This window comes from Epinephelus lanceolatus, chromosome 15, assembly GCF_041903045.1.
Source record: "Epinephelus lanceolatus isolate andai-2023 chromosome 15, ASM4190304v1, whole genome shotgun sequence".
In the NCBI taxonomy this organism is placed as follows: domain Eukaryota; kingdom Metazoa; phylum Chordata; class Actinopteri; order Perciformes; family Serranidae; genus Epinephelus; species Epinephelus lanceolatus.
In genome coordinates this window covers 12,270,265-12,410,232 of record NC_135748.1, presented here as the reverse complement: position 1 = coordinate 12,410,232, position 139,968 = coordinate 12,270,265, and the positions used below count along the sequence as shown (strand labels likewise).

The 139,968-nt window shown below is 41.8% G+C and overlaps 3 protein-coding genes across 6 annotated transcripts; 1 reads left to right on the top strand and 2 right to left on the bottom strand.

Moving 5' to 3' along the window:
* Positions 1-2,778: 2,778 nt before the first annotated feature.
* On the bottom strand, positions 2,779-8,533 carry LOC144466936 (uncharacterized). 2 transcript variants are annotated; one of them, XM_078174919.1, is made up of 7 exons: positions 8,424-8,533; positions 7,145-7,281; positions 6,150-6,272; positions 5,936-5,963; positions 5,707-5,748; positions 4,894-4,996; positions 2,779-4,806 (listed from the first exon to the last, which is right to left on the bottom strand). In XM_078174919.1, the coding sequence occupies exons 1-7, from the start codon at positions 8,470-8,472 to the stop codon at positions 4,710-4,712; spliced, it is 579 nt and encodes a 192-aa protein (XP_078031045.1). In that variant the 5' UTR covers positions 8,473-8,533; the 3' UTR covers positions 2,779-4,709. The 2 variants fall into 2 exon arrangements, with proteins under 2 accessions (XP_078031045.1, XP_078031046.1); XM_078174920.1 differs by lacking the exons at positions 7,145-7,281; positions 8,424-8,533 and adding an exon at positions 6,562-6,804.
* Positions 8,534-31,721: 23,188 nt separating this feature from the next.
* Positions 31,722-56,465, top strand: LOC117267394 (chloride intracellular channel protein 4). The gene is made up of 6 exons (XM_033643281.2): positions 31,722-32,134; positions 43,488-43,597; positions 46,993-47,118; positions 49,826-49,932; positions 51,056-51,237; positions 54,618-56,465. The coding sequence occupies exons 1-6, from the start codon at positions 32,066-32,068 to the stop codon at positions 54,780-54,782; spliced, it is 759 nt and encodes a 252-aa protein (XP_033499172.1). The 5' UTR covers positions 31,722-32,065; the 3' UTR covers positions 54,783-56,465.
* Positions 56,466-76,073: 19,608 nt separating this feature from the next.
* Positions 76,074-129,189, bottom strand: runx3 (RUNX family transcription factor 3). Of its 3 annotated transcripts, XM_033643106.2 has the most exons (8): positions 128,951-129,182; positions 128,503-128,613; positions 106,938-107,179; positions 106,042-106,198; positions 104,473-104,577; positions 91,136-91,282; positions 84,184-84,258; positions 76,074-79,309 (listed from the first exon to the last, which is right to left on the bottom strand). In XM_033643106.2, the coding sequence occupies exons 2-8, from the start codon at positions 128,558-128,560 to the stop codon at positions 78,828-78,830; spliced, it is 1,266 nt and encodes a 421-aa protein (XP_033498997.1). In that variant the 5' UTR covers positions 128,561-128,613; positions 128,951-129,182; the 3' UTR covers positions 76,074-78,827. The 3 variants fall into 3 exon arrangements, with proteins under 3 accessions (XP_033498997.1, XP_078031044.1, XP_033498998.1); XM_078174918.1 differs by lacking the exon at positions 91,136-91,282 and having other exon boundaries at positions 128,951-129,189; XM_033643107.2 differs by lacking the exons at positions 128,503-128,613; positions 128,951-129,182 and adding an exon at positions 117,546-117,600.
* Between the last annotated feature and the right edge of the window lie 10,779 nt (positions 129,190-139,968).

The following is a 139,968-nucleotide window of genomic DNA, read 5'->3' as shown; positions in this document are numbered from 1 at the left end:
CAGATAAATTGTAGGGTACATATTCCCACTTAATAATCACAGTATCCATCCATGCAGATGGGTCAGGTTTTATTTGCTGAGGTCTTGAAGTATCTGCCACTGAGACTGTTACTGACAGCCCAATACAATGGAGGTAAATAAAACCTGTGGTGATCACACGTAGACAACTGAAAATTGTCTCGATGGAGATCTGTAGAATATCCTGAGTAACCAGGACATTGTAGCTGCTAAAAATGGGGAAAATATTTTACTGCAAAGTGGGTGAAAAATGCTGTTGAATTCTTTTGGATGTTTATGAGACTGAACACAAGTCCAAGTTAATGAAACTGGTGCAGTATTCACTGATCATCCTGCAGCTAAAAGTAGCCTCTAACTGGCTGAGTGAGGAGAAACTCCTACAAATGTCTTCAGCACTCCCTGGTAGTTCAGAGGACTCCTAAGTCACTGAGACCTTCTCACAATCAGTCAGCTACTGATTATTCTAGATCTATGCATCTCTACTACAACAATTTTAAATGAATGCATCACTGCAGTGAGCTTACTGATTGTGATATAGATATATGGTGAAATCAATCAGCCCTACTCTCACATTCTCACATCAACAGTGCATCTGAGCGCTGCATTTCTATTAAAAGTCTCACAGAAGGCCGCCTCAGCGTGATTCTCCAATGTTTCTTGTAGAGCTCAGGTTCATACCTTCATCTGCACCTGGTTTATCATGTAAATATCAGTTGACAAACAGGTGTTTCTAACGCTCCCAGTCCGTCTCTCTGCTGAGGAGCATTGAACTGAAACAAAACACTCAAGTAATGCTTCAGTCAAGACGACAAAACCATGAAACCATGCTTCAGTTAATATGGCTCTTTGAACACTGATGACCCTGTAACCACCAAACCATGGACGATTTAACAGTCACAATTAGTCAAGTTGAATCCAGAAGTGGTGCACTGGCACACTATCAGATTTATTTATTTAACTCAACGCATGAAAGTTAACCTTTGCTTAAGTGAGGTGAAAACAGATAAATCACGTAATCACTACAACATTTTCACATGTGCTGGTAGGGTTATCCCTTTCAAACTCATATTGTGCTTGTGTGTGTATAGACATTGTAGTTATATAATAAGTTTATGAGGAGGAGAATAGAAAATCTAACATGAAACACACAGTTAACTAGAATAAACTTTTTTTTTCTTTTTTGATATTACCAAGTAAGCAGAGTTGCGATGAAAATATGTTTTCACACACATTTAAACTGTTTAAAAGCTGTTGTTGTTCTGTGGAGATTCACATCACACACCCTCACTAGGTGTTATGAATGACCTACTAACTGTGTAGAATTACTGATTCCAGGAGTTATTGAAGAAATAACAACGAGGGTGTGGAAGGTTTCAGATTACACCTCTAAAACTAGAATGTAGGATCAGGGTCAAGATACACATACATTCATGATAGGCTCCATTTTTAAGCTTTTTTTTTCATGAGGGGTAATTCCAGTGTTGCGCAAGCATGGTTTCCTTTGAGTCAGACTCTGACAGCTGGACATCTTGGCTACACTCACTCTTCATCTCAAGTACAAACACACAAACACACAAACTCACAATCTAAACTCACATGACTTCTGGTTTACGACAACCTCCTACACTTCAGACTACAGTTCCCGTAAGTGTGAGGCCTTTGTTTTGGTAAATCACAAGATATCATCGTTGTCATGGCAACTACTCTACAACACAGGACAGGTTGCATTTTAATAAAGACTTTCCATAACACAACAGATTTCCCACACTTACAGTCATTGTCTTGAAACTTCACAGAAGTCTTTTCACAGACTGACTCAGCATGTGGGTCAGATGTCATCACGTTTTTCATAAGAATCGTTCAGATATGGTAATGTGTACAGAATGCTTCCTGGAAAAAAACTGGGGCCTCGTCAACACCCTGGCTACCAGCTGATTGTCTGACACAATAGTAGATAGTCAGTGAACCTTCAATTCAGTTCCCTCCACAGGTTTAGGTAACTATATGGAATGAATAGACATGGCTTCACTTTTAATATGTGATATGTCAAGATAGATACATGCTATCTGCTAAGATTTAAAAATAGCCAACAGTGGTGAGGGGTTACTTCTTTAAAAATAGACACTGAACACTGTGATAGTAGTAGTTTACACAGGGGTATTCCCACTGGCGTTGCTCAGGAAGGGAGGCTACTCATCTACATTCTCTACAATCTGTATCACATTAACAGAGCACATTACTTTTCTCCTCCAGAAACTCATGTATTGTGGGTAATAAACAATGTTGTTTTTGCAGCCGCTGTTCAACATGCAACAGATTTCATTTCCACTTTTGATTTTTAATAGATGAATCAGCTTTGTAATATTTACGTTGTGTCATTTACAAATCCACATTCCTTACTGGTCACACCATGTGAATGTTTGCATGCCTCATCTGCTACGTTTTAACGACCACAAATAATTACAGTACTTGAAAACTGTCACACGACTTGTGTCATAAACTTGAGGTCATGACTCAGATAATGAGAAGTGGAGTAGTGTGTTTTGTTTTGTTTTCCCACATGTGACACTGCTGGGAGCCTTAACATAAACAACTCCCCGACTTAACTTCCTGTCACAAGTTTGCTCATGCCACACGCGCTCACCCCACCTTACCCGTTTCTTACTGGCTGAGGCATATATCACCAGATATCAGTACACACACTGCTATCAAAGAAAATTACACCTACTTACTATTACCTCACGACAAAAACAAGTCCTGTTTTCAAGTGGTATCTCTTTAATGCAGAAAACATGATGTGATAAAACAGATTGCTTAAAGCAGAGAGTTTACAGAGGGACTCGTGACTAGAATAAATATGAACAGACATAACTGCCTCACAGTCCAATACAACTATACCCAGAATATTCACTATATCTCCACATCTCGAATAAATTGCACTACATACATTATTGCATCCAAAGGCTATAGTTTATTATTATATAATTATAATCAAATGTATGGCACATAAACTATAAATAATCTGAATAATAATGAATAATATAACAATGTTATCTACATATACATATATTTGCATATAAATATCAGGTATTATTTCATATTCTATACTTATTTACTTTCTATATTTCATATTTAGCATATTACCCAACAGTATGAGAATATCTATAAGAATATAAACATATATTTCAGGCTTCAGATAACATCAAGAGGGGTTGCTGTGATGCTACAGGACACTGAAAGGGCACTCCCTGGTGCTGCATTACGAGTCCTAGAGCCTGTTCATACCTGGTGTTAAGATGTGTTTCGGTGATCTGAACACAAGTGGACAGCCGAGACACATCGCTGTTCACACCTGTGTTAATCATACATCTCCAGCTGACCACTTGTGCTCAGATATCGTTACTGCCTACATTATCAAAGGGCCCCCGCACACTGTTATTACGTCCCCACTCTCACTAGCTGCTCACTAGTTACGTTAGTTGTGTGTCAGTACAGCTGGAGATTTCACTGTCAGCAGACTTCAACATGTCTCCTTCTATAGAGCAAACTATGGATGGTCATGCAGCACTTGGCCCAACTCGATGTAAAATGAGCAAGTTAAAGTACATTAGTGCGCTGTCACCAAAACAACCACCACATCCTGCATTTTTTACATAATTTCCTGTTAGTTTACACTACAAAAGATAGGTGGTCAAATTGTACACTTGTATCCGACGCTGTCTGCTTGTGATCGGATCACCCAAGACGCAAGTTAATACCAGGTTTAAACAGGCTCATAGCTTCCACAGCTTTAGTTCACGTTAACACCAAAATGGAGGTCCTGACTGGACCTGGGGGCTTACTACATTGCTACTGGGCCTTGGTTCTCAAGGTCTGGTTGTTGTCTGTCTCTGTCATATACAGTATATGTCTAGAGAAAACTGTGGTGCTGGACCCTGTCTTTAATGTGGCCTGTGATCAGTGACAGAGTGAATGACACTAACAGTGGCAAACTGTCATACTAACAAAGTCTTTGCTCGAGTCCGGTACAGTAAATAGTTTCCAATCACATTCATGTACATGATTGTTCTGAAGTGATTACATTCATGGACAATGTGTACAGTGTACAGCCTTAGATAATATATTTAAGTGAAAAAAAAAAAGGCACATATATAACAAAAGCATTTCACGGGAACTTTTTCTTGCAGCAGTTTCATGTTGACATGATGTATGTAGTGGATGTGTGATAAAGGAACCTAATCAAGAACTGATTAGCGTTGCTAATACATGTCTGGGCTACTATCCAATGTTTTGTAACAGTAATGCAATTCAAACTGTGATATGATGCATATCACAAATCCAGTAGCTGAAATACAGATTAAAGAGGGAATGTGGCGTGTGTAAACACATTTGTGGCCAAATGTAAAGAGCAGTGCTGTATAAATAGATATAATATAGTAATGAAAGCAAGTAAGGAAACACTGTAAAAATGTGTCATAATGCTGTAGTATGCTGCGGGATATTTGCTAAGAAGCTACTCTAGATGCAGTCTGCCTTTACGTATCCCGGTATAAAAAATGTAAATGATAACTTGAAAATGGAAGGCACATTCTCAGGCACTGACAGAGTATCAAATAGTGACATCACTGTCACAGATCAAATGAAAAGATGACTTTGCTAAAAACATTATAGAAAGGCAAACAAATGTCTTTTTACACATTCCCCGCCTCCACATTAGCGTCCTTTGGGTCAACCTTCTGCATAGTCATAGCAGTGTAAATGCATCTGAGTTGGTCACGGCTGCATATCCTACCAATGAAAAAAGAAGCATTATTTAAAACTTGCCATTTGAGGGCGATACACGTCATTTTATATACTGATGTGATAAACAAATACCTGGAAATGTTAGGTCTGAATCTGATGCAAAGCCCCACCAGCACCAGCACCAGCCCCAGGAATATTGCAATAGCAGTAGGAGCGATCCAGTTGTGGGAAATCTCTGTCGGGAGAAAGACGAGTTTGGCGGTTAATATACCAACAGACAGCATTTCATTTTACCAAAGAGTCCAGTTGTTTGTTAAAATAACATGTTTATAGAAAAAAGGACATTTTCTTTTTGCTTACTACAATGTATGCATTATTTGAATGACAATCCACAGTCTGCTCACACTAATCTATAAAGAACATAATGAACAATATGTGGGGGCAAAAGAGGGATAGTTTATTTTGTAAACATACTATACATTTGCTGTATAGTACTAATAAATCCACCAACTGACGCTGCATTTTTCTTGCTCAATTTATAATGAGTTGTTCTGCCTCAGACCTTAAAAAGGCTTTCTTTGTGTGAGGAAAAAGCAAATGTAGCTTCTTAAATGGCAACCTTTTGCAGTCTATTAGTTATGAATGGAAAATGCTTTGAAGTAAAAGTCCCTGGTGCTCAAACAGTGGCACCCCAAGCTCAACACTTCCTGCTCTCACTGAAACAGGAAGTACAGCCGCATGATGCAACACTACGTATGCTTAGACTACAAAAACAAAGAGTGAGAGAATCAACAGATACTTCACCCTCACATGTATCACTTCAAATCATCGCTTATGTCTGATTCTTATCTCTTTTAGATAACTGGTCCTGTATTTTAAAGGATGTAACTCATATCTAATAGAGAGATAATATAATTTGGCTTTTAGTTTTTAGTTCTTCCTTACCTTTTTGTTTCTGAAGACTGGGAGGATTTAGAGTGCAGTTGACTGTTAACAAACGGGGGGGGGTCAGCAGAACATTCAATAAATGGATTCACTTCAAAATAAATAAAGAATAAGACTCTAAATAACTATCAAAGATACAAGTGGATGAGGCAATCTGTTACAAGGTAAAAGATAGCATTCAAAATACCCCACACGGACAGAATTAAGTTGGACAGGAAATGATACTCACTCCTACAGTGAGCCATGTAACCCCTCGTCTATGGAAAAGAAACAAAAGGGGAAATGCCGTGAGATTATCATTGACAGAAAGGTGTCATTTTGAAATGAGTGCCGTTATCTGATTCCCAAGTGACATTAAATCCAAACCACACAATCATATTTGATTTACACTTCACTATATAATGAGTTGGTCAGTGTGCAGTAATTGTAGTTCACATGGTTACCTCTGAATGTGGGTGACAATTATAGACAATCTCGTGGAAGCATTTTAAGGTGATGAGCGCTTTGATGCTGTAGCTCACCACCTGCTCGGGATTTTTGCCGTCATCGCGTGCAAGTACAGTGCCCTACAGTCAACATAGAGAGGAAAAACATCAGTCCATCACACCAACTTTATACAGGGGTGCAAACTCATAAGGGGGGAAAAGGTTACAAAGATGTGAACCCTCTAGGGGGGTGTCAATTTATTAATATATTACGGATGCACTGATTGTGAAACTCTGGGCTGATACTGATGTTTAAATTAACAATTTGGCCGATAGTCAGTACCAAAGGTTTATTTTGCTTTTATCGTTATTTATTACCCCTTTTGTACCAGCGAAACAAATAAATCTTTATTATGAGGCATAACTGAACTGTTTCAGGGTGGCACGGCAGCGTAGTGGTTGGCACTGTCACCTGGTTCGATCCCAGGGGGGAACCCTTCTGTTCTCCCCTTGTCAGTGGGGGTTTTCTCCACATACTGTGACTTCCTCCCACACTCCAAAGACATGCAGGTTGGGGATAGGTTAACTGGTGACTCTAAATTTTCCGTAGATGTGAATGTGAGTGTGAATGGCTGTCTGTCTCTGTGTGTCAGCCCTGCGATAGTCTGGTGACCTGTCCAGACTCAACAGGAGAAGCGGTTACAGAAATGAATGAATGAATGAACTGTTTTAAATTAATTCAGTCCTTCATTAAACTACCATTGAATGAGCACAAATTCAATCAGTCACATGTATGAAACAGCCTGTACAGGGGCCCTGCTAATGCATACGGGCACATTTATATGGAACACAACCATTAATGTAATAGACATAACAATAATGTTATTAGTTTTAACTCTGCTCTTCTTGCTTTGACTAATCAAAATGTTTGTCATGAGAAATATGGGGAACACATATCAAGTCAGAAAAGTGAGAAAACACTGATCTAAACTACTCTGGCTTGTCTAACTTACACTTGCGTTGGCCCACGTGTACACAGCGCTGGATGCATTGGCATTTGACATTTCAGAGATGATGTAGATTGTTTGGTTAGCATACTGAGTGACAGTGCAGTTTATGTCCTTTGCACTGCAACACTGTAGAAAGCAGCCTAGAGGAAAGAAAATACAAATACATCACCAGAAGCAAGATTTGGCAATGAAATGCTTTTACTGCCTATGCTAGATAGATTTCCATAATATAATAATTTCAAAGGCTGTCTGAAAATGACTATGAAACTGGCAATTCTAACATGCACATGGTGTAGCCTAGTTTACTGTTCCTTACACTGCTGCTCAAATGATCTGATTTTAAAAAGAGGATGCAAACATTATTAATCCCATCATTGCTGTGATGCCCCAACTCTCTATTTTTCTTTACATGTATGCTGAAACATGGCCTTTTAATTATTCTGAAATATGCATGGTACTATACCACTAACACACATAGAATGCTTGGGAATATAGGTACAGTAATAAACTCAATTTTCTTTATTATTGTTGTAGCCTCCATGCATTCCAGGTTATCTATTTTGTGAGGCAATAGGCACAAGTCATGTGATCGGAATTCCTCCCTGTCTTACCCTCTTCCTCTTAGTAACAACAGAAAAATCCCCCTCACTCCTCGTGCAGCAGCCAGGGAAGTAGGCAGCAAGTTACTGTACTCGACTCGTCAGCAGCCCATGTGCGTTTGTTTCTAAACAACTCTTGACACATGTGGTTAAATCTCTCCTTTACATGAACCAACAAGGAAAATAAACTTAACAAACCACTTTTTCTCATTTCTGGCAAGTATGAAAGCATGTTATCCGATTTTTAAAGCTTGATTAAAATTAAATATTGTTAAAGTATGTATATACTTAAATAGTCTACACACATAGAAAATACTTTGAATGCTTCATTGGAAATACTCAGTCCTCCACAAACTTTCTGCCCCTTGAACATACTCAGAGTGAAGGTATTGAATATGTGTGGTTAAGCAATGCTTAAATTTCCATATAGTGCTAAAACAATGTCGCTAGATGACACACTTCCTTTTAAATCAATAATTTCATATAATTCATTGTGTACAATTGATAAAATAAGCTAAGCAGTTTGCTGAGCAGATACATTACGTTATGACTCACCAACTAACACAGATATTTCTTGGCTGAGTAGGTAGTAGACAAACTTTGAACACTGAAGTATTTGATCACTGCTCCGCAGGTTACAGGTTTTACTTTCAATTAATGATTTTAAACAATAAAATACTTACATAAAAATAAATACCCGACGGTGATGCGCATCCCGCCGGTGTCTGCCATGCTTTACCTCTCTGGTCAGCCTGTACAGGCATTACCGTAAGTTGATGAATGAAAAAAAAAAAAACGTAAAGTTACCTGAAAACACTGGAGAGCACACTTCCGTACTTCAAAATAAAATGCCTTAATGCAAGCATACGAATTGATTTTTACCACAAGAGGGCAAGAGTGTAAACTTGTGGCTTAAGTAATCTGAAATTTATTTGCAGATGGGCCATTAATGTTTATACAATGATACAAACAACCACCAGTGATAATTAGAAGAATAACTAGGATTAGAATAGTGCTTCTCCTTCTTCTTCTTCTTCCGAGGAAATCATACTTCCCATGGGTGAAAACTCACCAAACTTTGCACAAAGGTCCAGTCTCATGCCAGATATCCTCAGCTGTAAACTCAAGCCAATAGTCCTGATGGTGGTGCTACAGCAAGCGTCTAAAGTTCAAAACTTTGAAAATTCATAACAAATCAACTTTACAACTTTCATCAAACTGTAGCCCCAATACTGAAGAAACTTTTGTACACTTAAACCTATTAAAATTATGAAGTTCATCACTCTGTTTTTTTCAAAAACTGTAAAACTCCTCCCACAATTTTTGCTCAATTGACACCAAACTTGCTACAGAGCATCTTCAGACTGTCCTACAAAAACTGTTTCTCAGATTTTTGATTTATCAAAAATTGAGCCTACAGTGCATCAAAATGTTTGACTGTAAACGGTACTGTAAAAATATACATGCAAATTCTTGCTAAATAAATCTTCAATGTTCATGAAAAAAACAAAATTCTAGAGTCATGGTAGATGATGTGCGGCAAATTTCAGAATTTTATCTCAAAAACTGAATTTTTGACAGCATTTTGAATTTTGCTCTAATGTGAACAATTGGAGTCAATGTAAAAATGGTAATTTTGAACATCAGTTTTTCACTTATGGAGCAAATCAATCATTGTTACAAACAAATTACCAACATCTCCATGCTGTCTAGATGCAATATGTGTATTTTCAGATTTTTGTCTTAATAACTGAATTTTTTACTGGTTTCAAAGCTGCCTTTCCCTGCATGGATGGCTGCTTTCCTACACAACAGTGAATGGCTTACTCAATTTGTGAAGCCACTGCTGAGTTGCTACTTGCCAATTAGCTCAGAGCGGTAGATGACTGCCTTAGGTTCCAGAGGTTGCAGATTCAAGCCTTAACTGGTGCAGAATCCACAGTGTAATGTAATTATCTTCTTGTGCTCCAGCTTATTGCTTAAAATTGCCTGAGCGTGACTGATCTTTGCACTAAACTTTGCACAAAGATCCAGTGTCAATACTTCAGTGTGAAACCATCTGAGGCTTCTCACTTTGCACATAGCTCAACCAGTTAAACATCAGTTTTTCACTTATGAAGCAAATAAATCATTGTTAAAATAAATTACCAACATCTCCATGCTGTCTAGATGCAATATGTGTATTTTCAGATTTTTGTTTCGATAACTGAATTTTTTACAGTGGTTTGAAATCTGCTTTTCCATGCATGGACGGCTGCTAAACCTGCACGTCTGGCTTAGTCAGTTTGAGAAGCTACACATGCTTTGTTACTGATTAATTAGCTCAGTGAGATAGAAACTGATTCTTAGTCTCAGAGCTTGTGAGTTCAAGCCTCAGCTGATGCAAAAGGCAGATTGTGTTGCTAAATTCCTAAATGTCTTCCAATTCTTCTGCTTCTTGCTCAGAATTGCCTAAAAATGCCCGGACCCGACCCATCGCTGCGCATTAGTGAATCAGTTAGTTGTGTGATTTTGTACATTTCATGTACTATAGGTTAGCAACTTCTAGATTAGACAACTTCTGTAAAGGCTGTATTGCGTATTTTATATTTATCTAATAAAGGTTACTATAAAGACTATTAGATCAGATCAGAAGTGTGGAGCTGAGGAGAGCTTCAGGTTGTGTTGTGTGAAGGTTTAGATATCTCTGATGCCAGCCTTATTGTATGCAGAGAAAGATTTCATCAGCAGGCAACACATAACTGAATGAACAGTTCTTTGAATGCAAACATAAGTAAAAGTGTGCATGATGAATCTAAGTTACAGCACAGTCTCTACAGCAGCAAGAGCTGACAAATGCCACATTGTTGTTGTTTCAATCATTGAAACCGACAGAGCACCATCAGGAATAATGTTTGGCTATTGAAAGTCATTTCCTGATGCTCTGATGAGTCTGTAGTCTGTGCAAAGTAGAGATAAAAAGGCAATTTTGGGTTTACAGTGTGTCACTGACATCCTTCAAAGTTTATCACCATTATTTGATAGCATCATTCCAGCCCACTAGATAAGCTATCTTGTTAATATTTCAGTAATTTAATCTACCCCATTTCCAGTGTCCTGAACACTTTGATATCATTTTCTCCCTTAGTGAACTATTAAAAGTTTATTTGATGATGCTGATTTATTTTGAAAATACAACAGGGAACTACTTAAGCTTACATCTTAAGCTTAACAGTTTTCTTGCTGGCAGGCTGATGCAAGGTGTGTGTAATGCTCCCAGCTATTTCACTCTCTGTAGGTCACATGGTGGTTCAGCTGAATGAGGGAGTGTGTGTGTGTGTGTGTGTGTGTGTGTGTGTGAGTGAGTGAGTGAAAGAAAACAACCATTGCACAATCCGCCCCACCAAACATGAAATGTCATGCCAAAAAGCATTCTGGCAAAATTGCAGTGAAGCGAGAGAGAAAGGGATAATAGAGATACATGGCAGTAGGGGCATGTAAAACAATGAATAGTTCACCTTTCCTAAATTCAGAGCTGGTCACTGGAAACTGGCTGAAGCAACAGATGTGGATGGGGAAACTGGGGTCCTGAGGGGTGGATGATTGGTCTCTGCTAAATGGATAGCTAAACAACTAATAAACATTACTTGAAGGTTATACAAGTCAAACAACTGTCAGTACCTTTGCAGAATGAAATCCACAAACTCAACTCTGTGTTCGGTGTTCTTTGTTGTTTTATAATCCTTCACCGCCTCTTGGATCCTCTGCTTTTTTTTTTTTTTTTTTAAATACAAGCTATGATACAAATAAGAAAATCAGCAGTGCAGCCTATTTTAACTGCAACTAGAGATGCAAGCTCTGTAAACATTTTTAAAAGACAATAAAACTAATGTACTCAGCACTGCCATTGACTGTAACTCCTGTTTTTAGTTATTTCTCATTTCTGTAAAGCACTTTAAGCTACACCCCTTGTATGGAAGTTGCTAAATAAACAAATGTTTTGGGGTTTTTTTTTAGATAGTAACATTGGATGGCTTTTTAAATTTTAATATTATCACTACTGTTATGCACAGATTATTTTGTTTCTTTTCCTAGGTTCTATCTAAACTTTTTGCTCTGTTGGTAAACTCACTCCAATGATGCAGTAAATGAAGCAAAGAGCTTTAGGGGGGTCGAACTCTCCCTAACCAGAAGCCTTTGACAATGTTCCATTCGAATATATGTTTTCTGTTGCTAAATGTATTGTTAACAGGTACAGGCCTCAAAGTTTATTTCACTCAGCTGTTTATGTCTCATACTTGACATAAAGAAAATGCCAGGAGCAAAGCAGCTAATTTAAAGTGTGTTCTACAATTTTCAGCCACAAGAGGTGAGGAGTGCACAGTATGAGCTCCATAACAGGTACCCTGTGGAGTTTTTGATCACTAGTGGAACTATGGAGAAATGTTTTGATGACTGGGTTCATGTTTTGTTTGTGTCCTGTGATTGATTAGCATGTGTGCGAGGACACATTTGTACATGCATGAGCATGCGAGTGGCACGATACACATTCCTGTCAACCAAAAAACATAGCAATTATTATTACTGACCTGTTGTGTACACATGGATGTAAAAAATACAAATTAACTGCAATCTATTACTTATTCCCTCGCTACATCTTTATATTCAAATGAGCATTCCCTGTGACTATGATTACTGAGTGTGACAAGGTTTGAAGCTGCTTATTAAGTCTGTAATTCTGTTACATTACGTACAGTATCCCCGTGGCATTAACACTTAACACCTCGGAATGAAAGACTGAACTAAACTCTCACAAAAGAGTGCAGGCTTTGAGATTAAAAAAATTAGACCTGTGAAATACTGACACCTTGTGGCTAAAATTAATAACACTATTATAACTGGCTTGTTGGCCACAAAAACAGGAGGGAGATGCATGCCAAATTCAGCAGTAATAAACAGAAACTTATTAAACTAAGTCACTAATGATCAAATAATAATTACAGTGAGGTGTGGAAGTCAGAATCAGCGGTGGATGAGAGTGCATTGATGCAGTGATTGAAGTGAGGTGCATGTTATCATCATTACCAAGGCAACAGGACTCTGGGGCCGTAAAACACACATAGTATCAAATACAGATCAAATTCATTGCATTAACATAATGCACTGTGGGTATAACCATGGATTATTTTCTGTAGACCCTCCAAAAGTCCGCTATTAGAGTAATGACATAAACAATAACTTTAAATAAGATTTGAAAGGAACTTTTCCAAAGAACCCTTTAGAAACCTGTCCCTTTTTTCGCAATCGTTAAAAGGAAAAACGTAGAGGGGAGAACGTGTTGGTTACTTGTGGTATTTAAAAATAATAATAACAACAACAATATTCCTCATTTTTAAAGATGTTGTGAAATAAACTTTTTTTAACATAAATGTATCTGTATGTATGTAATGAAGGAGTTGGAAGCACTATCATTTTCTATCATTCTATCATTTTCACTGTGTAAATGAAAATGCTTTTTGTTGTTTTTGTAGATGGGCTGTGATTATTTGGTGACACTTACAGAAGTAACAGAGGACAAAGGCTTTAGGAGGGTCTACCCCACCCTAACCCTCACCCTTTGGCTATGTTCCTTTCAAATCTGGTTCTTATTGTTCACAATAGTTTAATATGCTTTGTATAACTTGCCTTGAGTTTCTGGCTATTCTGGCCTTTTCTTCTCTTACAATTTAAATTTTATTTTGATGAAACTTTTATAAAAAAGTAGAGAAAAAACAATCATGACACTAACCTTAACTATACACAAAAGTTTTTTTTTGTTTTCCTTTTTAGAAGATGAGAGGGGAAGAGTTTAAAGCCTGATAACGACTTATCTATATCCTAAACTTACCTCTTATATATATCTTCAGGTTCTCAATACTTCTATCTTAGACTTATCATTACTTAGTTAGAACATTTACTTAACATTACTTATAACCTAAATTTAACACTTATTTATATCCCAAAATACCAATATTGATCAATATCCTGAACTTGTCATTACTCAGTAACAGTAACAAGAGTAAAAGAAGCAAAGGGCTTTAGGAGGGTCCACCCACCCTAACCCTAACCCTCTGGAAATGTTCCATCCAAATATAACAAACCAACAACAACTATCTAAAACTGCTCTGTAAACTCTCACAATTGATTTGACCTTGTTTTCAGTCTGTAAACTGAGATCAAAATAAAACAAGACTATATATATTGATTTTGGAAGCATATGTCTTGTCCTGTTCTTGAGTCATTATAATAACCTAAACACAGCTTTAAAATGGAACAAATGAATGGAACATTTGCTGAAGAACCTCCTAAAGCCTTTCCTTCTTTTACAATTTTTAAATCTATCTTTAAGAAGCTTTTTAAAGAAAGTGGTAGAGATACTAAAGGAATCGAGCATATCCAATGTCTCTACCACAACAATATTTTAAAATCATTTGAAGAATTAAAGGAAACATATGACCTGCATAACAGAGATTTCTGGAAATTCTTACAGCTCAGGGATTACATATCTATGGCAACCCCCAGAGGTGTTGAGCTGCCAATCCAATCTCCTATCTCCTCTAAATTTATATCATTAAGTACAATGCCTCACCTTGTGGGTAAAATTTATAATCCTCTTATTAGTGGGTTTAAGGGTAATACAACAGGCTTAAAGGTTGTGTGGGAAAGAGACTTGGGAATAACTTATGAGGAGTAAGAGTGGAGCAGATTGACTGGGGAGATGCTAAGTCCAATGAGAGATGCCAGGTCCAAACTCATCCAGTTTAAAATATTCAATAGACTATACTGGACACCAGAGAGGATGAATAGACTTGGGTTGAGTGAGTCAAACCTGTGTTGGCACTGCAAAACAGATAAAGGAGATCTTCTCCACATGTTCCTTTACTGCCCCAATTTAACTGCCTACTGGCAGAGGGTTACAGAAAAGATCAGAGATAGTCTAGGTACAAATATCAATCTTACTCTCGCATTATGTCTCCTGAATAGTATGAAAGGAAATGAAAGAATAAATGAGAAAAAAGCACAGTGGCTAAAGATAGCACTTGCCACTTCTAAAAGAGTCATATTGAGGCATTGGGCAGGAAAAAATAATCCGACCTACTCTGAATGGCTCAATGCATTAACAGAAACAGCCTCATATGAACAATTAATATATAAAATAAACAGTAAGATAGATATTTACACAGAAATTTGGGAACCATTTTTTACACAAATCAGGAATGGACAATCCAGGACTGGAAACTAAAACCTGTTAATTAACTATTACTGTCTCTCAGTGCATTTGTTTGACTGACAGCTGGGGGAGGGTGGGGGGGATTCATTTTATTCATTTCAATTCATTTCATTTTGTTTGTTTGTTTGATGGTAGCATTATATACATTCAAATTAAATTCACATCAACTGTGTAGAGAACCCTCTCACCTAGAGGTGTGTTGGTTTTAGTTATTTTGTGAATGTATGATGTGTACTTGTTAACACAAAACTAATAAAAAGTAAAATAAGAAAAAAAAGAAAGTGGTAGAGGAAAAAAAAGTCATAACACTAACCAAACTGAACACTTATCTTTATCCTAAAATAATCAATACTTATCAATATCTAAACTTTATCATGACTAATCTACAACCTAAACTTATTCCTACACATTTGGAATTTCAAAATTCCATACTTTTCCATACCCTAATTTCCAGACTTCTCAGCGGTTTTTTTTTTTTTTTCAGAGAATATGCGACATCTGAGTAAATATATCAGTGTATCATATTTCACATCATATTTAATTATTCTTAATAGGCGATTGTAGCCAAGTACCATAATGGTATGCAAATAAAAACTCAGGTAAGTTCAATGTCTGGGCTGAGGCAAAAAGGTTGGGACTCTGGGTGCAAGCGATGTAGTAACGAGACGTAGGTGTTTTTTCCTTTCATGTGGCTCAGAATCGCCTTCTCCCCCATGTTGGCGATGCAGGGTTCAACGCTAAGGTTTTCACTTGCCCGGTTGGGCAAGTTGGTCAGAGATCTATTAGTGGCAATCTTTGTCACTCGTTCTCCATCTATAATTTTGCACCCTACTTGAGCCATGCCCACCTCTATTTATTTTTCACCCCTCTCTCCAGTTCTGCTGTATTAACACCGCGTTTAATATATTTTGCTTCCATCTCTCTGCCCTGCTCTACTGTACTTCAACACTACTTAGCTCTCTCTCTACTCTACCAGTAGACTACCACATCCACCTGTTGTACAAAATGCACATAGCAGTGTTTCCCCTAGGATGGAGTTGTAGCAGCGGAGGTGAAGCACACGAATGAAAAATAATTTTCACATGCGTGAAACTTTTTTGTATGCTTGCAAAGCACAGCCTGCTGGGATGTTTCTATGTATCTACTGGCACCAGAAGGGCTCTTTAGGACTAAGTACATACAGTACATGTGTGCACAGTATGAGCAGGTGAAATGTCTGTCTAGCTTACATATGAGGTGTCTCAAGATTTAGGAAAATAAAATTATATTGAATATAATAAAGTAAAAAGTCACTTGACATGCTGCTGTTTTGTGCTATGACCTATTTAAAGTGCTGGAAGTTGTTATTTACGTGACAACGCCTGAACACTACACAAGCTCAGCACCAAGAGTACCGTGCTGCGCTGCTGTGCGAGCAGCGGTTTGTCTGTGCGTTTGTTGCTGGTTATTTACACAGTGTCCATTTCAATAACTTTGTCAGCTGACAAACTGCACCGGGCTCCAGGTCAGGTTTGGTCGGGAAAATGCAGCCCGAACCACACTCTAGTGTGCTCACCTGTGTGTGTGGCGGAATTCCGCCTTGCGCGATACAGAGAGCAGAGGAGAATTGTTAACGCGTGACCATGTAGAGACAGAAATGACACAATGACATAACACCATAAATAGTATATTGTTATGTTATTATATGAAGCGTCCGTCGCGCAAAATAATATGACTTTAGTTTATAAAGAGGTAAGACAGAGTCCTCTCCACATGGTGCAGCATGTAGCGGACTGGACATACCACTTGTCAATCAGGTAAAAGGGGCGGTACTGTATGTTTTCTGAGACATTTGCTCTCACACAAACTGTGCCTGGCCCGGCATAAAACACGATCTGGATTGATTAAATTATTTTTGGAAATACCTAATTTTCTATTTTAGAAAACTGTATTTTAGAACAGTGGTAATAGTATGGAAACATAAATATTTTTCCATACTTTATTTTTCATTTTCCATACTTTTTAATACCTGGAAATTGATCAAATTTATTTCCATACTCTTCCATACTTTCCATACTTGCGTAGGAACCCTGTTATTAAAATTGATCAATATCTATCCTAAACTTATCATTATGTCTCTAAACCAAAGAAAGGAAAAGACAGAGCTGTAGAGAAACACTAACAAACGGTGTGTGTGTGGCGGTGGAACTGACACTAAGTACACTATACCTGATGATGCAGCTAAGCGTGGCGCTTTACCTGTGAGGAGTTACTTACAGCTCTGCTCTGCATGGAAAATTGTTACACCATCGCCGTACTTCCGCCGTCACTTCCACCTGATTCGCACACGGAACCCAAGCAGACATATATACGAAGGGCATGCCCACTTGGTAGAGTGTTACATGCAAATTAGTAGCCCTGGCCGAGCGTGCGATGTCTCCCTGCTCCTCCCCCCCTTCACACCGTGGACCAGAGGCGGGTGGCTGGCGGCAATCGCGGTGTCTCTCCTGCTCCCTCCATCTCTTTCTCAGCCTCTTTGCACAAGGCTGTGTTAGAGAGATGGGCAGAGGAGGAAAAGGAAGCCACAGGTCAATCTAGTTGGGTTAAGAAGAATGAGACAAATCATTTGGGTTGAGGCAGGTTGCGAAGTTCACTCTGCCAACAGAAACACCCAAAACCATTGACAAGTCAGTCATATTTTCTTTAAGAAAAATTAACTTTATATTGTTAAATGATGTGCTCAAAAAACCTGCTGGGATTCTTCAGTAAGTGATTTCCTGTATTATACTGCAGAGGACACTTCTCAATGTGGAAGATGTCAAACAAGGTAAATGCAACTACAATATAAATTCAATTTGCACCAGCCACAAAGTGTTTGCTGTAACTTGATTTAAAGGTCACAGTTTGACCTTCACATAAAGATCATTTCTTCTGTCTTGGTACTGGCCTGTTTCCAGCTTCAGAGAGTCAGCAAACCTCCTATGCCTGGCCGTCCACTTATCATCACAACCACTATTATTAGCTAGCATTTACAATGCCCTTGCTATAAATGCTGTCCTGTTTTTGTTGCAACAGTTCCAGGAGGGTTTTGTCATGCTTTATCAACATTTAAACATTTGTTCATTAAATTCTGTGAATGCGTACCATAAAAGTCATAATGTAGCATAATCTTGAGAAAAAAGGCCAGAGAGAAACCTTTCTGCTGTCATTCACAGCAATGCTAAATAAAGGATTTGATCTACAAGCTGTAAATGAGAGAACAGAATTTTATTCACCTTGAAGAGGTTTTTACCACAAAGATTCCTTATGAAAATAAATATATTCATAGCAGCAAAAGACATGCGGTGTTGATGTAATATGTATCTGGCACACTGAAACAAGTATATGCCACTCTATTGGACACGACTTATTTTTCATGAGCGACTTGATCCAAAAAACTGAAGGCCAATGTTCAAAACTATTAACAGTGTTGGGGAAGTTACTTTTAAAAAGTAGTGTTTGCTCGTTACTCGTTACTTCTTAAAAAAAGTAATCCCTTACTTTACTTAGTTACCCTCTGTGAAAAGTAAATTTTTACGTTACTCGTTACTTTTATGTTACTTTTATGGTGCTTGACTTTGGGTAGAACCCCATCTCATTTCCTAAATGTGAAAAAATCCGAGTTTCCCACTGGTATTTACCACTTTGGTGATAAAATAAAGATTAAAGAGTGAGAGTTAATTTGTGTTAACTAGGCTACATGAATTTGTTACATGACAGATTACTACTACTAATAGCCTATTTGCCAGACCTGCTGCATCACTGAATGAGGAAAATATTAATATTCACAGACACTATCTTTGAACAAATAGTGTCATATTCATGAATAAATCATTTTCTGTTCTGTTATTACGTGTGTAACTGTGAGACTGTGTTTGTGTAACAGACTCATACTTTGCAGTAAGCTACAGACCTGCATGAATAAATTAATTCATTTTCTCTTCTAGTATGGTATGGTAGCTACTTTATTAACCCCTCGGGGGGGAAATTTCAATGTCACAGCAGCAATTTAAAATACACAAAATAGGAGCTGCTGCAACAGGCTGTCGTTCACACAGCGCCAGGAAGGTAGGCAGGTTATGATTGTTCTGTTTTCTGTTAACACAATGCTGCATTTTATTGATGTTTTGGGGGTCGTTTTGAGTTCCTTTGAGGTTCCGGGGTCATATGTTGCCCATGTCTGAGGTCTGACTAGCGAGGTTAACGTTACATTAAACAACACTTACCCAGCCATACAAGTGCAGTTCGCTGTCAGTATATAGTTGGTCGACTTGTTCAGAATCGCCCAGGTCTTGTACATTAGTTAACGTTACTGTTTTGTGTCCTTGTCGCTGGCTCGGCAGTACTTCGGTCCGTAGAGCACAAAAACCGTATTCAATATCTTGGACATGACCGCAAAGTACAAAATTATACACATCAAGGGATTTATATGCCTTGAGTTTTTCATGCGTATAAACGCTGGGTTTCTCCACAAGATATAAAAAAATGTCCGGCCACTGTAGCTTAGGCCATTTCGTTGGGTCGGTGACCCACTGACCCGACATTAAGTACGGGTCAGGAAACCTCACTCCATTGCTAATTGTTAGCTTATTACAATAAGTTAACCTGTCTTCGGTTGACAAACCGTTAAAATAATCCGAGGAGGCGTATGTATCTTCCATATTCCTCATACGATTCTTGATTTTTACCGCTCCTGTCTGTACTGTTGACATGGCAACTGTCACAGTTCCTGCCTAGTGTGCAGCTGAGGCAGACAGGCAGTGTCACCGTCAAATCTGTCCCCGGGAAAAGTAACGTTGTGCCCAACTGACAAAGTAACTACGTTCCGTTACCATATTTTCAGTAGTAACGCGTTACACTACTTTTTACCCAATAAAAGTAGTTACTTTGTAACGCGTTACACACAACACTGACTATTAACTTGGGCACTTTTTCTGAAACTGACGTTACGCATTTCTCATGTTTACTAGTGAAGTCACATCACTTTGTGAGTGGAGTTTGTTTTTACCGTCAAATCATCTTTGGCCAAGTATACACACTGGCCGCAGAGAGTACACGAACCCAACATTAGAAAAGTTTTGACCTGTCACCAGGTTACTCACAGAATTGTTGTTAAACAGTAACAGCTGAGTGAGACTTTAATCAGTAAGAGTGACAGTAAGAGCTGCTAATACAGTGCTCTTTGTTAAAAAGAGAGGAAGAAGAGTTTTCATTTGATGCAGCATGGTCAATTTACCACATTCAAACTGTTTTGTCACATGTTTAGACATTATATTAACACAGGGGTGGCCAACCCGCGGCTCGCAAGCCACATGCAGCTCTTTGCCTATCAGTGTGCGGCTCTTCCATCCATTAATTAAAACCATTGGCGTGCAGCTCTTCCATTCATTCACAACAAATCAATTCATTGTTATGAGTGCGTATAGACCTTTAAGAAATTTAACAGGCGTGAGTGGAGCAGGGGGGGCCAGAGAGAGGAGTACACATGGGCAGGTGAGAGAGCGTGGAGTTCGGGAGGAATGCAGGTCGCGATATCGCACAATGAAAAATGGCAAGAAAGAAATGCATGGCTAAGTTAAAGTATGAAGCCGAACACAGGACATTCTTAGCAGAGTGGGAAACAAAGACAAAGACATTTCATACTCTGTTATTGTGACACAGGCTATTGTTAAGTATTGTAGTTATATTTTCATGTTTGGACTTGATTTAAATAAGTTTATGTTTGTAATCTGAGAGCGGGAGAGAAGACAGAAAAGGAAAATGGAGAGAAAGGGAGGGAGAGACTGTTAGAGAGAGAGAGGGTGTGTGTGTGTGTGTGTGTGTGTGTGTGTGTGTGTGTATTCATGGGTATGGGTATTCATTTGTGTGTGTATCTATTCATGGGTATTCAGTTGTTTGTATGACATAAATCTGGCTATGAAAATTGGAAATGGATGGAGTTTTTATAGAACTTTATGTTTCAAAAATTGATGACTTCTTAATTTTTAAGTACTTATTAATATCACTGTTATGCATGTATTGCTTTTTACTTTTCCTAAATTGCATCTAAACGTTTTGCTCTGCTGTTGAACTCAATCTAATGACTCAGTGACTGAAGTAAAGGGCTTTGACAATGTTCCATCCATATGTATATTTTCATTAAATGCAATGTAAACAGGTACAGGCCTCAAAGTTGACTTCATTCAACTGTTTATGTCTCATACTTGACATGAACCAGTGAAGAAAATGCCAGGAGCAACGCAGCTACTTGAAAGAGCGTTTCAGTTTCAGCCACAGGAGGTGAGGAGTGCACAGTATGAGCTCCATAACAGGCACCCTGTGGAGTTTTTGATCACCAGTGGAACTATGGAGCAATGTTTGATCAGTGTTTTGTTTGTGTCTTGTGACTGATTAGCATGTGTGCGAGGACACGTGTACATACATGAGCATGCGAGTGGCACAATGCACATTCCTGTCAACCAAAAAACATAGCAATTATTATTACTGACATGTTGTGTAAACATGGATGTAAAAAATACAAATTAACTGCAATCTATTATTTATTCCCTCACTACATCTTTATATTCAAATGAGCATTCCCTGTGACTATGATTACTGAGTGTGACAAGGTTTGAAGCTGCTTATTAAGTCTGTAATTCTGTTACATTACGTACAGTATCCCAGTGGCATTAACACTTAACACCTTGGAATGAAAGACTGAACTAAACTCTCACAAAAGAGTGCAGGCTTTGAGATTAAAAAAATTAGACCTGTGAAATACTGACCCCTTGTGGCTAAAATTATTAACACTATTATAACTGGCTTGTTGGCCACAAAAACAGGAGGGAGATGCATGCCAAATTCAGCAGTAATAAACAGAAACTGATTAAACTAAGTCACTAATGATCAAATAATAACTGCAGTGAGGTGTGGAAGTCAGAATCAGCAGTGGATGAGAGTGCATTGATGCAGTGATTAATGTGAGGTGCATGTTATCATCTATCATTTATTCCCTCACTACATCTTTACTTCTATATCTATCTACCAATGTAGGCTCAGTATTCAGCTGACATTCACACTCAACACCTGGAAATGACAGATTTGCTTATACTTTGACAAAAGACTGCAGGCTGTCATATTAATCTATGAGACCTGTCAACTCCTGACCTCTTGTGGCTGAAATTAGTCTAAAATCGTATCAAATACTGATCAAAGTTGTTAAAGCATGGGAAATTGTTTCTGTCAAGTTATTGCCTTCACATAATGCAGTGTAATAAAAATCAGTTGGAATATTGTCAGTCGACCCTCCTAAAGTCCTCTTACTCTGTCAGTTATCAACTGTCTATTTTTACAAAAGCTTTGCTGCTGTTGAACTAATTTCAGACTGAGAAAGGGCTGTAAGATAATACAAATATTATTTTATGATTATTAGTATAATACAAAAATAATACTTTTGTAACCATTTGACAATGTTTCATCCAAATATGTGCTTCCTCTTCTCACACTGTCAGTGGTTTCTAACAGTTGCTTTTAAGTTCTCATCAGTTTTTATCCTGAGCAAATAAATCAGACACAGTTAGGGATGATATAAGACTAATGACAAATAACTAGTTTCTGGCGATTAGTTTTAACTGCCATCAATAATGACATTGAAAGAATGACATTAATAATAATGAGCATTGACAAAACACCCTCTTAAACTCTGTTTCTTCTTTTTCACTCCTTGATTTATATTCATATTAAGGATGAGGCTGCTAAATATTATGTTAAGTATTTATATAGATGCTTGTTGTTGTTTTTTAAGACACATAGAAAGAAATTTAAGAGAAGACGACTCATATAAACAGTAACAAGAGTAAAAGAAGCAAAGTGCTTTAGGAGGGTCCACCCACCCTAACCCTAACCCTCTGGAAATGTTCCATCCAAATATAACAAACCAATAACAACTATCTAAAACTGCTCTGTAAACTCTTACAATTGATTTGACCTTGTTTTCAGTCTGTAAACTGAGATGTAAATTAAAAAACAGACTATAGATAATGATTTTATAAGAGTATTTCTTGTCCTGTTTCTAAGTCATTATAATAACCTAAACACAGCTTTAAAATGGAACAAATGAATGGAACATTTCCTGGAGACCCTCCTAAAGCCTTTCCTTCTTTTACACTATTCAAATTTATTTTGATTAAGCTTTTTTTTAAAAAGTGGAGACAGAAAAAACATCATGACACTAACCTTTACTATCTACAAAAAGTTTTTTTTTGTTTGTTTGTTTTACTTTTTAGAAGATGAGAGGGGAAGAGTTTAAAGCCTTATAATTACTTATCTACATCTTAAACTTACCATTACTTATTTATGACCTTTACTCTTATCTATATCCTCAACTTACCAATATTTATCAATATCTTAGACTTATCATTACTTAGTTAGAGAACATACACTTGACATCGTTTATCTATAAACTAAATTTAACACTTATTTATATCCCCAAAATACCAATATTGATCAATATCCTGAACTTGTCATTACTCAGTAACAGTAACAAGAGTAAAAGAAGCAAAGGGCTTTAGGAGGGTCCACCCACCCTAACCCTAACCCTCTGGAAATGTTCCATCCAAATATAACAAACCAATAACAACTATCTAAAACTGCTCTGTAAACTCTCACAATTGATTTGACCTTGTTTTCAGTCTGTAAACTGAGATGTAAATTAAAAAATGGACTATAGATAATGATTTTATAAGAGTATTTCTTGTCCTGTTTCTAAGTCATTATAATAACCTAAACACAGCTTTAAAATGGAACAAATGAATGGAACATTTCCTGGAGACCCTCCTAAAGCCTTTCCTTCTTTTGCACTATTTAAACTTTTTTTGATTAAGCTTTTTTTTTAAAAAGTGGAGACAGAAAAAAAACATCATGACACTAACCTTTACTATCTACAAAAAGTTTTTTTTGTTTGTTTTACTTTTTAGAAGATGAGAGGGGAAGAGTTTAAAGCCTTATAATTACTTATCTATATCTTAAACGTACCATTACTTATTTATGACCTTTACTCTTATCTATATCCTCAACTTACCAATATTCATCAATATCTTAGACTTACCATTACTTATTTAGAGAACATACACTTGACATCATTTATCTATAAAATAAATTTAACACTTATTTATATCCCCAAAATACCAATATTGATCAATATCCTAAACTTGTCATTACTCAGTAACAGTAACAAGAGTAAAAGAAGCCAAGGGCTTTAGGAGGGTCCACCCACCCTAAACCTAACCCTCTGGAAATGTTCCATCCAAATATAACAAACCAACAACAACTATCTAAAACTGCTCTGTAAACTCTCACAATTGATTTGACCTTGTTTTCAGTCTGTAAACTGAGATGTAATTAAAAAACAGACTATAGATAATGATTTTATAAGAGTATTTCTTGTCCTGTTTCTAAGTCATTATAATAACCTAAACACAGCTTTAAAATGGAACAAATGAATGGAACATTTCCTGGAGACCCTCCTAAAGCCTTTCCTTCTTTTACACTATTCAAATTTATTTTTGATTAAGCTTTTTTAGAGAAAGAGGAGGACAAAAGAGTCATAACACTAAACTTAACTATCTCAAAAAGTTTTGGGTTATTTTTTGGAAGAGGAAAGGGGAAGAGTTCAAAGCCTTACAAGTGCTTATCTATATCCTAAACTTATAAATTCTTATCAATGTCTTAAATGTAACACTGATCTATAGCCTAAACTAATCAATACTCATAAATATCTTTGACTTACCATTAATTATTTATAACCTAAACTTAACAAAACTTACCAATATCTTAAACTGAACATCTTTTATCCATAAACCCTAATCTTAACACTTACTTACATCCTAAACTTACCTATAACTTAAACTTATCACAACTCATCTTTATTCTTAATGTGGTACTACTTAACAATATCTTAAATTAATCTAAACTTATCATTATGTCTACATACCAAAGCTTTTTTTTTTGTTTGTTTTTTTTTGTTTGTTTGTTTTTTTTTGTTTTTTTTCAAAGGAGGAAACAAAAGAGCTGTAGAGAAAGATTAAGAAACAGGTGTGTGTGGAGATGGAATTATCACTAAGTATACTATACCTGTGCCGAGATACTTACAGCTCCGTACCGTATGGGGAAGTGGTCCACCATCGCCACACAGCAGCTGTTGCCTGTGACTGTTCTGCAAGGGGAACCCAATCAGGAATAGTTACAACGGGCCGGTACTCTTGGTCGAGACTTACCTGCATAGCAAAGTGCCTCGGCAGCACCTCCCTCCCTCCTTGCTGCCGACTGGAGGCGAACTGCTGGGGGCGTTGGCGAATTCTCTGCTGCTCCCTCCATCTCCTTCTCAGCCACCTGGTCGAAGGCTGTTAAAGAGATGGGCAGAGGAGGAAAAGGAAGACACAGGTAAAAAAAAAATCCATTAACATGAACTTTATTTTTGTTAAATAATCTGCTCTAAAAATGCCTGCTGGGATTTTTCAGTGACTGATTTCCTGTATTTTCAAGAACCGCTGTAGGCAACCTCCACAAAAGGCAGTGCTCTTAGTGTGAACATTTACAGCAGAGTGTTTAGCATGAACTACTTACACCCCTCCGGGCAGCCTCCTGCTCTCTACCCCGTGGCCCTGGGGTGGATGGCTGGGGGGTGGAGCTCCTCTGTGGCAAAGCAGCGTTCACCTGATGGCCGGAGGTGGACGGCTGAGGGCTGGAGCTCCTCTCTGGCTGCACCTGTAAGTAAGGGTGGGGGGGAAATCCATTATTAGATGCATCGCAATGTCGACATGGACGATCGAACATCCATTCACAAATGTCAAAAATCAAGTATCCAAATTGAAGTTAATAACATGTTGTTGACTGAACCAAAAACTGAATGGTTTGGGACACACTAGGTATGCTGGAGAAAGAGACTGAAATTTGTGCCCCCTTTTCTATCATTCAATCCACACCAAATAATTGGAATCAAACCAAAATGTGAGGTACCCAAAGATCTCCACCCTTACCGGTGAGCCAGAGGTGGATGGCTGAGGGCTGCTGTCCTCCTCCCGCTTCCTCTTGTTTCCCTGTTAGTGATATGGAGAGAGGGAGAAAAGGATGCAGTTAGCTTGGACTTTTTTCACTTAAATCCCTTTTAGACTGATGCAGTACAGTGGGATCAATCAAACCAATCATGACATTAGGAGAGCAGGTCTGATTTAACTGACTTTGTTCATACTATTGCACAAGTTACTGGTGAATCTACTTTCTCTCAGCTTGTCTGCTCTATTCTTCAGTTACATTTACCCAAATCACTTAAGGAAATTCTCTGTGCAGTATACATGTGGAAGCATCTTAAGGATAAAAATCGTTCACTTGATTTTTGAGACCACAACCACATAAACATCAGGCTCTGCTTTTCCAAGTTTGTTTTTTGTCATTAGCTCCTTATTAAAACCTTTGCTTGTTTAATCTTTCCTTATTTTGACAGGTAAGGGTTTCTGATATTACATTAAAACAGGCACAACAGCGCACAACAGGACAGTCAGGTTGACACTACACTGGACAGGTTGACACTTTCAAATACACTTTGTCTTGTGTGTGTATATGATGGTTGTATCTGCTATGCAGCTATGTTGTACTATGGGCCCAAAACAAATTTCCCGTTTGAGACAATAAACTTATCTTATCTCACTTTATCGTCAAACCAGCAACCATCAGCTATTAAAGCAATCCTCGTGTCCGTTTCAGATAAATTCATTTGAAAGTAAACACCAGTTTTTTCGAGCTACCATTAAACATAACAGAAACCTGACCAACATATTGTAAATAAATGTTTGTATTAAACAATGCATGTCAGCGACATCTTGGGAAAAAATCCTGTGGTGCACGAAACATTTTATGTTCAAACAATTTCATCATCAAACTTCATCAAATTTCGGTAAACTTATTTGATGTTAGCTTGTTTGTCCTTGAACTACAGACGTGAATTACAGCTTTCCACCTTCACAGTACCATGACTGGAGACTTGATAAACGCTTCAAACACTTTCAAAGACTTTAAAGTAACCTCTTTTACCTTTTTAGTGTCATTTCAATTATTCAAAGTTAGGCCCACACTAATATTTGTTAACAAGATAAGTGAATTCATGAACTAGAACTTCAAGCTAACAACTTAGCTAACAAGCTAATTAATCAGTCGACGCCCACAGGCTAATTTAACTCAAAACACCCTAAAAAGCTTTACAGTTGTTTAAAAAGTTTGTTTTATTACCCTCTCCATGTCGAAACTGAGGTCAGTCAGTAGTCCGTTGGGACTGTTTTTGGTCGCTGGTTGTAGCTTGAAACTTGCTTGGTTCAGTATCTCTCTCTCTGAGTTCAGGAGTGAAATGGTGACTGACAGCAGAGCCACCTGTTTATATACACAACCCATAGCAACCATAGAATCCTAACGGCCTTTCGTCATTAACGTCAGTAATTGCCTTATTTAAATAAAGCAGCCTACGTCACTTACCTGACTTGTAGCTAATAATTTAGCTTCCTAGGAGGTTTGAACATAAACAGCCCCGACAATTAAGGCTCTCTGTTCAGCAGCGTTTAAACCACCAGTACGGTCTGGCTGTCTATTAATCAGTTTGACCAAACTTTATTTATGAAATGTTGCTTCACAGTACATCGTCCATGCTGCTATAAAAACAAGCACAGACATGTCATTGAATTATCTTTTCCCCGACACGCTTCTACGTATTTTCAACATGGAGTTAAGATTTGTGACTTACTGAGTAGATTTGTGCTGTTAAAACATCTTTTTACATCCTGGTACATCATCACTACTGTGCATGTGTTGTTTTCACATCTCTTGCTCACAAATATTACAGATTGGAGATCTGAATATTTCCAGATGGCTGATCTGCATGTGCTGATATTATATTATATCATATCATATCATATCATATCATATCATATCATATTATATTGCCTGAAGAGAAACTTCAGCCTGATGAAAGTTTAAGTTCAAAAATGGTTGAGACATGATGCAGTTCACATTACAATCAAAACAGCATAATAAATCCACCGTGATTCAAAGTTGTAAAACTATAAAACATGAAAAAAGTCAGAGTGAATAGAGGCAAACCTGAAAAATGTAAATAAATAAATAAGAAATAAAATATGTAACAGTACCTGACCTTTGACCTTTGCTTCATTTCATGAATTGTTTCAAACATGTCATAGAAATAATGTCTGTAGATGTAGAAGCATCATTAGACTGAACCACTGACACGACTTGGTACCAGTGAGAAGGTGGGAAACCTTACTGTTTTGTCAAGTCTACAGTTTCCAACTTTATTTTATCACTATTTCTCCTCCTCTTCCTCGTTTTCCTTCTTGTCAAAGGCTTTACTTTAGAACTACAATAGTGTTTCTTTTTTTGTACTGTGAAGTCTCTCTCCTCTCTTCGTCCTGTTTGTCTGGGGACAGACACTTCCCATCAACTGTGGAACGACAATGAGGGGCTTTCTGCATCTTTGTGACCAGTCAAACAAAGGTCCTGGTGTGTGTTCATGATACATGTATTTTAATCCATTGGAAAACACAGTAACTTTAGGTCCATGTTTCCCATGCTCCAGAGGACAGATAACTTGAGCACACCAGTTTAGTTTTTTCTTTCCTGTGATCAACAGGCACTGCAGAGGGCACATCCACTGCCAGCAGATGGCAGTGCAGTCTCTCACACTGCAACAAAAAGATATCTCACCTTCAGCAAAGTGACAGATCTACTGCTGTCTACTATTTAAGTGTAAGTTCACACTGATGAAAGAGGAACAGAGTACCATTTACCCGTCACAGTCTCCATCCATGCAGATTTGTATTTGCTGAGGTCTCCCATAGAGACTCTCCTAAAGCCTTTCCTTCTTTTACACTATTCATATCTATTTTGATGAAGTTTATAATAATAATAATAATAATCTTGTATCTTGTAATAATCTTGACACTAACCTTAACTATACATTAAAAGTTATTTGTTTTGCTTTTTAGGAGATGTGAGGGGAAGAGTTATCTATATCCGCAACTTATCATCCATCCATTTTCTAACCACTTGTCCGCTCATCCTCTTGAGGGTCTTGGTGGGGGTGGGGGGGGGGGGGGGCTGGAGCCTATCCCAGCTAACATTGGGCGAGAGGCAGGGTACACCCTGGACAGGTCGCCAGACTATCACAGGGTTGACACATAGAGACAGACGACCATTCGCGCTCACATTCACACCAATTAGTCACCAATTAACCTATCCCCAATCTGCATGTCAAGCTGGAGTACCCGGAGAGACACGTGCACCCGGGATTGAACCAGGAACCCTCTTGCTGTGAGGCGACAGTGTTAACCACCACACCATCATGCCGCCCCCTCAACTTATCAGTATCTATCACTGTCTTAAACTTATCATGACATATTCACAACCTAAACGAATCACTTTTTATAACCTAAATTAATTACGACCTGTCAAAAAATGCAGCACGTGTACAGCCCCTAAACCATCTAACCTGTGTCTGTGGTGAACTTGCTTCAATGATTCAGTAACAGACAGAAAGGGTTTTTAGGATGGTCTCACACTTCTTAACACTCACCCTTTGACAATATATGATTCCTGTTGTTCACGCATTATTTTGGTGTACTTTGTTTACATATAATATACTTTGCTGACTTTGCTACTACTAATCATACCACTATGTCATTCTTGCCTTGTAGTTTTAACTTTGTATAGTTTCTAATTTGTTTCTATTCTTATTTGTTATCAGATATTACATTAAAATAATGGTTAAAGACACAGTTAGAATGGAGTATAACCAGCAGCCCCTACTGAAGACCTTCCCCTCTGTTAGAAAGCCACTACAACAGCTTCTCTTACTGTCAATAATGTTCCTTTCACAGCCTCTATTGATATTACTACGAGTACTATCTCTACTGGTAACTTTGTACTGATACAAGTGTTATTAGCAATGATACTTAGAATAACATCTACAGAGCTAGTATTTCTACAAATACAACGAAAACTACCTTGAGTATTATTGCTGCTACTTGTCACTCCACTATGTCACTCCTGCCTTGTAATTTTAATTTTGTATTATTTCTATATGCCAGCATTACTACACAGGAGTGGAAATGGAAAAATGCACATGTAATGATAGAGAGAAGAGGTCTGATTGGCTGTGGAAAAACTGAGACATTGTTGACATTGCACTGTTTTTGTGAGACATCTCAGGCTGTTCATCATCTGTTTAATAAATGGATGCAGTCTTTCACACTGTCCTTAATTTGTCCTTTTTTGTGAGAGGGGAGGGAGTGGTTCAAAATGGGGGAGGCACTTCAAATCATTTTTAGGCACTGGGGAGGGAGTTATGTTTTTTTTTTTTTCCATTTGACTTAGGGGAGGGTAATTCAACTTTAATGGGTTGTGTTTTGTATTTATACAATACCCTCAGATTTGTTTAAAAAATCATCATCAAAATTACACCATTTATCACAGCCGAAACTGTGAAAACAGAAATTACTGTTGAATTCTCAAATTGCCAGCGGTCCTTGGACACATAATTTGCAACAAACGCTTCCATCAAGAAACGTAAACAAATCTAAGCCTAAAATTGTGATATTTCATCAAATCACTATTCTACATCTCACTTTAAAGGTACAGTTTGTAAGATTTATGGGGATTTAGTAGCATCTGTAGTTGCAGACTGCAACCAGTTTAAATGTCTCCTGTGTAGAATTCTTTCAGTGTTCAATGTTCCTGAGGTTTTTACCAGGAGCCAAATTATCTAGAGGTCTCTTCCTCTCCGAAACGAATGGACCAGGTGATTACAGCCAGTTAAAACACTGAATAAAGCAGTTTCACATTACAAATCAGTGTTTCCTCTATGCTGTTTGGGATGCTTACAGTAATGTGTGCTCACCTTATTTCTGATTCAGATGTTCAGGAGGTTTTTACCGGGAGCTGAATTGTCTGCAGAGGTCTCCTCCTCTCCAAAACAAATGGACCCAGTAATTTATACTGGTAAAAACACACAAGAAAGTTTTGCATGGCATGTATTCAGTAATCTGTGATGGAATACATTTTAAAAGTCACCCTCCTAACACTGGTTATCAAAGAAAAAAGGTGAGCACACATGGCAAGTGCTGGGCAAGCAGCCTGCCTGTGACATGCCAAACAGCATAAAAGAAACACTGATTTGTAATGTGACACTGCTTTATTCAGTGTTATTACTGGTTTTAATCACCTGGTCTGTGTGTTGTGGGAAGAAAGAGACCTCTGCGGATAATTCGGCTCCTGGTAAACTTCCTAAACAATTAACACTAAAATAATTTTTATCATAAGTTTCAGCTGGTTGCAATCTGCTGTCCTCACCGCTAGATGCCACTAAAGTCCCCTCAAACATATACAGTGTTTCTTTAAATCATTACATCTTTTGTCTGTTTCTCTCAAAAAATGTTTACAGGTGCAAAGGTAAATTTATTATCTTACAAAATAAGGTTACATATAGGCCTATTAAACTTTTACGTTTTACAGCACAGGTTTATCACAGTCTGGTAAGACTATCCAGGAGCACTTGAGATCATGATGTCTCTGCAGCCGCTGAGCAGCTTTCAGGCATCCTCATCCTCCTCCCAACAAGAAGACTCCCCTCCTCAGACCCTCCCACATTTTTGTATGTGTGCGCCTCGGATGACATCACGGCTTTAAATATTCCCGTTGCTTCTTCCCACCCGTCCTCATCATCACTACTCAACCAGCTGAAAGTGCCTCACGGTTCAACGATGTTTATGTAGCTTTGCTTGCTTTAAGTTAAACAGCAACGTCGAAATAACTGTATCTGGCAGACACCGCTGCCTCATTGTCGGCTTTGCTACAAACACTTTTGTGCTTCCAGCACCGGGTCCTCCTTGGGAGAAAAAGCGCCTACTGGGCTTCAGTGCGGAAAAAAAGAGAGGAGGAGAAGAGGACCGAGCTAACTCGGGCGTGGTAGCAAGAAAAAAAAACTCATTTTTGTTAGCAAAACTTCAAAAAGTAGCACCCATAATGTCGCTGTCGGTACCGCAGAACGGAGTAAAGGCGGATAACGAGCCCGTTATCGAGCTGTTTGTGAAGGTAAGACCGTAGCACGAGTCAAATGGGAGAAGTTTTTCATTTTTAGTAACTGAGATAAACCCACAGCAGTGTATTGTGATGGTGAACGCTTTATTCTTGCCATGGGAATGAAAGTGATGCTCGCTTTTCTGTCCACAAATGAGTTTATTGTTTAGCTAAAACCGCTAAAGCTAGGTATACGTTAACGGTTCACTCCTAAGGCTCTCTTATATTTACTAACGATTGAAGAAATATTCTTCAATGATATCGCATTAAGTTCAGTTTGTTTTAGGGTTCTCATCCATAATCCTCCCTGCCACTGTGGCCATGTGGAGCCTGCAGTATCACACGCAGGGCGGATGCAGCTTTCCTCCCATCGTGGGGAAAGAGGAGCCTGCCATGCTGAAACACTGGGCGCTACCTCGTCAACATAAAGCAGCTCAGTAGTAACGTTAGTGGACCTGGACAGCAGATTCAACACTCCAACATGTGCTCGCTTGTTGCTGTTGTATTTTCATGCTTATGAGTTGATAGCTTCCCAGAGTGATGGATTATGTTTATATACAGCCATACATTGATACTGGAGTAGACTCAAACCAGCCATTTGAATGTGAAGTTTGGTGTTTGGGGTCACCTTGTCATCTCTGTCTGCTATTGGAGATCTCTGAGAGTCAGACTAGTTTGGTTGTGCTGTTGCTATGAACAGTTATCCAAGTTTACTTAACTTACACAGTACTAAATAGAAATATCTACAGTATCTCTACAGTATTTTGCAGGCATTCGTTATCCTTGGTGTTCTGGGCATTGGTTAATGTCATACAAATGTTAGTTTTACTTTCTGGAAAGCAAAGTTCATCACATTTAAACATGACGATAGACTAGAGAGCTGGATGGATGGTCTTCAGATAACTATTTGTCTGTGCCCTCCCTAAATCTGTGATCATGATTCAGATTTTCTCTGCCTCAGCAGTGACGATGGAGATGGTGGAGTTGTGAATGGCTGTTTTCCTTTCTTCAGCCTGCTGCCTTGCAGAGCGGGAAAATGGCAGAGGAGAAAAAAGGGGGAGCCTGTGGCTGAGGACAGGGGGAGTAGGCGGGAGCTGTGGTGGGGTCCTGTTTGGGAGAGGGGTGTGGGTGATGGTTTAGTGGGGTGTTACTGACCAGAGGAGTGAACACTCTATGGTAATGGTGGATTGTTACAGGCTGAACAACATTTGCAAATGCTACAGATGAAAGTAATTATTTACGGTAGACCTAATAAAAAAGAGGATTGTCTGCAAATCTTATTTAAATTTAATCAAATGATGCATTTGTAACCATGTGTACCTGCCCACTGACTTTGGCTGGGATACAGTTAGCACAGGCCTGTGGAAGTTGTACTCATTAGTTTCAGTAACTGTGAATTAGTCATCCTGTTTTTCCAATTCAAACACAAAAACCTCTCTGTCCTGCTTGTATTGGTACCGTTAACTCCTTTAAGAGAAGCCTTTGTAGTCAGGCATTGATGGGGCTGAGCAGCAGGCCCTCAGTGAAGGAGCAGACCAAATGAAAACAAACTGGCCAGCACCATTTCTCTTAACTACCTCTCTTAGCCTACAGGAGAGGTTACATCATCCCCAGGCCTGGAAGGTTTACACATGTGGCCAACTCATCCCTCTCAGCCCCTCCCTCCCGTTGTTGCCCGTTGTGTACAGAAGTTTCTTCTATTCTGTGTCTGTGTGCTTGTCTGTGAGATAGCCTTTCGTCTCTATGGCCCCTGCATTGCTCTGTGTTACGTGTGCCAGCATCTGACATGTCCACATCTATTATTGAGGCCGTTATTCTCACTGTGCTGCGTTAAACACAGTCATGGGAGACAATGGCAGGCATGCCGGTTGCCATAGGCACACTGCTGTGAGCTGGGCCTCTGGGAACAGCTGATAACGAACTGTGTGTGCTCTCCACACACAGCAGTGTCAGATCTGTTAGGGTGCAGCCACATATCAAAGCTAACTAATTATGCTTTTACAGCACGAGCTGTCTGTAAAGATTTAGCAGTGACAACATGGTTTACCCATTAGAAGTAGCTGACTGTGCCAGTTTAGAGATACTTTGATGATCTTGCAACTTTGCTACCTGCAGTGTTTATAGCTACAGTTGCCACATCGTTATGGGAACACTTCAGGTTGTGCTCATCTTTGAGGGTGTGGACACAAAGTTTGTCATTGTCAGTTTATATTGCTCTCGATAGCAAATGAGCATGATATAATGACTTTGTAAGAGGGAGGATCGACCCTTGACCTCATCACAGCGCTGCAGATTAGATATTGTTCTGCACACATGAGTAGTAATCCGTCCCAGTGTGCGGTAGAGGGTGACTTCCTAGCATACACCCTTGCCTGTATCACTTGGCACTTCAAAACATCACATGGCTACCTTGGTAATATGAAACCCTAAATCTGATGTATTAATGTGCTGTGATAGTTGGGAAATGTATTACTCTGACACGAAGGTGAAATGGATGAGGGTGCAGCTGCATATAATTATAATTACGGTCCATCCATCCCTCTGTTGATCACAGCACTACCTGATTGAATCAGTGATTTCCTTTAGAACCGCCTTGTGTTACCTCTGCAGGATGGTGAAAGAGATCCACTGTTGTTTATATGCACAACTGTTTGTTTTCATTCAGTTTTTAACAGCTTTACAAAGCTGCACAGTGAGTCATGCTCCACCAGCGTATGACTTGACTGTATGACGTTGAGCAGAATATAGATGAGTTGAGAGAAGCAGACAGGCTCCTCTTGTGTATGCATCTCTTGGCTGCAAGTGTGCCAAGGCCACGCTACCGGTTACAAAACCTTCTGCTGCCTCCAGACTTCCATACTTTTGCCAGCAGTGAGAGCAGAGCCAGTAAACATGGTAGAGAAGTGCTTTCAAGTCTGCAGTCTGTCTGTGTTTGTGTATGTCCTCCAGGACAATTCCAGGGGAACCATGGAGATGGAAATGTGCAACACGTCAGATACAGGTACCAACAAAGCAGCACCTCTGCAGTGATGATCATCAGGGACTACACTCTTTAGAAAGAATTAATGCTCAACAGTCAACTCACATCACACAGCCCGCTCAGATTGAAGCCTCTCTTCCCAAGACATGAGAAAAGATGTTACAGTTTATGTGTTGCACCCTGAACTCTCAGTAGACATGACTGTATGCCTTTAAGTTTATTCTAAAGGCCTTGGGAAGAGCTGCATGTGTCATTGTACTGTCGCAACATGTGACGATCAGACGTGTGCCTTGTGATGTGCTATTTTATGAAAACACAATGACCTTTTTCAGCAGTTAATGTGCTCCAGTCAGTGCTGTCGCATGAAATTACATGCAAGGAAGTGTGCTCCCCCACCCTTGGGTGGTATTCCAGGCAATTGAGTACTGTTTCTTCTATAGGAAAATCAATAGAGCAGTTTATTTTTCCCAAGCATATAGCAATGCTTCAGTCAGCATCATGAGTTAGGGGACAAAGATTAATGGCTTGTTACTGTTGTAGAGTGCTGTGCTGTTGCTGAGAGCTGTTGTTTCTGCAGCACCTGGCCTGTCTTCTTCATTGTCAACTGTCTGGTTGACTGATTCTGGACACTGGCCTAATCGATCTGGCAGTGTGTTATTACACCAGTTTGAATAGGAGTTTTCCAATCATTGTTTGCATTTTTTATGGCACAGCTTGCTCAAAAGTCCATTTCATATTCTTGTTATCAGTAGAATATAGGCTGAGTTGTTTATAGTTGTTTCTTAATAAATATGTGCTGTATAAATTCATGTTGTGCCAACATATCCTGAGGAAAAGCTTCGTTCACCCTGTTAGGAGGAGGAAGTGCTTGTCTCATTTGTGCTGCCCGACCAGGAAGCAAGTGGCTAATGAGGCATTTCTCCTATAAGCTCATGGAGAGGAAGTGAGGCCACTCTAGAACAACACAGATCTAAGACTTCGAAGTTTTGATCCCAAAGGAGAGTCTTGCTGTGTTTTACTTGTTAACTATAAAGCTGTACAGGTTACTGCTGCAATTAAAGCCTAACCAGATCAGGACGCAGAGGCAAAACGAGCCTCTGACTCTACCTCTGTTTCTCTCTGTTACAGCATCCTACTGTCAGGAGAGGTGTGTGACCCCTTAAATGAGGAGAATCTGCCTTGCTTGCACATGTAACTCAATCATTCTCAACATGATCTAGTCTGCTTGTGTTTCATGTGCCATCAGAGCCAGCTGAGGTGTATATAATCCAAAGTGTAGTACGTGGAGGATAAGATGACAGGGGCATCTTACTTGACTCATCATTACTCCTTTAACGTGCAGAGTGTAGCGTCCCAAATACCCATCTAGGCTTTCTTTGTCGTTGTAACCATGGCAGAAGACCAGTGGAGCACTTGTTAATGTTAACATTCCAGTCATGACTGCACTGTAAGGACTAATAGTGATGATTCATTATATGATTATAGCTGAAATAAATTAAAAAAGATAATTTATCAGCATCATTTAGGCTACTCACATTGCCACTTTTTTAATTACAGCAGAAATCCAAAATAAAACATCAGGCAGTACTGGTCTGTTATGCCACTTGATATCATATATGAGGTAATATGATATATAAATGTAAAGTATACACTCATGCAAACCTTATAGGCTTGGGCGTGAGCTGTTCCTCAGTTGTTTTGCATGCTTGATTTTTATGATGTGGAAAGCCAGGCAGCATGTTTGTCCCAGACTGTTAATGAAAAGCAACTCAATTGCATGTCAGCGTGGACGCAACCGGCGAGTGGCCAGAGAGAGACGCACTGTCTGCTCAGAATTAATGATCAGCCCGGTGTTTGTGTGGCCACGGGGCAGGCTTTCGCTGCCATGCATATCTGGCATGTGTGGTAACAGCATGGTGGCATTGTGTCGGTGCCAAAGGATGGTTCACAGCTGTCTAGACAAGAATTGTGTCCCGAGGGAATTGCTCCAGGGAACATTTGGGTTCAAAATGAATGATTTTTATCCCTACACAGAGAAACTGGATTTTAAGGAAGTTTTAGATACTTTTTTGACTGATAAGCGTCATGGAGGCCAGTTTCCCATGTTATTTCCCATGCAAATGTGAGGAAAAACAGGGAGGTGTGGGTTTTGCGTATGCGGGTGTTCAAGTGTGAATACGTGAGTCTGCCCTAGTCATCAGCCAGGGGTCTATGAATGTGTAAGAGGGTGGAGAGTTGGAGCTGTTGCAGACCTCAGTGTGCAGCATGGTGTTTGTGTTGGACACTTGAAACAACAGTGAGAGCGGAGGGTGATTGTTGGTTCATGCTGAGCTCCCACATGGCTGTCTGTTTGTTCTTCCGTCATTTTGGATCCGTATTACTCATCACCAAACACCCGGCCGCTGCCTCTAGAAACCTTAACTGACTGTTTGTCTTATCTCTTCCTCAATGAGGCTGAATACAGTAGTTATAACATTAGTGACTTGGCTTACATCATTGCTGTAGTATGGTTTTGCAGTAAGCCTCTTTTAGACTAAAGTTTCCAACTTTCCACAGAAACTGGTGGTACTTAGACAGCGCTCCTGTGCTCCAGCACAGTAGGCCTGTGTCTGTCTGGAAGTCTCGAGGTTTCCACTGAATGATGTCATCCTGAGTCAGAGCCACACCAAGGATGTGATGACGTTTCCATATTCCAGCTAGATCTGACTCCTCTGTACACTCATCTCTATGAGCTTGGTCAGACTCAGGGACGCAGGCCCACCAAGTCTGGCCCAAGTCATTCAGACATGGGGCTAAAATACCTTTTTGGTGACGCCTGAAATCTGCCCACAGGACTGAGTATTGAAAATTAGAGCCAATGTGGCATTTAGATGCTTGGTTGAATTTGTACACTGTTGTGATCATACGGTTTCTGATTTAAATCTTTATTTTGCCAGTTTTAGACTTTATTTTGCTCAACCAAAGTTCTTGAAAAGCTCCTTGCTATTTAGACTGACTTTTTGAGAAGAAGTTAACCTTTTGTGAAATATGAAAACATGTTTTGTAAAAAGAAACATGGCTGTATTCCTCAAAGGAAGTTAAAATATTGAAAAAAAAAAGTTTTGTTTTGGTATTGGTTCTGAAACTGGTTATCATATTTGCACGAGTATCGAAAAATTTCAGCCAGTCCTGCAACTAATGACAGGGTTTCCCACACATTTATTTATTTGTGGCGGCCTGTCACGAAATCAACATTTGCCTCCACAAATTGATATTAATATATTTGGAGGTGGACTGCTTATTAGGAGTGCTGTTGAATATCATTTTGGCTCACTCTTGGAATGCAGAGGGCACAGACAGAGCAAAAGAACCGCAGGTGTAGTAAAAGTGAAACTTCCCCATTCACTTTGCTTCAAGCACCTCTGCAGCCCCTGCTCCTCTCATCCATCAATCTGATCAGCTCTGACTGGATCGACTGATCAGCTATCCACCCTGTGACTCAAACTCCATTTTTGGTTGAAGAATGACCACTGTCTGTCTCAGTCCACTGTGTTTCTTAGCTCTGTATTCAGCTCTTTGACAGGTCATCTTTAGCCTGGTTGTGTTTTTCTGTCTGAAATTTTGAATACTTGCTCAGATATGTAAACACTGAAAATATATCAGCAGCTTGAATTTAAAAATGTTGTTTGTGGCCTTCAAAAATTCTTGTGTTTATCTTAGTCTGTAATTAATGCCGACAACCTGGCAAACTATCTACCCTGCTGACATGGCCTGCTATAAGGCATCAAATTATTCCACGTATTACGCTGTTTTTCTGTAGCATGCCTTGACCTCTAACCGGCCTTTGGAGTCGGACAAACTAAGTATAGGTGTCATGAACCTAACGTATTCTTTCAGTCTGGTTCAGTTCAGCAGTATCAAGCAAGACCACCTTATACAGGGTAAACCTGTCTAAAACATCCAGCTTTGGGTCTGACTGCTCAGTCTAGTTACAGTCCTAACCCCAGTACAGACTGTATACTTGTCCAGCAAACAGGGAGAGGCGTTGCCATGACGTTACCATGGCTGCCCACTCTCAAACGGACATTCCTGCTGTGTGTCAGAGCAGGACAGGAGGAGGAAAGCTGCAGCGCTTGTTACACCGTCAGTTCCTTATTCGGTCAAAGTGTGGCTTGAACTTGCTGAGCAGCCCACCCAATTTAGAGTATGAAGTGTGCTGGGGAGGGGAAGGCACGGCAGCCATGTTACTAAAATTAGGCTGTGAGCAGAGACTGGGAGGACTGTGCTCAGCCTGAGCAGGATCCATTGTCCCTGAACTCTGACTACTGTAACTGTGGTCTCACATCACCAGTCTAAAAAAAGAAAACTTCTGTCTTAAAGAAATATGTGTAAAGAGTTGAGAGGGACAGAGAATAAAAGAGGTAAGAGTTGAACAGGTCTTCCACTTTATGCGCTTGCTCGTAAATTGTTATAGGACTGGACTTGTGAAGAGGAAACCTTTTGTGCCTGTTGGGAGTGCACATAGCTTCAAGTGGTTGCATTATGTCCAAGCTAGTGTGTTGAGGCCTAGCATCATCCTTAGGCTACATGACTGCAGTCATAGGGGAAGTGATAAAGAGGTACGACCACCACACTGTCTGTGTGTGTGTGTGTGTGTGTGTGTGTGTGTGTGTGTGTGTTTTAAAAAGAAAAAGTGTTTTAAAGACATCACTGGCCCCTTTGCTGACTGAGGTCTCATTGTTCTGCTGCGGGGCCACGCTGTCCTGGACACAGACTCCTAGATAACATCCGACTCAAGCATGACTCACACCCTCCACTGGGCAGCTGTGTGTGTTTGGCATTAAATAAACAAGCATCTGTTGACACACGGTCTGTCCATTGAGCCTAAATAAAACTTGAGAGTCTGCTAGCAGTAGTCAGCTGTCTTTGCTTCTGTGCCCCAGACGTTATAACCGTTTCACGTCTGGGGGAAATCTCTGTACCAATCTCTGTAAAAGATGGTGCAACTGTCTGCAAGATGTGAGTCATTTTTGACACAGGAGGCAAAATGGCAGGCTACACACACACTGGGTACTATTAGTGTTCCCGTGAACGCTGCTTGTATTTGGAATCGAGTCACCGCTTTAGTTCTCGGAAAAAGGGAAACTTTTTCAACTGATGTGCCTTGCCTTATAAGGGCCCACTCAAAAATAATTCCCTGCCTTGCTTATGTGTTTTATTGGGGTGTTTCTTTCCCCCGGTTGCAAACTGGTGACGTGCCTACAGCTCTACAAACAAAAAGTGCTTTGTGTTGTTGCTGTATAGAAGGTTCTCCATAAGCCCTTTTCTGAGCGTCACACAATAACAGTGGCACTCTGTAAAGTGTTAGCAGGGTGGAGGAGGACAGTATTTGGAGGGATGTCCTAAAGTTTTATACTCCATTTTGGGCCATTCATATCAAAATCTTGTTTTAATTTTCATTAGCCCACTGAGGTTCTTCTCCAAGGTGCTACCCTGAAGTATTATTCAGCACAGTTATTGCAGAAGACCACTAAACTTGAATCCATACAGGGAAATAAAGAGCAGCTCTTCCTTAACAGCGCAGCAGTTTATGTCACAGGCAGCGGAAATGCAGCTCCACCAGCATCATCACTTAAACTAAACAAAGCACCCTCTTCGGCGGGAGTAGCAGGACATTTCTGGAATAGTTTCTCCCTCCTCCCCAAATGCCCAGCCCCCCACCCCCTGACTCTACAGAGGGGCCCAGGATAAGGGGAGAAGGATAAAGGGGGAAGGATGAAGAAACAAGCAGCGTGCCAAACAGCACACAGACTCTGAAGCTTGCTATCTATTCTCTTACTCCCACTTAAGGCCTCTATTACCGCTTGTTCTCCTTAATGTCTATGATGATCCCCAGTTTCCCCCCTATTTACTGTAATATCTCTCTTACTAGCTGCCTGTTCCTGTCTTTCTGCGGCAGATCCCTGCTGTCAGTGTCTTGGCAGAGATCTGCAGTTCGTTCTGCTGCAGACTCCAGAGGGTAGGAGCACAGCCATGGCTCTGAGGACAGACTGAGGAAGAAAGAAAAGTGTGAAATGTCTTTCTCAGCTGCCGAGGCCTTCTTCTTGGTCACTTGAGACACAGAACTTGAGCTTTAAATGCAGCTCATTGTGTTGAAATACAGTAAACATCTTGTGATTTACAAATGACAATGCTGTGTGGTTTGCATTTTTGTCCCTCAAGAAAGGGAGCTCACTTCAGACGGTTCACCTGTGAATTGGTAATCCCCTTCACACTGTGCATTCTGCTTTCCATGTCATATGTGTCTGGCCATTGCCATGGGAACAGTTGCTGTGCTGCATTGCCACCCTTGATCCAGAACTGAATGGCTCTCTGTAGGTGTAGCGCTGTGGGGGAAATGGAGTAATCATCCCATTGATGTCTTTCTGATCTGCTAAGGATCAGCTAATGCTAGTCTAGTCCAGTGATGGCCATGAACCATGATACCCCCCCAACACTTCATGGCTGAAGCTTTATTGTTGAATTAAATCATGTAAGGTGAAAAGGGGACTTTCATTTGCTGAACAAAGGCAGTGATCTAATCCAAGCTTTTCAGATATTGAATTCAGAGGGAGGGAAGAGGGAGAGGACAGCCGCAGTACAATGGGAGCCAGCAGGCAGATCAAACAGAGCCATCCCACTGGGCATCACACAGAGGACAACAGCAGCCAGCCTGTCCACACCAGCAAGGAGCTGCTGGACTGACTGAACACACCAGAACAAAGTCCACTATTGAGGACAGTGCAGAACCCACATCTTAAGATAGTATTTTGTTAAAATTATGGTTGAGTTAAAACTGATTTGAATCTTATTTTCATTCGGTGTTCTTTGCAAGTCTGCGTAAAACCAGTTGATTTGTGTAGGCTACAGCTTTTGCATTACACATACTGTGTAGTCACACTTTGCATATCACCTCTGCAGCTCGGATCCAGAGGAATGAGGAGTGACTTAGGACACGAGGTGGACAAAACAAAATGATATTCAGCCGTTTCACAGGCTCTGTTGCAGTAATACGTTGAATGAAGAGGTGCATTCCAGAGCGCCGATACTTGAATGACCTCCATGCTTGTCCTTGTGAATAGATGAATAAGGTGCATTCTTTTTTTTGGCCTGCCTTGCCTGGATAATGGCATACCTCAACAGGCTTGGTATCCACAGAGCCACATAGCTTTGCATTAGGTCTGTGATAAAGGCAGTGATATACGTCTGGTGGTGAATTTAAGAAGTGAATAAAAAAAGGAGCAAAGAAGAACAAGATCGGATTTCAGTTTCACAGTAATTACTCAATTTTGCCATTACGTGATTTAACTGAAAATTAACTAGGGTTTTCTTGGACTAGACATTACTGCGCACAGTCAGCATGGCAGATTTCATTAAGATAACTGCGCCAAGCCCAGTTAATCAAATGAAATGCTCATTCTGCCCTCTGATGTAGAATCCAAACCATACTTGTCCTTTGCTACACCCTCCTCACTCCATACATGGCTGTAATTTAGAGAGTTCGAGAAAGAAAGGAGAGCGCGTGACAAAGAGATGGATGGTTGTTGGGAAGGCAGGCGATATCTCAGAGTTTGCAGCACCCTCCCACAGCCTCTCTGTTTACTGCTGTGTGTGTGTGTGTGTGTTTGTGTTTGGTGAGACGGAAATTACTGCTATTGTTACTTTTTCTCATCCTCTGATGTGAGTGATCAGGCTGCTCTGTCAGTACTTCAGCTTCAAAAAGAAAATTAGCCCGCTGGGTTTCCCAAAACTTGGTTCAATTTCGGTTTGGTGCTAACCAATTAGAGTCCGTCATTAATTTGGAGGACACGCGTCTCGTCCATTGATACAATTCCTCACACCACTGCTCAGTCTTGTGTTTGTGCAGTCTAGCAAAAGAGGAAACGAGGCGATCCCAGTCTTAATCACTCCAGAAAGTTTCCTCTTACACTTAGACAGTAGTTCTGCAGATTAATGGAGGGGAAGTGTGCTGAAGTATTTAAGACAAGGGGGTCAGTTCTCCACTCTCTCCGTCCTACTTAAACCTTTTTGAGGGCTGCCTGTAATGTTTATGAAAGAGTCATTGTCTGAAATGGGCCCTCTCTGGGTGAGTGCACTAAAATGCCCTGGGCCATAAAGGTTGATGTGATCTCTGTCGAGATTTTTGAGTTGTTTTTCGGTTTCAGCCCTAACCCAAGTGCTGTCAGTGGCAGAAACCTGTTACAGATGTTTTTCAGATCTTGGTCTCCTATCTTGTGTTTTACACTTGCAGTAATTTAACCTTGGACTTAAAACTGGTGCCATCGTTTGTGTACTTTTCACGGATGGTACCTGCAACATATTTCTGATAGATAATCTCATCTTACTTTGCTATCTGTGTGTTTATTTAAGGCGGGAAGCGATGGAGAGAGCATTGGGAACTGCCCCTTCTCCCAGAGACTCTTCATGATCCTGTGGCTGAAAGGAGTCGTCTTCAACGTCACCACAGTCGACCTCAAGAGGTGAGTCCTACTCTCATTCACCACCCTCCCCTTATTCTTTTTCCTTCTTATCTTCCTCTTCTGCAGATTGTCCTCCTTTTATTGGCTCTTCAAACTGGATTGAAAAAAGTCCCCTTTTTTTCCTTTGATAGCCTGCTCCTGCTTTTCTGGGCGTTTCCACAAAGGTCTTAGCAGCGCTGTGTCGCTTTGATCCAGCCCCACCTCTGACACGCTTGCTGCTTCCCCACTGCTTATTTGGTTTTCCCATGACCCTTTCTCAGGCCGGAGAAAATCAGAGGAAAATAAACACACAGGCTCCGAAGAGGCTATTTAAGGTTCTGCTCACTTCCTGTCCAAATTTTGGTGGCCAACATGTTATTTTTCACCACAGGCATTAGAAAAGGAATGATCCTCTGCAATTCTGACTGCAAGTGAATGTGCTTTCCCACGTGTATTCCAGTACCAGAGGATCTTCACCAAAACCCGCTATGTTTCTGTGTGCATGATTCATCTAAATGCTCCCTAAATGTTTTTCCACGTGCTAAGGCAGGACAGGCAGCAAGTGGCAGTTTATTTTCAGACACGGTCAGATAGATGTTTGGTTTATATGGTCTTTCTTCGTCATGTGTGACTCAGAGACTCAAGATTTCTGTCGTTTTTGTTCCAAAGCGTGGTTCATTGGTATGGCAGCTGGTTCCTCACCGGGCGTCTCCTCCTCTGGCACATGGATACCACTGCTTGCTGGCAAAACACAGCAGAGATGTACTTGATAAATACTGGGCCTCTTTTGTACAGCTAAAAGAAGGAAAGCAGTGTCCATTTGACTAGCTTTCCTGCATGCCTGCACATTCAAGATGAGTGCATAGGTTTGGGTATATTTGCATATATTTTCCCTAGCAGAAGGTGAGCTAACATGAAACAGAGCTTGCTGATTTCCTGTAAAAGCATTGTAGGATGTCTGCCTGCTTAGCAGTGTCTGTTTACCTTTCACTCCTTCAGCTGGAGTCACTACTAGGGTCTTTATCTTTTATCTCTTTCCAGAGGAGCAAGTGATCCAGGCTAGTGTTGTCCTGATACCAAAATGTTGACTTTGGTACAATACTTGCCAAAATATGTTGATACCGATACTTAAACGATGCCACAGCAAAACGTAAAACACCAGGGAATAATTTGACTAATTAGAAAATTGTGACAAGTAGAGCACAAACATCAAGGAGGCATATTAAGTCATTTGTGTTCAGGCTACTTTAGTGCAGTTCTGTATCGTGCATGCTAATAATCCTGGAAGTATCAGATTTATAGTTAATTTGATTTCTGTTTATTACTTTCATGCTCATGAACTTAGTAGTAGTAGTTTGTGTGCTGAGTGCTTTTGACAAAGTAGTAGCCTATATTTGTAACATTAATAATTTGGTGTAAACCATTAGTTCTAGGTCATAGTGTTATAAAAGCATTTCCATGGTTTTCAGTAATCAGATGTTCCCTATGCTTGAGTTTTGTCATGTCTCTGATGGTTAACTTTATATCTGCAACCAGATATCACTTATTTACAGACTTAATACAGCTCCTTGGTGGAGGTCTGGGCTCAACTGAGCGCATTTTCTAATAATAGAAATTATTGACAAAAATGTACATGCTATGATAACCATTACCAGAACTTATTGAGTATAATCGATCATTTCTGACTGGTGTTGTTGATATACACATCTGTGAATGCCTGATTTTAGCAGTTTTCAAGTTATGTTAAAGAATCTTTGTGCTTGCATATGGTAATATTTGCCACTTTGGTAAGTTAGCTGAAAAGATAATGCAAACTTAGCCAAACAGATATCATTGCACTTGATTGCCAGATGGTGAAACATGTTTGCTCGTCACAAAATAATTTACACTAGTTTGACTTTTAAAAGCAAGGGCACTATTCATGCTGTCTACCACATTTAATAACCTGTTGCTCTTTGAACAGGTTAGCATGTTTGTCAGCGTGATGCTTTGCCAAGTCAGATGTGTTAGCTGCCTTGGTCTGTGTAGGCGTAAAATGTCTTTTACAGATGGACTTTGACAGGCTGACTGTCAGCTTTGTAAGCAAAATAATGCCATATTTTGCTTTGTGTGTCTGCAAACCGTGCTAATTCAAGAGCACTTGTATTTGCAGCCAGGCCTCTCCAACTATGCCTGCAGGGAGTGGTCGCACATAAACACAACTCATAGGAAATAGGGCTCTTACTAAAACAATGTCATTCTTAAATTACCGATACTAATAAAATGTTGTATTGTACTGTTTTTTTAAGGTCAGGGTATTGCATTACCTTTCAAGGATCGGTATACTGTGCAACTTTCCTGGCTATATAGCGTCTGTAACCTTGAGTAAACACAAAGCATCTGTGTATTGCAAAAGGTGTCTGTTTGCCATTTTTATGACTCTTTTATTGTAGTATTTAAATGTAAGACCAGTGCACGTTGTTGCACCTGTAGAAGGACATGAATGTCACATGTCACTGCCATATTTGTGAACATTTTATCCTCCCCGAGTTTATGTCTTCTCTTAGGTCAAGGCTGTCATGTTAATATTTGTTTCTGTGATAAAAGCCTATTATTCCTAAGGCAGTTTGCCACCCACTCCTCAGTGAAATCATTGGGTGAGGGTGCCACTTCCCCTTTGCATGCCAAAGAGTTGAAGTCATTTCCCGTTTTGTTTTGTTTTTTTTGTTTTTTGTGCCCTCAGACGGCTTATCCCAAAACTCAGGCACCAGTGGGATCATTGTCATGTCAAAAGCCTGGACCATTTAAGAGTCTCTGCGGATGCATTTTGTTGCTAGTTACATTAGATCAAAGAGGATTCACACTGTCTACTGGCTTCCGCTTCTATTTAGGCTCCATTAGACATGGCTGTGTGTTATGTTGCCTTCATGCTGAAGGGGACTCTGTGGATTTCACAAGGCAGTTGTGTTCACACTACTCATTCAACACATGCTCATTGTTGTTTATGTGTGTCAGTGTCACCTGCTTGCCAGAGACATCTGGTACAAAATGTGCTGGTTTGAAGGCCGCAGGGAGAAAGGGACACCCAAACACACTCGTGGAGACAGATAAACACACACATGCACAGTTAAAGACAGAGTGCTGAGTGGCTATAGGTGCTTTTGGTTGATTAAGTTGCAGCAGGCTGTCAAAGAGCCACAGCAAATTCAACTGCTTGAACTTTGATATATAATGTGAATACACAGTATATGTGTTTAACCAGGAAACAACAGATATTATAGATCTGTCTCATTTACAGTACTATGATATTTTACTGAAGTGGGAATGAAAGCTACTTCTGGTAGTTAGATCCACGTGAATTATAACAATGTTTTAATTGGTTGCATGGCTTTGTTTTGCTGCTTCTATCCACTGAAGTTACTCTGCTTCTCTTCCAGGAAACCGGCAGACCTCCAGAACCTGGCCCCGGGCACCCACCCACCCTTTATCACCTTCAACGGCGAGGTCAAAACTGACGTCAACAAGATAGAGGAGTTCCTTGAGGATGTCCTCTGCCCACCGAAGTGAGTGCTTTCTCATTCCTGTGATCATGCTCTGACACACCTAAACTCTGAGCACACCACACTCTTGGCTTTTAAATGCCCTGTTAGTATGTAATGAATGGTAGAGGCCTTATATGAATTTTTAAAAATATTCTTTATTTTTGTTATTGCCAGCAAATTCCATGAAAAGACCAAAATAAACAATGTGCCAGTCGGTCTCTCTGTGGCTCTCTGTGACCCCAAGTCAGTTTGTTCCCACGGAAGACATAAATAATCAAAAATGGGGAACAAATAAAAAGATACATTTCTGGCCGAAAACAGCTTAGACAGAGAAATATTCTATACCTGGTATGATTGGGTACCGGTAAACTTGTAGAAAAGACTCCCGCATACTGTCTAACTTGCAAACATAGTGATTTTAATGCTGTTGGAACATTTCTGTGACTAGACCCACATCAGGCAAACAGTTTTGTAACAAACAGAAGCCATCTTAAGAAGGAGTAGCTTTTTGCAATCACATTACTCACCTGCAGTAGGAAGACATCAATATGCAAACTCACAGCCACTCCTACTTAAACGGGCACTGTGTAGGAATTTCTCCCATCCATCTCCCATCATGTTGAGATTGTATATTGCATTCAAACGGATAGCGCACTCTAGCGCCTCACTGTTTCAAACGCGTATTGCAACAGCGGTAGCTGCTGTGTACCCAAAAGATATGATAACATTGATGAAACCATGTCTTCCAATACTTCATGGAGTATTCATTCAGGCTCCTACACAGACACACGTGAGTGTGAGTTGACGAACCCCCTCCTCACCATGCAGGCTGTGTTTACAATGTAGGACTGTTGTGGTGGGTGTAAATCGAAACAAACCAATCACGTCTTGTCTTTTGACAACTGACAAGTGGCTCAACCTCACACACCTCATCCCTCTCCTCGCAACATTGCATCGCTAACAGCTGTTAGCGACCAGTGCCACTAACAGCACTAAGGGCACTGTCGCTCGTAACTGCCATAACTGACCAAACTGCCGTAACTGCCACAACAAAACAGGAAGGAGGATCTGATTGGCTGCCTGGGCCAATGACGACAATGACGAATGGTGCTACTGGCGTCTGACGCTCAAAAAGTTGAAAATATTTTAACTTTTCAGTATCTACACAGGTCTAAAAAGAAGCGTTTACAAAAACGTGCGTCTAAAAAGACGCCGGGAAAAACACCCATCTAAAAAGATGCTTGAACGCTGGTCAGACGCGCCGTATCATAGGAAAACAATTGTTTTACTGGCATCACGCTTCTAGCGTTTCATCTCTGTGTGATCGCCCCCTAACAGCGGCTAACAGCTGTTAGCGGCACTGGTCGCTAACAGCTGTTAGCCGCTGTTAGCTGTGATTCTCCTTCAGCAGCTCTCTCCACCTGGGAAAGGCTACCCCGATGTTGACCCTCCTTTTTTTTAAATCGCCGGTCACGTTGCCTTTTTGCCTTTTTTCAAATGCACCGGCACCGACTAGCCTGCTTGCTGCTGCTTTTCGTCACTCTACCTGCAGGCAGAAACCGGAAACCGACAAGTGAAAACGCGAAAGGCGATTCCGTATTTCTCAAATATGTCCCTGTACGTACCTGTATTTTCAAGATGGCGCACGTACATGATGAGACACCGGTCGCAATGTATATGTAAATGAGAATTTCAGAGCTTACGGACATACTTAGATACACTGATGGAGGTAAATACACATGTGCTAGGACACACTTTTGACTGCAAAATTTGTTTGTCTCAAAGAACAACTGAAATTGTTACATATAGTGCCTTTAAGATGGCTTCTGTTTTTTACAAAACTGTTGGGGGAGTCTTTTCTTCAAGTTTAATTCTTCTTGTCCCTCTCCTACGCACCTGTTTGAAAATAGATATGCAAAGTATTCCTTTGTTATCAGCCAAAATAACCCAGTACCTCCAGTCAGACGATGCCCACATCTGATCTTTTTTGCACTGGGGGTCTGATTCCGGTCCGTCCAGACTACCCACCAGATCAGCAAACTTTTTGTTGCAGCTGTCTGCGGAGCTGCTAGCCTCCTGGTGAACGGTAAAGTCAATGTCTGCTTGGTTAGTACGAGCTAACGCAGCAGCAGCTAACATCCAACACCAGTCTGTCAGTCGGTCTGAACAAACTCACACCCAACCCTGTTAAAAACTGTTAGGTTACGTTAGTTGTGTGATGTTAACAGTTAGCCCTCTCACTGTGTATGTGTGCAGCCAGGCGGACTCTTATTGCCGACTGCCCAGCACAAAGCTCACACTCCTGCAACAGCAGCTACAACCCATACAGTCTGTAGTGTGGTGAAGTTGACTGTGGTGAATATGCAGAGTTGGCAGATCAGCGTGCTGCGATGTTACCAAAACATTAGGAAGTATGGCTGTACTATATGCCACTCCATTCACATTATGGGTATCGAATCAAGTATTCTGCTGGTATTGGTATCACTTTAAGGGTACTGGTATTGGCACCTGAAGTTTTGAAATGCTATCCAGCCCTAATACTAGGTTGTTTTTTTTCTTAATAGGATTGAGTTACTGGTTGTTTAGGTCTTTTTTTTTTTTTTAAAGATGGGGTTTGTTTACAATAACAAAAATGCTGAATATCACCAGAATTATCCTTTAACCATCATACATGCATCATACATACATATACATATGTGTGTATTTACATATGTGTGCTTGTGTGCAGGTACATCAAGCTTGGTGCAAGACACCCCGAGTCAAACACATCTGGTATGGACATCTTTGCCAAGTTTTCAGCATTCATTAAGAACTCAAAACCAGATGCGAATGAGGGTAAGTTACCTGTATTTCTGTTCGTTGTGTTCGACACACACACACACACACACACACACACACTTGATTGGGTACGCTGGTAAAGAGCAGAGATCCAGAAACCTTCCATTTGTGTAGGGAGAGCCCTCTGGTTGCTAGGCGACAGTGATAGCCCTGCCCTGATTGGTGGTTTACAGCCTCACTCGGGAACACAGAGCTTTTGTTCCTCTTGTCCTCTTGCTCCCCGTCTCACCTGGTGGAGCTCTCTGGAAAACCACAGAGCAGCTATCCTGTGAATGAACTAGTGCTCACAATCTCATCCTTGCTGTTCTTGTTCCTTGCACCCCAGACCCTGCTGTAAGAGAGGGGGTCATATCACAAACTCAACAGATAAGATTACTGGAATAATATGGGAAATATGTAATCTATTGTCTAAGAGATTTTGCAGTATCCTGGGTGAAACAATTTGTGGAATTGTTTCGCTTGAAGGATGTTTATAGTGTTCACAAAATACCAAGATTTTGTGTCATGTTTTAGTTGGCTGCTCTCCACCCTGGGAAAATATTGAACCATGGTGAGCTTGATGTGAAAGCCAAGGCTGTGTCAACAGAGTTTGAGGCTGAATCTCATGGTTCGATGATAAGTGCTTTCCGAAGTAACAGGTCAAGTCTGCTGTTGAACTACTGGATCGAACATTCATGTCATATTTTCCAACAATAGAATAAATTGTTAATGAATGATTTATAGATGAATGAATATAGGGTGGGGACAAAGTGTCACACCTGTGCAATCAAATGCAATCTATTGAAATGTGGGTAGTAAGGTTTTGGTATTTGTTGCAACGGCACATCATTGTGTCACAATGCTATGGAATAGATTGTGTTAGAATGTGCAGGTGTCCATGATGTTTCAGTTTCCTTATTTATAATGTACATGGTGTACATGCACACAAGCACTTGTCTGCTGACTGATGAAATGCTGCCCCCATGTGGTTGATCAGCATATAGGTGTAGCAGCTGCAGCAGGAGGGTTGAGGAAAAGCCATGATAATTTAATACTGTTAAAAGATTATTTGCTCAAACTGAATATACAGTTCAATTTGAATTAAAACATTTTTTATAATATCTCTTGTGTCACGTTGCAGCTCTGGAGCGTGGCCTCCTGAAGACACTGCAGAAGCTGGACGAGTACCTTCGCTCACCACTGCCCGACGAGATCGACCACAACAGCATTGAGGACATCAAGGTTTCCAACCGTAAATTCTTGGACGGTGATGAAATGACCCTGGCTGATTGTAACCTGCTGCCTAAGCTGCATATAGTCAAGGTGAGCACGGGAGTATTAGAAACACCACTGTCTTGTTAACTGTGGATTCTTCACGTGAAGCGCCCATAGACTGCACAAAAAAAAAGGATGTAGCCACCATGATGTCACCTGTTGGTTTATGGACTCCTGTTCTAGAGCCTTGGGTTTGGGATTTTTGCTTTCGCCATCTTGGATATTTGGAGCCAGTTCATTTATCTCCTTTAACTTTAGCTTACATTGTAGTTATGCTATGTAGCGTGTGAAATAGAGTATGGTGAATGTGCTAGTAAAGGTAGTATCAGCATTGCTTCTGCCTGGAGCTCGCATAAACGGAGCCTGGGTTTGGTTGAAGGTGGCAGTGCTGTTTGGGCTGAGATCACTGTCTAGCCTCCTGGAGGTGTCATTGTTGTGATGGCTCATCTTGGGGAGGTAGACTGTACAGCCTAACCCGGCGGGGGAGTGTGATAGCCTAACAAGGCTTCCTTCCCTGGGTCTACCTCCTCTGTGGTAATGTAGGTAAGGTAAAGGAGGTTGTTCGGTTAGTGTGGGGAGCAGTGAGACCTGGCATTAGGGGAGTGTCTCTGGGACACCAGAGATCACTGTCTAGCCTCCTGGAGGTGTCGTGGGACCAACTAGACGAAACACCGGTGAAAGGAGGTTCCCACCCGATGACCCCAAAGACATGTTAGTTATCACTGCTCACTGGTCTGTATAGTTAAGCCTTGCCATAATAGCTTATCGTAGGGCTTAGGAGGTTATTCACTGAGTGCTGATCCTTTTTTTTTTTTTTTTTTTTTTTAGAGCACAAACTTCTTGTGTTTATTTGAACTTGGCATGGTTAGCATTTACAGCTATGATCAACTATGATAATACTAATGCTAATTTTTGCTAGTACAAAACAGGCTTAAAACCATTAAAGGGATAGTGTACCCAAAAATGAAAATTCAGCCATTATCTACTCACCCATATGCCGATGGAGGCCCTGGTGAAGTTTTAGAGTCCTCACATCCCTTGCGGAGATCGGCGGGGGGAGAGGCTAGCACACCTAATGGCTGACAGCGCCCCAGACTAACGTCCAAGAACACAAAATTGAAACCACAAAATATCTCCAACATGCCCATCCATAGTGATCCAAGTGTCCTGAAGCCCCGACATAAAAAGTTGTTTCGAAAAACGTCATTTGAACTCTGTTTTTAGCCTCACTGTAGCCTGTAGCTCTGACTGCTTCTCTGTGCTCCGTGCTCATGTGTGTGTGCTCAGGGTGATCGGTGATGCACGGTCTCTGAAGAGCAGAAGTCTCGTCAGTACTGATGTCCAGATTCTCAAGTGCAGGCATCGCCAATTCCCAGTCTGAGCAGCAAAGACTTTCCTCATCCGTTGGCATTGCTTTGCATTTGAAACAACTACACCACCAGGTTTCCGGTGCTCGACTCCAGTATTCTGTGGCTGGCTGAGGCTCATGAGCTGCGGCGGCTGCTTCTTCCAGTAGCCTTAGCTCTGCGTCCGTATACTCGGGCTCAAACAAATATGGCTCAACAAAGAAATGCTGTTCCTCCTCAATTACAAAGTCTTCAGACATGTTGGGCTGTCCTTTTCTAAAAGACCGTAGTGCAAATTATCTTTTAGCTCCGTGGTTACTGTTGTCTCCCCCTGCAGCGCACGTGTCCTGTGATGTAAACACAGGTAAGCAAAGCTCATGCTTTCGCTGGTCTCGCGCAAGCGCACACACGTGAGCGCGGAGCACAGAGAAGTAGTCAGGGCTACGGCTACAGTGAGGCTAAAAACAGAGTTCATATGACGTTTTTCGAAACAACTTTTTATGTTGCGGCTGCAGCACACTTGGATCACTACGGATGAGCATGTTGTAGATACTTTGTGGTTTCAATTTTGTGTTCTTGGACGTTAGTCTGGGGCGCCGTCTGCCATTAGGTGTGCTAGCCGCTCCCCCCGTCGATCTCCGCAAGGGATGTGAGAACTCTAAAACTTCACCTGAGCCTCCGTCGACATATGGGTGAGTACATAATGGCTGAATTTTCATTTTTGGGTGCACTTTCCCTTTAAAACAAAATCTGCTTACTAGAAAAACTGATGATCATACTCCTTACAGGGTCTTTTAGTACAACCAAGTGCCGAACAAGACTTCAGGCAGCCACAAGGTTACAATTAACTTTGAACAGAACAGAAAGGTTGTCGCCATGGTAGTGTTTGTTAGCGAACCCACCTGTCACTCAAAGCGGCATTCAAAGGCATGAGATCACCAAACTTCATGAACCAACAAGAATGATAAAGACGAGACCTCTCCCACCCAAACTGGTGCAACAAAACTAACAGGAAGGTCAGACCAATATCAGTCAAACAATCAAGTCTTTACATGCCCACATGCACCCAAGAAAGAGTTTAATGAGACAAAATAAGTGAAAACACCTGCATGAGTGGACAGTGGTTATGTAGGACCTTTTAAATGAACCATTGTTCGGCATGAGGGTGAGAACGGTTTTAATTTCAGTCATATTGAGGGTGTTTTACAAAACTAAACCACTTGTTCCATGTTTTCTGGTGTTGCAAGGATGTTGATACTCTGTAGTGCTGCAACTACTGATCTTTTCTGTTGTCAGGTAATCTTGAAAATAGCCATTTCCCTAAATAACCAATTAATGCTTTGTTTTATATGAATAAAGTGTAAAAAAAAAATGCCCTGTCACAATTTCTCGGTTTTCACACTGATGCTTTCAAATATCTTGTTTTGTAATTAAGTAATTAAGTAAATTTTATTTATATAGCACTTCTCACAGAGAGGACTCACAAAGTGCTTCACAAGATAAAATACAAAAAATACAATAACAGAAACAATGCAAAAAATACACAAAAACAAATAAAAAGTAAAGTGCAGTGAAAATTTTGTCTCACTAACAGTCTAAAACTCAAAAATATTTACCATCATGTCAACAAAGAAAAGCAGCAAATCTTCATATTTTAGGAGCTGGAACTAGTGAACCTTTGGCATTTTGTTTTTCATAATGGGCTTAAATAATTACTCAACTATCACACTTGTCTGATTTTTTTATTGGTCGACTAATTCATTACATGACTATTAGTTTAAGTTTTATAACAGTGGTGCCCTGTGGATGCCTTTAGGGCAATTAAATGATTACTTACCAACAAAATACTGAAATAACTGTTCCGTTATGGTGGCACAGTTTTTAAATTTCTCCAACAATAAAACAAGTGTGATTTCTTGACAGATGATTTTTGTGTGATATTAATTAATAAAGAAAGTACTGTGTGAACTGCATCACAGTGCTTCACAAAGACTGAACGGTTTTTTCTGCTGATGCTTTGAGTTTATTAAAGAGTTCATCACTCAATTAGTGAGATTTCTAACTTCTGATACCTTCCTCCAGGTGGTGGCCAAGAAGTACAGAGGCTTTGAGATCCCCAAAGAGATGACTGCTGTCTGGAAGTACCTGAACAACGCCTACACCCGTGAAGAGTTCACCAACACCTGCCCCAGTGACAAAGAGATTGAGATAGCCTACGCAGACGTAGCCAAGAGGCTGGTCAAATAGGCTCCTCTGCCCTGACCTCCTCTCCTCCCTCCATCTCTCACTCCGTCACCCTCCCCCTCTCTACACACCCTTACACCTCCCCCTCCCCAGCACCGGGACTGATGTGCTCATTCACGAGAAAGAAAAAACTCTGGACTTCTTTTTCTTCTCTTCTCATCTAGAGCGAACCCCAATGCATGAACCCCTCTTGATTCATTTTTTTTCTTGCGTATTTTACAAAGACCTATTTTTAGTTGATTCAGCAGCAGGTCACAGCTGTTCCATGTTTCATCATTAAGTGCTTTTACGTTTCATTTGCTGATGAATGTTGTGAGGCGTTGCGAGACGGCGAGGCGAGAAGCAGCCAGACACGTGTATCAGTGCTTATCAATGTTGGGAGCCTCGTCAAACACACTCCCTGATAAGTGACCTTCGAGCTGACCTTCTCTCTGCATGCATGCAGGGGGAAAGGTCACAAGCTGTTGTCGATTTTCTGTTGTCTGTTTAATATTGAAATAGCTCTTTCTAGGATTGCTTTAAAACGAACACAGAGAAGCAGTTTATTTTCCTTGTCTTTTGGCTTATTAAGAGGCATTGTAAACAGTGTTGAAGCTTCAGTGTTTTTGGCTCAAGTATTTGACAGGTTTAAGTAGAAGCTAATCCAAACCTGACATATCAAGTGAGAGATGCTTTATCTTAATGTCGAGCTGTTAAAAATAAATCAAAATAATTGTAACCGCAGGTAAAGCCACCTGGCATCCATGCTCTGATTTTCTCATTGCCTCAAATGGGCAAAAGTAGCTCAGCTCAGTAGAACTGTAGGGAATTTCCTGTCCCGGCTGCAGAAGTAACAACTCAGGACAAATCTAACCTGAGGTCTAAGAAATATTCAACATATGTAGCTTACAGATGTTCAAGGAGGTGTAGACTTCTAGGCTGGCCTTTTGTTAATCAACTACAGAAAAGCTTGCTGACTCTTTCTTCTCTTGTGAAGCATGAAGGAAAGTCGGTCGTGCTGACTGTAGCGGTAGTTTAGATTACACGTGGCGGACCAAAAAGGGGCACATTCTACTGGTCTCACTGTGGATAGGATGACAATGGCTGTATAAATGGAAAAAAAAGAAACCATGCACTCTCACCGTTTTCTTCTCCATAGCATACAGAATGAAGGACACTAATGTGCAAGTCAGGCGACACGAAAGATATTTATGACAAAACAAATCGAGGAAAGCAGCGATGAAACCAATTTTTTTCAGTACATGGACTGATCTCTGAGGTAGTGAATGTACGTTATGATACAGTAGCTCCAAAAGTGCTTTACTACGGATAAAGCAACCCGTTTTGTTTTCTCTCATTTGCCATGTTTTTTTTTTCAGAACATTTGTTATGAAACAAATTTGATTTAAAAAAAAAAAAGGAATTGTAAATATTTGTTTTGATTGCTCAGAATTCAATGTGTAAATTTTATACATTTCATCAGAATTTTGAGGGAAATGGGCTCATTTCTTGGCTGCTTGGATAAACCATCTCCTCTTTTGCCTTACTTGTTTTCTCTCTGCGGATGTTTTGCAGGATGGTTTTTCAGAGATCGATTCATTGAGTTCAACATGAGTGTGATGTTGTACAAAGAAAATATCCAAGCTATGTCATGGCTTTTTTTTTAACAATATTGACTGAATTGAAATAAAGTTATTGGCACTCTGACTTTCATTTGTGTATAAACTTTCAGTGTTTTGACAATCATTTTACTCACTGGGTTGCCTTTGGCGCTCAATTCTATGCTTGCATGTTTTTAGATAATCCATACTAATATTTTTTTAGTTACAAATTGGGGCAAGTTCCCCAGTCAGATTTAGAAAGAACTGTGAAAGACCTCGCTGTTAAGGTCCAGTGTGTAGGATTTAGTGGCACCTAATGGCAGAAATGGTTTACAATATTCATAACTCTGTTTTCATTAGTTTATAATTGACTGAAGATAAGAGACACTGTTTTCTTTACCTAAGAATGAGATGTTTACATCTATATACGCAGTGGATCCAGGCTACTAGGAAGTGCAACCGACTTTGGAGCCAATTTGACATACTGATAAACTGTGTATCTATAACTTTGGGTCTGTCATGTGATGCCATTGTGCCAAAAAAAAAACTTGGGAAATTGGGAAAGAGACGTCACAAATCCCACGAAATAATTCTTTTCACTATCAGGATTTAAGTCATTCAGTCCGCTAATATTTTTAAACTCTAGAAGAGCCACACAGTTAAATCATTTTATCCCCATTCAAGTTAGCGGAGAACTTAACTGGAAGTAGCCAGCTTGGCCGGTGGAAGTTAGCTGCTCGTCCTCCAAAGTCTCTAGTGGACCCAACGATGCAGAAGATCTGGGTAATTTTATTCCCAGAAGTCAAAATTTTGGCTTCATGCGCCACTGAGCAACTTTAATAGGAATGAACGAGGTCCATCTCAAATGATATGTCCAGTTCTTTTTATACATCCATGGGTGGGTCCTCCACAGGGTCTGCCATGTTGTTCAGCAGTAGCCCAGACTGGACAAATCAAACACTGGTTCTAGGCAGAGCCATTTGTGTTTTCCTGTCCACTACTGTAGTTCTCTTATGCACTTGACACGTGGAAGTTTCAGTTCTGCAGCCTCACCACTAGATGGTACTAAATGCTACACACTGGACCTTTAAAGAAATAAAAAGAAGAAATGGCATATCAATTGAAAAAATGAATGTAGGGAACGTTTTTAGGAGGCTCTGGATTCCTGTGCTATATCATCCATATTAAAAACATGTCATATTGGGCGTCTTGTTTTACTTTCTATTGTGAATCTCTTAGCTCACTGATGCAAAAAATACAGAAAAGTTTGGGAACCCCAGGGCCAAAGCATGTTTGTTTACAGCTCTCTTTCCCTCTTCCAAGGAATGTCTCATGTGGGTGTCCACCCACTGTGGGCTCCACCTCCTCCTGAAGACACCCTCTGGCTGTCAGCTTGATGGTGTTTTTCAGCCAATTCCCTACTGTTCTGCAGCACAAACAACAAGTCTATTCTGCAGGGCCGATTGCAGCCAAAGTTTCGCAAGAAACTGAAAAGAAAAAAAGGTGTGGGGGCGTACAGTTTTTGGATGCTCTCCAGATCATTAAAGTGTCATGTTTCAGCCCCAGACATTCTCTACTCCCTTACTGGTGAACACTGAGACACGGTCTACGCTTGTAATTCACAGGGAGGAAAATCCACCCATAAGCAAATAGACAGATGCGCGTGTGTGTGTGTGTGTGTGTGTGTGTGTGTGTGTGTGTGTGTGTGTGTGTGTGTATGTGTGTGTCTGTCAGTGTGAGGTAAGAGAAAGCACAACAAGGCTGGCTATCTTTCAGACCACACACTCATTACAAGCGGGGTGAGTGTATTAGTGTAATTGCGTAATGAAGGTGAAGCCAGGAGGGGCTGAATATTGTTTCTCCAACATGTTGACTCTGTGTGTGTGTGTGTGTGTGTGTGTGTGTGTCTGGAAAGAGCAGGGTTATATTACACACCATGAGAGGGAGCCAACAAGTCAGTTTAGCTGTGAACACACAGGTTTCAGTCCCAGTTGTTTCCTTAGATTTTTCTTTGTTAGGATGAGAAAAACATATCACCTGAATGCAATTTCTTTACCCCTGATATACATTTCTTTTGCCATCATGCTTTAACTTTAACAGGTGAATCAATCAGCTGTGTATTTTTCACTGCTCAATATGCTCAGCGGAGCCTTTTCTGTCTGGCATCGACTCTTTCTCTGCAGCGCCAATTCAGTTTGCAGCTTTTACACAACACCCATTTATACAGCTGGCTAAATATTTACTCTGGTAAAGTAGCTCGCTCAAGGGTACACAGTGATATCCCAACTGGGTTATGGGCCTACAATGTGTGAAAACCCCTCTTTGCATATGGACTCTGTGCACCTGACATTTGATGTGGCTACATAGGTTGCTTTGTGTTTGGTTATGCTTTTGACTGACGGCACACAGGTTTATATGTCCAAAATCCATGGCTGCAAGAATATTGACATTCTCTCAATTTAATAATTTATGTTGTAATATATGTTTTTATTTTTGATTTGCCCATAATATTCATTTCACATATTATCTAACATCTATCATGGTGGCTAGATTAAAGGATAGGATTAATGTTACTGTCACTCCATTTTCAAAGTTCACTGTGGCCAACAGGTAAGGCCTGCCATTATCAATTCAAAATACAGGCCTAAAGTAGCCTCGAGACTTAGCTATAAGATAGACAGGAGGCTACATGCATATTTTCAAGTAGGTGTGCAAATAGATAAATATTACATTTTTAATGATAAATATCTCATAAAATTTAGTTCTTGAGGGCTAAAAGAATTAGCCTAAGGGCTCATTTATGCTCAGCATTAGAGATGTATACTGAGACAGACAGAGCTTTCCCAGCGTACTCTACGTTCGTTTCATCCATATTTGTGCACATTTTCTAAAAGCTTACAAATAAAGACAAAGCGGAGTAGTACCATGGGAAATGCTGGGGGCAGCATAGCGTAGCTCAAGTGAAATACAACCGTAGGACATTGCAAAGACATTTTAAAATTGGCAGAACGGAACAAATCGGTACTTTTAGTTTTTTTTATTTCATTTTATTTTTTATTATTTTACAAATTGGTTATGTAGTAAAAAGCTTTGTCTGTCCACAAGTTGTAATGTACTTAATGGCCTCACAGACTACTGCCATCTACCTCGCTGTCTGTGAGGTACATTTTTACGACCTCCTCCACCTAGTTTATTGGTGCCAGAAACTTCAGATTCTGCCCTGTATTGCCATCTAGTGGATGTATCTATGCTACCCAATAGAACGCATGGAAGAATTTAAACGGTGATGTTTAAAACATTTGAAATTAACCTTTATAAATGAGCCTAAAAGGGATAGTTCAGATGGTTGTATGGGGTACTTATTCATAGATAGTATATTACATACAGTAGATGTCAGTCGGCACGCCCCCAGTTTGGAGAAGTATTCAGGAGTCTGACATGGAAGCTATACAATCTAGTGCTGTGAAGGGGTCAGCAACAAAATGTAAAATCAGTATCAGTTTAGGTGTATGCTATATTTTGAATTTTTTGACCACTGTGCCTTGCTATCAGACAGTGAATTTCCACGGGAAATGAAGCTGTTATATCGCTCTCATCAAAGTCACCAGACTCTATTGACAAAAACAGTGATTTAACATTGCGGAATACAGGAGCCGCTGGTCTAATGTGTTTGTGTTATTGCATGACTTTGGTGTTTAAATTTATTACTTCGGATTCACCAAAGTCACAAAATAACACAAACAAATAAACTGATTGAAGCCGTGGTAGACCAGCAACTCCTGTGTTCTGTGAGATAAAATTGCTAGTTTGGTGGCTTTGACAAGAGCATAGATGGGTACCTGATGTAAGAATTGGCAGTCTGTGGCAAGGTAAAGCGATGAAAATATTCTCAATATAGCATACATTTAAACTTATAGTGATTTTTTCAGGTGGGACTATTTTTAGGTGGCTTAAATACATTTTATTTCTGACCCTCATCCACAGCAGTATTGTACATTGCTTAGCTTCAGTGTCGGACTCCAGCCTGCTTCTTCAAATGGGGGCAGGTCGACTGACATCTACTGTAGGTAATACATCGACTATGAATAAGTACTCCATACAACCACACTTAAAAAAATCTATCTATCCCTTTAAGGCAGTGGTTCTCAACCTTTTGTGGTCCCTTGTTAAAAACAGTGTCTTCTTGTGACCCATGTCTCCAGTCGCATTTAATTAACTGGGTGAGAACCAGACCAAACAAAGACTGACACTCCCCACCCCTTTCAGTTTTATTGAAACATTTCAGACCTTGAGGTGAAAAGTTATTCAGTAATTCCGAGAAAAAAAAAACACAAAGATTAAAAAAATATTTTTAGGAAACATAAATCATGATTACCATGATGATGAATTTATGTGGCCTTGAAAACATTCATTTCCTATTTTTCATTTACAGCACTGAAATTAGGAAACATATATGTCACACAGCCAGAAGCCAAGCTTGTTCATGGCACACCTTGAAGCAAAATATAAAGTGTGTAGCTGTGTAAACACAGTGTAAAACCCTACACTTGTGTGACTTGTAAATGAACTAATAACATTAATAATGGCTGTATTCCACTCAGGTGTGCCAGTGGAAGAGTTTTGGTATTGCTGGCTGAGTGGCAGGATACTGGCACGCATAATGGAACCAATCTCTGATTAATGTTATTGGTTCCACCTGTGCTTTCCCTGTAATGAGACCTCATAATGTCGTGATAAAGGTCTAGAAGATATTTCAAAAGAACTGATATGACACCACCATGCTTGCATAGTAAGGCAGCTCGCCACAGTAGCTCGTTAATATTCATAATCAGCTGTTACGTGTCCACAGGTGTGAGTCACTGGGTATGAATGTTACCACAGCTAATAAGCCAATCAGAGCCGAGCACAAGTGAAAACACAGCAGCCTGGCACAGACCACACGCTGAGCTGTTGTTGTTGGCTAGCGGTGAACTTAAGGCATTTCTGTCAGACTACTGCAGTGCTGTCGACCTCACCGCCCCCATAATGCTTTCCATGTCCTTTATCTGCTCCTTACATCTTCAGCACCGTTGGCCTTTATTCAGAAAATATGTTGGCATCAGCTCGCAACCTTCGAAATGCTCGTCTGCGACTAGTTAGCAGGAGCGCGAGGCCTGTGTCGGCCCTCCACAAAAGGTGTGTTTCTCTTGCCAGACTTCAAGTCGTACAAGCTGTCATTGACCCATCATGTTTTAAGTCTGTTTTGGCAGCAACAGAGGGTTTTTGTCTGGTAGGCATATAGTTATTCATAAATAGGCCTATACTGTGTGATAGCTCTGAAAAACACATCAATATGCTAAGAGTGATGCAGAGTGGCACACCGGAGGGAAAGCATGAAACTCGAGAATATTCCTATATATGATGTGCGTTGAAATGGGTTTCAAATGCAATGAATCTCAATAGTTTGGCAATTTATCCTGTGTCAAGGCTAGAATGAAGGCTTCAGCGTTATAAGAGGTCTATTTTAAAGGTTCAGTTCACCCAAATTACAGAAAACTATATATTTTTTGAAGTAATGTGATGTCTCTGCCACTCAAACAATGCAGACAAGAATTTTGTTTGTGGTGCTTCCACCATTTAAACATCACATGTAAAACTACAACATCTTTCCATGAACAGTGTCCCCATGTTACTCTGGATAATCCACAAAAGTGTGAACAACAGTGGCAAGTCTTTAGATCTTTAACTTGATTGAGTAGCAAAAGCATGATGTGAAACTACTATATCACTAGTAAAAGCACCTGTTTATTATTAGCAAAATGTACACAAATTGTTAACAGTAAGTAGGGGAGACCGGAGACGGTTGTAACAGCACCACTTTCAGCAAGAAGGGATAACCTAAAAGTCATGTAATATATTTTATGTATGACCACCTCCTTCCTGACCTTGCATGTGAAATTTCATTGTTGTATGAAGTGTGCAGATTTTACAGTCACAGCCAACAACACTGATTTTTAGGTATGAAGTAGCTGTTAGAACTGTGACTGTCCCAAATACCAGCTTTGGGGCATTGAAGCCTCAGTGAGAAATATCTGCGATTGATCGAAGCTTAAGGTTTTAAGTTTTTCGTTGATGCACCTAAAATAATGTGACAACTAGCCACTTCGGTAGAGTACAGGTTGCTGTCACATACTTTGCAAGACAGCTAGGCTGTTTCATACACTTTTAGGGTGATTTGCCAAGGTGGTTGTACATTTGTAATATGCTAATTTTCTTCGGCATATCTGGCACTCGACTTTTTTTGGGGTCGTCTTTGTAAATTTTGAAACCATTCCAGATGCTTGACTTTTTCAACATAGTAGTCACCAAGCGAGGCCTATCAGTTTAAAAGTCCTTGTGTGAGAATAAAGATAATGTTGATGCATGATGATTTATGTTGGATTACTATTTCATAAATTATGTGCTATTTGAGATTTTTGGGGTAATGGTATACAAAAACAGAGCATTGGAATACTGATTTAGACATCGATTACCATGCCAACGATAAAACCGTTGAAGCATTCAGGTCAGCCCTCTTTGCAACTAACCCTATGACAACTAAACACATTTATTATTATCACATTTTTTTTATTCCACATGAGGCATTAACCATCAGACAGGTACAGGTTAGTGAGTCAGACCTTGGTAGGAATTAGTTATTAGTGTATGTATACATATTTTATGTGTATTATTTTGTAACAGTGTAATTTTACTTTTCTCATTGTTACAATATTCCCTGATACTGGGGTAGGTTGTAACAATGGAACTCCTTGTATTTGACACCAGTTAATGAATTCTGTGATATATTTGGAGAAGTTGTAAACATTACTATGTATAGTAGACAAATAAGGGTACTTTGTATCGAAATGTTTGCGTTATAACACAAATAAAAGTCAGCGAGTTATACGTGTGGAGACAAAAAGTGTTACAACCATCTCTGGTCTCCTCTGCTCATAATGCAGAAAATGACCCTTTTGAGAGACTTTTATAGTTGTAGTTTATCCAGGTAGACTTAATTAACTCTGATTTTGACTGGTTCATATACTGATTAGCAATTTGATTTACAATAATGCACTAAATTCTACTTAAGTAAATATAAGCACGTAAAATACAGGGTTTTTTTTTTTTCTTTTGAGCAGCATATTTAAAATGCCATTCTCCTCCTTTGTGTTGGGGTAGACTCTGAAATTTTAGATGATATCTCAAAACCTGGGCAAAGAAAATCAGAACTACAGTATCAGCATGTAGATACCATCACAAGTAAGTAAGAGAATGTGTTAATTTGGGTAAACTGATCCTTTAATTGAAGTTGGCAACAGTTTCAAAGGTGGTCAATTTCAATTAAAGGGAAGCTCCACAGTCTGTTCCTTCTCTCTCCTCTTTTAAGAAGCCGTCTTCCATTGGGTGCACACTGCCTCTGTGGCAAACACTGTCACTCATTATCTGAGCACTGTGAAGGTCCAACATTGCCGTACAAGTGGAGTTCATAGTGGTGTTCATTGTGGCATCAGCCACCCCATCAACTCCCAGACCACTGAGTAACAGCCCCGCTTATCTGCCCCGCTCCAGTGCCTGCAGTCAACCAGTCAGGGTGGGTTTTGTGTGCTCACATTGTTTATTTTAGCCCTCATTAAAATGTGGTGAGATGGCTTTCTCTCTCCGGGGCTCGGCGGCTACTGTGGTGGGGAGATAGGGGACTGTGGTGGACCCCCTTGGGCGGCCCACAAAATGCTGCCTCACCCCCTTCCCCTACTTGCCACTCACCCCATCTGGGTCCTGCAGTCACACCCTGTGGCAGAGCTGCGGTTAACTGTGGCTGTTGGCTGGTAAAGAGGCACAGTGAGGGTTCAAGGATGCAAATTAAAGTAGGAGAAATGCCATTCACCATAACTACCACTAGAGGGTACTCAGCCACAGAGAGCTGACGGAGGGGGAGCGCTCAAAGCTGGCAGTGACTATTCTCCTGTGGGTTTGTTCTTATCTGCTCTACATGGTCAGCACTTTTTCACAGGAAGCATGAGGGAGGTTGTGTGTGTGTGTGTGTGTGCGTGTGTGTGTGTGTGTGTGTGAGGGATGAGGACAGATGTGGGTCTTAAAATAAGTGGTTTTGAAGAGAAAAGAGCAACTAATAGTCACTTGTCATCTGTGTACTTAACAGACACCTTGTGACATCAGGTATTTCATACCTCCAGGGGCCTTTGTCCAGGTTGTTTAGTCTCTTTATAAGACTACAATAGTGGCCTGTTTTATTTTGTCTGCGACGGAAAAACTATTAGACATAAAAGACTTTGCTCTGTCAGCAGCCACACCCCCACCTTAGCTCCACACAGAGGAAGATTTACTTCGCAGTTTATGTTATGTTAGTGTGTCAAAGCCTGCGGCGAATATCTGTCTGGTATGTGGTGAATTACTGCTGTGTCTGTGCGCCTGTGCATGTGTGTAATACTTCGTGTCTGCATGTGTGGATTTTCATAACCAAACCATAGTGCTGTTGTTGCTTTTAAAAGGAATCAGGAAATGTCTGCTGGGTGTGCTGATAATCCCAGGTGTGTGCACAGGAGACAGTGCGCCTGAATGTCTTTGTGCTAAAGTGAACTAGCAGGTTCCCTTTCAGAGCCATATAGCACATCTAGGGGGAAAGAAAGGAGGTCTTTGAGGTTTTGGTTCTGCCATCCGTCTCCAGCTCACTGGCTTTCTTTTCATGCCAGCCATTGCAGAGGCCAGGCCTGTTAAAAAGAAACGCCCCAACTGGCTCCTCCCTGCCATGTCGCCATGGTAAAATGACAACAGACTACACTCACGTGCCCCTACTGACAGTAAAGCTCCTCTCTGTTTTGATTTTGGCTGTTGTCCTGTCTGTGCTGTTTTAAGACTGACTAACAGTTGTCAGGAGCAGCTGAAGCACACAACCAAGATGCTAGACATTAAAGTACAGTAGAACCAACTGTGCTGAGAAGCCTAGAGCAAAAGGCAATTAACTTGGTGCCAATGTTAATGGACGTATGCGCCCACGCTGCAGGTACTGTTCCTCCGTCCCTGGTTTCTCTCCGATCTAAACCAAAGTGTCTCCTTTACTCGCCAGCAGCCAGAGAGGATGCTATGACATTTAGCTTTAACACTGGAGGAGAAAAAGAGGAGGAGGAGAATATATTATATTGATTGCCCTTAGCTGCTCCCTCATAGCTCGCATGGTGCATGGTTTGTGTTGGCTAAGCCCTCTAGCCTAATGGCTTTTAGACTTCCATTAGGTTGTTGCAGGCAGCGTGGTTTAAGTAACAAAAGGCTCTGTCAGAATGCTTTAAGCATTAATAAGACAGTCAGTGTTACTTCTCCAGCCTGTCAGCTCATCAGGAACGCACAAGTTGAGTTTGCATGGCCAAAAAGACTGGTTTACTGTCGTCATCTTGAGCGTTTCTTTGGCTGCGCTGTTTTTGGTAAGCCCTGGGCCGGATTAGCTTTTAGTCTTTTGGGAATTTGTTTCGATTGAGCAGTGAAAGCTGCGGCTCACTCACCCCGTAAACTTGCAGTGTCCCTGGACTCATGTGCAGTAAAAGTCCCATCTCACACTGACAGACATGTGAAGAAGTGCCAGGAGTTCTGAACGTTTGTACGGTCCACTTAATGAGGAGAGACCTATGGCTCGATTTTGGGAAAAGGGCTCAATAGGAATGGGGGTTAGAAGTGCATCGTTTGGTGTTATATGGCAACAGAACCGCAGGCCTCAAGCGGCATGAAAGGCAGAGTCTGTTGGGTTTCGGGGAGTTTTTTGTTGTTGAGCTGTTTTTCTGTTCTGCCTCTAAAGCCATCTTGTTTTTATAAAAGTTGTTTATTAAGAGCAAGGTCCCTCTCTTTGCGGAGAAAGGCGCTGTGGCCTACACTCTTTCAAATCCCTGTAATTATTGGGTAGGTCTGGCTTTGATCGGTGCATACACTGGCATTTTGATATGCAGAGAGGCTGCTGCATATATCTAATATGTGTATGGGTTGACACATATGCCCAAATATGTTGCAATACATACACATATGCACTTATTTCTCCATTTTTATTACATACATGAGACCGGATCACATTAGTATGATTCTTTTTCACCAGTTTGTGTGTTGTATGCTTCTATGGTGACCCATTTTGCCCAACAAACTCCTCTGCTTTCTGGATATTGTGTGGTTCCCCCTGGTCTGTCTGTCTTTAATGCCACTGTGTCCCTGCAATCCCTCAAAGTCCTGGGCTTTAATGCATTGGTTACCATATTTTTCCACCAAGATGACTGTCGCTTGCCGGGAAAGGCATCACGTTTGTGTATGTGCGTGCACACACTTGCGCCATTTTTGGAAGGGTCCCTGTGTTCTCTCTGCACCAGCGCTACGGAAGCCTCCTGGGTCCGTTTCTGCTGCCCACATACCCCAGAATCTTGCTTTGGTTGGAAGTGTGTCTGTTTTTTTTCCAGCCATCATAAAGAAGACAAACTTCTCTACTGTCTCCCCATCCTATATTAACAAGCTGTGTTTGGCCCTGGTCTCACCATAGCAGGTCCGCTCTGGGTTGCTGCTGGCTACAGTAAAAATCAACACCTCCTCTACCCCAAACTGTGACTTTTCAATGTGTAGATCCAGTTTCCCTCTCAAATCTGTAGGATTCAGTTTCAGTTGCTTCCTTGGTAGACTTGATCCAGTTTGACATTATGCAATAATAGACAGAATGTCATGCTCTGGCACCCACTAAGCTTCATCGCCAACCTTTCATCTATTTTCTATCCCTATAGCTCTGCATTTGGTGGCAGGATTAGCCCTTTACCATCAGTGCCACCTGAGGAATATCTCAGAGCTGCTCCAAGACAAGGATGGATGCAGACTGGCTTCTTATTGGCTGGCTGCTCTCTGGTCTGCCAACCAAGCAGGAAACAATAGAAGGCAAGAACAATGAGCTGGCTACAGATCAGTAGGGGCCCGCTTGGCTTCTCCCAGACGCTACGTCTTATTTCCTTTTTGATTACTCACGCCTGCCTGATGAGCGGCACACTCACACTCCTCTCTGTCTGCCTGCCCGTGAGAGAAATCACAAAGAAAAGACTTTTTGTAAGAGACTGGTTTTGATTTGGAGGCTGGAATGTCTTTGTGATAATGTCGCAAGATTTTGTTGGCAGTGGTGTGATAGATGTGTGTAAGACAAAAGGAGAAATGTGTGCCTGTGAGCAGGGGGGAGTTATGATGTGTGTGTGCTCATGATTCAGACACATTCAGGTATTAAGAAACTACATAACTGAATATTGTGTGGTTTGGTGTGCTGGTGTGCTTTTCTGTGCTGATTTATGTCAGTTTCCACTGATGGGCTTCCAGGATCTGCCCATAAACAGCCTTTAAACGGGGGAATAGTAGTGCTGGCACTGAAGTCCAAACTGTACTGCCACCCAAGCGTGCAGATCGCCTGCTGTGGGCTGGGTCCCCTTTCGCCTGGCCCTCGCTAGCTCCCACCACTGCTCGTTACCCCCCCTCACCACCAGGCCGGAGGTAGGAAATCAAACCAATTACGGTTGTATTTAAAGAAAATTGGAGCAGGGCCGGAAAAGTGGGGGCATTTCCAAAAACCACAAAAAGAAAACTGCAAGGCCGCTCTTTGGCAAAATACAGGGTGACTGTGGAGCAGCGTAAAATGGCACTTCTCTGAAAACGCAAGGATAAATCTACTGATTGATTTAGTGTATAAGCAGCAAATATTGTCTTTATTTAAACAACACATATAGAGGAAGCTGTATACCATACCAACTAAATGTCTACCAAGAAACTATATAAATCTTTTTGGTGTCCTCAATAATCTGTCTCTGTGTCTGTCTCACTGAGTGAGATTGATGGATTCTGCTTCCCTGGTGGACTTGCCTGATGGATGGTTTTTAAGGACTGACTGTGTTTATGTTCAGGTCTGCCATGCCCCGCTGCGAGAGGCCTGCCAGAAGGCCGCACCTCATAATGTGTCTGAGTATGCCAAGACGTCCCAGAGCCCAAAATCCTCCTTGGCTCGCCCTGCTGCTGCAGACCCTGCTGAGGTACAGTGTAGGGCCTCTCCTAAAGCACAAACACCTGTAGGCTTCAAACTGGGGGAGGATGAAGTATTTGTGTGCTTGTGTATGATCCTTCGGCCAGAGTGTGTATGATCCTTCGGCCAAAATCTTGTCTGGGATCAGTGTTGTAGTTGCCACCCCCTGATCTGATGTGCTCTCTCTGTTTTACCTCTCTCTCCCTCTGTCTCTCTCTGATCCTCCTCCTTGCTGTCATCTCTCAGGAAAACCCCCTCATTACTAGGCCCTGAATGTAAATGCTTCATTTTCCATCCCCCCACAAGCCCTCTTTGTTCCATGGGCCATTTGGCTGTTATATTTCAGCACTTAAAAGCAATTATTCCTAAATATGAATGCTCCCATAACAGACGTCTCCAGACACTCAAAAGAGATTTTTCTTCCTTCATCTCCCTCTTTGCCTCATGGGCAAAAACAAAAGGAGGAGAAATCAAGGTGTCTGGTGTCTGTAGATCCACAACATTTTGCTGCATGGATGTGTGTGTAAACTCACACACACACACACACACACACACACACACACACACACACTCATATCTCATGATATGCCTTTGTCCATGCAGGTGCATGCACAGAAAAGAAAAACACACACAAACTGTTTACTTCACACACACACACACACCATAAAGAGTGTAAGATGAGCTCCCATTAAGGATGAAAACAAACCAGTGAGTGGGAGGTGTCCCCCGAGGAAGTCCACAGTTGCTATAGTGGAACTATGGAACCATGGGAACTGGTTAGCAGAGGCCTGCGGGGCAGCCACAGCCAGACACGGGGGTGTGTAATACTGCCACACACACACAGTGCAGACTGGAGACAGAAACACTAAAGCAATGGCTTTTAGTCACCTCACCTGTCTAATAATAACAAAAGCTGACACTTTTTTGGGTGTCAGCAGTAGCTTGATTTATTCAGCCTTGGCTCTGAGTATCTCGATGGCAATGTTTTACGATCAAAGTGCCAAAATAGCAACAGCAATAAAAGTGGCTGTTACAGAAAGAGTCATGATACAAGATGACGACAGACACATTTTTTGTGAAGCTCTTGTGTTCAGTGACACTTGAGAGGATTAGGGGAAAAGATGTTTTTAATGTTGTCGCTCTAACAGTTTATGGGTCAGAGGAGGCTGTAGGTCTGTGGCGCTTCAGCGGTTTTCACTGATTTCTTCACAGCCACATGAGCCCTTACTAGTGAGAGGATATTAGTCATCTAGCTGGTGGTCAGTCCCAGAACAACATAGATTTACAGAGAAATAGAACTTGGCAACAAACAACTGAAGGCATACATTTATCTGACTTTCTTGTTTTCAGAGTAGAGAGTGGGAACAAGAAAGGAGGGGACAACACAGGCTTCTAATGACCGTGCATGTTCCCACGTGATTCAAAACAGACTTGAGCAATCATCCTCATTTTACTCACCACTTGCGTACGTGGATGAAAAAAGAGAGGGAGATAGGAAGATAGAAAGTGTGTATGTGAACCGCCTATTTAGCGTGTTCCCCGGCTCAAGCAGGAAGTGAACAGAGACCTGGTCCACAGGGATCCCCGTTTCCCCTTCTCCTCCCCCACCCCACCCCACCCCATTCAGGACCCCACCGTGATGGGGGAGAGCCTGGCAGAGAGCTACAGTGTGTGGTGTTTGTGCTCTGTGTGTGTGTATGTGTGTATGTTAATTTCCTGTTTTATAGAGGAAGCAGTGTTCGCATGTACAGATCGTTATTCAGATCTCCTCTGTGAGAAAAAAGGGCAGAAAAAAAGAGTGTGTCAATTCTCATGAATCTGTATGGGAAACAACTAGTATTGTTTCTGGGAAGCTGCCCTGCTCTTTTAGTAGAAACATATTGTGGTTCACTGATAAAGTGCAAATGCAATGTCTAAATCAAACTTTGAAAAGCTTGTCATCTCATTATCCCAGTTAAAAAACAATATATATATAAATATATATATACAATATATTACTACAAGCTAATATCCTTTCATAAATGTTCTACTTTCACCTACTAATCAAATTATGGCTAGATTGGTTAGACACAGAAAGCTGTGGTCATTACGCAATGACAAGAATCTAAATCCAAGCCATTAGGGCATCTAAATGAAAGTTAGCTGCTGTGGTCTTAGCCAGAATACCCTCTAACCATGGTCTGGGCCACAAGTCCATGATGCAGTGGTCTGTTGGGTTCCTGAATATAAGTGTGTAAAGGCCATCTTCTGGTTTTGACTCATTTACATGTCGTGGTTTCCTATGACAAGATGAGTGGGGAAGGATGACTTAGCGTAAGTTCAGCAGAAGATTGTTTAGAGCGTTGCGTACTTATCAGTACCTATCCGGATGCTTCTTTGTATGACTGCTGTCGAATCAATTAGGGTGCTTGTGAAAGTCTTTGAATCGCTGCTGCAAGATAATAATTTGAAAAATTGTGCAAGCTATAGTCTGAAAATCTTAACTGAAATAATTTCCACAATAGTGGGATCATGGGATATATTGATGTCAACTGTCTTGAAATACATTGTATATAAAATAATAGACATAGCAAAGGTGATGTAACCCATTGATTCATGGACTTCTGTTTTAAGGCCACAAGTTCGTCACTTAAGCTGTTGTCATCTTGGTTTTTTAAAGCCAGAAGTGACCATATTTGGATGAGCTGTGGAGAAAGGAGGGGTGAATCTGACATCCCTAATCTGACATGATGCCTCGCAGACAGCCTGTCTTTTAAATATGCATAACTTTAAACCTTAATAAAAATTTAAGCAAGTGAGTTATCTTAAATTTGTAGCCATACAGAACAAAACCCTTTTTATACCAGGCTGTAAACATGTTTATTTCTGTTGTAAATTTGGGCAATTTAACATGGGTGTCTACTGGGGTTGACTTTGTTTTGGAACCAACCTCAAGTGGCCATTCAATGAGATGCATTTTTTGGCACTTCCTTCTTGGTTTAATTTATTAGCCTTGGATGATTGATGCTAGGTAAAGGTGCTTTGGAAATAAGCATAATAATAAACATCTTGCATCCTCATCTGACATTTTTATAGGCTTGGGTGGTATATTATGGTATATGAGGAAGAAATCTTGAAGGTATAATTTTAAATGCCATGAAAAATACGGGCGCTCATCTTTCTATTAAACCAATGCGGAGATGCTGTATTGAGGTGATATAGTGCACAGCATGCGCCTCCAGAGGTAAGTCTCTACTGGTGGAAGAGGCAGCTGAGCTGAGAAAGAGAGAAAGATGACGACTGTGAGTGGTGGGGATGACATCAGAGGAGCAGTAAATAAGAAAAATGCTTCTGCCCCTATTCAGGAGTATTGCTACATATAACTTAATCTTGATATGACTTCTTCCAACTACAAAAGCAGTTAATTAGCCACATGATGTTATTCAACGCATCATCTCTGTTAGGCACACTGATGTGTCGGTATCCACTGCAGCAACAAGTGTCATCAGATCCTACAATGGGAGGGCGCTTACTCTCTATCTATTCATTATTACAGGCCATGGCCAGGTCTTAAGTAGCTAAATACATATTAGAAATAAAGCATTGTAAGCATGATACAATTAAGTATATCATCAGCAGCTCAGATTTTACATTTTTCTTTTTTTGATTTACACATATACTATCATATATCGTATACACTGGTGAAATATCAGGAAGGTATGAAAAAATAAATATTGCTCAAGTCTAATTTTCAGTTTTTAAACAGAAACAATATTATGGCTTCCATTAATAACTCTTTTCATATCTCATATATTCTTATTTTTGCCATTTAATCTTCCAGCTTTGGCTATTGGATTAATTGCTTGGTCTGTTAAATGCCAGAAAATAGTGAAAATGCCCATCGCAGTTTCCTAAAACCAAGGTAACATCTTAAAACAGATATGTTATACAGATAAGATATTCAGACGACTTCATGTTAGACAAAAAATAATCAGCACATCCTAACAACTAAAAAGCTGAAAATGAATGAAAATAGTTGCCATTTATTGTCTGTAGATCAACTAATCAATTTATCAATGCTTTCAGCTATATTAATCTTCAACTTTATTGAAGTGGCGTATCTTGCCGTGTTGCTGGAAAAAACAGCTTAAATGTTCAGTAGTTCTGCTTTTTGTGTTTTAAGATCTGACATTTCTTCTTTTAGGGGTTAAACAGTAAGTCCGCCTCGCACTCGATGGTCACCATAAATTTGTGGTGACAGATCTCTGGATCAATCCGATAGTATGACTGTTTCTGCAAGTGCCTCTCGTTAGCTTTCAGTGATCCTTTGGGTCCGAGCGGGAATCGAGTCCTTGCCCCGTGGAGAGGTGCTCCACTGTGGGAACTGGGAGCTGCCTGGTGTATCGTAACACAGAGTGGTCTCTGTAGACCCAAAATGGATGAGAAACTACCTTCACTGGGATCCCTCTGAACTAGGAGAGCCCTCTTTCTCTCTTTTTGTCCGTCTCTCCCTCCATATCTCACTCCCTGACAGCGAGGCAGCACTAGTCATCAGTGTGAGAACAGTTGCATCACAGCTTTCGCGGTTTCTTAGCCCCTGGCCCCTGTGTTTCTCGGTCAATCTGTGGGAACCCTGATTTTGGACGGCAGCCTCTGTTCCCACCACCGGTCTGGTTAGAAAATAGACTTCTGGTCATGTACCAGGCACCCAAACTAAGCCGGTTCTAGCCCGCTCCTTCTCACGGGTTTGGGGGAGGAGAGGTCAGTGGCTGCAGTAGAGGCCCTAATGGGTTTCGTATGCAGGTACCGCAGAGGCGACACGGGATACTGTGCTCATGAGAAATGAGAGGGTTTTAACGATTCTGTGCTCCTGCCAAAACACTCCCTCTCTCTCTTTCTGTTTTTCTCGGTCGCCTGCATCTCTTTCTCTGTCTGTCTCTCATTTGAATTTATAAATAGCGCTTTAATCTTTCTCATCTTTCTGATTAATTGTGGATAAAGTCGCGTGAGGGACAAGGCTCGATTTTGTTACAGGAGAAATCAAAAGACATTGTGCAGTTCATCAGAACACATGATTGACTTACCAAAATATTTTTTCCTCAATGATTTTCATTGTTTTAGTTTTTCTTTCCTGTGACGTTCACAATCATGCCTCCAGTTCTCTTTATATTTTATCCACTTAAAAAGCAATTTTCGATGCCGTCTTATAAACCAATTCATCATGCTGCCTTTGACTACAATTACATCCAGACAAGCAGCCTCATCCAGGCAAACGTTTCCCCTCTTTCCTGGAGAGTTACAATTTTCGGAAGAAGAACAGCATAGCGGGAACAGAGAAAAGATGAAAAAAGCAGCTCGGCTCATGTATGTCCATGACAAAGACGGAGCCAGATGAGAGCTCCTCTGCTCCCCACATGTGGACAAGAGAGCCGGGTCTCACAGAGTGTGTGAAGACAGCTGGAAAATTCCCCTGAGCCCGGTCTAATTGAAAGCTTATCATCTTCTCTTTGTGCTTCCTGAGCGGTGGGGGATCAGCGGGGAGCAACGCAGAGAGCAACTCTGTGATGAGACCTGGAGGAAATAGTTGGGAATGTTTAAGACGGTGCAGATCTGTCATACACTCACACTGTGAAGTGGAGCTCGGGTTGTCTGGGCCGAGGGTGGTGTGAGATCTGTCAGCAGGGGGATTGTGAGTGTGCGAGTTTCTTGTGCGTGCGTGGAAATGCTTTGAATGTGCAGAGTTAATTAAATACAGTGTGTATCAAGGCTGCGTGTGTGCGTCCTGAGGCTTTGTTGTTCTGCCAGCACTGCCCCCATAGAAGGCCTGATGCAGACACAGCAGAAGCCATACAGAAGGAAAGAAAGTATAGAACTGAATGAGAAGAAAGGATGAAAGAGACGAGGAACGAGTAGAGATACACTACAGGAGGGTATAAACAGGGAAAACAAAAGAGTGACTAATTTGAAGAAGAAAAACAAAGCGTTTAGAAGTGAAAGCCCTTTCATCGTACATCAACAGGTGGCATTAGTTTAAGAGGGAGGAATTGTGGGTATTGTATTTCAGGTTAACCACATGAGACATCTGAAATCAGACCACCCCACAAGGTAGCATCTCAAGTGTTTAATCTTGTGGCTCGGCTTCAAATGGGCCAAACAGATGCCATCAGTGCCGCATAAATTAACAACCACATAGCTGGTAAAAGAGACGGCCGACATTCCAAACTTCTCCTGTATTGTTTTTAACAAGTGACAACTTGCCGACGTGCGCTAACATGGAGGCTGCCAGGGCGGTGTTGGATTCCTGAGCTGCGCTTTATTTACGCTCTGGGTACCACCGTGTTGACAGCCGAGGCATTTTCAAACCCCTGAGAAGTATGGGTAATTGCCAGCGAGAGTCTCAGTAATGGAAGAGAAGAGGATAATTATTAAAGGGGGTTATTGGGAACGAGCTGCCAATGAACTGCCAGGGTTATGAGACGGAGGTAGTGGCATGTATGGCATTTACTGTACAAGGCGAAAGAAGTTGGAAGAACAGATTTTGTTGGATCAGAATGTGCTGGCATGAGATTGGGTCCCATGAATGTTTATGGTGTTTTTTCTTTCCTTCTAATTTGTCAGCTGATGTGATGGTGTCTGGATATTCTGGAGGTGAATTACACCCTGTGCCTCCATGTTTAATGTTTTTACTCTCAACACCTCCCCCTGTTAAACCATAAAATACCTCACAATCCAGACTTTTTAGCATTGAGTTTCAAAATTAAAGCACTATTATGGTATGCAATAGTTTTTATATTAAAGCAAATAATGTTAAAGAATGTGGCCATAAATGCTGAACTTAGATCTAATGTGGGTGTGATTATGCTTAAGAGGACAGGCGTTACTCTTAAGCTGAAAGAAAAATGTGTTGTCATAACTCTATCCTGGAGTTCCTTTAATTAAGATTTTATTTACGTAATTTTTGGTGAAGTTCCAGTGTGTAGGATTTAGGGTATATATGGGCAGAAATTGAATATAATATAATAAGTATGTTTTCTTTAGTGTTAATCACCTGAAAATAAGAATCATTTTGTTTTTGTTACCTTGAATAAGGCGTTTGTATCTACACAGGAAATGGGTCCTCATCTACCAACATCACCATGTTGCACCACTATGTTTCCACAGTAGCCCAGTAGGCCACTGTAGGTAGCTGCCCCTCTGCTATGAGCTGAACAGTGTTGAAAAAATACTGATTTTTAATGTTAAATTACTTCATTCAGTGTTTTTACTGGTTAAATCTGTCTATTTTGGAAAGGAAGAGACCTCTGGATAATTTGTCTCCCGGTAAAAACCTCCTAAGCGCCCGGGTCCTAAGTTACCAGAGCGCACATTAGCAGGTGCCGAATTAGTAGCCTGTCTATGATGAGCCAAACAGCGTCGGAGAAACACTGATTTTTAAAGTAAAACTGCTTTATTCAATGTTTTTACTGGTATTCATCTGTGGTCTGTTTGTCTTGGAGGACAAGACATCTGCAGATAATTCAGCTCCTGGTAAAAACCTCCTGAACAATGAACACTTAGGGAATCCTAACCAGGAGCTACCACTTGGCACATGGGAGAGGTTTCAGCTGGTTGCAATCTGCAATCACTGCTAGATGCTTCTAAATCCTACACACTGTGTCTTGAAATAAACAGCAGGTTTGAAGACAAAAGTGAGACACATGTTTTTTTTTTTAATTAAAATGATTAAAAACTACATTATCCGCAAACTTTACAAGCACTCAATATGGAAGCATTAATGATATCATTACATACATAGATGAGATTCTTAAATTAACATATCAGTTTCAGATGTACATGCTTTGAGCATAAGAGAAATGAAAGGAGCAAACATGAATTAAAGTTTTTGGTAAATGACAAGGGAAAGGGGCATCTTGTAAAAAGAAAAGGAAAAGAAAAAAGTAACATTGTGCTCTTTAATCCAATATACAATAAAATACAACTCACTTGTACATTTTGGCTTCCTAATTTTGCATAAAGAATGATGTTAGAGAGTCATCAAGACAGCATTTGCCACACATCGTTCACATCATCCTGACAGTATTACAGGCAGTTTGTGAAGGTCTTTGGTTTGTTTTTGAAGGAACCACACAAATATAAGTACATATGTGGTTTCTCTAGCTGCATGATTTTTTTTTGCCTATAATAAAGTAAGGTCCTCTACCGTCTAAAGGCTCCAGAGGAGACAGCAGGAAACATGCTTTTCCTCTAAATAAAAGGGAAATAGGAATGAGACATTGTTACTGATTGTTTTAAAAAGAACAATAAGGCAAAGGGTCTTTATCTGCAAAACACCTTGCATAATTTATTTCTTCCTGAGCTGCAAATGCAAGCCTTTTTGGATTCACTTAGAAATTAAATCTCACTTTTGTAGCAACTTAATCCCCATCATTCAGAGTCATGGATGCTTCCTTGTTGTGAAAAACTTTTCTAGTAGATACTAGACACCTGATACCTGCTTTCAATTCCTCAACACAGCTCATACCCAGATAATCTGTGCAGGCGTGTGAATTATTGGCAGAGCCATGAGCCCCTGGCACCAATGATCAGTAAATGAGAGCAGAAAAGACAGAATCAGGGCCATAAAGGCTTCAAAGCACTCAGTGATTATAAAGAACAAAGAGACCTGTGCACAACAACAGAATTTTTTTTTTTTTTTTGCATAACTGCCCTTGGTGTTGGTAAGAAGATACCACTCTGACCCAACCTCCTCCTTCTATCCCTTCATCCTCACACTCCTCCTCCTCCAGGGATAGAGGGATCACATGTGTAACTGCGGGGGAAAGGCCCTCCAGACAGGGGAATGTGCACACACACCTGTGGCGCAGGAATGTGTGTGTGTGTTGTGTGTCTAATCATGACATCATTCATTACTTGGTGAAGGATTTGTTAAAAGGACACTTTAAGTGTGTTCAGCAAAAACATGTGAAGGAATATTTTAATATTTAATTCGGCAGAGTTTCAGATATTTGTAAATACATAACCAAAAAAAAAAAAGCGAAATGAAAATTCAAACATAGTGCAAAAATTAAGCGAATGGCTTATTTAGCGCAGGAAGGCAATTTGGAAATTGTTTAAAGAATTACGGCTCTAGATACACCATCTCACTAACAGAATCTGTTGGGCGTGGTTCATAAGGAATAAAGGTTTTTAGTGCATCAAAGCTACATTGGAAGACAAAATAATTACATTAAAGGTTTTGGTTTTTTTTATAATTTAGTAGCAATATATTACACAAATTCCAAATTTATACTTAACAACAAAATAAGGCTTATATACTGTATATATATAAAAAAGGAAAGGTAGAGAGAAATGCTTAAGGATTTTGGGTATATGCGCACATTTCCTCACAATTTGGCTCAAATAAATATCAAAAGTAAACCGTGTCATCCAGTTTAAAAATACCAGACTAGGACTTTTTTTTTTTTCAAAAGGGCTTGGATAAGAAATGTAAGGAAAAAGTAAAGAGCAGACATGACAGGACTTTAAATATTCCTGTGGAAAAAGAAACCAATAAACACTCCTCTGCGTTAGTCTTTTACATTCCTCAAAATATCAGCCATTGTCCTGTTGAAACTTGATACACTGATGACACAGCAGAGGAGAATTCATGTCTTTAACATGTGAGTCCTGACACATAAAAGGCTTTTCTCTCAAATATGCAGTGATTTTGTTGAAACGTCCACTGCATACTGTAGCACCAAAGGCTAATGTGTCCATTTGGATAATAAATTAGGCAATAAGGTACTGCATGAGCACATGAAACAGCCCTGGATGCAACTGAAGATGTTTTCACAACTGACACAATATTTTCATGATATTCAACTTTTGCAGAAATTAAAGCTTAAAAGGGCTGATTGCTACAGCAGTGCAGCCATGCCTTGGAAGGTCGGAGTCACTCGGGGAGCAAACATCCAGTCCGACAGCTCGTCTCCACTGACCAAGTGAGTTGGATCAGTCTGAACAGTCTGTTTGAAGCTGTGTTTTTTTAGTTCATCACTGATCATACCTCCATTGTCTTTTGTTCTTTTGTCTTTCATGAGTACCTGTTTAAATCAAATGATCCTGAAACGTCACTATGGCTTCTCTGGTTTTACCCTTACATCTATTTACAGTTTCAGCTGAACATCTTCTCAACTTATATGGCTTTTATAGTCCTTTTAAGAGTACATGTTTTAGCACAGTGCAGGAGTTTACTCAAAATGTACAAAATACATGGAAGTCTTGAGAGAGTTGGTAAAACAGAGAAAGTCTTTAAAGCGAGTGCCGGAGAAATAAAAGACAAACATGCAGCATTTCTCTTTTTTTTTCTTTTTCTTTCAGTGTTTATCTTTTTTGTTCATCATCCTCTTTACTTTTTCCTCCCTCCCTCCTCCTGCACCCTCTGATTGTCTAGCTGTCTGTCAGTCAATAAGGCCTCCACACGGACTCATCCAGACGGCCCGAGGCGCTCATGGCAGTGGGGGAGTTGCTGTGGCTGCCATCGGCCTCCACGCCCTCGCTCTGGTTGTTCAGGCCCGGGTTCATCAGGCTGTTGGTCCCTCCAGCCCCTGTGGCCCCCGAGCAGGACAGCAGGCGGGTGGGGGAGCGCTCACCTCCGGTGTTCCCCGGTGCCACCATGGAGAACTGGTAGGATCCAGAGCCTGTGCCGTAATACAGGTAGGAGTTGGACTGGAAGTTCTGGCTTTGGTTATTTGAGTAGGGTGGCGGCAGATAGGTGTGGTATCTAGATGAGGCTGACATGCTGAGGCCACTGATGCCGGTGCTGGAGGTGTTGGTGGAGTAGGGGAAGGCCCCGGGGTAGTGCATGCGGGGGTCTGAGAAGCGAGGGTCAGTTAGCGGTGCCAGAGACGGGAAGGTGGTCCTCTGGTTGAAGAGGTCTGTTGTCCCTGTTGGCAGAAACAAAGAAACAATTGGAAAGAGTCAACAAACATCGAGCCATGAATGAAAACTGCTGTTGTGATTACGAAACAAGGGACTCAGGGATTTCTCATTTTCTGTTATTCTAAAAAAACGACCCCCATCTCCTTAACAGCAAACTTCTCCAAACCCCCAATTCTGAGCTCAGATTTCTTGCGATATGTCTGTCCATGGAAATGTTTGCTCAAAGTAATGAACTGAGACATTTTTTGCTTAATAACAGTCATCAAGCACTGACAGCACATCATCCCACAGCCCTGTGCACAAGACTGAAGTTATGAAAAGGCCCCCTCGCCACAGCCCTCCTACCACTCCTTCTAAAGGAGAGTAACGTACAGTATTCTGTCTTTCTGAGAGCAATGAAAAGAGGCATTGTCAATGCTGTGGGGTGCTTTGTATAAACACCGATGGCTTGTTGTGCTGTTGTGCAACTCATAAATCATACTTGGAGGCAGACAGTCACAATCAGAGACAGCGATACAGAGAAGGAAAAAGGAAAGGAAAGAGGGAAGGAAAGAGGGAAGGAAGAGAAACAAAAAAAGGTGTGTTTCTCCGTGAATATCCTCTAACCTAATGTGTATCACAGTCCAGGACCTGTCAGAGTTTACTGCTTAGTGTAATCTCACAGGTAACAGAGCGCTATGAACCCAGCTGTTAGGACTTCAATTTTACTGCACACTTTCTAATTTACTCAGCTGACAAGAGGGAAAGAGAAATATTGCTTGAGGGTTTGACTTGGCAGTGTGCTTCGCTGAGATTTGGGGCTGCTACTGTCACCAACTTAGTTCCTTAACTCAAACACCATATTGCCCTTCTTACTAAACTGTAGTATTGGCTGATCTTACATCCTGAGCTTTGGATATGAACCCATTCACAGTTCTGCAGGCGTGTCAGACTTCTGAACGCTGCCTGCTGCCATTTTACTGTAGTATAATGGGTTTGTTCCATATTTCTGTTTTATTATGTAAGTTAGAAGGTATTATACTAATTTTACAAGTATAAAGTCACTAAGGCAATATTTAGTAAACATCTTTCGTATTAACCTCTCCTGATTTCTCTGGTCAGTTTGTAGTTTTTCACTGAAAAGCAACTTTCATAATACACTAGCATCATAGCTATTTGGGGTCCATAAACATTACTTTATAATTCTCATTTGGAGGTGTGAAAATTAAGTCTTGCCTGACAAGTTAAGTATGTCATGTCTTTCGCTTATGAAACTCAGATATTTTGGAAGAAGGTAAGGTGGCCGACGGCCAGGCCGAAATTCTCTGGAACTGTAAACGCCCTTAACTTGGTTGTGCGCCACAATGACTAGGCAGAGTTCCTCATACCTGATGTCAACATACAGTAAGCTCCTTCAACACCTGCCGCTTGTACACACACACTCATACACTTACACACACCTCCATCTATGGTTATGTGTTTGTCCGCATGTGGCTTTCATGGGTCCAATGTGCCCACATGACTGCAAGTGTAAAATGTGGATTTGGATGGCAGAGAAAAGAGAGCTTGTATTTGTGAAATAGCAAGCGCTTGCACGCCACAGCCCTGAGGGGGGAGAATGCCAAACTTGCGTGCCACAGTCTCGTTGAAATGTCTTTTCCCTATGTCTGGAGAACTGGGTCCATTTTCAGCTGCAAAAAAATCTGTTCCTTTGCAATTTCCATGGCCCCTGCTATACTTTTTTTTTTTGACAACACACTTCTGCAGTTGAATTTCCTCTTCTTTTTGGGATGAGGGAGTTTGGTGGTAGTGGGGGGGCTGTTTCTTTTTCCAGAGTCTACCAGGCACTGGAGTCGGCTCCATATCTGATTTCACGCGAGGAAAATCCAAGCCTTCAGCTGCTGTTGATTCGGGTGAAGTGGAGTCGGCCCACTAATTCCTACCGGATTCCCAAAAGCCTTTGCTCTCTCTTTCTCTCCCTCGCTCTCCCCGTCTCTTCATCTCTCTCTGTCTGCGCTAAATTTAGGCTTCAGGGTGAAGCTGTGGAGGGGATGTGTGGCGTGGGGACTTGATGGCTCTGGCTGCCACGGCCCACCCCGCACATGATCTCCATTTAATTGGAGTTGGTGGAAACGTGTTGGCTAAACTGCGGTGGGGATCGACTCCTGTGTTCTGTCAGGGGAAACTGGACTGGACACTTATCACAACACCTTAATGGGCTTGTGGAGTATCAAGCACTTGGCTCAGAGCCAGGAGGTGCCTGCTACCACCTTAAACTCTCTACAGTACAGTAGCTCCCTCTGGAGGAGAGGGCTGAACAAACTGTTTTGTAACTGAGAAGCAAAGTTGTGCAGTCTGCTTTTTCTCTTTCTTAACCATGTTGCATACCTTCCTGCATCCCCACCCTCCCCCACCCAGTATAAGTACAGGCTTCGCTGTTGTGGCTGTGGTAACAGTGGTGTATCTTTGGCAGAGAGGGTCTTCCTAACTGAGCCTGGTAGTAGCTGCCTGTAACCTCTGCGGCCCAAAACCACACATGATCTCCATTAGGCTCATCTGAAACGTGTTGACTAAATTGCAGGGACAGGAGAGGGGATGGACCCCAGAGGGCTCGCTGGCACAGTCTGCTGTCTGTGATGTTCCCAGTCTACGAAGTGGGTAGCTGGGAATCAGGGCTTTTATAGAGAACATAGTGTTCCAGCACTCTCTTTCCTCCTCTAGCTCTCAAGCATAGCGCCATGCACTTATTTAATTCTGCAACACCACGAGTGGAGTCTTCCTCCTCCTTTCTGCTCAGCTCAAGAAGTCCACTAGTCCACAGTCAAGCGTGTAACCCAGATATGACCGGAGGTTTGCCTCATTTGCATATGGGAGAAACTGATTTTGTTTGTTAACATAAGAGCATGTTTGAGGCAGCCACGTCTATGTGTGTAATTGTGCACGGAGTTATGAGTGTGTGTGTGTGTGTGCGTGCGTGTCCGCATGTGGTGGCCCTGGCAAAGGGGAGATGCAAACACAGACGATCACCTGTGAAATGTTTACTCAGGCTTGATGCAAACTGTGACGGCCAGCGCCCAGGGAATGGTGTCTCAGGCAAATAAGTGGAGGGGAGGAAACGAGAGAGAGAGAGAGAGAGGGCAAGAGCGAGAGGAACCCTCATCCAGCTACACACACTGCGCTGTGCAGTGAGATTGTTTTCCTCAGATGATCCCTAAAGAAACACCGCTGCACTGCAACTCCTTTCAGAGGCAGAGAGCTTTCTCTTTGATTTACTGACTGGTTCGGTTGGTTTGAATAGCGTATGCCATTAGGATGAGTAATTATTGTTGATAACAAGGTGATGATGACAAGGCAACACAATGCCAGGGCAGAACTGCCAAAGAATAGGAGACCCAAATGAACACAAATGATCTCCAGGTGTTTTTTTAAGCGCCAAGGCTTTGGGCCAAAGCATCATGTCCAATGCAAATGATAATCACCTCTGTACTGTGACACCGTGGTCAACAGCCCCAAAGCCTCATCCATGTTAGGCACTTTATCATGTGAGTACAGTGAATTTTGCATGTCACCAACTTGTGACATGAGTACAAGCATGGGGAAAGGATGTTTGTGATGACAAATAAAACCTGAGATTTTCCTAATGCATCAACAAACAAGGTGACATGATTAATATGTCTGTTTGTTAAGTAAATCCTTTTCTATTAGAGACATGAAACTTCCTTGTAAAGCCACTGATGTGATGTGTGTTTTGCTGACCCTAGACCATGCATACTGTTATTGTTAGGATAATGGTATTTGAATACAAGTAGCGTCATCATTTATTACACTTTCTTGCATCTCTGCCACATGTGCTTTACTGTCTAAATGTCCTGGCAATTCAAGTTTAGGCTGAAATGCCTCAAACATACGCTTTTACTAACCGTCACTGTCAATCACATTTTCCACCTTGTCATGAATGTCTTGCTCTGCAGTGAATCTGCCTCACACAAGTAGTAACACATGTAAATATGTTATTCCCCGGTCTCAGCTTCAGGCATTGTGCTATTTCTGCTAAACTGTAGAAAAGAGAGCAAGACCAGTGAGAATCTGAAAGTCTTTTTTTTCCTTTGTTCTGTGTGTGTTTGAATGTGTGTCCTCAGCACAGTGTGAGTGGATGACTCAGCATGTCTGGTGCTGTGTGGTGGTTTTTGGGTAGGGGACAGATAGAAGACTGTGGGGGCTGTTAGAAAGCAACAAAGGTCCAAATCTCCAAGAAACAAATAAAAGAAAGTGGGAGGGAGGGAAAAATAAGGCAGGCAGGGTGGTGGCGTTCTAGGAATGCAATGGGGTGTAGTAGGGCCCTACGGGCAAAACGAAACAGACTCCAAAATTGTCACAACGAATGGCACACCCTATGTTATGCCCGCCTCTCCCGCTGCTCCTCTTCAGTTTTGCTTGTTTCAATTTGAAAGGCTGTCGTAATGTCTAATTAAAATAAATATGTTTGGAGATCTTCAGTTTGTTCTGAGATGTTCTTGAAGATGTAACATTTGAAGGTGTGAATGCTCCTTGGCAGTCTACAGTGCCTCAATTATCTCCCCTGTATTTTTCGAGCCTGTTTGCTCACACTTAGTAATTAAGGCCATTACTTAGTAGTGACCTCACCTCTCATGCTGCTTGCTGATTGGGCCGCACATGATGATTACATCTTAGCAACTAACAAACACCCTTCAAAACAATTTTCTCATTAACACACACAGAAGTACAGAGATGCATGTATATGCACTTTCCTCAAATTCACATCAAATTTGTGGTCAGACTTCATGTGAGGAAAGGCTTGAAAGAGTTGCCTGAAGCAAAGTTACACAGACGTCTATGGTGTGGTAAAAAAGTTAGAAAGAGGGGCATTGCGCTGTCTCACCTGGCCATGGTCTCAGGTCCTCCTCCACTTTGCATGTCTTCAGAGCGGGGGTGTCCATTTGCTCCTGCCACAGGGCTGTTATAAGACACAATATGAACGAAAGGTGAGCACTGGGATCTGCTTATTTGAAATAAATCAGTGAAGGAATTCTGTTTGTGCAGAAAAGCAAAATTCCTGTATTTTGTGGAAGGGAGAGAGAGTGTCGGATGTATATTTATGTGTACAGTAGGGGTCTTCAGATAAATTTGTCCAAAGGCCAGAATTTGAAAAAAGAATCTAGATCAAATTAGCCTATCATCATTCGATCATTTTATTAATAATTGTTTAACAATATAATACAATTATTTTAATGATAAACTAAAAGTGGATAAAACAAAATGTTATATAAGAGCATATAAAAAAAATGACAAGAAGATGTTAAAGAAAAGCAAGTGGGAAATTATTTTTTAGATAAGAACTATTAGTTTGTCCCCATTGTTGCATGAAGATATGGTACAAGCCACTCCATTTAGTGGTTTCAGTTTTACCTATCCAATCTGCACTGTGCAACCCGCAAAAACATGGGTTAATCAATCACTGGACCCCATCCCAAGCTCAAACTGCCAGCTTTATGCATTATAGTAGCACAACTGGCAGGACTGAGGACAAAAATATGGACAGAGACACAGACTTAGTGCAGCGGCATGTGTTTGTGTGAGAGTCGCAGAGAGAGGGAGAAAGGAGGTGAAAGATGGACTGTTCCATGCAATGTTTCTGTAAATAATTAATAATGAATGACCTGTGATATTTTCTAGTAATCTCACCTGAACCTGTGGGTCAATAATAAGCTAATTAGCTGACAGATTTATAAAATACCTGCAGGTCAAACGCATTTATTTGGGGTTAGTAAATCACGACTACATTTTTTCCATCTCAGTTTTTGGGGTGTGCTTTAATATAGGCAGAAAAAACACTAGATATTCATAATACTGAAAATCTTGTTTTCCTCCTCAAATTTTATTAATTGGTTAGTATTCTGTGGGCCAGATGTGAAGCTGTGGTGAGCTGTATGTGTCCTGTGGGCGGCCAGTTGATGATTGCAGGTGTACAGGGTGAGGAAGTTTCTGCCTGTGCCATAGAAATCTGAAGCACGATCCAAAAAAAACCTCTCTTTGTGACAGACCTGTCAAAACTGTCCTGACATCTGGTGGTTTGGAGATGTGTCTTCCTGTCACAGGTTGGCCTCTGCTGACTGAGCAGTGAAGATTGGGAAGAGGAGGGGATGGTTTTCTCACCAGAGTGAGATCAGGCTTGGAAAAACATGCTTGATGGGTGCATGAGAGATATTTTTGGGTCTTTCAGGCGAGACACTGGAGGGGCAGCGGAGACCTGTGAAGTGCAGGACTCTCGCTAGCCTGTCCAGCCGAGCTGTCAGGAAGCGAAGGAGGGTCGATGAACTCCTGGCCCAACGCGTGGGACCCTGCTTCACACTTAACGGCCACACCACAGGAGGGCTGACACAAACAGGGGCTGTTTGCTCTCGGTCTGAGACGGGGTAGATGTTACAAGACAACTAGCACGGAGCTCTGTGGACATGGGCAGTCTCAGCATATTGGCTGTGCTGATATCTGGTCCCCAAGCCTCTGAACAGTGTTGTTAAAAATTTCTTCAAATGTATATCAGTATTTAAGACATAAACCTATGTGTTATATAACCACATTTTTTTCTCATGATGCTCTGCCTTTAATGACAGCTGCGGTCAATCATGTAGTATCACTATGACTGTGCCCTCCGCTGTTGAGATACCGCAGTATAGTAAACTCCTAACCTCCTGTAGTGGCAATTAGGATGGAGAAGGATGCCAGAAGCAGAGAGGGGGGTGGCGCTGGGCTGTTCACCTATAGCTGCACTGGGCTCAGCATGTGTAAGATCTGTGCTTCCCCTGGAGCTCCTCCACTTCCTTTGCAAAGGCCCAAATCAGCACTCAGTCACTGAGAGGTCCTGCACTATACCTCACAATGGCAAATTCTTACACATAAATGGCCTTATTCAGAAAGGCTTGCAAGCAGCTGGTGCGATTCGCTCAAGAAAATAAACATTTCCTTCAAATATTTTGATTGGCTGGCAGACAACGTCAATAGCAGAGGCACAGATTACCCCTGTTAATAAGAGGACCAACCCCCTGGGCGGAGCTGAGGAGCGGGGAGGGTAGGGGCTGGGATGGGAAGAAGCAGCGACTGCGTCACTAATAAGTAGCTTTGGGGTGGTGCCAGTGTAGTTTTGGGGAAGGACACAAATAAACACATGCACTGCTTTTGAAGTGCATGTGTAGATGAAAGGACTGGCTGAAAAGATGTTTGAGCCAAAATGGCGTCCATCCTCGTGACTCCGGATCCAGCAACGCCTCTGAGACATGTAATGCGCCTGCCGTAATGAAGCGTGTCATTGAGACACAGTGAATGCCGGTCCTTGTGCTGGCTTCCTGTTTCGCTTAGGCCTTAGGCGTCGCAACGGGGAGAGAATGTGAGAGAGCAAGCAAGAGAGAAAGACAGACGCCAGCGAGGGAAGGAGAGAGAAAGAGAGCGTGTTAGAGAGGGGAGGAACACGGCCTTGGCTCAGCTATGTGGGACATTTGATATGTCTTTTGAGCCCTCACTTATAACGTGAGCAAAAACAAACACATGGGCTGAAAAATCCTATGTTCTCTTTGAGAGCTCGTCGTCCTCCCACCCTTCCCCTCTCCCCAGACTCAATAGAGACTGTTCATGGCACACATGTAGTTTCTGTAATTGCTGAAATGTAAAACTCAGCCTGACTCTGATGTGAAATTATAACTTACACAAACAGTTGAGTCTGGTAAAAAACAACTTGCTCTCACTTCTCTTTTTCTTTCTTTTTTTTCACCCAAGGAGGCGGCATCAAAAGATTCTTTTTTTTTTGTTGAAGAACAAAAACATTTTCAGTTTGAATTATTCATCTCAGGGTCACAAAAAGAGAGTAACCACAAGTGAAGCTTTCAGGCACCATAACAAATAAACTCTGTGGCGGCCATTGACATATTATGTAAATAGTGGAGTGCAGAAGTAAAACAGAGTGTCTAAAGGACTGGTCCAGATTCCTACTCGTTTTGGTTGTATTGGCCTCAGAGGGCCAGCTTCCTGCTTGGGTTTGGCAGAAATCAGCATGAAACCCAACTAGCGTGACGGCTATACTCTTAAGTCCACACCACAGCTACCTGACGGTGCTAATTTCCTGTCTTGCTCTTGCTTCTAATTGGCTGATCATGTCATTCTGGATGTGTGAATTAGTGTGAGCCTCTCAGCCGCAGCAGTAGCAGAGTGCCGCCTCGAACCTGGGGGGGCCGGCCAGCTTGTTTACGTGGTGTAAACAGTGTGGTCACTGTGGACGAGGCGGGAGGGGAACGGCTGCATCGGGCTGGTCCTCCATCAAACAGGACTTTCTCAAGTTAAGTCCAGTCCAGATGCCACAGTCTGAATGTACTGGACAAGAGGGCCAAAGCACAGCTGTGGCAGATGTGTGCCAGTTGTGCAGGAAGAAGCCAGAGATACCAACTCTTGTGGAAGTATCATTAATAGAAAAGGTTTGCTTTTTTAAAATAGAACTTGCCGGATAAATGCTGAGCACATTTCAAAAATGAAATGTGTATTATATTATTTCTGAGAGATTTTACTGACATTTTTAATAACATCACCACATGGGTGACACATTCAGACAGACAGGCGCACACACACACACACACACACACACACACACACACACACACACTTCTGGGCCCTCATCAAAGCATTGAGCACTTGACTTGATGGCGGAACGTTATGCTAGTATCTGATATTCATCTTCAGAGAGGAACACACAGGTGTTGGAACAAATAACATGTTAAATGATACCACCTCAAAAGTGCCAGGACTTTTTTTTGGATGGTTAAATTGCTGCTGTATTTCTTTTTTTCCCCCGCTCTCACTGTTAAAACACATTTAAGTTAAAAGAGCCGCTTTCGTCTCGGCTGTCTGTTAGAGGCTGTGCCAGGGGCTTGTTGAGTTTTGTCTGCATTTAAAATGGAACAAGGTAAAACTGGAATCTGTTTTCCACTTTGAGGAAAATCAAATTTTCGTTCATCTGTTTGCTTTTCTCAAGAGTGGAAAGAACTGTGTGTGTATCATGAATGCAATGTCACAGTTAGATATTAAAGGATGAACTGCATTCTGTATCAGCGGAAGAAAAAAAACTGCCACCCACAGACACATATAGTATACACATGTACCTCACTTGAGGTTTTGAAAACCAGAATAACAATTTAGTACTTGATTGTCTGTGTGTCAAATTTGCTTGACTGCACTAGTTGAACCACGCATTTTCAACCACACACACACACACACACACACACACACACACACACACACATACACACTCCCTCCACCCTCGCTGAGAATCATTCCACATGTCTAGCAGGCTTACCTGTGGCCACAGAAGAACAAAAACAAGCAGCGAATGCAGCGTCTGCCAGCGTGCAGGAATCCTGTCACTGCATGCACTGTAATGAGCTCTTAATTACCCTGTCTGTCTGGGGCACTAGCGGAGAACTTGCAACACTAGCACACAATTGTGTATGTGTGTGCGTGTGTGTTTTGTATTTTCAATGTGCCTATGGTGCAATCGTCTGTGTGTGTGTGTGTGTGTGTGTGCGCGTGAGATTTAAGAATCCAGGGTAGCATTGAGCAGATGTCTGGAGAGGCGTCCTGTTGACAAGAAAACTGAGACAGTATTTCATTGCTCAGACAACAATATGAAGCAAGGAGGCTTTAGGAGGAGATGACACTGTATTTTCTTATTTAGCTGTCTTCAAGGGGGGAAATGCAAGGTTCCAGCCGCGGATAATGGAAAACATCTTTTGTAACAGTGAGGCGGGAATCCATTTAATTATAACGTGTTGATGGGCGATCTATCACCCGGCAATTCTCAAACAAACAGGCTCCGGGATTTAAAGTATCTGCAAAATACAACAGCGTCTGGCAGGGCTGCCAAAAGCAGAGACGTGTGTGCTGTTGATATGTAAACACTTCCCTGTGTGTCTCTGAATGGGATTTATTACAACAAGTCTATTTTTGTTTGAGCTTCGCTTGTAATACTGTAGCAGTGGCGTTGTTGTCTGTGCGTGATTCTTACACATACAGGAGCGCTGTGTGTGTGATGTGAGCATACGTTTCCAGTCTACTGCTCAAGACACTCCAACAGATAGACAAGGTGGGAGGGAAAAGGGCCCTACTGCTCTGTTATTTAATTATTTTACCACTCTTGCCCTGCGGTATGCCGTCATGATGGTAATACCACAGATTAAGGTGTGTGGTTTTTACAGCCCTTCCCCTCGTCTGCCTCACTTACACACACTTCTTATAGACGGCCTGCAGTCACTGGCAGCTGTAACATGAAGCTCAAGGCCTTTACTGTCTCTGACGGTTCCAACTGATATTAATGTGTTGTGTCTGCTCACCATGTATGTACTGTACATGTGTGTGTTGCAACATAGCAGTCCTTTGAAGCCTGACAAGGCTATGACGCTCTAATTCTTGTCCTAATCCCGTGCGAGGCAGATGAGAGCAGAGCAAAGAGCTCCTCTTCGTCTACTGTCTGGACCAAGTCTGTACACCTCTCCCTGCCGACCGGAGCCCCCACTGGTATTCAAGGCAGTGCTCAGAAACTTAAAGCTCCCAGTGTAAGCTTAGCTGCAGGGGGCTTTTTATTGGCAGACAACCTACAAAACGCACGCCAAACTCTAACCCATCAGAAAATTATCATCACAGTAGCTGTATTGTGTTGAAGCTCCGCAACGTTTATTTTCAGCGTAACCGGTCGGCGGTGTTTCTAAAATGGCTGATATGTTTTCTTCTCGGTACAGGCTGTGCGATAGAACAATCAGTATCAACAGTAAGTAAGGGCATGGGGGAAGAGGGCAAAAGACCCCGTGTTCTCTGCAGTCAGCTGTTAGATAGGCCCATACTGGTGACTCAGCGCTAGCTAAGCTAAGCACAAGGCCAAACACTGCTGTATGGCTGTGATACACACTGATAGAGTTCCACCCACACACGGCCCAGAGCTCCCAAACAAGCCCTCCTGTACACAGCAACATGCTGATACAAAGGTAATGAGATTCATTAGCTAGCATGAGAACTAGAGAGTGGGTGGAAGTGGAGGGCATACTCTGTGTGTGTGTGTTTGTGTGTGTGCGTGCGTGTTTAGTCTGTATGCTTCCAGACATGGCATTCTGTCAAAGAGGCTCTGACATATGACAGAGAGTGAACACTCATCCTCACTCCAACCATCTCCCACGCAGCTGTCCACAGCACACACACACACACACACACACATGCATGAAACAGCCCCCTCCCCTCTATCGCACCACCTCAGTCTGAGTCTCAGCCGCCCCCCCCACCCCTGCCCCCGCACATTCGACCAGTCTGAGAGTGACGTGATTGCCAAGGTAGCGGGCGGCTGTTACATTCCTGAGGCTGTAGTGTGCGGTGTGCGGAGGCCAGCTTCAGCACCCAGGCCAAGCTCGGTTGGCAGTATCCGCCATGCCACCTGGCCACAGACTCAACCCTGCATGCTGTGGGGCCCAGACCCACCAACGCAGGGCATCCGGGGACAGAACTGACACGAGCTTCCCCTCGGACGGCCAACACACATAACAGCTCGCAGATTAGTGGAACAGAACTCGAAAGCCCCACGTGGAGGAAATTCACATGAAGGGCTCTTGGCCTAATGCTGGGTGAACTGCATGTACTGTGTTACGGATTTGTATTTCAGATTACTTACCCACCGGCCAAAAAAAACTAAATATGTTTGTTTTATTGAAGGGGATATTTACTTCCATGTAATGGTGGTTAATGTGAGCTAAGTGTACAGTGTTGTGGTGATTTAGATGTTGGTTGTGGTTGTATGTATCAGTGGTCCTCACCTTGTGTGGTGCTAAGGTGGGTTTGGTGGCTGGGGCGGGGATTATTGCTCATTGGGCCTATCCGCATAGACCGCTGGTAGCGCTCGATCTCTGACAGCCTGTCCGAGAACTGCATCTTCTGGGGGTCTTCTATCTTCACTCTGTGCCCTGAAACAGCGACATGACGAGGACGGGTTAGAGAGAAATCAAGGACTTGCCAATTTACCACCTACACAACCAGGAAAATGGCACAAAATGGCACTTAATGTTTCCAGAGTTGTACAAAAATAGCAAAAACAATAACAAAGAGTCCTGTTGGAAAACCTTTCCTTCTCCCAAATATTCTTAATGAAGCTGGGCATGTTTGACATGTCCTGGCAGAAAACTTCTCTTTGCCTGTCTAAACTGTAATAAGTGTAAAATTGACTTGGACTGTGAGGACCATCAATATCCTACAGTGTAATTCACACAAACTCACACAGGATGAAATTATATAAGGGGAGAGAGAGACACTGTCACCATGTTTTCAGCTTCCAAATGCAAAAATATTATTAGAATGTGAGCAGACCTTGACATACATCGGCTAGACGCTAAGTGTTACCCAAGCTGCACCTGCTGCCGTGTCATCTGCAGATAACGATAGCGTAAGTGGTTGAAAATAATTGCTTTAGGAATGCTGTTTTCCCTGAACCTCAAGTCGAAGAAATAATAAACTGTGAATTGTGAAATAAGGCATATCTATGATCTGCTGAAACTAAGTGATCTTTATCTTGCCACCTTGCTTAAAAAACAAGAAACAGTGAGTAGATCTACCCTCAATATCCGCCCCTCATTCTCACACAAACACACACCCACACACACCCACACACACACACACACACACACACACACACACACACACACACACAATCAGGTCTGACTGACACAGCACTTAGTCAGAAGGAAACACCCAGACAAGGCTACCAGACCACGTAGTCATCAGTCTTAAACATAACGAATAAAGAAAGAGAAAGACAGAAAGAGAGCTTCTTTAGGGGTGTGTGTGTGTGTGTGTGTGTGCAGGATGTGAGAATTAACTAATAAGTGAAGCATATCTCCTGCATCTCTTTTGTCCAGACCAGGAAAACTAACCAACACACTTAGCGCCCTTATCACTTTGATGTCCCGTTCAGGGAGATGGTAAGAAAAAAAAAAACCTCTGAACATGCCTATTATGTAGACACACATGTATGCAGACATGTACAAATACACATGTTCCCACACACACACACACACACACACACACACACACACACACATGTGCACATGCTGTACATGTGAACACACCTTAAATGTCAGACGTGAGTCCGGATGAGGGCTATGTCTCTAATGGGAGGAAGAGATTTTAATGTAACTATCAATGCACCAAAACTGTGTGTGAACCGGCATGTATACATTCTGTGGTTTTCTCCCTGGTATCTCTACAGAGTAGCCTAATGTGAAGTAATGGCTGGATTTGAATATTTTATCACTATATAAAGGGGGCAAGGCAGACGGACCAATATGGATTTTGCCCGTCCTTTCTCTCCACTGACCCATGGGCAATATATCTTCCCTCGGAGGCTGACCCATGGGTAAAGTTTCCTCTCGTTTACCGCTCTGTCCATTTGTTTGTGCCCACCGCCTCCCCTCCATCCTCTCTTTACGAACTATATAGAAATATCTAGCATTGACAGCCCCCCAACACACATGCATACAGATACACAGAGGGGACACAGGCACGCACTGATGCACAGACACAGTGTCTGAACGCATGCAGCCACTGGATAACCTCCTGTTCGAAGTCAAAATGCAGAATGATACTTTTTAAATTCACACCCTCTGATCAACACATCCATTGCACTTTTATGTGTGTGAGAAAGAGAAAGACTCAGTCATGACTAATCTGTCTGAGCAGAGAGCAGTTCTGTTGCTGCTCTCCAGCTGTTTGTTTTCCCGAGTATTAGGACGTTTGACACCAAAGGAAGGGACGGGGTGTGTGTGTGTGTGTGTGTGTGTGTGTGTGTGTGTGTGTGTAAGTGTGATCCCACCCATCGGCCCACCAGTTTGCTCCGTGCCGTTACTCAGGAACTTGGGTGGACACAAGCCGACACACACTCTGTAATATCTTTTTTATTCCCGCTCACATGTGGCCAGTCTGTCTTCTCTTTAAACTGTGATGGAAGGAATGAAGGCCTGCGTTCTTTCTCTCTCTCTCTCTCTCTCTCTCTCTCTCTCTCTCTCTCTCTCTCTCTCTCTCCCTCTCTCATACACACACACATAGCGCCAGGTCCAGGCTCCATCACCCACATAGACACTGTGGCTACTGTCTGTTCCAGGCCAGAGCAGGGGCGGCCAGGGGAAGCGGCCCTCCAAATATAGCCCCTATATGTGTCCTTGTGTAGTTATTAAGAGATTTACACCACCTCAAACGGCTGAGGTCAGGGAAATGATACATCCCACCGCTCTCTGGTTGGAAAAAAAAGGCAGACGGCAGGGGGAAAAAAATGATAATTGGTCAGTTTTTCTGCGGCCAGTGATGGTCTAAGATGAATTGGCTGGCTCTTTAGGGATGAAAGTGATCATTCAGCTGCCCACAAACACACATGTACACACACACTTGAGCCTAACTGTGGATCCCGTGGCCTAGTTCCAGTTGGCAGGGACACACTGCGTTTGGCGACATACTGTTCGAAGCTTCCAGTAGGGGGTTTAGTGGGCTGCGAGAGGGTGATTTTTTTGGAGGAGTGGAGGCTTCATTAGAACGAGGCCTGGAGCTCATTAACCCGGGGGCCCAGAGTTGCTGTTAACACTGCTAATCAGCTGGGAGGTGGCTCAAAACTTTCTTTTCCCCATTCCCTCTGTTTTTCTCTCTGCCTTTGTCTCTTGGATAAAATAAACCTATCAGGAGGGCAGCACACTCACACATACTTCCTCTCATCTTTTTTTAATCCACTTCATTGGGATTTTTAACTGTAGCTAGTAAAAAATTAAATTTGCTTTCTTTTAATTTGCATCTGTGAACATTTCACAAGGGATTTTAATCTATTAAAACTTTGTGACTGCCATAGGAATTGTGATAAGACTCCATATTTCTCTCTATGTGTATTCCATGGCAGACAAGTTAAGAGGCTTTATATGCTTAACTACCAAATAAAAGAACTATGTCATGATAATTATTTTCCCTTTTCTTAATAAGAATAATAATGATAATTACAGTTTAGTCTCACTTCCATTTGAATTTTGGACATGCAGGAGTTCTTTGAGTAAACTGATTGTTTTTCATTGACATATAACTGCACTGGAAGTGATTTAAAAAAAATTAATCATGCAACAGGCCTCCTAAACTTTTTGTCTTTGCATTTCTCCCCTGCACATTAACTCTTGACGAAAGGAAACTTATTCACTGTAGCAAAATTTTGTAAGACTATCTAAATCAGTACAGTCTCTGCAATACATCGCCGGAGAGACTCAGCCTGTATCTTCCAGTTAAACCTCGTGTTAATGCACTCTCTTTGGCCAGCTGACCCTGCCTGCAGCCACAGTGTTTCTGCTCCGACCGCCAACATTTGACTTCTACTCTGCAGGTCTGTGGGCCAGAGGGGTGCCAGCAGCTCCACACCAGCCCCATTTCAGAGGGGTTTCTGTGGTCAGATGAATATTTAATGTGTCAGGGTGCACTTAGGAGAGAATGCCCTTGTTTTTTTCTCTCTATGATATCATAACCACAAGATAGAGCTGGGAGATGGGGGCCCAATGCACACATGAGGCCTAAACAGCAGCGCTCAATAAGCACCCAGAGCCGAAATGGATGCTAAAGGTTGTAGATTTACTAGCCTCCTCTCAGAGTAGCGGTCGCATCATCTGAAAGCATTATGGAAGTCTATGAAGAACAAATAAAATGCTTGATATAAAATGTCTGGTATTAACGATGTACTGAAAGGCGATGGCTGTGTTTTGAAGAAATGGGTGTGCCGTTCTCAGCCCCGCTTTGTTTTGTGTGTGTGTTTGTGTGTATGTGTGTCTTTTTATTTCCTGATAGTGTTTTATCTTTGCTGCAGAATAACTTGAAATGTGCTTTGCTCTGCTGCTTTTGTGCTTTGAAGCGCATGCAGATAGATTCAAGTGTAAGAGATGTGAAAAGTGTGAAGCTATTTTTAATGAGATTAAACCGGGGATTCTAAGGCTAGACCACATGAACAGCAAACGCAACCAAGTCTTGCCCTTCCCTCCACAAAGCCCATATCAGCTCAACACAGAGATGGTGTTTGCTCAGTAAGGTGACAGCCGGGCCTTAAACACTGACGCCACAGCTGAATGATCACCCAATACGACCTGTTTCCTCCCTTCACCCCCCACTTCTTCCTCTACTTCTCCTCTCGTTCTCTCTGTCTGTCTCTGTCTCCATTGAAAGAAAGAAACACATGTTCCTGTCCAAAGGGAGACACATTAAACACAAGCTCTTTTTAGTAAAGGGCTGGGCGCTTTTTCAGGGGCAAAGTGAAACTCTATCTGGACGGCAAAGGGCAATACGTGCCTTGGCCCTGGCCCAAGTCTGCACTGAATATATTTGAAGTGTAAATATTTGTATTCAACATATAAATGGACTTGATAGGCCCCTGATAACAGACTAGAATTGATTTGGAGTGTGTGTATCTCACTTAACACTGAAAACTATGTCTGGACTGTAAAGTCTGTGTAAGTATGCTATAGGATTACTAACAAAAATGTGGGGGCAGTGTAAGAAGCATTTGTGAGTCCTATATGAAGTTACTGTGACAGCAGCTGACAGTGATATTTTTCTGCAGGTTAAAACATGTTTGAATGACGTTTTTGTTGTGTTGATGAGTCAGATCAATAGAACCACAAATTAAAATGCATCTGGCTTTCTTCTAGAAGCCCATGGGTTAAAAGTTAAGTTTTGAAAAGATGCAGCCTCCTTATCTAACTTTTGAATCCCCACACTGCGATGTGGGGTGACAGTTGAACACATGTTGCAGCGAGGCCTACTTGCCTGCAAGCAAACTTCCGTTTGCCCTCAACAGACGCTGGGGGCGTTTCAACATCTGTTGAGCAAAGACTTGTACACCTGTCTTCCTCTTCCTCCTCGCTAGCAGACCTGAACCCCCAACGTTTTCGTTCCCACCCTGCTTCTTTCCGCCACTCAGTCTTACACTTCCCTTTTCATTCTATAACTGGCACAGTAGCACAGCTCAAAACGCATCTCTGCAGCAGAGTGTTTGGCACTGTGTTTCCCAAGGCCACCAATCGCACAGTTGGGTATTTACAGTGGGACGAATCAAAGTTCTTGTTTTGAGGCTGACCCTGAAGGATGTGGGTTTTACCCTTGGCTGGTGATTGTGGCTGTCTCGTCTGGGCCTAAATGAGTCGATGCTAGCCACACGCAGACATTTCACTGCTTTGCGCTCATTTACATAACACTCTCATAACACTTTCAGTATGAATGCATTAAGTTTTACGACTATATCATTATCATGGACGGAATGCACGGGCTGTTTATTTCCTGGGACATAAACTATGTGTGAGTTGAGTCTGTGTCATAAACATGGCAGCAGTGAATATAGTGGCAAGTGGAGTTTTGTGGAAAAAAAAATGTCCATCTAAGCTTTCAGGAGGAGGTCAGCAAAAGTTTTGGCATGCTTTTATCACTAGTCGGCCCTTTCTGACCACAGCTGGGGGATCGTCTGGTCCCTCAGGCAGATGCATCGGTCTCTCTAGGGACATCAGCAGTGCGAAAATCCCCCTCGCAGGTCTGAAAACAAGCTGCATACAGCGGAAGTTGCTACATGAGACTGTTTGAGCAAAGAGCACAGCCTTCCTTTTCTGATAAGGGGATAAAGCTCTATGCGTGTGTCTGTTTGTGTGTGTGTGTGTGTGTGTGTGTGTGTGTGTGTGTGTGTGTGTGCGCATGTGTGTGTGTGTGTGTGTGTGTGTGTGTGTGTGTGTGTGTGTGTGTGGAACAGAAGCAGTGCCACACAAAGACAGCCCTACAGAGAGGCAGGTTGAGGCAGGCAAAGAGAATGAAGGGGTGCCAAAATAAGACCCAATGCACCCGGATTCTCTGACAATACAACAAGGCCCGTAGCACATTGAGAGCAATCATCCCTCTTTTGTCCCTCCATTCCACGTGTGTGTGTGTGTGTGTGTGTGTGTGTGTGTGTGTGTGTGTGTGTGTGTGTGTGTGTGCGTGCGCGCGTGCGTGTGTGTAACTGTCTTCTACTCTATAGTCGAGGCGTGTTGGGGTTGATGTGAACGCTGCTGTTTTTCAGGCCTTTTTGGCTGCTTGCCTGCACACTTTGTAGATTTCCCAGTGCTACTGCTGCTGCTTTGGCCTTGTCGAGGCACAGAAGGCCTATTTGGCTCCAGTGACAGATCATATTAAAGCAATAAGCTGCTTTGAGTATATTATTTTAGCTGTAATGGTGAATGGGGGTTGTTGTGCATATCTGTTTGTGTGTACATGGTAGTCAGGTTGTTCGACACAGCGAGATGCCGGGGGAAAGGTGGGGGCCTTGCAAGGCTGTGGGAAAGGAAAGCAAGCTGCTGTTGTCACATACATCAATGCAACGCCAGCAGATGTGTCAAACGGCTTCGCGTTCACACCTTTGTGCATACTAGCTTGAACACTATAATGTGCAACAAGCGTGCATTTGCCCCTAAACAAACATACACACAGTTCCACAGAATTGATATTCCAGGTGGGCCAGAGTAAATGTGTGAAATGTCAAATGTGCAAATTTTCCACTGTGAGGGCTTGCATGCATTTTAAGTACTTTTCTCTGAGGTTATCATGTTAGTGGACTGCTGCTGCAGTAGTAGTAGTTGAGGTTACAAAGATTGACCTCTCCTCCTTTTCTGTGATGTTTCTAGCCAAAGCTTCCCTCTGTGTTTACCCAGAGGATTACAACCTTCTCCGCTCCTGGAAGCAAAAGAAAGATCTCGCTACACCTATTATTTGCTCACTGTTCCTAACCATTAAGGCCCGAAGAAATAAATATCCAAAACCGCAGGGTGGTGGTACACAGCGTCTTTTCCAGTAACCAGCAGGTGCCTTCTTCCCACAAACTGTCCCTCCCCCCACACTCCACCCCCATCCCCACTGCCCCAACACAGAAAACGGTTTATTGTCATAATGCAGCGGGGGAGAAAATATTCCTCCACTCATGGGCCATTTATTTTTCTAAATGCAGAACGGAACTTTTATTGAATTACGGCTGAAAGGTCGTAATGGCTCCCTCCTGTATGGGTCAGTGTAAATAAGGAAGAGTGAGCACACACAGAGTGGGCATTTTACTTCCCTTCATAGGTAGGTAAACAGGAAAGACGCTTGGCTGGTGAGTTTAGAGGGGAGTGGGTGTGGGAGAGGGTGGAGAGACAGAGAAGGAGAGCAGAGTAGCGACGTTGGCTGAGCTCGACAGTGATTCTGAGAAAATGTCTTCTACTTGCATCATCAGAGTGAATTAGAAGCGCTGTCTGGGGCCTCTGTAAATAATTCGGTAATACGCCCTGCTGTTCTATCTGGCGTCAGCGAATACAGGGTGGAAATTTTTGTCTGTGTGGAAAAAAGAAAGGGCATTTCATCCCGAGGCTATTGTGTGTGTCTCCGGCAGTCATCAACTGGCCTGAGGAGGGGGACATCTTGCTGTTTCAAAGTGTGAGACAATGTTCTTCTTTTTTCCTGTTTTTTGTAGGAACTTGTGCACTGAAGCTGCAGCAACATGATGAAGAGCAAACAGAGGAAACTAGGGGAGGAGAGAAGAAAAATAACTCTAATAGCTATATTTTCTTTGTTTATATCTCAGTTTAGTTGAAGTATTAGACTAATTAGCTCTGCTTTCACAGGAAAGCCTAAGTACAAAAGCCTAAGTAGGATTACCAACAGCTGTGTGTGCACATGTGTGTGTGTGTGTGTGTGTGTGTGTATGTGTGTGTGTGTGGCCCTCAAAGGGAGTTGGCCTCAAAGCTTCTAGATGTGGTTAAGGTGGCAACAGTGGTCAAAGAGCTTCCATCTCAGTCCTTTATTTACCTCCCACAAAAAAATTTGATTATATTACAGATGCTTTCATGTCTGTCCAATCACGCGTTAATGACTCTGACAGCATCAGTCATGCATTCATTCACATCTACCAAAAAAACAAACAAACATGAAGTTGTCTCACAAAATAATCTTAATAAACGACAGAGTGCGGTTGGTTGTCCCTAATACATTTTGCACAACTACCGGAGGAAACTGTCCTCATTCGCCACCCATCACAGGCCTCAGACCTCAGAATGTGGTTCCTCTCTGAAATCAGTCCAAACCTTTACAATATGCACTGCTACATTCCAGCGAATTTATCAGTTGGCCAATATTTGCTCTGCTTCTAATCACTGAGGCCAAGTATGACGCGTCTGCAGTGACCCCAGGGAGGAGAGCGTCGCGGTTGATGGCCTCCAGTCACTGCAGACGCCACAGTGTGTCATTTCTCTGAAGAAGACATAAAATCTCCCCGTTAGCTGTTCCCATCTGTCTGTCAGTGGTATTGAGGATCTTTTCTACCAAATCATAAATTAAGTGGTCATGAGTTTGGTTGTTGAGATTAATCACTATTTGTGTGTGTGTGTGTGTGTGTGTGTGTGTGTGACTGTGTTCATGCGTAGCTCACTATGTCTCCGGGTTAAACGTCTGAGAGTTATGGTGAGCCCTCAGGAGTCAGGAAAGCACCCAGCATCAGACATGCCACTGTTTTTCCCCTCCCCTGGCACTGATTCACCTGTAGGCCTTTCTTTCAAAGACACCCATCTCCATTTTCAAACATCAAAGTTGCCTTTGAGAGAGCAATTCGCACTGAGGGTGAGCCTTTCATGTGATTTGTGGAGCATGGGCGTGGCCCTGTGGGGGCCGACTTAAAAAGATGGACGCACCTGGCAGGTGTATGAGCCGAGCACCCGCACACGCAAATACATATCCATGCTATCTTTTTGTTTACTTTGCAGAGAGACTGCAATATCACAGGAAAAATAACACAGCAAATGTCATTGTTTGCTTATTTGCATACTTTGTACAGTCTGTGTGCCAAATGCAAATAGAATCAACCCGCCAACTCCAACATGCACCCCCGCCGCCCCTGCTCCCACCCCACCCCCACGCCTGCCATTCTCCTGCTGGAGCTGTGTGAACACACCCAGCCGAGTAAATAGAGACAACAAAACACGACAGCGCTTGTGTGTGATTTCAGTGGATGCGTGGGCCCATGGGTGGGAAGGTGTGTGAGCTCTATCTGAATGTATGCAGGTATTGCATGTACACTGTATAATTGTGTTAGCGGTTAGGGTGTATTCACGTGTATCATTTTCAAGTCTCATCAGACAAATTGCCACTCTGACCTCAATGAGGCAGCATACAACAGGCTTCCACATCCTTAACATTCAGCTAACAAATGTCTCTCCTTACTGTTTCTTTTACCTTCTAAGCCCTCAGAGCTGGGGGTGCAAACAAAAAAGGTCTCAAATATTTTAATGTTCAGGAAATTTTTTTTAATAAATAATAAAAACCAACCAGAAGTATTTACTGATTTGCCATGGCAGTTTGACTTCATTCTAACTGGGTTAAAAGATTGCTTGCTGATTGTTCAGTCAGATTAAGCTGTAAAATTGTTCCTTGTAACTTCAGCGTCACGCACAGACTTGAGCTTTGAGTGTTGATTTTCACACACACACATAGCAGTTTTGAGTCTGTCCCCAGAAATGCACCAAAATGACAGTTTTTTCTTACCTCAGTTTCGAAATCATTCATGAACACTTTCTTTTACGCCCACTTCATTATTTTGTTTGTCTTAACAGCTACATATCTGTAAATGACATCCCTATATTTGTACATATAGTTTCTTACACATTTAAAAACTTTGTTCACACATTCAAATAACTCAGTGCTAATTATTTTTTTAGGCTCTAAAAAGGAGACACACCCCCCCGCACTGTGCAGATTATTTCTGAACATCATTTCACAAGCTCAAAATATTTCCGACCCTTTTTTGATCTCTCTAGCGATGAGTTCATCTTTTCTTTCCTGGGGACAGATTCATTTCAGGTCGAGAGATACAGAAATACAAATGGCCCCTCCCCACCATTGCGTGGGTAAATAGGCAGCGGCTGATGTCATATATAAGTGAGGGAGTGAGAACGGCACCAAAAATATAGTGGTGGGATTAATAGGTGAGAATAACCCTGCACGGTGCATCAAGTGGGTGTGCAGTGATGAGGAGGCATCTGATAGCAGCGACAAACAGGGAGGGTCTTGACACTTAAGTCATCTGCTTTACTTTTTTAGTCTCTTTACATCAGAGTTCTCTCTCTTGTTGTTAGATGTGGCATACTTGTTAAAGCTGCTGCTTAGACAGAAGTGGAGGGAAAATTTTCAGTTGCAACAGTTGTGCTTCCAGTTTGGCCTCAGCAGAAGTTTGATAATATAGTATGACAGATACATCAGGGGGTGGCGGTGGAGGGGGGTATGATGACGAATGCCGGATGTGTGATGAGGAAATCAGCAGCAAGGGAGACAAAAATACTTAGCTGAACATTTAGCCTACTTTCTGTTCAGGAACAGAACACTGTGTATGTTTATATCAATTTACATGTGTGTGTGTGTGTGTGTGTGTGTGTGTGTGTGGGCATGTGAAAATACATTAGTATCCACATTTGTGCCCATATGTGTGTCTACCGTACGGCTCAAGTGTTTTCAGAAGGCCTGGTGTCCTTTGTTACATTGCCACAGGCAAGCCACCACTGCCGCTGCAGTCCTGTCCATCAGGTTCTCCTGACTGGATCAGTAAACATTAATAAAACCTCCTCCCTGTGTGCCAACTCCTGCCGCAGCTCGGCTGGCAAGCATGCAAATGCAGGCCCTACACAAACAGCCCGTAAGGCCGGCGGACAGGTGAGCCCAGCGTAGCCAAGTCTGGCTTCAGGCTGTCTGCACTCGATGAATGATAAAACTGAGAGTGCACAGGCAACATTGGACGGCATTGCTGAGGAAAATCTAAAGAAAAAAACTAGGATTAAAGCAGTGAGGATGAGATTTGTAATGAAAAAATGCTGTTAGTTTTATGTGTTGGCAAAAGAGCCTCTCTGTTTTGGCTCTAGATGTTGTACTGCCGATATAATGTAGTGCCTTGTGGTTAGAGAAGAATCTGATTATTTTTATGGGCCTAATAATGTCTGAATGAAAGTGTGTGTTCCTGTGCTTTGACTGTGTTGGGACATGACTGATATACTCTTAGAATGTGCTTCTTGTTTAAATATGAGAGGTCCTTTATTTCATCTCACGAGCGATCTCTATTTTGAGGCTACGAGTCTTTCAATAAACGGAAATGGAGTGAAAACTCATCTCAGCTTCAAATCTGACATCCCCCTCAAACCAACATAATGAACAATATAAATGTGCTGCATTTCAAAATGCTTATTAACTGTGATCCCCTGTTTGAATTTCCTGGTTGTCGCTGGATCTGTTTTTGCTGCAGAGTAACTGGATGTATCATTCATATTTCAGATAAGCTTTGACTCAGTATTTCAGTCATCTTAACATTTACACAAATCAAATGATCCCTTGTTCCAGGGGGTTCAGCTGAAGGAGCGTCTAGTTAGTACATGTTGAAATTGTAAGCGGATGATTTTTTTTTATTTATTTATTTTTTTTAAATTAGCCTTTGCATGAGTTTATTTTCTGTCATTCTATGAATTCCCACTCAGCACCAAGTAACAGAGTTTAATGGAGCCCTAAATTCCTCCTGCCCTATATTAAACAGTGTCACTTTATAGCACCCAGCGCCAGTGTAAAAGTAGCACGGCCACTCTGACGCCTCAGCTGGAGCTGTAACATGTTGACAGACAGACATGGAGACAGCCTTAATGTACACAGTTATTTCAAGCTGAGGCACTCACAGATGAACGTGAGAATGCATTTATGCAGACACACACGTTTTTTATTTTTTAACAAAAGACAAATTGATACCATACACACACACACACACACACACACACACACACACATACAGTGTTTATAATTATCTCCCTCCTTTGCACTCACTGTTCTCTTTAATGCCTCTGCAAATAGCATCCAGTCTGGCAGGTGGGATGAGAGGGGGGTTGATGCCCCTCTCTCTGTGCCCCTCAGCTCCCTCTCTGCCAGCCTATATCCCCCCTCATGTGGCACTTGCTACCACTCTCTCCTCCCCTGCTGTGGTCTGTTTTGACTGGGCTAAATCCCCCTGTCCCAGATATTCCCCTCCACAGACATGAGCACTAGCCCCAGCTATCCACCTGTCTAAAACCCTGCATTCTACAACCATTATAAACACGATCCCTCCATAGGTAGATCATGAAACCCATCTCCTCTATGCACACAGGCCACCAGCCCTCAGCCCCTGACTCATGTAAGTAACACTACTCTCTCCACCATCCCTCACACCAGCAGCATTAAACCACATGAGAATGTAGCTGCGGCTGAATGGTGGCGCTAACAGCTTTAGCACGCTGGGCTTCCCTGCCAGGGCTAACAGTGGCCGGAGTCTGCCCTGTGTTAAATCAACGAGCCACTTATGTGGTCGGTCAGGTACGACCCCTCTGACCAGCACTGGGGAAGGTAGGGGTGAGGAGGAGGAGGAGGAGGAGGAGAAGGAAGAGAAGGAGGGAGGAGGGTCGACTGAGCTGAGCCACCTGTGGCTTGGAGACTCACTCAGCTCCTCTTAGTGGTCTTGGGTTATGTCTTAATATGCTTTACAGTTTCCTCTGACTGGGCCCGTCCCTGTGCCACTGCTGCACACACAGACAAACACACACGCTTACATACACACAAACCTGCATTACTATGCTTGTAAGGACAATGCGCTGCCCTACATTCATTCTCTGGAGGCTTACCATAACCGCTACACACCTAACCCCAACCTTTACCTAGTCTTAATTCTAATCTTAACCCCAAAACCAAGTCTTAACCCCAAAATATATCTAGTGGAAACCAAATTCTGGCACATGTGATCGTGTGAACAGATTTTTACCTCCTCAATTTGATGAGTGTCTGGCACACACACACACACACACACACACACACACTCACAGTGTTAGATTTTCATATATCATCTGCATATGACTCATGCAGTTCTTTTAGCCTGCAGAGATACCGACCCCCCCCCCCCCCACCCCCCCACCCCCCACTTTCAGAACCAGGAATAGCTGCTTCTAACTGGGTGGCTCTGCAACATTCACATCACACCACAATGCATTATAGCAACAACAGTTGTAGCGTTGGTGGGTATGTGCGTGTGTGTATGCGTGCGTGTACTCACTGCGTGGCTCTCGGGGTCCATCCACGGTGACTTTGATGGCGCGGTGGTAGGTGGCCACTTGTGGCGGTCCGGTGAACACGGTGATGGTCAGAGTGAAGCTCTTTCCTGCAGTACAGCAACATGAGATTTATGGAAGCCTTGTCATTTCACTTTATAAACGGCCCTTTCCAATTATCTGTGAAGCATTGTTTCTTGCTGTTTGCAACAATACCTCGCTTGTTCAGCGTCAAATCATCACCGGCTTTTGTCCCGCTGCAGCCTTTGAATTAAAGAGAATACAAAAAGAGGCAGGGACCACCTCTTTTGATGGCCTGACTGCGGGTATGATTTCGATTATTGAGAGGATGTGTTCCAGATTGTCCGAAAAGGGTTTACAGCGATAGTTTATTGTTCAACAAGGCAGGATCTTGCTCCCATCTGCATCAAAGTCCGTGCAGAGGGAGGGAGGCTGTAGCATGCAGCGGGTCCGGTGCTCGGCAGCGGCTTGGAGAAAAGCAGCCCTTGTTAAAGAGATACTGCGTGGGAGGAAAGAAGAAAAAGAACAATCCTCGGGTGGGGTAATTGGCTGCAGAAATGAGAGGTATCTGTGCTACTTTTTAAATTTGGAGATTAGATTTCCCATTCATTAAATCACGGTTATTTTAACATTAAAATGACATATGAAAGGCCAGAAGAGGCTCCGCGGGGACTTAGGGAAATTCCTCCTTTAGCTGAAGATTTTTTGTAAACAATCATGCTTTTTAAATTATTTTTTATTTCAGGGCATTTTATTAATCATGCCTGCAAATTTAGAAGTTTTGATTTAATCAATAGGCCTACATAGCACAAAAATGTTGCAGGCCTACAACCACAGCATCATGTGCTGCAAACAGGCCTGTTGATGTGTGATTTTTTTTTTTAATTACAGAAATTAAACACAACAGTCAAGATAAATACTCCGTATTAGGCTGTGAGCGTTTTGGTGGCGCGGGTTGTTTGACAAATCGCCCCAGGACTTGAATGGCGAGGTGGTTTTTCATCCATCCCTCAGATTTACTGTACACCACGTGGATAATTATTTGTGTTCCCCAGGATTAAGAAAATTACAGTCACATCGACTGTTCACAGTGACGCAGGCCAGATGTTTCGGATGACACCCATGGACGTCAGTTGGCAAAGTGTGGGCACTCGCCGTAAGTGATTCCAGATCTGCGCTTTTTAATCTTTGTAATAGACAACAGAGATCAGAAAAATATTTCAAAGCTGTATTTTAAGGAGTAAGCGTTTCTTATGTGTGCGTCTGTGCAACATATCTGGTGACCTAGACGTTTAATATTTTTCACATTCAGTAAAAAAATAATCATATGCTGTCAGTTGTCAGTCGCTCTCCACTTAGACGCAGAAATATGATCCATTATATTATTATAAGCGCGTTTCCAAATGCTGCTGCAAATGGCATTACAAGCAGTTCTCTCACTGCGCGCGCGCGTGTGTGTGTGTGTGTGTGTGTGTGTGTGTGTGTGTGTGTGTGTGTGTGTGTGTGTGAGTGTGTGTGTGTGTGTGTGAGAGAGAGAGAGAGTTTCAGCTCACCTCGTCCGCTCCTGCCCACGAAGCGCAGGTCGTTAAAACGGGCCACCTGGTTCTTCATCACGGCGGAGGCGTTCCTCAGCTCGGCCGAGTAGTTCTCGTCGTTCCCGGCCATCACGGTGACCAGAGTCCCGTCGGGGACATCACCGAGAGCCACGACCTGCGCATGAGAAAGCGGGCGGTCACTCTGGGTCACCATACCAAATGTACACAGCGTGCGTAAAACCGCATCCGAATCCCGTAATAATAATAATGAGGAGGAATATCTTCCCCGTTTCAGCAGCATGTCAGCAATAAAACACGACATAAATCATAAAGCTGGGTAGTTTCATTAAGCAGACACCCTTCAGGGTAGACTAAGACATTTAAATCTATTATATTATCATTATCTACTATATTATTGCTATTTATTTTACTTGTATTCTCATCGGATCTGATCCAAATACATGATTTACAAAATGCAAGATTTAGGATTGACACAAGCCACAAATATTCCCTAATAAAGCATCTACATATATATTATAGAAAAATATAATAATAAAAATGAGCTCAGATATATTTATTCAGACGTCTTGTAATTTCAGACCTCCCATCTGCAATATTTTCTGGCCCGATTTAAGGTGTTATTAATCTGGAAGGTGCTGTTTGAAACCAATAAAAGCATAGCTTATTTAATATTTTGATATACAAATGCAAAATGCAGAAACCAAAAAGCACAACTTCCAGAGCCCACTCTTATTTATAGGAATTAATGCAATTAAATTCCCCTCTTAAAATATATGTAGTGGGTTTTAAATTATTTTAAACAGACTCATGCACATCCCACAGTTAGAATATCACAGTGTGCGTCATTGAAATAAAAATATAATACAGTAAAATGAGAAGCCATTGTGTCTTGCCTTGAAAGCCACGGGGAGCGTCTTGTTGCACCTCCAGTGAGACGGGAGGACTGAGCAGAGAAAGTTGGGGCTGTCGGTCCTGACCAGCTCGCCGGCGTGGTCCGCCAGGACATCAACCACGTTCCTGGTGTCCGGTCTTGACCTGAGGGGCCCCGGGGTGGCCATGGCCCCGTTGCCGTCTCCAAGCTTACTGCAGGGGAAGGACGTGGAGGGCGGCGTGAACCGTCTGGTGGTGGGCGGCTCTACGGGAATATGCATCACAACAGTTTGGGTCAGTGCCACCTGGCCGGGTTGTATCAGAAGAGCTGGACTCTTTTGGAGGAGAAAAACAGTTCTTTTTATTTCTTTCCCTCCAGACGCTGGCGGTGTCAGGAGTCCACGGTGGAAGCGCAAAGGATGGAGGCAAGAGCGCACAAGTCTGGCAGCCTCGCTACCTTAACAGAAACAATAAACTGTGATGACTGCGTGCTAGATCATCCGCACAGGATGTGTCAGCCTGACGAACATCAGGGTTGCTCTGGTTTTCTCTAACTTCAGCAAAAACGCACAAACAAAGTCTCCCAAAGTCTCTCACAGTGCTGAACTTGCGTCTTGTATCGGCGCTCTTATCTGTCGCACACTTGATGGACAGTTTCAGGCGCGTGTATACAATATATCAACACCACAAACTACTTGAGCTCTCACTTTGAAATCAGTCAATGAATCTTCTAAATAAATTATGGCCGATCAGTGAAAATCAGTTGGCAGTAATCGGGTAATCCAGCCGTGATGTAAAGAGTTAAACAGTCCAGCTGACTGGCTTTCTGTAAGTTTAAAATGATCTCGACTAAACAGCCAAACTTTGCCAGACGCCTCTTCAGATCTCACCAAACTCCGCGTAAAACTAAAAGTCTCAAACCCAATTATCTACAGTCAAACTACTGTGCTTCATCAGTGTCCTTTTCTTCCGTAAAAGTTCTTGCAACTTTATCCTCGGCGGATCTTTCCACACAAAAGACACTTCTGGGATAAGAGGAAGAGTTCCGTCGCTCCAGCCGAATTTCCTTTAAAGTTATCCTTTAGCGCAGGGTTACAGGGCGCGAGAAGGAGCCGTGAGGCTGAACGCAGTGCAGAGTGCCGCGATATTATTTTACCCGAGTCATTTTAGTGTTTAGTGGTTGGGAGTGTGGAGATGATTTCCACCAATGAATCTGCTGGGTTGGGCTTTCACCAGACCAATCAAACTCTCCGGTGCTCTTTCTTCAGCCCTGCACTGTTGTCACACACACGAGCTGAATTATTGATACATATCTGTGCCTTTCTCTCTGCTTGTGTTTTTTTATACAGCTTGTAGTCAGACGTTAACGCGAAGCAGGGAGAAATTAGGATACAGTATGAGTTAAAAGAAAGGACATATGGTTTTTACATAAATGCATGAAAAATGAATTATTTGGGCTTTTTTAAATTACAGCCAGTAACATAATCAGTGTTGGCATGAGATGAAGAAACTCTATAAATCTGTAAGATATTGAATGTGATGGGTAGGCCTATAAAATAATTGACTCTAGTTTAGTGCAAAGCAGCCTCTGTGTTGTTGGGTCTTACAGTGAGACAGTTTAATTGATGAGATAATAAGGAGACTGGAATATCTGCACCTTTATCCTCATCACTGGTTTGTCACACCGCCTCTGACCTATTTTTACTTTAGTTGTTTATAATTTATCTATAGAAGGATTCAGACTGCAGAGGCCTGTGGGTTTACTCTCTTTTATTCATTTTGAACAGCTACTATATCTGGCGGCCTCGCATCTCCTCTCCAGGTAAATAACATTTTCATAAAGTGAAATTATGGGTGGCAGACAGATCCGTATCACTTTAATTGACTGAATTGAATTAATAAGTAAGTTTATAGCAAACAGGCAAATGTTTGTCTTCCACATCAAAAGACACAACAGAGTAATAAGAGTGTGCGTGTGTGTGTGCCAGAGGCTGAATTCATTAGAAACCTTAAATGCTGAGGGTTCCATCAAATGACGGCACACCCTGCAGAGCCCTGCGCCATGCTGCTTTCTGACACTAGTTGGCGCATTTGCCTTTTCAATCGCTGTCACCTCAGACAGTCTGAGGCAGACATTTCACATGAGAGGAGAGAGGGAAACTTTTATCTGTGCTCTGAGATAGTCGGAAATGTGAATTAATCTAAGCCACATCAGATAAGCGAACTCCATTTGTGAAGTATTTACGCAGGGTGAAAAACGCACCTGTCACATTTTTTGGCATCTACATTTAGGTGTTTGCCTCAATAACAACAATCTTTATTATTGTTGAAAAATAAAATTATTCCAAAAGCACTGATATTTATTCGTTTAATAACCACGCACTGAAGACCCCTGATGGATTGGAGTGAATATTCCCGTTTCTAAATGCAATATTTAGAGAATTTATTAGTGCATTTTTTGTGTCGTTTACTGGAAACGCATAAGCAGATGCACAAACATCGGTGAAAACACCGTATAACAGTTAACTTGTTGGGTCTAGTGAGCACTGACAGAGTTGATTATTGAGTAGGATAATAAACATCACTGTGATAGATTTTGCGATACATCTGAGGCAGAAATTAATTTCAAAATTCATGCCAGCTTTGATTTAAAATAATTGAATTGTCCATTGACACATAATAAAATAACATGTTTTAAAATAGTTTATGAAACAGGAAATTGGCAGTTAAAGAAATACTGAGTTAGTTAGTTAAGTTATGTAGATTTTCGTTGAGGCGCATTTTAAAATGCCTCCAATCATCCGATGTTTCATTTTAATAATAACCCAATTTATTTTCGTGTGCGCGCGCCTCTGCGTGCGTGTGGCGGTTTTTAAGTTGTTTACTCGCATGAGAATAAATTAAATGCAGTTAAGTGGCGTGAGGAGTCATCAGAGTGGCTTCACATTTTCCCTTAATCCCCCCCCTCCCCATCACACTAAATCAGAGCCAGATAGAGAGATGCAGGGGGAAGATTTAAAAAAGCTAAAAAACACACAGTTCCTAATTACAGAAATGTCCAAATAATGCTGGGATGTTAGAGCTTATTTGCACAATAGCTGTTTATGTAGGATCAAACCTGGCCACAAACCTCACTTAAGTGGTGATGTGTTGCTGCAGCACTCATACTGAAAGGCAGAAAAAATGTAAAATGATTCAAATACAGATATCTGTATGTGAATCATCTGCCCTGAGAAAGTGTTTCTAACATTATTTCTATAAATCAAATCTACATAAAACTTACTGCTATGTGTGTCTTTACATTTTTTGTTGTTTCATCCTATTTTTTTTTTTTAAATAATTTTTTAGATTGCTTTTTTGAGGTCACAGAAATATAAACCTATTAGCTCATATAACACTCTGACACTCCTTGTTTGTGGTTGCTTGTTATTTCGGTGATCTAGGACAGTGGTTCACTGGGGTGTGGTGACACATTTTTTAAAAAAAATCTCACTATTTTACTCACTAGAATTTACACAAAAAAGAATCTGATGATTGAGCAGCTACCATCATCATCATCTTATGAATTCAGTGTAGATAACAGAAATCTTTCTTTATAAGTGTCCCTGGGGAAAGACTTAATTATCTGTGGCCTAATGTGTTTCAATTTTGGTGCTTTTGACTTGAAAATTAAGGGGAACTCCAAATCACAAAAGCATATTCCACAGTTTAACTTAAATCCCTCCATGTAACAGCAGCAGCTACTGTAAATCCCCACAGTGCTAACTGCAACAAATATCACTTCTGATCAGATCACCTATCATGAGGCCTCTATTTTTGAGTACAGCTCGACTGGGACAATGACACCGCTGCTGATATTTTAGTCATTCTCCTGCCCTAGTTCATTATTAATATGTGACCACACGCCCCAGCTATACCCTCCTTAACCGTAATGTGCGCTCCGGGCTCCTGTCACATTTAGACCTCCACATTTCAACATGCAGTTTCTTCAGTTTCAGCCGCACAGGCATTGAGGATGGAGCCCGCCGTGCCCCTGAACGATTTTTAATGATCCGGGTGGGTTGAGCCTGAAATCAAGACAGAACTCATGGAGGATATGTGAAACCTCCGGACCCACCTCAAATGGGCCTCAGCATATAGGATTCTTACCATTGAAGGTTAAAAAGAAAATGGATCCCTCAGATAGAAACCAGGATATCACATCATTGTTTAGTGATGGTTACTGTGTGAAAACCTGTGACTGAGAGGTTGTCTTCATAGCTGTATTTCAGATCTGAATCATAATGTACGCTCATTACTAAAAAGGGCTTCCCTGTGGTATTAGAAAATGGTTTGTTGGCTATAAAAACACCATGAAGCAGCACCACGCTCAAACGGCTCTAAATGGGACCCGAGCAAAATGTTCAAAATGAAGTTTAACTAATTTTTCCTTGGAGTCTTTACAAAGAAGCACTTCCTCCTCTGTGTGTATAAAACCGAAGGAAACTCCATTTACTTTAGGTTTTATGTGTAATGAGTCACATTGTAAAGACTAATATGAGTATGATCCCCATTAGCAGAGAAACCAGTGGAAGCCTTTGGGGTGTGTAAACTTATACCTGCCTCTAAATGCCACCCACACTGCTTTCAGTGCCACTTAAAAGTCACTTTGAAGATGGGGACAGTCTCCGATACGTGGAGATCCCTCTAAAGTTTTTCATCTTTTTTAACTGAATATGATCTATTAGCCTGTGTAAACTCCTGGGCTATTTTCAGACATGCACACATAAGCCTTTGGATGGGTAGCTATTCATTTGGAAAAGGGGGCTATGGGGGCAATTAGAAATAGTTTGAGGTTCGGCGATGACATAAGACAAAGATTTCTATCTTTAGAGGAGCTGTGGCGGTCACACATTTCTGTACATTCACAAATTACAGGGCAAGCTTTGGCCCTCAACCCACCGAATGCATTCCTTCCGAAAAGTGTCTGCTCGAATTTCAGCCGGGGGTTTCTGCTCAGTGGAAATATGAGTGTTCTGAATGGACGACTTCTATGAAATGGAGTTTTATTCCTCTCGGATTAAATTAGCTCTACTTTGGGGCTCGGGGTATTTTTTTGTATGAATGATGAATTCTGCGGTGGCTGTGGAACGCAGGGCTTGTTTACCCTTCCCTCCTCTTTTTTTTTTTTTTGAGACGTAGCTTGCTATGAAATGGACTTTTTCTGCTTGATATGACAAGAGTGTCTGTGATTAGACTTCCAAGCATGATGTAAGTCACCAAAGCCATTTGTGCCAGTCCCCTCAAAGCCAAATCATATTCTAGCGTTGGGAGTGTTTATATACACAAGTATATGGAGAAACTTTTAAACAACAGTGAGTGGGTACAGACTGTTTGGGTTTTGGGCTCTTGCTGCTCTGATGGCTGATTCTCTCTCAAATTTTGATTACATAATGTGTCAGCACATCACAATTGGTGGTCATTTTTGTCCATTTTGATGTTCAGACAAGAAAATAGGAAACACATTGAACAATTTTGATCATATAAATGTGTATGTTATTTTTTCTCCACCAGGGCTGTCTCTGTTAGTTTTAATGATCACTGGAATGCACTTGTGTATTCAGACTTTGTTTTAGCTCTTAATGACCCCAAGACACTTTATTTTTATTTAAATTTCTATAGTTTTCTTATATAATTTGCCCCTTGTAGTGCTTTATATACCCACTAACTGATGAGAGTGTCAGGCCCCAATTCCAGATCCTTGAAGGCGTTTAGAGTATATGTTATCCTAAAAATGATGAAGAGGACGGTGACATTTCCAAACCCAGCAGCTAATTACTATGTAAGCGTGATGAGCTTAGATGCAGCAGTCACCAGAGGAGACAATGAGCACATTCATCTCATGCATCTTTAATATTCTGCTTACATTTTTATAAAAGGTGCAGAGCGGAGCCAAGGGCTTATAAAAGCCCTCTGAATCAATTGAGCAGCATAATGGCTGTTGGGGGACGACTCCAACTACATTTTTATATCTGTCTGCTGAATGTAAATGGACTTCTTAAAGACTACATTCATTTTCAAACATACCAAGCATGTATTTGTCTGTCTGACACTTCATTTCATATTGAATACATTATGGGATGAGTTTGGTAGCGGTGCCGCTTTGATGTTCTCCAATCCTCCAGAGCAGTGGTGGAAAATAAGGAAGAACAGTTAACTCCATTTCCGTTTTATGCGACTTTTTACTTCTTCTTGAGCACATATCAGAGGGAAATATTATTCTTGTTACTCTGCTACATTTGTGTGACATTTTAAAAAATTAGTTAATATTTGGATTAAGATTTTACATTAGAAAAAAATCTATAAAATACAACACATTATTGAATATTAAATTAGTAGTTTCCAGTATTTTTGGTCTGTGGCCCTTTAGAAAAAAAGCAATGTCTGTGACTTCAGACATCAGTGACTTGTTAACAGTTCCACCAAAGACAGATTGTCATATTGTTTTATATAGATAACTGTTCCATACCCAAAGAGAGAGAATTAGCAAGTATTTACTAAAAAGGTAAATTTATCACAGTAGTTGGAAAAATCAATACAGATGTGTGTAACAGAATTCAGTATTTTCCTCTTTTGTACCCCACTAATTATCTCATGACCCCTCAGCTGTGATCTTGTGACCTTTTGGGGTGGGGCTGATTACCAGGTTGGGAACCACTCGGGTAAACTACCTGTATATAAAGTTGGCGAAACCAGCTCAACCTCAACCCCCATGCACAGGGGCCATTTTTCTGCATAATAAGTACTTATTATACTTTAAAGCAACAATGTGTAATTTATGATATAAAAAATAACACAATCTCTTTGTCCTACAACTTAAAAGTTTAACCTCACCATTAATAAAATGCACATTTTCTCAATTCAGGAAAGTCAGGAGTTTCACTGCTACAGCTTTATTTGGTCTGGTATGACCAGTAGCTCATGGTGACTAATGTTAGCTTGCTTAAATTCCTTTGTAACTGACATTAGTTAATGTTTTCGGACTCCATGACTCTTCTGTACTTTTGCACTGACTTTGTTTTTAAATGTAACCCCTTACTATTATTATACAGTATTATCCTGTAATCATCACCACTTGTATATGCAGTGGCTGCTGTTCAGCAGAAGTTGTTCAGTTGCAGTACTGCACATTTTGCTGACAGTTCTTTTGCACGTTTACTTAAAGAGACAGTTAACATAAAAACCAAAAAATGTATATTTTTCCTCTTACCTGTAGTGCTATTTATCAATCCTCATTGTTTTGGTGAGAGTTGCCGAGTGTTGGAGATATCGGCCATAGAAATGTCTGCCTTCAAAAGTAATATATGTAATATAACTAGATGGCGCTCAGTGTGTGATCCTCAAAGCACCAATAAATAAATTGAAAAACTCAGCAGTAATGTCTCTTTCCAGACATCATCATCATCATCATCATCATCATCATCACTGCACAGAAGGAACACACACTTGGTTAGGTTAGAGAAAAACGTTATAGTTTGGCTTAAAATAAGTACGTCACATCATATGTGTCACTAGCATAGCACGCTACACATACTAGCAAACTACTTTGTTATTAACATAATTCGATTGACTTTTGGTTTCACATGGGAAATCCATGACCCATCCACCTCATGCAGATTTTCTCACTCTTTACACTACGACAACGACAACTTTTTTGAATGGGGGCCAGATAAAACAACGTGAAAATACCTGGGGGGCCGACTGATTCTCGCATCAAATAGGTTTAAAAAAAATAAGAAATAAAGTGAGACAAATGCAACCATATTCATCTTTTAATGAACTATTACTACGTGATGCCTGTCTACAAACTGTATTATAGTCCTATCATTGTAAGGTGAAGGGTAAAAATGCGAAGTGATCTTGCTCGATTAACCATTATTGTGAAAAGGGCCACATATGGTATATTTTGAAAGTCAAGCCGAGGGCCGATTAAAATTGGTCTGCAGGCCACAATTGGCCCCCGAGCCAGACTTTGGACATGCCTGCACTACAGCAATAGCTCAGAATGTCAAAATATGTCGCCACTCTGTTCCCCCTTATACCACTGCTAAAGCAGCTTCTGTGCTTCTGTGCTTCAGTGTCTGATGCTGAGGGTCACTTACCAAGTGTCAGTATTTGACGGGTTGGAAGTGACACTGGGTTGATTTTTTCAAATGTATTTTCTGGTGCTTTGAGCACCACAAGCCGAGTGCCATTTAGTTCCATTATATGAGAGACAAGACAGACATCTCTATGCCGATATCTCCAACGCTTGACAACTCACACCCAAACAATCTTAGCTGATAAATAGCACTACAGGTAAGGAGTGGGTAAATGAGGAAAAATATGTATTTTAGATTTGGGGGTGAACTGTCCCTTTAAGTGGGACTTGATATGCATGACTTTTACTTAAAATGGGGTATTTTTGTATTGTGGTATTAATACTTTTATTAGGGGTCTGAGTACTTTTTCCACCATCACTCTGGAGGAGGCTGGGTGTGTGCACATCTGATTGCACAACCAAATATATATAATACCCAGAAATCAGGACTCACCCTTTTCCTGTTCACAATAAGCAGAGAAGTCATGAAAGTCACAGTGAGGCACTGATGTGTTCACTGTGATCGGCATTCAGGGGTTGAATGTGGTCAAACCCCCTCCCTGTCCTTTCAGTGGCAGCTCTATGGCACACACCACACCCGAGTCAGGCGGGGGGGAAGGGGGAGGGGGGACTCTCCGTAAACCCCGGTGTCACGGTCGCTCCGCCCTCACATCATCCGTCGGGTACACTCACCCAACGATGACAGTCAGCAGTCTGTGATGTGGTTCCTGGGCCTGTTTATTCTTTGGAAAACCCACTAAAAGTAGCATTGGATGGTAAGCTCACCAAAAGGCCCCAGTGCTATTATAGGAGCACTTTGGGTTGAGTTTTGATCTGGTGGGTTTGTAAATAGGGCCCTGCCTTGCTGCGGAGCACCACTTTTGGGCTATATTGTTTAGTGTGACCTGAAGGAAGCTTTTTGATATTCAGTGTGATTTGTAACCTGGAACAAAATGTAAAGTCCAAAACTGATATGACTTGTGGCATTCAGGGTTGTGTACTTCATGAGGACATCAGTGTATGTTTTTCATAATGTTGATGATGATGGACAAAAGCCTTCGAAATGTACCCTGCTCTAGTTTTTGTTTTTTTTGTTTTTTTCATTTCACTGAAGGACAGATTGTATTTTTTTCCCTGGCTCTTTATTTACCCCTGAAAGTCAGTATAACTTTTAAATCTAAATGAGTCCCATAAATACGTCAACTCCCCCATTTTTTTCAGTTGTGGTTTTTAGTGTGAGCTATAATCATTTCTCATCTTTCTTTGTCTCCGTGTCTGTCTGTCTATTTGTGTGTAACGACGCACACACAAATCCACATACACACACAAACGCACTGTGTTTCTCCTTTTCTAGCGAGAGCTTCTGATGCAAGGAAGGCAATCTGTAATCTGTAGTAATTGCATGTTGCAGAAAAACATTTTTCCGCTGTGGTAATCGCTGCAATATGTGCAGTTGCGTTGCCAAAGTGACAGCACCCCCACCCCCTACAGACACACACATACACACACAAGAGTATCCTGACTCACTCTGACTCTGCCAAATGTGTCCAGCTCAAAAAATTTTGGAAACTGCTTCTCAGGATGGCTGAGAGACAAAGACATACAGACAAGTAGACAGTATTGTGACAAACGTGCAACTGGTAAGCACACACACACACACACACACACACACACACACACACACACACACCTGTGGTGCTGTCGTGCTGCATTCACCTTCTGCAAAAGATTTACAGTTCCTGCCAGTGACAGTTTAACTGCCATGCAGCCCCGGTGCCAGAGCCCTGCCAGAGCCCAGCTGCCACACACAGATCAGGAGACGAATCTTTCACAGGAGCCACATTAACTCACCCTCGCTGTTCCTTTTTAACAGCGATCACACAGTTCAAGCAGATGAAATTAAGTCTTATACTAATCCTCTAATATTACTTGTAAATATGTCTCAGAGAATTGAGTCATTTGTCAGAGTTCCTGCTGATTAGTGGAAGTTGTAGCCACATTAAATGTAGGGAGTGTAGTGACGGTCTGTGGCTGAACCATTGATGCATATTTATCAAACCATTGTCTACCATTTCACCGCTCTGACACCAGCGTCCTCTCTACTTGGTTAGACTGTGGCGCAGGTTTATGAGGTCATCACCACCGTGAGACTGAGGGAATGCTATGGTGTGAGCTGAAGAAGACAGCATGTCTTACTTGCTCTACTCACAGCCTCAGCTAACAATCTCTCTCTCTCTCTCTCTCTCTCTCTCTCTCTCTCTCTCTCTCTTTCTCTCTCTCTCTCTCTGTCATTGCAGCTCAGCAGCGCCGCACATTTATGATATCATTATCCACTGCGTCATCACCCCTTTGCCCAACAGAGCCCCAAAATATGTCAGCCCAGTTGGGCTTTGTTACGTTGCACTCGTCAACGTGTAACCACACACACCTAGTATAAGGACAAGTAATGCTCAGAGACATTTATAGATACACAGCGAGACACCAAGATTGCAACCAGACTGTGTGTGCAAACCTTTTCCTCTCTGGGCTGCTACTCTGACTGCTGAAGCCATCCAACCTCCCAGCAGTTGAACTTCCCTGTGTCTCTAATGGAGTCTCTCTGTCAGATCAAACAGCTCCTACTGACGAGGAGAGGAGACAGATCGCAGTGCTGGAAGCCTTTCAGTCTGACAGCCCGAACACGTTTGACTGGCAACGCAGCCTGTGTCTACTCTTCCATCGCTAGAGATCCCACACAAATATAGTAGCGCCACCAGAGAGGGAAAGAGGGGGTGAAGAGCGGGGAGGGGGTAAGGGAGCCTGAAGCCTGTCGGCTCAGAAAATAAGTTGTGAGGCGTCCCTCTCACACAAAGGCAAAGCCCCATAGCTCAGTCTCCTCTCAAAATGAAATCGCATGTGAGTCGAATATTAGGAAGTGCGCATGGCTTCCAGCAACCACCGAGCCATTATAGCAGAGCCTGTAAACCACATTTTCACCAGCAGACAATGCCCCTTTGTGCTTGTTGTGTGGCTGTCCCCATCTCACTGGAACCTAAAGAGAATCGATGTGCATTAAAAAGTGTGGCGATTGGAGTGAAGATGTGAGAAAAAGTGATGGAGATGAAGTGTCAGTTTTAGATCTCTCGTTAATTAGTGGCAGTCATGTCAGGAGGGGCAAGCAGGACAGTCTGCCCTCATTTAGCCCCATGGCGAGGGGGACCTTTGATGTGGTTGCACATGGAATGCTGTTGTTCATTCCTCTCTGCAACAAAAGCCACATGTTTTTATTTTTTGAGACTAGGTCCCTGTTACTTTGGACTATGAAGGAACACGGTGAGGTATGTAATGTATGAAATGAATGGCATGAACGCTAACCAGCAAAACACGAGAGGGCACTGCCAAACAGGCACTGGGCCAAATGTATTGTTCTTAGCTGCATTGTGAATTGGTATTCAAATGGTTTTAAGGAGACAAAGTTTCTTAGTCGTCCCTGCTGTCTGTGCACATATAACACCACTGCACACACACACATTCAAGCTTGGCCTTATATAAACACACACAAATACACACCATGTACACATTTCCAACTTCTCAACTATTGTCGTCAGTGTTTGTCCCTTTCAACTCCTTTCATCACTGTTAAGGGACTCTTTCAGTAGGGGTCATTCCAGGTTCTGTCACACTCATTCAAGTGCAAATGGACTTCAAAAAGCCCCCAAATATTGAATTTGCATTTATTTCCCTCTTCAGAGGGGTTCAGCCTCCCGAGCACCATCTGACTCACCGCAGAATCCAACCAGATTCGAGCAGGAACCCGGTGCTGGTTTCCTGACAAGTGTCCATGCCACTTTCCTCTGCAGACGTGAGACAACTTTTGGAAAGTACTCGGCTGGCCCTCTGGGCTTTTTCATCGTAAGGAAACAAGGGTGTGGCGTCTCTCAGCCTTCAAGCCAAGGAGCTCAGGAGAGCACTCAGACACATAGTATTGTCACAACCTATAAATTGAGGGTTTTGCACAGTGAGAGATTATTGTCAATCATTGCGATTGATTTCAAATGAAAGAGATGAAAATGAATCATTTCCAAATGTCACTGAGCCTTTCTGCAGTGACTGCAGAGAGTCGGTGTGCTGCATGCAGCTCTGTGCCTGTGATGTCTTTGGGCTTGATTCCCAGTTCTAGATTAAGCAAACCTAATTGGAGACTAAAACTTATTTTCAATGGAGTCCCTCCATTCAAATCATTGCCTGAGTCAAGGACTTGGCTTAATTGGAGTCCGGGAAACCACCCGTGTGTCCGAAGTGACTGAATGTTTCCTCTCATCATCTCCATCACTAATCAGTAGTGGCGTTGCCCATGTACAGTTAGCACCCTGGCCACGTGGAGCTTGCATAGTAAGGCAGGACTTTCCCTCTTTGACTCAGAGCCTGAGGCGTCCATTGAGGCTTTGCTGTAACTGCACACTAATCCCCTGATTGCTGTGTTTAGGCCGTGCACGTCGCTGCTCCACGTCAAGGCGGCCGCGGCTAACGACGAGCTAATGACACAACGATGACAAGGAGCGTTTGTAAACCCAATCAGTAGCCTGGAGTCTGGCTGCCTGGTGATTAGGTTAATCAAACTCTATACTGGCTGAATGACTGGCTCGCTGTCTGCCTCTTATGTCATCACACTGATTAAAGGGGAAAAGTTGTGTTCAGGTCCGTCAGGCCCTTCTGACACAAACGTCTCTCTGCCAGGTTGGCAGTGTTAGCACAGCTAGCTGTCATGCTAAAACAGGAGTACTGAGGGGACTCCCTTGTTTAATTGAGGACCAAGTTAATTTCAGTGTTATTTTACCCATTTTGACATGAGAGGACGTGTATGGATGTTGTTACCTTTCTGCCATTATTACCAATAATTCTGTAAAAAATCATATCAAGCTTCCTAGTGCACCTGATGTTGAGACATGTTGAGTCCCTTTCTAAGTTGCAGTTAGATTTTGTGACAGTGAATTTAACAAGGTTATATCTCACAGGAAGGACTCACTGGTTAGAAACTCTCACTCCTGTCAGTACATGTGTAACTACAGTAGTCAGTTAAATATTTTTTTAAGCACAAGACACAAATTGGCACTCTTATAAAATCAAGAAAGCAGTCACTGATATTTTTCAGTTAAGTCCTCTGGTGTTTAGTCACCATGTGGGTAATTCTGCTGGACTAAGGCATCAGGAGACCATATGTTAGTCCTGACCAGCTATTACAGTGAGGTCAGACAGCATTTAGAGGGGGAGAAACGTCACGGTCATCATGTTGACATGCACTGCTCCTCTCTGACTCAGCACGAGGAAAAGACTCAGGCGATTGACTTCTGTGTGCGTGTGTGTGTGTGTGTGTGTGTGTGTGTGTGTGTGTGTGTACGTAAGCTATATGTGCCAGCGACAGTGTGTGTATACCGTAACGTCCACTGTGCGTTTGGGCTCGTGACAGCTTCGTCTGTGACCGTGGGAAGAGTGTGTGCAACAGGCGGAGTGACCTCACAGCAGACAGACTATGGAGAAGAGATGGAGGGGCCACTTCTGCTGCGCAGCTGAGGGGGAATCCCTGGCATGGTGTTTCTTACTGAGCCAACAGAGAAGTGAGCAGCTGTAGAGAAAGCAGGAGCTCGCTAAAGTTTACTTTAGGGTAAAACCTATTGCAGTGCAGGGTAATATCATTTATTTTAGCATGAATTTATATAATGTAGAAAGGTTGCAGAACAAGCAAACTCTGCATAGAATATGGAAATATGGGCATTAGAGAAGGAAGTAGTAATGGAATTTAAATTATTGATATTATTTATTTTGGGAAATATGCTTTTTTGTGACTAAAGCCAAAATGTAAACCAGTTTGTGGTTTACTGGGGTGTTAAATGTGGGATTATCTCTTGGCTGGGCACAGTGACTTGGCAAAGTTTTGTCATTTTTTCACAGACCACCAGCACACAGCCCCTCCATGAAACCACAAATTGTCATTTTTAAACTTTGGTTTTTGTACAGATTAAACGAATGAGACATAATGTGTTGAGTAGTGAGCTTTAAAGATAACGATAGGAAGATTTTCTTATCTTTTCTTTTCTTACCTTTAGACAAAGTCAGACTGACTGTTTGCCCCTGTTTCCAGTCTTTATACCAAGCTTGTATATTATTTGCTCACCATGTGTTACTTTGAATTCATGAAGAAAACTTTGTTTCCCTTGCATGCTTTCTTGGTGAATTGAGAATCCAAAAAAACAACGTTATCCATGAATTGAAGTAATTGGGGTACGTGTTTAACAACAGCAAAACTTTATCAAAACATCCATTTACAAACTCTCAGACAACTCATGCAGTATGATTCAAGTCTCATTTATCCAGTCATATGCTCAGTACTTCCAAAACCTGTGCATTATTGTTAAAACCTGTCAATGTAAAACACCTCTGCCTATGAGAGCCATGCCTTAAGCGTGCCTGAGCACATGGGTGCATATAAACTCCACTTGAGCAAAGTTCAAATGCACGCGCAGCCCAGGCAAGCTACTGAGAATGTTTGTACTGAATTGTTTTAAATCGTAACTTTTTAGTGAAAATGTAAGTGTTTGGGAAGCACTGAGCATACGACTGGATGAACGACACTTGGATCATACTGCACAGGTTGTGTAAGTTGTAAATGAATGTTTTGATATAGTTCTACTGTTGTTAAATGCAGTCCCTGATAACTCCAGTTCATTCAGAATGTTCACCTTTTTTGGATTCTCCATTCACCATGGAGGCATGCAAGAAAAACAAAGGTCAAGGTAACGTGGTGAGTAAAGCCCCTGTCCCTCAGGACAAAAAACTCACTAACACTCAGTAACATCTGGCCTTTCTGGTATTTAATGGGTAAGGTTAAAATTAGCATTTACTCTCAGGACAAGTGACTCCGCAGCTGTCACAGGTATTTTTTGGCTCCAGCTCCGATTGGCTTCGATCGGCAGTGATGAAAATACGACACCCAGATGGACACACTAATTTTAGCCCCTTTGCCGGTGCTGTGTCAAGGACTGTTTCCCCGTCGATATGTTTCCTTCTATCTAAACCTGACCCAAACCCATTGCCCTCACCCTAACCACTGAGGGGAGCGCTACGCATTAGGAAAACACTATTAGAAGAGAGAACACGTTTCGATACAACATGATGATTACATCTGTCCCCATCGCTCAAACGTTCGAGAGCTCAAACAGTTGCTTTGATGGGGCAGCTTTAAATTTTAGCCTGTACCGAGTTTGAGAGACTGAATACATAACAGATATAAAAAGTAAGTAACCATTGTCACATTTTCACTGCCCTACACGCTGTATTCTCATGTTTACTAACCTGTTTTCCAGCCCTTTCATGACGTCAGATGTGATGCACCAAGCAAACAAAAAAACAGAAAGGCATACTTGTCTACTGGCAGTGGGAAAGCAGTCTATATCCTGTTTTGAACAGGTTTCCCCACATTTGAAAAACCTAATGTGCTAATTTTGGTGAAAAAAGGGTATAATTGTTATACAAATGGTCATTTTGCGGATAAAGCATTCTTTAAACTGACATGAGAGTGGTATCAATTTTCTCATCTAACTCAGCAAGAGAGCAAGTGAGCTTATTTCCCAAAATGTCCAACTATTTTTTTCACTCATCTCTCAGTTGACACATAGATGATAACACTAACTGCTCAGATTTGCACGCTTCCTCTGCAGTACTGAGTCAAAAAGCACAATTAGGTGGCCCATTACTGATGCAGTCAGCACAGTCAGTTATTTATTTGTACCCCCCAGTGAATAGCCAAGAGAAAACTAAAATCCCATTTTTGAAATGCTGTCTCCACAAAAATCAATTCCCTGTGGTTAAAGTTATGTTTGAGGGGAGGGAAGAAGCAACCCAAAAACATGTTTTATTGCAGCAGCAACAATTAACTGTATGTAAACAAGTTGAAGAAAAAAAAAATTCTGGGAAAATAGAGGAAAATAGAGAATCAGAAAACATTTCATAGCCGGCAGCCTCTCACATCCTATCATTATCTGCATTTTTCCTCCACCGTAATTAAGTTTTTTTTCTTTATTGCTTATGGGAAGAGGGATAGGCTAAGGATAAGGATGTTTTGAGGATGATTAAAGTTGCTCATAATGACGTGAAGATTCAGTCCGGAGGAAGGATATTTTGTCTGTGAAAAACATTCCTTTTAATCCTTTGATGGTGACAGAATGAGTTCCTCTCTGCCTCAGATCTTTGCTAAACTTTCACACATGATAAAATAAAACCCTCTGTTCCTCCTGCGTTCCATCTTATGTAAAAAAAAAAAAAAAAAAAAAAGCTGTCTGCTGATATGTTTCTGAACATGTGGGATCTCCATAAGTTTGAGTCATTTTATGTGCTGCCGACCAGACCCATGCCCGCCCATTAAAGTAATTTGTGGCTTAGAATGCAACTGTAATGTTAAAAACAAAAGTGAACAGCAATCGATGTTGTGCTTAGTCACAGGCAGTTTTTTGCTTTTCCAGCTGCAACAGAAAGGATGTTGTTGACAACATCTGTTTACAACGATACAGGGAGGGGTCTAAACAATAAGTCTTCTTCATCTGAGTCAAACTCAGGTCACAGCTCTCTAATTGTAGCCAGAGTTTCTGAAAACAAACCTGTGATGACAAAAATGTTTCATTTCAGGTTTTACCTTGAATTGTTTACCTTTTGTCCAGCTTTGCTGAAAATTGCAAGCAAATTCCATACACCAGCGTAATTGCTGCATAAATTTAGGTTAATAATACATAAATTAGCTTACAATAATACTTGTGTTTTTTTCTGAAACCCCAGCCTTACCATGTAATAAGCTGTGGAGCTGGCCTGTGGTTTAGGGCGTAGCTTTAAAACAAAATTAAGAAGCAGAAATTGCGAGAAAGGCTTTTACTTAACTTAGTCGTCCACCATGCAGGACGAATGAGATCATGAAGAGTCTAATAACAGTGATGTGGGTTTAATCATTTTAACGTAAGGGTTTATATGAAATATTATCAGCTCGTAAGTGGAGCAAATTAACCATAAAGAAGTGAGTCATAGAAATAGAAGAGCTTCATCCGGTATGGGCATTACTTTTTAAAAAAATCAAACTTAAGAATTTTATACTGTGATCATTTCCACCTCGTTATCCAATTACGCAAGCACAGTCTGCATATTTTCCTGCCAACATGTAGTTTGTTCCTGTTTCAATTTCTTTTTCAATGTCAGACGGACCCAGTTAAAGAAGCTTGTCTAGACATTATGAATTCCTCTCACGTCACTTGCATCATATTTGGACATTTATGTCCTTCATACCAATTCTTTTCAACCTCGACTCTTTAATTATCATGTAAGACTATAGTACATAGTCACAGTGAATGTGTTGAGCATACACCCCCCTGAGTTCTCACAGCTGCCATGCACAATCAGATCACAGAGTTTAACATGCAGACTAACTCTGGATGAACTGTGTTAAAGGGGGCCGAGACGTCGAGTATTCTTCCTGCCTGCTTGGCTCGACACCAGGTTCAGATCACATTCGCTCCTCGCTGGATGCCCCTTCAGAGTCGACGCACCTACAGTTTACTTTCCAGTAGAATTACAGAAACACCCCCCCCCCCCCCCCCCCCCCCGGCCTTGAGTGTTTGTTGAAAGAAGTTGCTCAACCTTTCAGAGCACTTTTTCCCCCCACAGTTAGAAACCTGTACAGCATAAATCCATATTATCAGATTGGCTGAAAAGAATCTGGCCCCTGTGGTTGCTCGTCGACCACCAGAAAATTGTATTTACTACTACACTTAGCGCGACTTTAACCTTGACCAACGCAACGCTGAGCATGGTGGTTTGGGCCAAAAGTGTACAAGGGCGGAGGCAGGTTTGGGATTAGTCGACCACATAATCAGCACGCCCCTCAGCATACTCTACCTGGAAGCCATCTTACTGGCAACCCCTGAAAGTGTTCCCCATAAAGTCGTGTTGACAGACGGTGAAAACGGCGAGACGGACCAAAAAGTAAATAAGTACCTCCAAAAACGTTTACAGCCCTAATCAAGTCCAGAGCGTTCCCTCTATCCAATATGCCTTCAGAGTTTTATAAATAGATATTATACTCGGCTAAATTGGAGACAGGATTTCACCGCTCTGTGGCTGTCATGAGTTTTCTATTATTTGCTTTCACTTTAGAATATTGAAACTCTTAATATCTGGTTACAGATTTCAGCCCGCTCAGCCAGTCTTCATGTTTTGGCGTCAGTCAGGGGCCTCACACTCAGCAGGATTTTGAATGGGCTCCAATCAAGCATGTTAATTTAAGAGAGGGTGAAAAAAATCTTCACCATATGACTTTGTTATTAATAAACTCACCAGGCCAGCAGTGTGTTCTGTCAAATTTATAGCCCTTTTCTTTGTGGAGCTACTGTATAGCGCCTTTTTATTTGTCAGTGGTTCTTAGCTTGGAGTTCGTTTTGAGTTTTATCCCCCTGTGAATGATTCATTTCAATGCATTTAAAGTGTCTTTTTCCTCACACTGTCCATGTGTCTCTCAGGCTTTTTTCCCTCCCAGAAACTTGTAGAACAAACCAGACCACCTCCCAGAATCCTCCAAAATAACCTCGCTACAACTGTGGTGAGGCATGGCGCGTTTCTCACACACAAGCCCTCACTTCCATTCATGCAGCGCAATAAGCCAAACATATAAAACCATTCCCACCCTAATAAACCAGGGGCCTTTTTCTCTGCCACAAAGGGAGCTGGCTCCCAAGAGTGTAATGCTCTAAAAAAACGGACCCCTGTATAAAACAGCCTGCAGGGAACACAGCAGCCCTTCCAAGCGGAGGGAAATGCGGTGACAGAAAGTGAGCCAAGGATATGACCCACCACACAGGCCCAATCACAGCTGCTATAAACCAGGTACCCCACCTGATGCAAGCGCTGCCAATGTGTCAGGATCGGAAAACTCAGTAAAGTTTATACAATTCTGCCTCACAGGCGGAAAGTCCGGTGCTTTTTTTGGAGCCTTGTGCGTCTTTAAAAAAGTGTCTCAGAAATGCTGCCTTCTGGTTAAATAGTGGTGCTGCTGTGTGAGGGTTAGCAGGTGTATAGCCTCATTGTGGTTATTATCAGTGAACTGCAGCAGCACTACGAGTCTGCATCAGATTAACGCCTCGTTGATGTAAAGCTCACCAGCCTAGTTTCTCTTTCTTTCTCTAAGAACATACCAACCGTCACACTATTGGATTTTTTCTCACTAAATACCGAATTGGAGGCCATGAGAACGACAGCTGCTCTGTCAGTTCTCTGTGTGTATATGTCATATGTTATACGTGTGTGTGTGTGTGTTTGTGTGTGTATGTGTATCTCCCTGAGCTTGTGCAGAGAACTGAGGTTTCTGAGGTGAGGCGTTCTCTCGCTTCTCACGCGAAGTGCATCTGATGTTGCAGATCACATGCTTACATGTGTTCTCTGTCTGCACTGTGAGATAGGCTGACACATATCAGAGATACTAATATAACACCTACAGTAGACCTACAGATTGACAGTTTTTTTTGTGCTGATGATTGTTATACTGATGTCTTTTTTAAGTACAAATGAAATGACAAGTTGGCAAGTCTAAAAGTTAAATATCTAAATCCTTTTATTTTATGAGGTTTTCACAAATTGTTTTTATTCATTCTGAAACTTTGTTGAGTGTATTTTCGATTTGCGTCATTTTTTCAAATGAATGAGATGACTTTTGAACACATGAATGCATTATTTCCATAAGCTTCATGTCACAAGGTATTAAAGTCAGAGCTCGGGAAGCCAGACATTTAACAGTCTCCTTGATTTTCTGTAACCGTTCCTCTTAATTTCAGTTTGATTTGAGTCTTAAAAAGAGAACTTGCCAAATTGCTTTGCCTGTGTAATGCAAGTTGTTAAACTAACCACTGGGGTATTTTGCTTACATGAGGTAGTCCCGATTTGAAATGCTTTCAGATTGAACGGGCGTATTTAATGACTCTTGGCCTTTGTTCTCTTGCAGTTCGGTTTCAGTCTCCTGACAGAAGGAATTGTAAAGGGATATTGCATATTCACTAATGATTTCCAATGGATGATTACAGCTTTAACTGCTTGTCTCTTTTCCCCCTCTTGACCCACTGTCTCACATCCCGTCTCGCTGCTCTGGTAGGGTTCAAAATCAAAATCAGGCGCCTGAAATGCACATTACGTTAGAGGTTAAATGGCTCAAAAGACTGATAGACAGCATGCATGAAACCTGAGGCTGGTGACACTCTGATCTGTAAACAGTGAGGAGATAAAGGGATGCAGATCCAGCGGTTACAGGGAAGAAAAGGGGGAAAAGGCCTGAGCCTTGTCAGGAGGAAACTATAAATGCCTGCATGTCTGTAGAAGCTGCAAGAACATTGGAACATCATCCCCTGTCACTGCGGTTCCACTGAGGATATCAGGGGATTGTTCTCATGTGAGGCACAGATGTACTGAGTGTGTGTGACTGTCTGTGTCTGACTGTATGTGTGTGTGTGTGTGTCTGTGTGTGTGAGTGTGTGAGGCTCCAGAGATTTTAAGATATACTCTGCAAACAATTAGGAGCTGGTAGTGCTTCTCCCGTGGCTGTCTCTAATTAACACTGCAACGAGGCCTTAATTGGGAAGGAGATTTAGTCTTTTTTTTCATGGTGCCTTTCGGTGGCTGTCTCAGTGGTTGTGTGATGAACAGTGGGAACAACTGAGTCCCCTGGCCGCCATCAGATTAACAATGTCAAGACTGACTACTTCATGTCTGTTTATCATCACTTACAGGAATAAACTCAGCAAGCGTTCTAGTTAAAACCAGGTAAAAGTTTCAACCTTTCTCCCTTTGCACACTTAAGAGCTTCGCTATTTGCAAATAAAAGCTGTCTGATTGGAATTACCATGGCAACAAATGGCTTCTTCATTGAGGCTGGCGTTTAGCGTCACCAAGTATAGTGCACTCACCTCACCACACAGACCAAAAGTACCTCCTGGAAGTAAAGCAAAGTGAGAGAGCCTAATATGTTTTTTTTTTTCTTTGCTCTTTTATTGTATTGCCGTGTTCCAGTAAAGGGCCCAGTCACATGGAGCCTCTGAGCTCGTATTCTCACAGAGAGAGCGCCGAGTTTCACTTGATAATGAATGTCTGTGGTGAGAATCCCATTATGGTGCTACTCCATCAAGCCTACAGAAAACACAGGAGCGCAGAGGCGAAGGCATTTAAGGGCCATATCAGTCAACTAGATGAGGTCTACCGTGCAAATCAGATTGTGAACCTCCCTTAGAGTGTGTGTGTGGACAGAGAGATGAATGCATTCACACACTGCAAGATGTACTCAGCTCTCACATTTGAAAGAAACAAGTTATCAAAGCTGTACATTCAGAACACCCTAAAGACAGAGGGTGGGATGGTGGTGGTGGTGGTGGTGGGGGGGGGGGGGGGGGGGAGGAGAGGGGAGGATCAGCACTCACCTCTGAGTAGACTGCTGCTGTAGTTGGAGAAGGAGTCAAAGATGCTGTTTGATGCCATGACAGGGAAGTCTGAACAGTGAGGAGCCTGCGCTGCAGTCGATCTCCACCGACCTTGAAGAAGAAAAAAAAAACAAAGACACAAAGTACGAGAGTAAGAGAAGAGAGAGGAGGAAGGAGAGCAGAGAGGACAAAACTCCTGGAGCCCGTTTGCAACCAAGAATCTAGGGTTTGTGACTACCGCAGGAATCCCAAGCCACAAGCCTGCAGAGAGAGCAGCAGCATGTGTTAGTAGCAGCACCAGGAGACGTTTGAGAGAGAGGGAAGTGGAGAGAAGAGGGTCAGAGGGAGAAAGAAGAGAAGAAACTGAGAGAGGAGGCAGTGGAAAGAGAAACAGATGAAAGAGAAGCAACAGCAGCATTGGTGTCTCCAGGTGTCAAGGTGGACTCACCGGGGCTGGAGATGAGAGGAGGCCCAGGTAACGGAGCCCAGGTAGTGGTGGAAGCGGGCTGGTGGGGAAGGCAGGGCTTGTGGTCCTCTGTCACGCAGCGGACTGAGGGTCTGAGGTTAGCCAGCTAGCTTGATAGCGTGGTCTGTCTTTCTCTTTCTCTTCCACGATGGTGGTGGCCTGACTGAAGCGTCAATGCTAGTAAAAGGCTAAAAGCCACAGTCTATCTGCATCCTCCTCGCCATCCTCCACACAGAACACACACTCCCTCTGTGAGTGGTGGAGCCCACGTCACATGTCACGTGAGGTCACCGGGCCTCTCCCTCCCACCATCTCCCTCTCCTTCCCCTCCCTCCCCTTCTACTCCTATCGTCTTTGCTTTTGCTCTGGTTTCTCTGCATCTTTTTTTTTTTTTTTTTACTTTCCATGCCTTTTCTTCTGTGACTGGCCGTCTTCACTCTTGCTTTTGATTGGCCGTCCAAGTTTTGGAAACATTCTATTTTCTTTTGAGTTCAAACCAGGCAGCGGCCCGCACCACTGTGGCTCACTGAGGTTTGCAGAGAGGACTGAAACCACTGTGGAAGAGCTGGAGAGGCATTAAAACGTATTAAGACAAACACACACCCAAAAGAGAGTAACGGGCAGAAGCGAATCAGACGAAGAGAAAGAGAAAACGAGAGATAGCTGTGGCTTTAGCTGCTGCTAGAAGGCAGGAAAGTGTCAGTCTAACTGAGCGTGTTGTTCTTCACTGTATATGTATGTCCTGTGCTAGTTTTATGTTTGTCTGACTCACAGCACATCTGTGTTTGTAACAACCAGTGGTTTTTGGGCCTGCAAAACCTCCACCCTCCCTTACCACTTGATAGTATCATAATCTTAGCCTCATTAGAGGCAGCACTGCCAGTCGCTCGAGGCTCCTTTTTCAATATCTCTCAGGTTTTATCCTCCATCCCTCATGCACAGTTCTTTTTTCTTTGGCACTCTCTCTCTGTCTTTCTTTGTGTTCATTATTTTTTATATTTCGTCATATTTATTTAAGCTCAAATTCAGTTGGCTTCACTTAAAACATTTACCTATAAATTGTATTTGGGATTTTTACCTAAGCCCCCTTGTGCATATGAAAAACCAAAAAAAAAAAAAAACAAATCAGTATTTGTGGCCTAGCGTAGTTGTTTCCCCCCCACTATGAAAGTGCAAAGTGATTTCACCTGGTTGTGGTTTTCACACTTTTTTCATTTTCTAGGTTAATTTTCTACTTGTACTGTATTACCCTGAGATGTGATTGCCTACCGTTACTGCATTTTCTTTTTCAGTTTTTTTTATGCTATTTATTGAAAGTTTCTTCAGCAGTTGTGCGAAAAACAGGAAATGATTCATATTGCTTCAGATTCATGGAAAAATGAACTAACGAGCAAAGTGATAAATGTGCAGTTGGAGAGACAAACTGTTTGCTGTGGTACTGTTAACCTGACAGTCTCGCAGTACTACATGCATATGTGTGTGTTTTTGCCTGTTTGTGTGTGTGTGAGGGAAAGAGCGCACAAATCACTGGCATTTGCAAACCTGTGGTATCCACACTTCCTCTCTCCTTTCTCCTGTCTCTCAGTGACACACTGACCATGTCTGGCCACGGGACAACAGACCCAAACCACCGTCTGGTCACTCATGTGACCCAATTGCTTTCCCTGGAAACCTGTGTGTCTGAGTGTGTGTGTGTGGCTGTATGCACGTTTCTGTTCTGTTGCTGCTTCAAACTGCTTTGTGTACGGACGTCAGCCCACGATGTCCTCTACTAATTGCTGGACAAAACTGCTGCATGGACCACAGCATGTGTTTCTATGTGTATATACAGTACCATGTTCTGAGTGTGTGTGTGTGAGAGAGAGAGAGAGCTTGCCGCTCTTGCTGGTAGCCCGCACTGCCCTGTAAATGAGCAGTTGCCGTTGAGTTAGGCGGCAGCGCGGGCTAAATGACACGGCGTGTCGGCAAGTGTGGCCGAACGCTGAGGCCACAGCCGCGGCCCCAGGGCTTTTATCAGTCCGTCCACGCGGCCACTACAGGCCTCTGACTTAACCTCACACACAGTGAGGCTTCCTCTTCTAACACCTCTGCTGCCTCTTGACATGGCCTCGGCCCTGGCCTGCCAGCCCAGGGACAGATTACAGCTGTGTGACTCTGCTGAACAAGAGGTACTGCTGTCATACAGGCCCGCAGGGAAACACTGCTCTCTGCAAGGCCACGGACATGATGGCCGAGCATTTGTGCCAAATTTGATTGTAGAGCCTTTTGACAGGGTGTCTACAGGTATTAGACATTTATATTTAATGCTCTTAGAGACCTTTTCAAGACAATTTTTAATCAGATTGAAGACAGATTTTTGGACAAATCATCTCTTTCTTACTCAGGTAATGTGGTCCCATGCAGAGGCAGGTTTTAAGTAGGAATATGGTTGTTGGAGTGAGTTAGACTAATTCACATTTTACCAAGAGGTAAGTGCAAGCACGAAGTTTAAGTAGGTTTAAAGATTTGTAACATCAGAAATGTGGACTTCCACATGAAAAACTTGACTCATTTTGACAAAAAAAAATTAAAAAACGGATAGATGAAATTAGATAGAATATTTCTGGCAATTAAGACCTCATAAATTCAAATTTAAGACTATTTAATGACCTTTTAAGACTTTAGTAAGACTTTTTAACCACTCCATTCGCTTAAGAAAAATTTTGTAGCTGTAAGACATTTGTGACTTTGTTTTTTGTGCCTCTCCTCAGGTCTGCTACACTTGGTTGGGTTCTGGTCTCATCTGTGTTTGTTTAGAAACCGGGATGCTCGTGGGTGCTACTTTCAGAGCACAGGGGCTTGTGGTTGTTTCAGTTTATAATCATTTTACGTGCGTGTATTTGTGCAAGTGTGACATGTTGCTGGTAATAATTCATGTTGTTTTGTTTTTGAGATTTAATTTAAGTGTGTAGTATATTTTTCTACTAGCTGTTTTCACAAGGGGAGATTGTTTCAGATTATTGTCAATTTCCTTATTTTTGCCCATTTGTGGTGAGAGACCTTGCATCTGGATTTTCAGTGAGGAATAGAGAAAAGCAAAACAAACACAGGACCGTCCCACAGCATTGTGCAAGAACGGGAATTGGCTCCATTGTAGTGTAGTCCAAACTTGACATTTGAAGAAAGCGCTGGAGTCAAGGCCTTTTTTCTCCGTCCTCAGTCCGCTCTGTGTTTTTTCTTCTTTGTCTAGGTAAACATCTGCTTCATGTTTTGAAATGTATCTCATGGCTTTGCACTGCCCATGACCGTGAGGGGAAAATAGTCTGAAGATCATTGTGGCCGTCTTTCACTCATTTCTTTTTTTTCCCCTGCCCAGGCCTTGTTTATCAAGCCCCTGTATTTAAGCTTAATATAACTCCTGTTTTGCTGAGAAAACTGTGGTGGTTTAATCACTGTCAGTGGTCCTACGCCTCTCGGGTGTGGCTCGCGAGGCAAAAAGGACCCAGTGCGGTCGTGCGTCCAGCTGCAAAGGGGCTTATTTTGTGGTCTAAAAATTGCAGGCTTCCCCATATGTTCCCTATAAACGTGGAATGCAGCGTGGGACTTGAGGAGGCTTTTATAATGAAGTGGCCGTCATTGCATCAAACACCATGGTCCTGCCTGCCTCCAGGATAGGCCATGGGAGCCCGTTTTAGGGCTCCATGCACAGGTCCAATGTCCTACATGCTCACTCACACCTCATACTGCACATTTTCTTCTAATTATAATACCCTGCTTGTTGCATCTGAATACATCATACTCACAGTCTGTTCTTGTGATTTATGACATTGAACAGATTAGATTCATACACACAATGAAAGAACCCCCACTTCCTTAGCATAAAAAGTTTACTGATACACTTTTAGGAGACAGATGTTTACTGGAAATTCTCAAGATAATTCTCTTCTCAGAAGCATCGGCATCTCCAAAGAGGAAGTTGGCACCAGACAGTGTAAGAAACACAAATATGAAACATGTAAAAATACCTTACTTGTCACATTTTAAACACATCAGTGGAAACAGTTCTTTTAAAGGGATCTAACTTTGTAGAAAGTTGTGGCCTTATGAGAATTGACTTAACTTTTACTGGCGCAGCATTGATCTGTGTGTCTACATGTGTGTGTCTATGTTGTTGTTTGCATTGTAAGCGAGGCACTCCCAGATGCAGTGGTTTTAGCTCGCAGTATCACGGTTGGAAGTGATCACCGGGCCCATTATTTATTTATTGGCTCCAGCAGACATGGAGACTTGACTGTGGTAACCACACAGAGAGGAGGGGAGTGGGAGCGCCGTGTCGCCACTCGCCACACACTGAGAAGGCCGTATCCCAGAGTTCCTGAGAAGCTCTACGTGTATACAGTAACCTGTGGCTGGACCGAGGCAACTGTAAGTCTGTGATGGGTTGTAACAGTAGGAGAGCAGTTTTACTGTAACATGGATATTTATGGACAAAGTCGATACGGCAGAGATCACTGTCAGGAGCAATGATCGGAGATGAGATGAGGACAGATATGATTAAAGATCATAATTAGTGCACAACATCTTGACAGCTTCTGGGTGAGGGATGTCACCATACTCCTTCAGAGCAATGTAGCACCTCTGGCACCTGCTGCAGCTCTTTAAGACACAATTACCATGTTTACAGGTAGTAAACCCTCCAATCTTCCCCCTTCACCCAAGCTCTTCCTGTTATTCAGAAACTGTGCCAACACAAAGACCGAGCATCCAGCTTCCTTTACAGCGGGTCGATTCAAAACCTTCACAACCTGGCAACGAACTTGTGGCTGTCAAATACTTACTACTGTGTACCTTTTGAAACACAGCGCAAAACAAATACATCAGCCACATAACAGCAGTCAAGCATAGTAATATGAATATTTAAATTAATTCAAGGAAGTAATCTGTGCTTGTTTGACAAGAATTTATATTTGCCTGTAATGTAGTGGTAGCTGAAAAATTAATATACAATGAATATTTCTTTATTAATGGGCATTAGAGTAGATAACAGTGGGGCATGAGAAGTAAGCCTCAAAGCTGGTTAAAAGAGAAGAATCTTCGGGGCGTTGGTGGCTTGGTGGGTGGGGCGGGCGCCCCATGTGCAGGGCTGTTGCCGCCGCGGCCCGGGTTCGAATCCAGCCTGTGGCCTTTTGCTGCGTGTCATCCCCTCTCCCTCTCCCCCTTTCACGCTTGCCTGTCCTTTTCCATTAAAGGCAAAATGCCCAAAAAATATCTTTAAAAAAAAAAAAAGAGAAGAAAAGAGAAAAGAGAAGAATCTTCACTTTAAAACCATACAAACTGGTTCAACTTCATAATAATACATATTATTGATAATAATATTAAATTATAACTTGTCTGCTCTATCCAGTAACTTACACCCTGACTTTATTTCTGGTAGATAAAATGATGAAGCTGAGAAAACAGTTTCCCAAATATAAAAATAAAAGATGCAACTAAATATTTTCAAAAAGAGTTTACTTGCAATAAGTCAGTCAATTATATAATTCTGTGCAGCAAGTTTAATTTCTTCTATTTATTCCAAGCAAACCTAATAGATTTATTTATAAATGTTGCTGATTCTTTAAACACAAAGACAGCAACACACATAACACATAGTTTTTCTTATGTTAGACAAAGGTGATTCATGTCTTTTTTTAGAACAGTGTTTCTGAACTTTGCAGTCATATTGACTCGTGGAACTACTGAGTAGTTTTTTTTAAGTCTGGGATTTTTCTGTTTCCTTTATCTGTTTTTAAGATATAACAACGCTGCTTTCAAGTGTTGGTGATAAGATGCAACATGTGTGACATATCGGCAGCTAAACGTGCATCCTATTCAGTTGCTATTACTTTGAAAATTGAATCCGGAAGACGAGCGATAAAACAAACTGAAGCGCCTTCTGGTTTTATCTTGTTTTGGTTCTCAGTGCCTATCACATTGTGCCTGTGTGTTTTGTGAACCGCTTGTCTTCACCAGAGTGGTAAATTTACACTCGGCTCTGAGGTACACAGAGGCACCACATCATGGCAACGGAGCAGCTGGAGGATGAAGTGCTGCAGCCTCACATAAAAGCACCCGTAAACCCGAGACCTCAGTTACCCCAAATGCCCCAACGCTCTACACACACACACACACACACACACACACAGCTCAGCCCCAGCCAGACCAGAATAGAGCAGACCATGGTCTTGCCACAAACCCAACTGATCCCATTGACCTCAGTGCATCATCAGGATCTTTTGAGCTAACACAGGTGGAATGCTGCAACGTTGCAATGTCTTTTTTATTTTCTCTATTTGATCATTACCACTGAAATGTGAAATGCATATTCTCTGCGTTGCTGAGGGTTTCGCTTTGCAGAGTTGCAGTTAGTATGTCAGAGTGCTACTCTCATTTTGTTTTATTACCTGTGTCTGAATGCACGCATGCGTCTGTGTCTATGTGTGCGTGTGCATACGTATTTCCTGTGGTTCAGACATGGGTTTTGGAAGTGACAGACGGGTATGCTTGTCTGTGTGGGGCAGGATGTTCCTCTCCAGCAGATGCACAGTGGTTAACTTAGACGCTATGTGCGTGTGGGCATGTGTCTCTGCACTGCTGCATGAAACAGTCATATGTCCAGTGCGCATGCAATGGCCTTTGTCCACACTGTAAAAAAATGACAGCAATTTGTCATGTAAAAGTGCTAATTTGTCTTACAGTTTTCTAAAGAAACATTGAGCTCATTTACCTATGTAGAAATTACAATAACACATAACGTATTCTGTTACGAGGCCTACATTTAAAATACATAAAAGTACTGAAATAATATTGGCAAAATGTATTCAGGTATTCCCTGTTTTATTGGAACGGTATCATATATAACAAAATGCCATTATTATGACCAATACATTTATGCAGCATTGTAATGTGAAACTTGTCAGTGTGGACCAGATTGTAATAATCTTATATTCTGCTGTGGTTTAATCAATATCAATGTATTGGATTTTATGAAATGATCATATGTTTTGCATGCAAGTTATTTTGGCAAGGCACTAGTAACTGTAGCTGTCAAATAAATACAGTAAATAAAGTAAAACTGAATTTCCCTCTAAAATGTAAGTATAAAGTCACGTTCAGTGAAAGTACACAAGTAAAATCTAAGTACCTCAAACGTATTGTAAATGTACTCTCTCAAAATGTCTGGATCGTTAAGGGTTTGACAGCTTGTACCAGACAGAGTGTTTGTTGTTTTGTCTCATGTAGACAAAGTAACGACCACAGCATGTGAGAGATAACATGAGAGTCTGCGGCATGATAACACATGACTGACTGTGCATGAGAAACAAGTAAATACAGCAGGTTTGACCAGATTAGTTGTGTGGTTTATTATTTACTCACATCTGAAACTAAAAACAAAAAAAGCTCTAATATTCAACTTTTTTTCTCCACATAATAGAAAAAAAAAACAAGAAATATTGGTGCTACCCATTAAAACTTGTAATAAGAAATTTCTCTGTGTCCAACAGTCAGTTTTAATCTTACTTGTGTTCACATTGACTGATCTTTTTAAGGTGAAATAGTCATTGTAACTCTGTTGAGTACAAATTTTCTCTATCTCCACGATAACTAACACAGTTAATAACTATTATGGCTTTACAGTTGCTATCATCAAATCTGACCACATAAAAATGCATATGCATCGTGGGAAGTAAATAAGTTAACATATTTAAATTATACACAGTGCAACCTGTTATAGTGGTCACATCTGTCTAAGTCAAATTGTTCCTTGTTTGTTTGTTTTTCTTTATTTCTAGTGCAGATTACCATCTCATTGACATTTATATATTTATTACTTGAACATTAAGTAATGAGAGGCATTACGTGAGCAGGCATTATTAATCCACTTGACGGGGCAGCTTCAACCACAGGTGCTTTCCCTTTGCGCATTCATTTTCTGTCTCTGTCTCTAGCGGCCATGACTGTTTCTTGTTGTTTAATTAAACTACACAAGGTAGCCTAAGGAACACCAGCGTTCACTGCTGCATCTTGTTGGATCAGTTATGACAGTTTGGCATAAACTTCGAGGAGACGACTTTTCTTTAATGAGAGAAAACAATTTTCCTTTTCCTGTCATGATTTCAGTGTGCAAAGTAATGTCACGTATTAAGAGACCCCAAATTGAAAATGGAAGTAAACTACTTGATTACTATCAGCAAATTATTTAAACAGCACCTATACAGGAATGATTTTTTTTTTTCTTTTGTTTCATTTGAGAAGTTTCCACTGCATTATCATATAAATTAACGGTAGGTTAGGAGATGTAATCAGAAAGGTCATGTTTGTCTTCCCAAGAATTTTGTGACTCAGTGCCATGGGCAGCATCAAAACCATATTTTTAAACCATCCTTTTGCCACTGATCTCTGTGTGTGTGTGTGTGTGTGTGTGTGTGTGTGTGTGTGTGTGCACACATGCGTGCGTGCGTGCATGTGTGTGTGCATCTATGCTTGCGGCAGTGACCTGCTTTCATATGGCAGCTCACGCATCTCAGTACCTCGGTGGGTTTTACTGACCTAGAACAGGGGAAGGGGGCTTAGGAAATTTACAGCTACATTTGAGCGTGTGTGTGTCTGTGTGTCTGTGTGTGTGTGTGTGTGTCTGTTTAACTGTAAATGTAGGCATATGTGCATAAGCTTTTTATAGTCTTTTGAAAGCCAGTAACATAATAGTGCACTCCATTTTTCTCCGAAATGTCGTTCTCACTTTCTCTTTCACCCCTCCCTCGCGCAGTCTCTCTTTCATTTGTCTCTCTCTTTGACATATAGGAGCGACGTCCATTAGGATGCTTTATGAGGTGATGGTGACACAGGGCACTCCTGACGGCCCCTAACATTGTCTCAACTCCCCAAACACACACACACACACTCAAGTCTCCCCATCTCTCTCTGCCTGCCCGTTCATCCTCTGTGCTCTTTAATATCGGAGGTCATTGCTCTTTGTCATCCATTGCAATGCATGCCTGCGCTGTCTCCTTGTGTGTGTGTGTGTGTGTGTGTGTGTGTGGCTGAACCCCTCAGCTCTGGCGGGCCCTCCTCACTAGTTGAGAACCAGACTCAGCAGACGCTACACATTTCTGATCTATGATCCAGGGCTGGCTTTTATTCTGAGAGAGACATACAGTGTTTCCTTTGTGGGAGGGGAGTGTGTATGTGTGTGTTGGGGGGTGCTGCTCCTAATGAAGGCCACTCAGGGCGGCCTCTCCCCCGGTCTCTAATGTATCCCAGGCCCCCCGGACTTGCTGGCAGGCTGGATGACTGGTGAGGCTCAAGGGTGCACACCAGCAGAGTAGATGTACTGCGTAAACCTGCTTCACTCAGACTCTCAAACTGCTCTCCCCCTGTCTGAGGACATATATGCTACATATAGTGCCTGTACTGTCAAAGAGCACCTTGAGACTACCTCTAATGAATCTCCTGCTCAGACTGACGTTTGATATGGAATGGGCTGCTCAGGTAAGAGTGCTGTTACTCACAGGAGGAAACACAGAGCGAATAGATCTCTAACAGGGGCCTCATTACAGAAACCTTCTGTCTGAAATCCATTGTTATCTCTTTAGTATGACATTCAAGATGTCTGGTGTTACAGCAACATCTTTTCTAACTGGATTTAGGAGAAAATCTTAGTGGAGGTGTGGATTGACGTAGACTTTAATACCAGTGACTTGTGACTTCACTTGGGCTTGAACCCTTTGGCTTGAAAAGAATTGATATCTTCCCCCAAACCAAAAGATTAAAAAGTATGTTAAGGTCAGTGATATCATATATGGCATCACGGTACTCTATTTACTATTTTTACAGTGTTTAACTTTACATTATACAACAAGACAGAAACACACAAACCTACAAATTGCATTCTGTTGTGGTACTAGACAATAGTGCTGTATAATACATAAAACTGCAGTGTCAGCTCTCCTTTTTAATGATTAAGTTCAGTTGCACTTGTTTGAACAGAATTGTTTTAACAAATACAATTTTTAAAAAACATTCATTATTTTTTTGATTTCAGATAATATTATTATGTATAATGTATAATAATATAATGTTGTTATTATTAACAACATTATATCTGTTGTTAAAATGGCATAGTATTTGGTGAAGAGAACACTTTAGGACATGAAACTCAAAGTTTAGAACGTGGGGCTTGTTAATCTTGACTTGGTACTTGGTTGCAAAGACTTGAGACTTGCTTGTGATTTGCAAAACAGTGACCCATCTCTGTATCTTAGGATAGGAACCGTCCAAAGTTAGAGATTTCCCAAGTCAGAAATCCTAAATTCAGATTCCTAACTGTCCTATGATAACTGCCAAAAATGGCAGCAACACTGTTATTGGGCCTGATTGGCAATGACAATGAAGATGGGGAACAGTGTGAAAGCCTAAATATAATGACTGAAAGGCTACTTACACTGACACTCTGAATTTCAATATTTAAAGCTATAGTGGGCTCTCCACCGAGGAAAAGGAAAAGCGACGCCAGTACAAATCCTTGTTTGCCTTCTCCGTCGGTCACTTTCCTTCTTTGCTAATAGACCTTCAGCCGAACGTCCAGGCTTTTTCTTTGTGGTAGGATCCACTTCTGAACCGTGTCTCGGCCGCTTCTCCGCCATGTTGCTTTCACTTTCTATCTGCGCTCTACCTCTTGCTATGAGACTCTCCACTCTTCCTCCCCCTCCCTTCTTGTTGTGAGGAAGCATTTCCTGTGCGCCAGCGCAGGAATGTTGCCGGTCTACACGCATACTAAAAATGATATATATTGAAAAATACCGCGAGATGTTAGAGGAGCCGATCGGCTTAATCAGCATTGTGTCATCTCCTCTAGTAGTGGCTTGGGACCTGTAGAAGTTACGCACTATAGCTTTAATTCAAATCATTTAGAAGAAAACCTCAAGGATCCCTGTCTTTCACCAAAATGATAAATGCCTCAGACTCCTCAAAACTACAACTGA

Excerpts from the sequence above, each read along its gene's own strand:
- LOC144466936 (XM_078174919.1), bottom strand. The coding sequence starts at position 8,472 with ATGGCAGACACCGGCGGGATGCGCATCACCGTCGGGTATTTATTTTTA. Across the intron at positions 5,964-6,149 it reads ATTGTCACCCACATTCAGAG|ACGAGGGGTTACATGGCTCA; the intron begins GTAACCATGTGA and ends TCTTTTCCATAG. Across the intron at positions 4,807-4,893 it reads TTCAGACCTAACATTTCCAG|GATATGCAGCCGTGACCAAC; the intron begins GTATTTGTTTAT and ends TTTCATTGGTAG.
- LOC117267394 (XM_033643281.2), top strand. The coding sequence starts at position 32,066 with ATGTCGCTGTCGGTACCGCAGAACGGAGTAAAGGCGGATAACGAGCCC. Across the intron at positions 47,119-49,825 it reads GATGTCCTCTGCCCACCGAA|GTACATCAAGCTTGGTGCAA; the intron begins GTGAGTGCTTTC and ends GCTTGTGTGCAG. Across the intron at positions 49,933-51,055 it reads AAAACCAGATGCGAATGAGG|CTCTGGAGCGTGGCCTCCTG; the intron begins GTAAGTTACCTG and ends GTCACGTTGCAG.
- runx3 (XM_033643106.2), bottom strand. The coding sequence starts at position 128,560 with ATGGCATCAAACAGCATCTTTGACTCCTTCTCCAACTACAGCAGCAGT. Across the intron at positions 107,180-128,502 it reads CAGCAGCAGTCTACTCAGAG|AGCCGCCCACCACCAGACGG; the intron begins GTGAGTGCTGAT and ends ATATTCCCGTAG. Across the intron at positions 104,578-106,041 it reads CGTGGGCAGGAGCGGACGAG|GAAAGAGCTTCACTCTGACC; the intron begins GTGAGCTGAAAC and ends GCTGTACTGCAG.